The sequence below is a fragment of the Papaver somniferum genome, chromosome 4 (assembly GCF_003573695.1).
Source record: "Papaver somniferum cultivar HN1 chromosome 4, ASM357369v1, whole genome shotgun sequence".
NCBI lineage: Eukaryota > Viridiplantae > Streptophyta > Magnoliopsida > Ranunculales > Papaveraceae > Papaver > Papaver somniferum.
The window spans coordinates 134,935,046-135,079,224 of record NC_039361.1 but is presented as its reverse complement, the minus strand read 5'-3'; the positions used below and the strand labels follow the sequence as shown (position 1 = coordinate 135,079,224).

The following is a 144,179-nucleotide window of genomic DNA, read 5'->3' as shown; positions in this document are numbered from 1 at the left end:
AGATAGCGACGCATGCGAGTTCGAGCGAGAAATGCTCTAACAATCTCCCCCTTTGTGTATTTTAGTGGCAAAACTATCAATACATATGAAATACAAAAAAGATAAAGAAACTTTAGTAGCTCCTATTCCACATGTCTAATCTTCAACATTCCTCGAAATCTTCGTCACTTCCAAGTACTTCAATGATCCCAAAGGTTGTAAGTTTAGCATCACCGCTGTTGAAGATCCGTAGCTATAATATAGAGAAAGCATCGGTCTCGATCATTGTTATACAATGTCATAGTATTATCACACAATGTCAAAGTCCAATTGTATCACAACTTCAACAATAATACTATGGTGATATGTATCACTCCTCCTTAGTCAATACTCCATATCACATGGAAACCACTCCCCCTTACACAATGATCCGAAAACCATATGTATTTGTAGTGTGAACTACATATTAATTCTCCCCCTTTTTGTCAATAAAATTGGCAAAGGTACAAGAACGGGATCATAATGAAATTTCCGAAAGAGACATTTCATGACTAAAAAAAATACATACCAACTAATTTAGATGCAATCATAAAGCCGAAGTTTAATGCATTCATCAAGGAGTTTAAAGATACAAGATAACTCCTCTAAAATTCCATAGCCGCACACCCCTCAAGATATGACCATTAAGCACAATTTCAAAAGAACTCTCCCCCATTTGATGTCATTCCCGAAAGAACAACAAAAGCGACCTTAATTTCAAAAGAAAAGAAGGATTATTATTGGACACCAAAAACCATGAGAATGATTTTCTATATCCAAAAACTCAATCAAATTAGTCACAAATAAACCCATGACTAATTTAATCGGAATACACAACCAAATTAAACACAAAAAGTGATCAATTCAATTGATTTTGCTCAACATAAGAGAACTTACGGAGATACGAGTAAGTTAACCATAAGATGATGATTAGCTTAACTGTTCATATACTCAACACAAGAAAACCTTATGGAGTCACAAAAATACTCAACTAGATTAATTACAAGAGAACCCATAATTAATCTAATTGGAATACACAACCAAACTAATTACAAAAGTAATCAATTTAATTTTCGTTTGTTTTGCTCGACATAAGAATACTTACGGAGCAATAACTAAATAACCAAACAAGATGATTAATTTAGTTCAATATGCTCGACATAACATATCTCACGGAACAACAACTAAGCTAAAAAAATCAACTTGGTTGTATAATGCTCAACATAAGATACATTACGGAGCCTCACAGTAATACATAAAATATGGATCAGGGATGATCAATACTGCGGAATACACAAGGATTCATTATATCTTCAATCACTATTTGCATAATGACAACAATAGACATAATCCTTGAAAACAAAAGATTTTAACCTATCTTCCATCAAATAATTGACAATATAGGCTTAACTTTTGTATTTGTCAAAAGTCTATTCTTTCTTTTACCAGTACGTGAATACCGAACACGAACGACTTTATTTTTGACAAAGTATGGGACAAACATAGTTCACGGACGTAAACACCAATATCCCATAACAAATTGCAATATAACAAATCATAATGATTAAATACTGCAAAACATCATCATCCAAATATTTTTAGAATTTAAACCAATAAACCTAAAAAAAAAGATGAAAAATAATAGCTATGTGTAGTCACAATCATTGCTATTCAAAGCACTAGTTATTCTCCCAACTAAACCAAAAAGAAGACATACTAGGAAACAATGTCTTTGAGAAATTCCTTATCATTCCCGAACTCCTTGTCGTCAATAACCATTGGAATGTAAGGTTCGTGGAGGAAGGAGTCAATACCAACGAACCATCTTGGCTGATGATGTCGAACCAGGGCCTTCTGAATTTCCAAAGATCTTAAAACGCAAGACTTTCACTAATCTCCTTTCTTACTTCCTTCAACTCATCAAGAACATCGGAAAACTTCTGAGAGTTATAAGGGACATCCCTTGGCTTTCTTGTATTCCTCCTCTTTCTTTTCAAGGAAGGAGTTACTGGAGATTTCTCTTTTTCCTTGATTGATGGCTTAACAATCATATTGACATCTTTTCCATCCAAAGACATGATGCTTAGAGAACAATTATAAACAACTGGTTTTTGTGAGTGGAATTCACAATGTCATCAAGCAGTCTTAAGATATAAATGATATCAGAGAGGAAAAAGAAATGTAGGGTTCGCAACTTTTAAACAGGTTTGTGGACGCCAAACTCTAAACCCTATAAGAGTAGAATTGTCGATAATAACCCTTTCTTTTATTTTGATAGACAAACAACTAAGAAAAGAAGAAGAAAAACTTTTAATAAAGCCTGATTGGTATACGACCTTGTCTCTTTTGATCAGTCACATGAGACAAGATTTACCAAACAACACAATCAATTTGTGTTGTGGTGAATAACAATCTGTCCACCATTTTCCTCTCGAGAGGAATCCTCAGAATTCTGTCTATCAAAGCGATTTGACCATACCTTCTTCTCTAATGGTCTTATTTTGTATTTGGAAACCAACTTCTTAGACGAAGATAAAATCCTATATACCTCAGCAGTCTTCTGAGCAAGTTTAAGCTTCCATGCCAATCTATTTGTTCTTCGTTGAAGTTTGTTGGCGTGCCTCACTTGATGTTTGTACTTGTAACATCTTGATAGTTCATGACCCTTCTGAGAACAAAATGAGCACGTCAAACTTTGATAGTATTCAGGCATTTGTGGTGTGAAAGCATCCAGACACATAGTAGATCCTGAAACATTACAAACAGAGTTTCCAAAGGATAGGTCAATTGATTCTTCCAGCTTGATTGGATTCTCTTCTTCACCGAAACCATCAAGGTTGATATATGTATTTCTACAATTATCAAAATCAATGTTTTCACATAGAAGACCAACACTTGATTTCCTATCTTCATCAGAATCATATATCTCAGACATCTCATCAAGTGCTACAGCAAGACCTTTGTTCCCAGTGTATTTTCTACGATTTGGTAACTCGTTTGCAAAATGACCAAAACCTTTATACTTAAAGCACTGTGGCATGTCCTCGTCATCATCCCTGTTTTTAGGAGGGACGCGATTGTGAGGTTTATCTGACGACCTAGGTTTGTCTCTTGAAAACTGTTTACTTCTCTTCAATAGAAGATCCCTAAACTGTCTTGTAATCAAGGAGACTGATTTGTCAAGATCTTCATCCGAAAAATCACCCTCAGACTGATCATCCTCAGAGACATAAACACTTTTACTTTTATCAAGTACCTTAGTGTTCTTCTGTGCTTTAAAGGCAACATCCTTTCTGATTTTGGATGTATGCTCATGATCAAAGATTTTTAGCTTTCCAACCAATGTATTTCTGGAAAGATTATCAAGGTTATTTCCCTCAACGATGGCATGCTTATGATGTGATTTGTAGTGAGTGGTAAAAGTGGTTCGATTCTCAGACTTGTGAAGGATATTAATTAGACTTAAATTCTAATATTAAAATAGAAAACTCACTAAAAATTATAGAAAACTCAATCAAAGATGATATCAATACTAAAAGAAACACTGAGGCTAAGATTCCACTATTTTCCAAATTCAAAGTGATTAAATAAATACTTATATTTGTGCAATTTTCTTGTTTAATTTGATTCTAAAATATTGCAACAAGTAGATTTTCAAAAGTAATAATTGTAAATACCAAGTATGAAGCATCAAAAGTCTTAAAACTAAGCATACTCCATCAAAATAGATCACAATCACTCAAATAAAAATCATATTCAATAATAGTTCAAGGCAAATAATCATATAATTATTGCAAATAAAAACATAAAATAGAATATACCACTTTTTATTGGAAAAATAGCTTCCTCTATCGCCTCAGCAATGGGGTTTAGCTCCTCATATTAATCATGACCTCAAAATATGTGTTTGTTGCTCAAAAGATGATTAAAAGAGTGAAAAGTAATAACACATACTGTTTGCAACAGTGTATTGGTGTTGCAAAACAGCTGTTACAATGGAACTGTTACAGAAAAACTGTTGCTTTGTCACTGATTTTAAGACCCTAGAATAAGACTGCCCTGAACATCTTAATGTTCTTCAGCTGTTAAACAACGACACTTTTCTGCGACTGTCTACCGAGCGTCAATGTTCTTCGCGTTCTTCTTCTTCTTTAGCAGCAGCAGCAGCAGAAACAGAGTTTGGTAAAGCTCTGATTTCTTCTTCTCTGGCTCTCCTTAGGTTCCCAAACTCTCGACACCTCTTCTATATGACCCAAGACATCTATTTATATCAAAAATACCGATTAAATCTCTCCCAAATCTTCCAAAATCTCTTTCCTTCTCTTCACGGCCAAGTTGCGACAATTTCTTGTTTTAGGATTTCTACGCGTTTCTGAGCTTTCCTTTTTATTCTAAACTTTTCCTTAGATAGATACAAATCTTTGGGAAGGTTTACAACGCTTTAATCTCTCTAAAATTCCCTAAAACAGGTCACACACGTGACTTTCCATATTTTCTTGTTGTGAGAAAAATCCGTCGATTGAGCCCATTCTAATCGATTTAAACACCCATATCAGATTCCTAGACCCATAAGGAGTCTATCCTATGAAAATCAGAGGTTTAATCGACCTCAAACTCCTTCAAATCACGATTGCCAAAACTGCTCTTTAACTGCACTTTTTTCCAGCCAAAAACCTGATTTTTGAATGTTGAAGATGGTTGCCCCTTATCCAGAGTAGGGGTGCGATTAGTAAATGCCTAGAAATGGGATGCCCCTTAGTAATTAGGTTACCCCTTATCCAAAGTGAGAGTCCGAATAGCAAATGTCCTCCGGGTGCTTTCCGACAACTTTTCGAGCCAATTTTTTCCAAAAATGTTTATTGGCCAAAAATACCTACAAATAAATAAAACACCATAATAAGTACAAAAATGAGCCCTAACAACATATAGAATCGAGACAAACCGGACACAAGAATGTGTCTATCAGCTTCTTAGACTCGTATCTAGATGGCAGCGATCTGAGAATTTTCATCACAATGTCCTTTTCAGGAATAGTCTTACCCAATGCAAAAGATGCATTAACAATTTCAGACACTTTGTGATTAAACTCATCAAATGTATCTTAATCTTCCATACAAAGGTTCTCCCAATCAGAATTAAGGTTTTGAAGGCTAGCTTCCTTTTTACTAGAGTAACCTTCAAATACGGTTTCTAAAATATCCCAAGCATCTCTAGACCTAGTGCAATTTGACACATGGTGCTGAAGATTTGGGGTAATGGCATGTATGACGGCATTCAAACCGTCCGAATTTTTCTTTACAGCAAGTATCTCAGTAGGATTATATTCATCAATATTCTTGGGAACGTTTACATCTCCAGGCCACAATGGGAGCATCATAGCCATTAACAACATATACCCATTATTGAAAATCACGCGCTTGAAGAAAAGCTCGCATAGAAATTTTCCACCATAAGTAATTAGAGCCATCGAAGACTGGTGCTACGTTAATAGAGATAGCACCTCTGTCTATAAAATCAGATCGCTACAAACACAGACTTGTAAGGTCTTGAATGTGTTTGCTTGCTCTGATACCAATTCAAAAAGCAGGGGTATAACAACACCACCCAATATTTCTCTTAGCAATCTGTATGGACTAACTCCGAAATACTTTATAGAGAATCAACTAGACAGTCAGACTCAATCTAGGTAAAAGTATCTCAAGGAGTTAATATCTCTCTCTTGTTTTGATTTACTCGAGCTATAGAAATCAGCAAGTTTTTAATCAAACACAAGGAATAACTTGGATGGTACCAAAGACCAATATCCAAGAATCAATCAATGACAATCAACAACCAAAGTTTGGATTACTCTAATTGATGATCTAACACACAACCTGTATTATTTCAATGATAAAGATAAAACAATATAATGCGGAAATTGAAATAACACAGACACCAGAAATTTTGTTAACGAGGAAACCGCAAATGCAGAAAAACCCCTGGACCTAGTCCAGATTGAACACACACTGTATTAAACCGCTACATACACTAACCTACTCCAAGATAAATTCGGACTGGATTGTAGTTGAACCCCAATCAGTCCCCCGCTGATCAAAGGTACAGTTGTACTCCCTATGCCTCTGATCCCAGCAGGATACTGCGCAATTGATTCCCTTAACTGATCTCACCCACAACTAAGAGTTCCTACGACCCAAAATCGCGGGCTTTGAGAATAAACAAATCCATCTCCCATAGACAAGTCTATCAAAGGATCAATCTGCCTCCCACAGATAAACCCTAAAGGTTTTGTTCCGTCTTTTGATAATAATCAAGGTGAATAGGAACCAATTGATAATCCGGTCTTATATTCCCGAAGAACATCCTAGAGTTATCAATCACCTCACAAAAATCTTAATCGTATGGTAGCGAAACAAGATGTTAACCTGGTTTTAGAAGAAGAAAACCATAGTTTAAAGGAGAGTCGACTCTATCACGCAAACTAGTATCGCACGTAAGGTGTGGGGATTAGTTTTGCACAATACTAGATGTCTCCTTTATATAGTCTTTCAAATCAGGGTTCGCAATCAATGTTAGCTTAGTAACAAAGAATTCAATATTCTTTAGATGAAATCCTGATTTAGATTCAAGCTAATATTTCTCAACCGTTAGATCGAAAACTTATCTTGTTATACACACTTGACAATGCACTTGTTCTAGGTTTTTTAGCCGTACCCAAATATATGCACTTGTTGGTTCAACAATAGTTAACCAAATGTTTAGCCATATGAACATTTCATATCAACCATGTTATTCTTCACCATAACTAGTTCAAATGACTTCAAATGAACTAGTTAGAGAGTTGTTCAATTGCAAGGAAATCTCATGTACTACACAAGACACAATTGAAGCAAATATGATTTGATTCACTTGAATCGGTTCATGAAATTTTATAGCCACAGTTTGCAAAATGCATTCCTTAGTATTTTTAAGTTTAAGTTCAGAAATCATCTTCAGATATATAACCTTCTCAAGTTCGCAGACTAAGTTCAGGGACTTAATTTACCGGGCAGAGTTTACAAACTCCAGCAGAAATTCTCGGGTATGAGAACTTCCCCGGTTCGCGGACTGGGTTCGCGGACTGAGTTCGCGGACTTAGATTCACTCAAGTAGTTTGTCAACTCCAGCAGAAATTCTCAGGTTTGAGAACTTCGGCAGTTCGCGGACTGAGTTCGCGGACTTGGCTCATGCCATTCTTCCGGTTCTCTTGATCAACAAAGTTCACAAACTTTGGTTCAAGGAATAGTACTTATACATAAATGTGTTTCCACAATAATGCTTATCTCCATCATTGGTTATGTAATCTAAACTCTCATTTCAATCATTGAAACATTCTTAGAGGACGTTATATAGTTGTTACAACATTTCTCGTCAAAGAAATTTTCAAGATGATTCGAACATATCATGACTTTAGTCCACATGGTAACGATAAACTTGATCGAAGCGAAAAGCATACCAACACATATTTCGAGATATAGATAGGCGAGGTATACTCGGCTCGAAATACCAAATGTGTATAATCCAAGTCTATATATATATCGCATACGTCTTCTTGTCTCAAAGAGTAGGAGATAGAATAAACATACTTTTTAGTGACAGATAAGTTCAAGTCTTCACATACCTTTGTGTCGAGAAGTTCCACCGGTTCCTTGAGTAGTTCTTCTACTTGTATGATGAATCGCCATGAAGTCCTTGAGCTCTACTACACTTTCTATCCTAGTCTGAGACTTATATATAATAGACTAGAAATCAAGATTTATAGTTTTGATCACTAACATTGACAAACATGCTTGAGATAGCAACGCATGCGAGTTCGACTGAGCAATGCTCTAACACAGTTAATACTTCTCTTTCAGTCACACATAAAAAGAAGTCCTAAAGTACAACTACCATAGGAATGTACCCCTAAAATTCAAAAAACAATCATAGGAATGTTCCATATATATACTCCTAGTATTTAGTGATGGGGCTGGTATTTAGGACAGGGTCCCACTTGATATTCTACACAAATTGTTAAAGTAGAAATAATCAAAGATCAAAAAATACCACTGCAAACTGGAGTACTTATTATTGTACTAGCTAATTCCTTTGTTACTAGTTCCTTGGATATAATAGTATCTTTTCTTTACTACTTAGTCAACAACATTGCACTATTTTACTCCCAATTCACATATTCTTAGAAGCAAAATAATAAATTATTAATATAGTAGTAGCTAGTGCCTTGGAAGATCATAAATGCTTTTTGGTGCAATTTTTTTGATTAAAATCCCAATTCATATTCTTAGAAGAAATTCTAGCTAGCTCTTACAATTAAATTTGTATTAAAAGAACCGATCAATATTTATTTTTTAAAATACTGGATGATAAGATAGGATTTTATCATGTCTGTGCCTTTAATCTGGACAAAACATGAAATATCAGTGATACATACATATGAATATCCGATAATATCGCATTATTGGTCGTATCGGACTGATCATCCGATAATATTGGCAAGGATGTTTGGGGATGTTAGGTTATCAGGTGTAACTAGTTTATTTGGTTGGTCGGCATTATGAAGTCACAAACGACTATGATTGGCTTCGTCGACAAGACTCGATATCCAAGTTTTTTACCAATGTCACTATTGGACATGGCTTATTTAGCTAAACCAATTTTTATTTCGATGTCACGATCTTAGAGAGTATACTTCATCCAAATCTAAGTTTCCGAGAGTATTTCCACTAAGATAAATTGATTAATGGTAATTTTCTATTTTTTCCGATGTCACTCTTGAACGAGCTTGTAAACCAATTTTTATTTCGATGTCACGATCTTAGCAAGTATTTATCATCCAAATCTAAGTTTCTGGCATATCTCCACCAAGATAAATTGATTGATGGTATTTTTCCATTTTTACCGATGTCACTCTTGGACGAGCTTCTAAACCCCTGATTTTTATTTCGATGTCAAGATATCATAGCAAGTATATTTCATCCAAATCTAAGTTTCCGGAGATCACCGAGATAAATTGATTTAATTTTCTATTTTTACCGATGTCACTCATGGACGAGCTTGTAAACCAATTTATATTTCGATGTCACGATCCATGGTAATTTTTAATTTTTACCGATGTCACTCTTGGACGAGCTTCTAAACCAATTTTTATTTATTTCGATGTCACGATCTTAGCAAGAATTTTTCGTCCAAATCTAAGTTTTCATGGAGTATTCCACCGAGACAAATTGCTTAATGCTAATTTTCCATTTTTACCGATGTCACTCTTGGACGAGCTTGTAAACCAATTTATATTTCTTCCAAGTTAAATTCCTTGATGTTAACTTTCCACTCAATTTTTTTATTTTATATTATTATACTGTATTTATTTATTTTGCAAAGCTATACTTGTTCACTAGCCAAGTTATCATGCTTGTACGTGGCTAATCTAGAGGTTGAATATTAAAGTGAAAACGTGTCACGGTATAAAACACGAGCAAGGGAGACTAGGAAAGTACTACTCGGCCATTTCTTTTCCAAGTCTCTCTCTAAACTGAACCTAGGGTTTCAGTATCAAAAACTGAAAGTTTTAGTATCAAACCAGACAAAATGACTGCTCTAGTAGTAACTCTTCTGATTTCTTCTTCTTGATGAAGACAAAGAGATTGTTGGTTATTTTGGTTGCAAGATTGTTTCTTGTTTTGGAGATGAAGAGGATGATGATTATGATGTTGTTGACGATGAAGAAGAGGAGGACGATGAAGATGATTCTTAGGATGATGATGAGGAGGAGGATGATGATGATCCAAAACACTTCTTTTGGTTTGGGACAGCGCTTGAGGACGAAGATGAAGACAATGATGTTGATGATGATGATGATTGGCCATACAAAGATGTGGTTACGATTGTCGACAACAACAGTGAAGAAGAAGGGGATTCTAACTGATCTAGTCCTCTGTTTTCATGGTTTTGCTATGCAAGAATGGTATTCAATAACATCTTTATCCATCATCTTTTGTTTAGTAATATATATATGTGTCTTTTTTTTGTGTTATTAGTGTATCTTATGTTTTTTTTTTGGATGTTTAATTAGTTTGTTTATAAAGCTGCTTGGAAGTATACTTTTTGTGAATGTTTAATATTTACGGATGCAATATTTTCTTTAGATTCCAAGTGCATATGTTCCATTGTTCATCTGTTGCGGTTTCAATATTTTGACAAAACAGAATGAACGAGTAATGTGTTTACGGGGGCTTGGTTTAGAGATTTGGATCTGAAGAGTTAGGGTTAACCATGATTTTGTTGTGGCTTTGCTGTTAAATTGATAGGATCATGAATATGACAGGGACTGTATATTGAGTCTTGTATCAGAGTTGAAAAATATAGCCAAATTTTTCATAAATTGCAATGCCAAATCTGACAAACTTAACCAAAAAATAAAATAAAAATTGAGAGCACAATTGAACAGTAGGCCTTTTGACTGCTACATAATTTTGCTTACACATTAATAAAATTAGCATACTAAAAATAACGTAAAAAACTTGAATTTAGTCAATGTCGAGTGCCCAACCATAAATTTGCTTGTCTTGGTGGCTTCCCATGTTCTTATTCATTGTAATCATTATCCAAATGTTCACCATCGCTTTTCTCAAATGCATCCCAAGAAGCAAAAACCTTAGGAGGAGGATCATTTTCAACATGGATCATTTTCTTAATATGAATTAATTCCCATTCTTCATCGACATACTCTTCTAGTATATCACCAATGCTTTACACAAAGTCATCCCATGAATCAAAGCCCTTCGGAGGAGGAGGATCATTATTAACAAGACCATTGGAAGGAACAACACATTTCTCATTAGATTCATCCTCTCAATTTCTTCTTGCTTTTACTTATGAACGAGGTATCAAATTTCTTATTTCTAGGATCCAAATCTAGCTAAATATAGTGTTTTTTTTCTATACATATCTAGTATGAAAATCTAAATATAGTGGGTGGGTTATGTTTACCATGAATATAACAAACGAAAATCAAGGTGATGTATGGAAAGTGCGATTTTGCGGATTTTGCGAGACCCAACAGAAAAATATTGCATTAGGATTGTAGTATTAGACTACTGATTGTCAGTTCTAATTAGACTCCTATAATCTTGTTGAAACCCTAAAGAAATCTCTAAATATCCTGACACGTTAAGCATTCATGTCAATGAGATAGTACACTTGTTAAAATTAAAATTTTACCTTCCTTATTTAACAAAATAGTCATTCCTTATTGAATTTCAGACGCAATTTTTCCTACTACATTATTACTACAATCATAATTGATTTTTTGCAAAATTCATAGACACCAGCATTTGTTGATCATGCACGGTTTACCAGGGTTTACGCATTTGCAGATCCGGAAGAGCCAACACCTGTTGACAAGCATTATGTGACGCTGGTGTATTGCAATATCTTGATTTGATTAATTGGAACACTAGTGTATTCCTGACATAATTGATTAATTAGTTAACAGATCGGTCATATCTTGAATTGCAGCATGGTTTGGCTCATGTCATGCCATATCTCAATTCCCTGACCAACAATTAAAATAAAAAACTGGCCAAACATAATAGGTCAAACAAATAAGGTCAATAAGCAAAATAAAATCAGCACTCTTGTGTATATTTACTGAATGGTACAATTTCTTATGGTGATTATGAAGTATGAACATCTCTATGTTTTGCCAGATTGTAGATTCAGACTAGGTGTGTATATGCCTCTCCATCAAGTGAATTAGACTGGATAGAGAATAATGCCTATTTTGCTTCAACATACCACAGTTTAACATACCATTATTCCTTTCATTAAAAATCACAAAGAGAAACCGAAAAAAGAAACAATTGCAATTTCATTAACCACATTTACAAACACCCTCAACATTTCAGATCATCCCGCTCATTACTAAGTAGTTCTATTTACAATTTGTTTTACGGCCAACACCAGTGCAACAATCAAACCCATAAGAAAAAAAAACTAGACACACTACCAATTCCAGTTCAACTTACACCTGAACAACCAACTCCGATGCTGTCCGACAAGCAAAATTCCCTGATTATGCATGCTTCACTTACATAACCTCCATAACAAGTACCAGCAAAATACCTACCACTACTACTACCGAGTTTGATCTTTGTGAACAGCAAAGTAACACCTTTACAAGATCAAACCTTGTGCTGAAATAAAAAAAACCCCAAAAAAAAAAACACTTACCATGCATAGAAGATGTATAACAGAAGAATAAACCTCTCCTTCAGTTCCAACAGCATCAACAACTACACACATTAGGAAAATCTTTGTGAATTTTCACGAAGATGATCTTAAGACTTCAAGGAATGCAATCCTCCTAAGTCTTCATCAAAAGATTTTTCCAATGCTCTTCAGATGATCACCACTGATCATCGTCATCGTCGGTGTTAAATCCCTCTTCTTCATAGGAGAAGTCTACGCCGCTATCAGTGCTGGTAGAAGCTGCATGACCATGACCTCCATCCTCATCATCTTCTGATCCTTCATTTTCTTCTTCCTGAACCTCTGCTGCAATAGGATTGCCATCTACGTCCATCCCTGGTATCTCCTCATCGTCTGAATCCACGTTCAGGGGTTCAGACATGTACGAGCAAATATCATGGGTTGATCTTTCTATGCCAAATAGAGTAGATACATTTCTGCATCATCTCTCTCACGTCTTCTTCTCTCGCGAACCTATTTTTCTGGATCAGTAAATACACTGCTGCTATCATCCTCATCAAATTCTACTGCTTCTCCACCTTCCTCATCACTTTCACTTTCTGTGGCACTTCTTGTCTTAATCCAATGATGTTCAAGTCTCTCTAGCCTTTCTTGCCTTTCTCTCCTCTTCCTTGCACATCTTGCCTCATATTTTCTGATCTAAAACTGGTACTCTTCTTCGTTCTCAATCCTTTGCCTATCAAATTCTTCTTGTCTCCTATTTTCTTCTTCCTGCATCCTCTTATTTGGAATTTATTGTTCTAAATAAGAAATCAATCTCTCAGCCTCTTCACTTCTTAATGCATGAGTTGCTTGTTTTGCATTTTCTAATGCTGGTGACTGATTTTCAACAACATCTTGAACTGCAGGTTGGTTTGGTTCAGCCGTCTCTTTATCTTCTTCTCTCTGCAAATTTTCTTTATTCTTTTGGTTTGATTAAGAGTAATTTCAATTATATCAGTTTCTCATCCTTTTGCAGAGTGGTTAGATTCACCATAAATGTCCATTTATGGTGCATGGTGCTAAACTTCTAGTCCCTTGGCAGACCACGCCTCTTCAGTCGAGACGTAATTTTTCAAAATACATCATTATTGTCCTCTCCAGACCCGTCTCATCTCTTAATTTCACACATCATTATCTTTAAGAGTAAAACGAGGCGGTTACCTAATTTTGAAGGCCATAACTATAGAACTATGGTTCACCAGGGTTCAAAAGTTTGGCTCGTGTATCATGCCATATCTCAAGTACCTCACCAAGTGACCAACAATTAATCAGAAAATGGTCAAACATAATAGGTCCCTGACCAACAATTAGTTAACAGATGGGCCATATCTTGAACTGCAACATGGTTTGGCTCAGGAATCATGCCATATCTCAATACCCTGGTCCCTGACCAACAACTCAAATGAGCCACAAAAATCTACCAACACTATGTCAACAGATCCTGAGACATAACTCATTATCATTTCATCTAATTCCATTCATTTGAGCCGCACAAAACTTCATCGACAATAACGAAAGAATCGATCAACTCTTCTGTGAAACATCGATTTAAGGATAGATTTAAGTTTAATCGATCTCTCATAGAAGTAATGACACTGATTCATAATCTTGGAAATGCAAATCTGGGTTATCTTCATCTATGATTCATTTGGGGGTTTCTTAGAGATTCATCTGCAGAAAACTTCATCAACAATAATGAATCAATTGATTCTTCTGTAAAATATCGATTCAGGCCTAGATTTAAGTTTAATCGATCTCTCATAGAAGTATTGATAGTGATTCATAGTTTTGGAAATGCAAATCTTGGTCATCTTCATCTAAGGTATTTTTCATTCATTCATTTGGGGGTTTAATGATTTTACAAATTGGAGGTTACACACTACTGATATTGAATGGTACAATTTCTGATGGTGATTATGAACATCTCTATCTTTCAGATTTTAGGTTTATTATGTTGCTGTGAATTATATCATGTTTTTCGAATGTTTTGGTGATTATGAACATCTCTATCTTTCAGATTTTAGGTTTATTATGTTGTTGTGAATTGTACCCTGTTTTTATAATGTTTTGGTGATTATGAACATCTCAATTGCATGATTTATGCCTCCACCAAGTAGTTTTATATGTCATTTGACAGGTGATCTTAAACTCAGACATAGTATTTGGTTGTAGGATGTCAGCATTGGTGAATAAAGCTTGTATTCTGTTTTGAGAAGCAGCATCTCAGGAGTCTTTGTGATTTGTATTTATTGTCAAATTGTAGAATTAAATTAGGTGTGCATAAGGCTCCACCAAGTACTGTTCATGTCAGTTATGTGCAAGTCGAATACACGCAGCCAACGCAAGCCAATTTTTGTTAGTCATGTATTTGATAGAAGATATAAAGATCAAACACATATGGATGTTCGTAATTTGTCCCTTTGCCATATTGTAGATTAATACTAGGTGTGTATATGCCTCTCCATCAAGTGAATTAGACTGCATAGAGAAACACTAAAGTGACTTGTTTTCAGTATGCATTTATTTTCAATATATTTTAGTCTTGTACATGTTCCAGTTCTTTGATTGTAGTTTTAGTTTCTGGAATACATCCTGCATCTCCAACATTATCAACACACAATCGTTGGACAATATAAATAAGCTGACTTCATCATATTGCATTTAAAAAAGTTACAACCATTCTGTCCATTCAGTGTTGAGCAACATTTAGCAGCAACACTATCATTTCATATCCACTTACATGTTCATAAACTAAAACATACCCATTTACAAGTATTTCACCATCTTACCCACAAAAAATCCAAATACCAAAAATAAAACGAAAAAAGCAAAATAAACATAACATTACCCTGCATTTTCAGTCTCCATTGCCAGAACCAAAAAAGAAACACATGATTCAGTGAATTACCATTTGCATTAGACCCCTCTCCATTTGATTTCTTCTCTGTACTTTGATGATAATATCTATTTCTTAACCATTTTTTAACATTATGTCATCATTTCCATTCGAGCACTTACCCAAAAATCCACCATCTCTCTACGGAAGAATTCAAATGTCGATAAGGCTTACTCATTGTCATACCCATCACTCGGAATCAGAATCATCAGATTCATCATCAGACCCCTCTTCCTCCTCATCAGACCCCTCTTCTTCCTCATCAGACCCCTCTTCCTCCTCATCAAACCCCTCTTCCTCCTCGTCTTCATCTGCATCGTCCGTTTCGGAATCCGTCTTTTGGGCCAACAATGCATCATTAATCCCAAATCTCTCATCTTCGCGAAATTCCTTAATTATCTCTTCTAGGACAGAAAAAAGTATGTGTATCACTTCGATGATCAACAAAAACATCAGGATCTTCATCTTCGGAAGCAGTTGCATCACTGTCATGCGGCCCATATTCTTTCTTCATTACTGCCATTTCAGCCAACCTCATCTTTTACCCTGCAATTCCCAGAATTTTTCCTCCTCTTCTTCATCTATGAAAAAATCATGATGATGCTTCTTTTGCAAATCTGTACCAGTTTCTCTACCGGTTTTTCAACTGGTTTCTCTTCTGCTTTGTTTTCATTCATTGCAGCATGCATTTCTTCCCAGAGAGGATCGAGTTCAATATCATACAACAAGTCACTTAATCTCTTTTGTACTTTCTCTAGATCATCCTTGGTCATCATCCCAATTATCTGCATATTGGATGATAACCTTTCTCGTCTTTCTTTCTCTTCCAACTCTTTCAATAGTTGCTCTTCAGTCATGGGGGCTTTACCCTTTCGTCTGTGTTGATCATCATCACCAGCCATTTTGATTGATTTTATTTAGAAAGATTCAGTAAACAGTAGTCTCCCTCTACGAATTTCTCTCTGAAATTATTTGCTCTCTGACTCTTTGGTTTCCCTAATAAACCCCTAATAAACTACTCTATCAGGAAGAAACTATAAATTCTTGGAGGGTCACGCCTATTCCCAAGGTAAAGACTTAATCGAACACGTTTCCTAGTCTAAATGACATCTATTCTTTCCCACTATGTAATAATGACGTGATAAACCTAGGTAAAATGTCATTTTGGTTAATTAAAGTAGCTTTAATAACTAGAGAAAAAAGAAAAAAAATAGTTATTTCCTTCTCTTACTTGTGCAACAGAAAGACTGGAAGAAGCGAAATAGAGAAACCCTAGGTAAGGAAATAGAAAAAAAAATTCTATACTTCTCTTATCAGATTAAATTCGAACTTACTTGTTTAATTTCATGAATGGGGGATGGGTTGTTCTTAATTTGAAATCACTATCGCTAGGGTTTCAGGTATATACATTTCCTAAAACTAAAATCGTTTTCAACTATATTCTGTAAACCTAGGGTTCTATCAATTTTAGGAGTTTTTTATGATCCTGGTTGGGATTCTATATCTTATCTGTGATGGAAATTGTGAAAGCACATCGATATTGTTAGGGTTTCTTTTGTTTTGTTCAGGTCTTTCATTCTTTTATGATCATAAACCAATTTAAAGAGAGTTCATCTAGAGAATTATCTGATAAATTCTAATAATAAGATTGTAATTTTGGGTTTGGTCACATGGATGATCACGTTTCCTTATGATTTCCTTATTGATTTTTGTTAGACAGTATTAATTGGTTGAAACAATTGATGTTTTGTGTGAATTTTGGGACGGAAATTGTGGAATTTGGTTTAGGTTGAGTTAATTTTTGTTAGTAGTGGTTTTTTTATGGATTTAGGAATTAGCTTTTGTTGCTGTAAGGAGTAAAAGTTGCATTGTAGATTAAGTTGGCTTGTTATAGAGCCGGAAAGGAGAAATGTTGATGTATTCTCTCGATTTTGTTTTTCTTCACTTCACAACGGTGTTCTATCATGCTAAGCAATTGGTTTAATAGGGAAGAAGGCGTATTTGAAACTCGGTGTTCGACCAGCAATGCACGTGCACTCCACTTTTAGCCTATTAGAGAACCTACTCATTACCTACCTCCACATAAAACAAATGGCATCCTTTGACTCCGCGGAAGATTTGGCAATCACCAAAGCATAGGAAGCCGAAAGTCGAGTTCTAGATCGCTCCTCGACCGAGACCTATTGGGCGAAGATACATAACAAATTTATCCAAGATTATGGGAACCCGAAAAGAAGAAGTGTTCAAAAAATCAAGGATAGGCACAACATCATCCTAGATGCGGTAGCTGGGTTTTTTAAAATCAAACACTGGATATCGAACACAAGCCACCTTAGCTTGTCCCCTCTACAACTTGTACGTATTGATAAAGCAGGGGTCTAAGAACACCACCCAATATTTCGCTTAGCATTCTGTATGGACAACACTTTTAAGAGAATCAACAAGACTCAATCAATTAAAAGTATATCAACGAGTTTATATATCTCTCTTGATTTGATTTACTCAAGCAAGAAATGCGAGTTCTAATCAAATGCAAGGAATAACTTGGATGGTACCAAAGACCATTATCCAAGGATCAATCAATGAAAATCAACAACCAAAGGTAAGATTACTCTAATTGATGATCTAAACGCACAACTGTATTATTTCAATTATAAACATAAAACAATATGATGCGGAAATTGAAATAACACAGACACCAGAAATTTTTTTAACGAGGAAACCGCAAATGCAGAAAAACCCCGAGACTTAGTCCAGATTGAATACACTGTATTAAGCCGCTACAGACACTAGCCTACTCCAAGATAACTTCGGACTGGACTGTAGTTAAACCCCAATCAGTCTCCACTGATCCAAGGTACAATTGTACTCCCTACGCCTCTGATCCCAGCAGGATACTGCGTACTTGATTTCCTTAGCTGATCTCACCCATAACTAAGAGTTTCTACGACCCAAAATCGCATGCTTTGACAATAAACAAATCTGTCTCACACAGACAAGTCTATCAAAGGATCAATCTGTCTCTCACATAAAAACCCTAAAGTTTTTGTTCCCTATTTTGATAATAATCAAGGTGAACATGAACCAATTGATAATCCGGTATTATATTCCCGAAGAACAACCTAGATAAATCAATCACCTCACAACAATCTTAATCGTATGATAGCGAAACAAGATGTTGCGGAATCACAAACAATGAGACGAAGATGTTTGTGACTACTTTTTATATCTTGCCTATCGGAGATATTTATCTCAAGCCAATCAATCTGATTGTACTCGTACGATAGAAGATGCAAGATCAGATCACACAACTACGATAAAAGTAGTATCGGTCTAGCTTCACAATCACAATGAAGTCTTTAAGTCGTTAACCTGGTTTTAGAAGAAGAAAACCAAAGGCTAAAGGAGAAACGACTCTATCACTCAAACTAGTATCACACGTGAGGTGTGGGTATTAGTTTCGCAGAGTTGCAAATCAGGGTTTCACCTTAGTCACAAAGCAAACAATATCCACCGTTAGATGAAAACCTTATTTAGATTCAAGCTAATATTTCTCAACCGTTAGATCGAAAACTTAGCTTGTTATACAAAAATGAAATGTACGTTTATAGGTTTGTTAACCGAACCCAAACGTGTACATTGTTGGTTCAACAATAGTTAACCAAAAGGTTAGCCATATGAGCATTTAATACCAACCATATTCTTCTTCACCATAACTAGTTCAATTGACTCAAATGAACTAGTTAGAGATTTGTTCAATTGCAAGGAAATCTTGTGCACTACACAAGACACAATTGAAGCAAAGATAATTTGATTCACTTGAATCGGTTGATGAACTTTATAGCCACGATTTACAATTTGCATTCCTTAGTCTTTATAAGTTTAAGTTCAGAAATCATCTTCAGATATATACCCTTCTTAAGTTCGCACACTAGGTTCGCGGACTTAAGAAACCGGGAAGAGTTTACAAACTCCAGTAGAAAATCTCGGCAAAGACTTTTCGCCGGTTCGCGTACTGGGTTCGCGGACTGGCACTCACGTAACAAATTTGTCAACTCTGGCAAAATTTCTCGGGATGAGAAGTTCGGCAGTTCGCGGACTGAGTTTGCGGACTTGGAAACACGCCATTCTTCCGGTTTCTCTTGATCAACAAAGTTTACAAGCTTTGGTTAAAGGAATATGACTTATTTCCACAACAATACTTATGTCCATCATTGGTTATGCAATCTAAACTCTCATTCCAACCATTGAAACATTCTTAGAGGACGTTATATACTTGTTACACCATTTCTCGTCAAAGAAATTTCCAAAGTGATTGAAACATATCATGACTTTCGTCACTAGGTAAAGATAAACATGGTCGAAGCGAAACGCTTAACAACACATATTTCGAGATATAGATAGGCGAGGTATACTCGGCTCGAAATACCAAATGTGTATAATCTAGGTCTATACATAACATACGACTTTTTGTCTCAAGAAGTAGGAGATAAAGTAGATAGACTTTTGAGTGACAGATAAGTTCAAGTCTTCACACACCTTTTTGTCGAGAAGTTCCACAGGTTCCTTGAGTAGTTCTTCTTCTTGTATGATGAATCGCCATGAAGTCCTTGAGCTCAACTACACTTTCTATCCTAGTCCGAGACTTAGCTATAGTAGACTAGAAATCAAGACTTATAGTTTTGATCACTAACATTGACAAACATGCTTGAGATCGCAATGCATGCGAGTTCGACCGAGCAATGCTCTAACAATATCCCCCATTGTCAATTTAAGAGAGAAAACTATCAATAGATATGGAATACAAAAAAGATAAAGAAACTTTAGTAGATCCTATTCCACATGTCTAATATTCAACATTCCTCGAAATATTCGTCACTTCCAAGTACTCCAATGATCCCAAAGGTTGTAAGTTTAGCATCACCGTTGTTGAAGATCCGTAGCTATAACAATGAGAAAGCACCGGTCTCGATCATTGTTATACAATGTCATAGTATTATTACACAGTGTCAAAGTCCAATTGTATTACAACTTCAATAATAATACTATGGTGATATGTGTCACTCCCCCTTAGTCAATACTCCATCTCACATGAAAACCACTCCCCCTTACACAATGATCCGAAAACCATATGTATTTGTAGTGTGAACTACATATTAATTCTCCCCCTTTTTGTCAATAAAATTGGCAAAGGTACAAGAACGGGATCATAATGAAATTTCCTTAAGAGACATTTCATGACTAAAAGAAAAAATACATACCATCTAATTTAGATGCAATCATATAGCCGAAGCTAATAGCATTCATCAAGGAGTTTAAAAGATATAAGATAACCCCTTTAAAATTCCACTGCCGCACATTCCTCAAGATATGACCATTAAGCACAAGTTCAAAATAACTCTCCCCCATTTGATGTCATTCCCAAGGGAACAACAAGAGCGGCCTTAATTTCAAAAGAAAAGAATGATTTTTATTGGACACTAAAAACCATGAGAATGATTTTCTATATCCAAAATCTCAATCAAATTAATAACAAGTAAACCCATGATTAATTTAATCGGAATACGCAATCAAATTAAACAAAAAAGTGATCAACTTAATTGATTATGATCGACATAAGAGAACTTACGGAGCATACGACTAACATACCCATCAAAAAATGAATAGTATAGTCGTTCATATACTCAACATAAGAGGAATCTTACGGAGTATGAAAATACTCAACTAGATTAATTACAAGAGAACCCATAATTAATCTAATTGGAATACGCAATCAAACTAATTACAAAAGTAACCAATTTAATTGTCATTTGTTTTGCTCGACATAAAAAGAGTTAGTGAGCAATGACTAAATAACCAAACAAGATGATTAATTTAGTTCAAGAATGCTCAACATAAAGTAACTTACAGAACAACCAACAAAGCTAATCAAAAAATAATCAACTTGGTTGTACTGTGCTCAACATAAGACACGTTACGAGGCCTCATAGTATTACATAAAATATGGATCAGTGAAGATCAATACTGTGGAATACACAAGGATTCATTCTATCTACCATCACTATTTGCATAACGATTTTTAATTAATAGACATAATCCTTGAACACAAAAGATTTTAACCTATCTTCCATCAAAGAATTGACAATATAGGCTTAACTTTTGTATATGTCAAAAGTCTGTTCATCCTTAAATCAATACATGAATACCGATCATGAACGACTTTACTTTTGGAGAAATATGGGACAACATAGTTCACGGACGTAAAAACCAATATCCCATAAAAAATTGCAATATAACAAATCATAAAGATTAAATACTGCAAACCATCATCCTACAAATATTTTTAGAATTAAATACAAATAAACCTAAAAAAAATAAGATGAAAAATAATAGCTATGTATAGTCACAATCATTGTTATTCGAGCACTAGTTATTCTTCCAACTAACCAAAAAGAAGCATACTAGGCAACAGTAAAACTCAGTTTTCCTTGATGATTTCATACCTCTGGAATGGTCCATAAAAATAGGAGTCACTGATATCGTGGACTAAGCCATACACCAAAACAAAAAAGGACCCAACCAGGAAAACTGCATACTGTGTTGCTTTCAAAAAATTTCCAGCCCTAAAAAGAAAGGTCACAGTGAAGAAAGAGGGAAATACTAAAAACTCACATCATAAGATATCAAACATACAAACTAATGAAAATCAGCTAATTACTTGAGCATCTCTCAAACATCATCCTTGTATCTCTCAAGTTAGATACAAGAACGGAACTTTCTGCTACTAGGTAGCAGAGGGAGACATAGTCTCACCATATGTTTTGAGAGAGTGGTTGTGATTTTCACCAGGATATATGATCTCAGCATTTCTTGTCTTCCCATGGTAGTTTCCATTTTTAGGGAAATTTCTCATAGCTCTTCCTGAAATCTCAGGAGAAGGAGCTTTCTGATTACTGAGTCTAGGACCTCTAGGGATTGGTTCAAGAGGATTTTCCGAGATGGGTTTCCAAAATCTAGACTTAGATTCACCAGAGTTGTTCTTATAAGTACATGTCATGCTTTCATCAGCAGTATAAGACTTTATACCACTAGAATGCACAGAAGTCCTGTAATGATTCCTAGGAAAGAGATCATTTTTATAAGATGTCTGGTTTCTTGTGAGCATGAGATTCACTGCAGTAGTCGACTGATTATTTACCCCATTGACAGTGGAAAGAAGAAAATTACGAAGTATAGAAATTTGTTTCTTCCTGGAAAAACGACGGATAGCATAGTGATTCCCTTATCCACATAAAGTACAGGTTCGTGGAGAAGAAACAACAGATGGCGTCTGTTTTAACTTTACAGCCCTGTGAGAAGATCGTAAGTTATATACACTTTTCTCGACACAATCTTCTTTTGGAGGATATTTCTTCATGTACTGTATGTCAAGAGGAACAGTTGGAACAGAACAATTTTTCCTTAAGACAAATTTTTCCTTTTCCAAGGTCATAACTGTTCATGGGCTAGTGAAAGTAATGCTTCTAACTTCTCTTTTTCAACACGAATTCCGTCAAGATCAGATGAATGCGTCTTGATCAAACGTTTTTATCTAATTGATCCTTCTTTGATAACCTTTTCAAGATCACAAATCTTTTCACGCTGTAGATTATTATCTTGAAGAAGTTTCTCAATATCCTTAGAGAAGGACTCAATAATGTTATAGAGTACACGTTCTCGATCAATAGACTTTTCAAATTCATCGATGAGTTGATCATGATTCTGAAGATCAACAAACTTAGTAGAATTTTTTGCAATTCTGGTGAGCTCCATTTCAGCTTTCGCCATTGTGTCGAATGTCTCATTGGAGGAAGAGTGATCAACACAAGATGAGACAATCTTCCTACCTCGTAATTCGGAAGAATCAACTAAGGAACAATCCTTTGAGGTATTCCCGAGACAACTGACATAGTTCAAATCTTTAGGAGACATCTTGGTATGCGTAAGAGATTCTGTCCACAGACTCAGATTGCTACAAACACAGACTTGTAAGGTCTTGAACGTGTTTGCCTGCTCTGATACCAATTGAAAAAGCGGGGGTCTAACAACACCACCCAATATTTTGCTTAGCAATCTGTATGGACAAACTCGAATACACTTTTAAGAGAATCAACAAGACTCAATCAATTAAAAGTATATCAACGAGTTTATATCTCTCTCTTGATTTGATTTACTCAAGCAGGAACTGCGAGTTCTTATCAAATGCAAGGAATAACTTGGATGGTGCCAAAGACCAATATCCAAGGATCAATCAATGACAATCAATAACCAAAGGTTGGACTACTCTAATTGATGATCTAAATGCACAACTGTATTATTTCAATTATAAAGATAAAAAATATAATGCGGAAATTGAAATAACACAGATACCAGAAATTTTGTTAACGAGGAAACCGCAAATTGAGAAAAACCCCGGGACCTAGTCCAGATTGAACACACACTGTATTAAACCGCTACATACACTAGCCTACTCCAAGATAACTTCAGACTGGACTGTAGTTGAACCCCAATCAGTCTCCCACTGATCCAAGGTATAGTTGTACTCCCTACACCTCTGATCCCAACAGGATACTGCGCACTTGATTCCCTTAGCAGATCTCACCCACAACTAAGAGTTGCTACGACCCAAAATCGCAGGCTTTGACAATAAACAAATCGGTCTCACATAGACAAGTCTATCAAAGGATCAATCTGTCTCCCACAGAAAAACCCTAAAGTTTTTGTTCCGTCTTTTGATAATAATAAAGGTGAATAGGAACCAATTGATAATCCGGTCTTATATTCCCGAAGAACATCCTAGATAAATCAATCACCTCATAACAGTCTTAATCGTATGGTTGCGAAACAAGATGTTGCAGAATCACAAACAATGAGACGAAGATGTTTGTGACTATTTTTTATATCTTGCCTATCGGAGATATTAATCTCAAGCCAATCAATCTGATCGTACTCGTACGATAGAAGATGCAAGATCAGATCACACAACTACGATAAAAGTAATATCGGTCTGGCTTCACAATCCCAATGAAGTCTTTAAGTCATTAACCTGGTTTTAGAAGAAGAAAACCAAAGGTTAAAGAAGAAACGACTCTAGCACGCAAACTAGTATCACACGTGAGGTGTGGGGACTAGTTTTGCAGAGTTTCTAGATGTCCCCTTATATAGTCTTTCAATTCAGGGTTTCGCCTTAGTCACAAAGCAAACAATATCCATCGTTAGATGAAAACCTGATTTAGATTCAAGTTAATATTTGTCAACCATTAGATCGAAAACTTAGCTTTTTATACACAAATGAAATGTACGTTTCTACGTTTGTTAACCGTACCCAAACATGTACATTGTTGGTTCAACAATAGGTAAACAAAAGTTTAGCCATATGAGCATTTCATACCAACCATATTCTTCTTCACCATAACTAGTTCAAGTGACTCAAATGAACTTGTTAGAGAGTTGTTCAATTGCAAGGCAATCTTATGTACTACACAAGACACAATTGAAGCAAAGATGATTTGATTTAGTTGAATCGGTTTATGAACTTTATAGCCATGGTTTGCAATTTTCATTCCTTAGTCCTTATAAGTTTAAGTTCAGAAATCATCTTCATATATATAACCTTCTTAAGTTCGTACACTAGGTTCGCGATACTTAAGCAACCGGGCATAGTTTACAAACTCTGGCAGAAAATCTCGGCAAAGACTTTCCACCGGTTCGCGGAATGGGTTCGCAGACGTAACAAGTTTGTCAACTCCAGCAGAATTTCTCGGGATGAGAAGTTCGGCAGTTCGCGGACTTGGCAACAAGCCATTCTTCCAGTTTCTCTTGATCAACAAAGTTCGAAAACTTTGGTTCAAGGAATAAGACTTATGCACATATGTGTTTCCACAACAATACTTATGTCCATCATTGGTTATGTACTCTAAACTCTCATTCCAACCATTGAAACATTCTTAGAGGACGTTATACAGTTGTTACACCATTTCTCGTCAAAGCAATTTCCAAAGTGATTCAAACATATCATGACTTTCCTCACTAGGTAAAGATAATCATGGTCGAAGTGAAACGCTTTCCAACACATATTTCGAGATATAGATAGGCGAGGTATACTCGGCTCGAAATACCAAATGTGTATAATCTAAGTCTATATATAGTATACGACTTTTTGTCTCAAGAAGTATGAGATAGAGTAGATAGAATTTTGAGTGACATATAAGTTCAAGTCTTCACATACCTTTTTGTCGAGAAGTTCCACCGGTTCCTTGAGTAGTTCTTCTTCTTGTATGATGAATCGCCATGAAGTCCTTGAGCTCAACTACACTTTCTATCCTAGTCCGAGACTTAGCTATAGTAGACTAGAAATTAAGACTTATAGTTTTGATCACTGACATTGACAAACATGCTTGAGATAGAAATGCATGCGAGTTCGACCAAGCAATGCTCTAACACGTATCTTTATGGTTAATTCTGTTAGAGCATTGCTCGGTCAACCTAGCATGCGTTGCTATCTCAAGCATGTTTGTCAATTTTAGTGATCAAAACTATAATTCTTGATTTCTAGTCTACTATAGCTAATGTCTTGGACTAGGATAGAAAGTGTAGTTGAGCTCAAGAACTCCATGGCGATCATCATACAAGATGAAAGACTGCTCAAGGAACTGGTGGATCTTCATCGACTAAAAGGTATGTGGAGACTTGAACTTATCTATCACTCAAAAGTCTATCTACTCTATCTCCTATCTTGAGACAAAAGTCGTTGTGCTATATAGACTTTGATTATACACATTTGCTATTTCGAGTCGAGTTTATATCGCCTATCCATTCCTCGAAATATGTGTTGGTAAGATTTCACGTTGGCCAAACTTATCTTTACCTAGTGATGAAAGTCATGTTATATTTCAATCACTTTGAAAATGGCTTTGATGACGATAGTCGATTCTTTACGTCTAACGACTATTATAACATTATAGAAGAATGTTTCAATGATTAAATGAGAGTATAGATTATATAACCATTGTGTATATAAGCATTGTTGTGGAAACACATATATGTATAAGTTTGTAGATGGTGGATTTTCAACAAAGGTCAAAAACATAAAATCATGATACATGTTTCTGACACGGCTTTCAGGCATGTGACGATTCATATTTTGCGAAGCCATGATGATTATGAATTTCGGAACGCCTCCACTAGCTGAGCCTTCGATACCTCGCATTTCATCATGCCCTCTATGTAGAATAACATAATTGGGCAGCTCTCCGTAAGATTGAGAGCATAACGCCTTCAGGACGTCGGTGACACTCATTGTTCCCTGACTACATGAGAGAGACCCCCCTCTACATAGAAGAACTATTGGGCGGTTCTCCGTAAGATTGAGAGAAATAACGTCTTCGGGACTTCGGCAAACATCCGCTGTTTCCTGACTATGCACCTCAGAATGGGTATGACGCTTTAAATGGATAATATCCCTTCTACAATAGATTAATTATACCGTGACATTCACCACTGGATTCCTAGAAAATAATCTATCTTATCTTATTGCTCCTATTCCATGGTCAAACTTACGACTGGTTCTATGGAATGGTAATAGATAAATGTATTGCTCCGATTTCATGATCGAATCCACGCCTTGATCTCATGAAATGGTAATAGATATTACTCCTATCTCATGGTCGAATCCACGACTGATCTCATGAAATGGTAATATCACCACCTATCTTATTACTCTGATTTTGTGGCTGAATCCACGATCCCATGGAATGGTAATACCTATTTTATTATTATTCTGAATTCATGGTCGAATCCACGACTGATCCTATGAATTGATAATAATAAACTACTCACTTTTATTGCTCAATTTCATGAATCATTATCCACTGAATTTCATAAATTAGTAATAAATACTCAGTAATCGGGCATCTGGCCTATTCCTAAGTGAGTCCCATAAAATGTTGCAAGTGTACTCAACCATGATGCACGAATGAGCACCCAAATACACGAACGAGCATCCAAAATATGGACGAATGAGGAATCCCGCACAAAATAGGAGAGAGAAAATAATAACATTAAAATAATGGAGAAGCGCCCATGGGCGGGGCCCACCGTCCGGCCGGCCGGCCATGCCTTAGTCGTGGCCGGTCCCATGCTTCCTCCATTATTTTCCTTATTTTTGTTGTTTTCATGAACCCATGAAGACTCCTCCATTCTAACAACTTTCCTTGTTTGAGCAAAACTCATGGTTTCTCCATATTTTCGTGGTTTCATGAAAAATAATAATATAAAATAGGGAAAGGAGTCACGGGACCGGGAAACTTAGTCGGCGGGCCATGCCCTAGCCGTGGCCGGTCGTACACCTTGCAATCCCTAATCTTCCATAAACTATTACTTCTCTCATCTTGTGAAACTTCCCTGTTTCAGCAAAAATCATGGTTTCTCCATATTTTCTCAAAATATTGCTCAAACCATGAAAAAGCCAAAAGTCAACATGGTCCCATGACCGACTAGGCTATTCACGAAAATAATATTAAAATATTTATATTTTTATATTTATAAAATGTTGATCAATGGAGCATACATGCTCATTCAGCTAAAAATCAAGAATTTCAGTCAAGATGAAACTCTTCTGAAAATTCACAATGTTGCTCGAACGCACATCAGAAAATGATGAAACTCTCAGTACGGAAACACGGACACCATGGTAACACGTGCATGCCCTCTTGACCGACCAGGGTCGTCCCTAGGGCTTGCATGAAGCCAGTCCCACACGTTTTCCTATTTTTGACCTAATTTGCGCAATTACTCATATTGGGTCCAAGCTTTTTCCAAACAACTTGGGATTTGCTCAATCGACCATCAGCTGGTCCCGCACCCTCAAGGGCCGGTTCCATACGTTCTTGGCCGGTCCCTCACTTTTCCATAATTAGGTTTTATCACCTAATGCTCAATCGAGCACTATTTCAATAAATGATGAAACCAACATTTAATCGTCATTCCTTCACCAACCGGTCAACTCAGGACCCTGCTGTACTCTCACTCGAGCAATTGGGCATCACATGGACGTCCATAGTCCCATGTGGTCGGTCCCTCCTTCGCTAATGACCTATTTTCAGCAATCTGTCAACTAATGAGCAATCAATCAAAATTTAGGGTTTCGAACAAACACTCAACAAATTATCATTATGAGCATGTTCACACACTGAATAAATTTATCTTGATCCAGCAAACAACACGCGGATTAATTAAATAATATTTGGTAATCTACCAATATTTTAATAAATATTTTTACTGGGTCACATCATCCCTAAATAATTTGCTGAATTGAGCAATACTTGCTCAATCCATCAAAATTCAGTAAATTATCAATAATTGGCTCAAATGAGAAATACTTGCTTAGTTGCTCGAATGTTGATCCACTATCAATATTCAGTAATTTATCAGTAATCCGTCGAATTGAGAAATTGTTCAATTGTTGATCCAACTATCAATATTTAGTAATTCGAAATACTTGTTCAATTGCTCGAATATTGATCCAACCATCGATATCCAGTATTTTTCCGAGCAATACTTGCTCAATGTTCCACTGAGAAATTCGTCATTCATGCTCTCAACTCAACAAAACCTAGACTCATTGTATAAATTAGTCAACGTGACTAATTAAATACAAGTCTGTCATGCATACTCCACGATTCGTGAGACCTCAATCACGTCAAAAATGGGGGATGTCACTTAGGGTTTTGGTCTGGCGGCCTACGGCACGTGGATACATCCACGGTGAGAATGTGAGTAATTCGTGAAAACGGTTGAAGGAGTTAGCAAAGTAGCGGGTGAGTGATCAACCAAGACTCTGCACGACTTGTAACTGGTTTCACCACGATCTCTCACTTTCCCATACTTTCACTCAAGAAACCCTCGCACTTACAGGGATCAGGGGTTCATCATTCGTGCAATATAAATAAGTCCAAATCGAGGACAACCGATTATCATCATATCATCAATCACCATTAGTCAACCACTCGATTAAAACTTATTCACAGAACTCAACTTCAGCAGTTCACCATTATTGCAGAAACTTTCAACACATCCAAAATCCTTGATCCCGCAAAATTCTCAGCTTCCTTCCTACATATCAACCCATCTCCCTCTTTGCGACCGAATTGACTCTGGAACGACCATTTACTTGGTGTAGGCCGGAGTCCTACAGATTGATCTCTCGAATCTAAGCATTCCCTTTGCAATGCATCTGTGTGAGGTTCAGCAGTTTGCTCGGTTGAGGAATCTCGACCGTACGCTCGACTCTCCACTTTCCTAAAAAACCAGCAAACCGTTTTTCCCCATCCACAAATCGGAGACCACAGTGGGAGATTAATCTCTCGGTTGCAATCTCACATTTTTCCAAAATGGTCGATCTTAGGTCAGGTTCAATTACAAATCCAAACGCGAACATCGCTAGCACTAGCAACAATAACAATGATGGTATTCCAGAAACCATTCCTACTTCCAACAATGGCGGTGACGTTACTCCTCATGAAACCAAGGTGGAAAATCATCCACTCTTCGGCCGGCATCCCGAGGAAATCAGAGAAAATCCACCCACCATCGCTGATTTCATGAAGGTCCAGGAAGTTCTCGCCAAAAATCAGACTGATATGGCTGCTTCTCAGAAGGATCTATGTAACTACCTCAAAACTCTTACCGATAAGATGTCAGACAAAACTCAGGAGAAAGTAAAAGACAAGGAAACATCTCCAACTACAAATCCTGAAGTTATTCCAGTCCACGACGATGATGAAGCCCAAAAAGCTGAAGAACATGCTGGTTTATCACTCGTGAAGACCTGAAACGTTTTATGGAGAATCGAGGAAGGGTCATACGCCGTCCGTGCACCGTCATCAACCTCCATATCCCGCTACTACGCAAAGAATACCTCTCCCAAAGGGATACACTTCTCCAACGTTCACACTCTACAATGGAACGGGGAATGCCCGAGAACACGTTTACCGATTCTTGGAAGCCTTAGGAGAGCATGAACACAACCATGTTGTCCGTCTGAAGGAGGTTTCAAAATCCCTGACGGGTCGAGCATATACTTGGTATAACAACATTGCATCAGGAAGCATAACCAATTGGGGAGAGATGATTAATGTTTTCTATGGGAAATACTTCTTTGTTTCTGAGCAGATTACTCTTTATGACTTAGGAAGGATGGCTCAGAAAACTACTGAAAATCCGAATGATTATGTTAAAAGGTTCAGGATTCAAGATTTGTATTGTCATGACCCTAATGTTACTGAGAAAAAAATTGTGGACTTGTGCATCAACAGAATGATTCCATTCTATAGAGCCTTTTCCTATTGAAGAAGTGATCGAACTATTAGAAGTCTGGATTCAAGATGGTGCAATCAAATTACCTTCTGTCAAAAAGGAACCAACTGAAGAACAAATGGAAAATGCACGCTAATGCCATTTTCACAGGTATGTCAGTCATCCAACAAGTGATTGCAGAACTTCGAAGTGCATATTCAAAGAAAAGGCCGACTCAGGGGAACTGGGAACTGAAGGAGTGCACATAAATCCTCTCCCGATCAGAACATTTGCACTCTCTGAGCAACCGGTAAAGGAAGCAGTTCAATCCCTAATTAAGCATATCTGCGAGTTGTTGTACTTGTCAAAGGCCCAAATAGATGACATGTTTACTGCACTAAACCACATTGTGTCAGGGAAACGACTAACAATTCAGGAGACGCTCCGTGAACCTCCAGCAACAGACAAAGAGATGTATGACTGGGGACTTCTCACTACAGTACATCTCAAAGGAAATGAATTCAAGCGAGCGCTGGTCGAAGTTGGCACTTCTGTTAACATCATCCCCTTGAAAACTCTCAGAGTTGTTGGCATCACTCGACAAGAAGCAACTCATGCACCTATATCAATCAGAGACCATGAAGGAATCTCCAGGGATGCTTACGGTTACATCATTCTCAAGATAATGAATGATTCAATCTGGACGGAAATTAAATTCTTCATAATTAAGGAGGATCCAGGATATGACATGGTCCTTGGGCGAGCATGGATTCATGATGAAAAAGTTGCTGCGATATCTTCATTTTCAGCTGCACATTTCTCCATTGAAGAAAGCTCTGACTCGGAAGATGATCAACCGTTCGAGCATTTTGGAAAAGTCGAAGCCTTGATGGAACTCACACAAAAACCCGGGGAAAGCTCCCACGAATTCGTCAGAAGGTTTCACACTCAGGCAAGTCTTATTCCCCTGATGCATATGTGTTACCAACTTTCAAATATGCTACCCTAGTCCGGAGACTCAGTTCTGCTAAAAACCTAGCTATCACCAAATGTTATGAGTGATTAGTTTCGCCTCAGTAATACTTCACTAAGTGGTTAGATGCAGAACCTCTCAAAATTCAGCACTCCACCAACACGGTCATCTCCAGAATAATGGCCGAGTTTGATAAACAATATCCTAGATGCTTCCATCTGCGCGAGTGTCCACATGTACCACAAACATGGAACTCCACTACTCGGGAAATCCCAAATCAGCAGAAGATATTCAAGGCATGTACAGCCAAGCCTGACAAATTCCAGGAAGGAGATTTAGTCCTTAAGGCAGCTAAACGTGATCTCCATTCTGCAAGGAGCTCCAATTGGGAAGTACCTTTTATGGTTGCAAGATCCATAATTGGAGGATACTACAAGATAATCAACATGGATGGCAGGACCATACCAATAATTCATGAGAATTGGCTCAAAGCTCTTGATATCTGAGGTATTCGGCAATTCAGACGTTCCCTACCAGAAACAGAAATATTTGGTTTGCTTTTAGGATTTTCTTTCACATGTATTTTCAATTCCTCCAAAACGTTTGCAATATCTCCATCTAGTAATTGAATTCAGCAATTTATCAGAGTTCTTTATTTAAGAAAAAATCTCTATCAGATCCAAAATTCAAAAGAAAATCCGCAGTCACTCATAAATTCAAAAGAAATCAAAAGTTCAAAACCAAAATAAAATCTCGCATCTCTCAGAAGTTCAATGTTCGGAGATTATCGGAAGAAAACTAAAGAAAGTCATCAAAGTATGATTTTTGCTTCTCAGCATTCTCCAAGAATACCAAAGCCGCTTTCTCCGACTCCATCTTTTTAGTCAGCTCAGCAATCTTGGTCATTTTTTCCATCACAACGTCACTGGTGAAAGGGATGTTCTTCACTACTGCATCCTTGATGGTTTTGATCTTTTGACGGAGCCACTTCAAGTTAAAGCCAAGTCTCTCAGAATTCTCAAAGTTGTACTCCCAATCAAAGAGTACATCTTGAGTAACAGTATTTATGGCCCTGGTTCATATATCGTCTATAATATGCAATATGTTTCCTAATTGCATTGTAAAGAAGTAGATACATTCAGAATCTCTTGTAACAACAATATGGACATACATCTTCCATAACTTCTCATACATGCTGGCATACCCAGTGGGAACGCTGAATCCACCAACAAATACATGATACGGGAGTGAAGCACCAAATGGAGGCTCACAAGTAATCCCTGCATTGGGATATTCATGTATCACTACACGATTCTCAACTACTGGAGCATCCTCTATTGTCATTACAACATCCTCTTCTGGGACAGTCTCTTCTGTTCTTGGCTCGGTTTCAACAGAAACTGGAGTCTTAGTTTCCTCCACAGTTTCAACAGCGATATCCTCATAACCTGGAGGTGCAGATCTGGTCATACCACTGCTTCGACTCACCACATTTCTCGAATTATCAACATTGATTCCGTCATTCTCAACTTCAATAATTGGTACCTTATGTGAAGATTACATGGGATTAGAATGATTCAAGCATGGAAATCAAATAAAATCATAAAATTCAGAATTTAAGCGAACTAATATCATCTAAGTTTCTTATTATGCACCCAAGCAATGCGCAAATAGTGTAGAAGTCATGAAACACGTTTTCAAACAAGCTCAGCTGAAGAGATTTTACACTGCCCTGTATTCAACGGAAAACTGGGAGAAATTGGTGAGGAATTTAAGTCTGGATCATATACCATTCTCTTCGTATGTATGTTATCTACAACATATCAAAATTTCATAGCAATTGGATGAACGAGCTAGGAGATGTGGCCAAAACATCAGACAACATGCAATCTGAAAAAGTCCTGATGGTCTCCTGGAAGTTCACCATTTCGCCTTTTTCAGGCCCTAAACATGCTCAAAGTCCAAAAATATTCATTGGTAAAACTTGGGAATTTGTTGGGATTGAAGATACATATGCAGACCGCGAAAATCTGACTTCAAACGAGGATTCTACAACATTTCTAGTAAATTCTGAAGTCTGAAATTTTCTGGTGACGTATTTCGACAAAGTTATCCATAAATTTACATGGATTCTCATTCATTCACAAATCAACAATTTCATACTTCTATGAAGAAATTACAGGAGATATACTTACTAGAGGAGTCTCTAAATCATTTGAAAGCTTGGCAATGCCGGAATCTTCATTGGCAACTCCGGTAGGTTCGGGATTTCGGGAATTCTCCATATTCTCATGTCCCAAAGAAGATTGTGCTTCATCAACATGCTGCTTATCTATAATGATTTCATCCTGGATACATGAACAACAATAATTATCATCATTTCATTCGAATAAATGTCGAAGTCACTTACATGAAAGGATGCTCACATCAACCTCTCCATCGATGTTGGATTCCTGAATTGTTGGTGTGGAGGAAAGATGAAGTCCGTCAATAACCGATGGAGCAAAAGTCTGAAACAAATTAACGGCATTCTTTTGGAATTCTAATTGCATGGACGGTAAAATTGCAACAGAAGTGCTAACAACTTACCAAAGAAGCGGCTGGAGACTGTGTATTATTCGCTATCATTCTATAATTTATCCTACTCCTGCTTTTTCCACCCTGGGGACTGTCTTGCCATTCATAGAAGTCTAGATGAATTAGAGGCATCACAGCACGACCGCCCTACAATGAGTTGATCGAAACAATCAAAGATGCGATTACCATGCTTTTACCAAAATCATAAGAAAATATCTACCTGTGAAGATTCTGGAGATGTCTTCCTTTTATCACCACTAGAAAGAGGTTTCAATCGTGGGCGATCCAGGAGTATTTCAGTAGAAAGAAACACTCGCGTGGGAGATTTGACGTCTACTGCAAAATTATATAAGCGTTCGAGTTGCTGATTCCAGAATTCTGCATATCCTGGAGTTACATAAATATCTCGGTCGGTAAAATAAGACACGTAATCATTTCCTTCCACATGTGTATTATCCAAATGAGCCTTCAGATACTCAACCGATGGTTTATTCATTCGATGACCTGGAGCGTATTAATCGAGACCCATTTGTCGAGCTGCTCTGTCGATATTATATTCTTCCACTTGGAATTCCTCTTGCATCACTGACACTATGTAACCCGGAGTGCAACTCAGCATAAAATATTTCTCTCCGTCACTCAATTCAGTGTCGGACTTTAAAGTGATAATCTCTTTAGTATCATCGAAAGTGATCAATTGCGAGAAGAAGGGAGGAACTGTCATCCATGGACGAAAGTTGAACTCAGATTCAGTGTCTAAAATGCTGGCGAGACATGTCTTTTTCCGTCGTCTCTTTGTAGACCAACGCATAATCCTAGCACTATATTTCTCAAGGATGACAAGAAGGGTATCCACCTTGGGTTCTTGCAAGACGCTACGAGGAGTTGGAGCATATTTCTCAAGGTTCTCCCACATTAAGACTTGGAGGAACGCGTTATTTTGCATATGTCTCAATCTTCATGAAACTATTGGAGACGCTGGAATCCATGACTAAAGAATCCAAATTGGCAAACAGTGAACCCAGAAACAAACTACCAATGGGAAGTTTCTCACCTTTAGCCATTTTTATAGCAAAAGGGATCACAAACGGCTTCAATAAATGTCCACTGTCTTCAAGTATGTCTCGGGAGAGCCACAAACATAAGAGAGCAGCAATGTTCAAAGTATCAGGTTCTTCAGGAATCACATCTCTCGGACACCAGTGTTTCAGTCATCGATCATAGCAAACTATGGGCGACTCATTGAGATCTTGCATTTTGGCTTCCAGAATACCAGATATTACATTTTCCTCCGTTGAGAGCTCTTCAGGGAGATTACCAGTAACTGGGAGATGCAATAAAGCGACTACATCTTCCAAGGTGACAGTGAATTATCCCCATCTACATATGAATGTGTGAGTATGAATGCACCAACGGGCAAGCAGAGCCACCATACCTGGTATGTCGTGATTGATCACTAAATCCCCAATTGCTTGAATAGCTCGTGTCACTTGTACACGATCTATCATAGTTCTTACATGACTATAGCCCAACATATGACGTGCCTATCCGGAGAAATGCGCCATGGGTTTTCGAGAAAGTTTGAGTTCCACGTGAGAACCCAAATAGTGCTTCCCACTCAAATAGAACCTGGTTATCGCCTGAGGAGTTACCATCTTGTTCTGAGTAGTGCTTATGGGATTTATGAGCAACCGAAATGCGGAACATGGAGGACGCCTTTCGGGTTTGTACTGAAACATGAAGAACTCGTCATTAGCATTTGGTATGTTCTTGGTTTTATCCTCACTTCTCCTAGAAGCCCTAGAATCATCATTCCTGGAAGATACATCAGCAGAATCATCTTTTCCGGAAGAATCCTCTCTAGAAGCATCCTCTCCAGAAGAATCCTCTCTGGAACCATCCTCTCTGGAAGACTCTTCCCTATAAGCATCTTCAGGAGCGTTGTCCTGGTGATCAGTCATCTTTACAAAGTTGTTACGACATCCACACATAAATTTCATCAGTGTAATTAAAGTGAAGGAATAATCATGACCCACCCTCACATCAGCTTCTACAAAAATGGTAATCCTCAACTCTTACCTATTTACGATTTCGCGAGCTTAGCGATAACAACGTAAAACTCTGAAAACTTGCTCGCTTCTTCAAACCTTCAAGAACGAGCAAAATTTAAAGTCAAACACCTGACTTTTCATGAAACCATGAATGATCCATATAACCTTCCATATGAACATTCGCTTATTTTTCCGTGTACACACTATAAAATCACCAAACTCATGCATACATTACGAGTTAACGAACTCACCAAATATTGTTTGCTTATTTCCCATAAGTCAAAGTTTGATTTTTGTTTTTAAATAAAAATGTGAACAGGTCACGTAACTTTAAAAAAAAAAATCGTGAGCTAATAACTCACGTAACTTTTATAAAAAAAAAAGAACAAACTTTTTTGCTCATATGAGTGTTCGCCTATGAAACGAGGTTTTTTCAATTTTGTAAAGACCTACATATTTCAAACAAAGTTTGGAAGGTTCACCAACAAAGTTTCATCATGAACTACAGGTCTTTTCAGAATTCCTTTAACTCTAAAGATTATTATTTATTGCTTTTACTACGAATGAACCTATGTTCCTAAAAGTATTTGTGAAGGTTCATGCATTGAAAATAAATTTGGGTTTTCATGAAACTTCATAAACAAAATTTTCTTTACTGCAACTAGACCATGTCTATTCAATAATATATGTATCTCTTTCATATTAAGGATTTTTGCTCGTTTCTTAAACTATTGAACCAACGTGCATATGTATTCTCAAAAGCAACAAAATTCATGAAATCTACGTATACATACTTGAATGAAAATTTTGTGTCATGAACAACCCATGAAAACACCAAGTTCACACAGCAAAAGAAAAAAAAAGAAAAAGAAAAAAAGAATCGGACTTACCTGTCGGCGTCGACCGGAACTTGATCGGACGACAGTCGGTGACGGTCGACGACGCTGAGTCCGGCGGAAAACCTTCCCCTCCTGCTGCTACTCACGTGAAGATGGTGAAGAGATGAAGTGCTTGGTCGACCAAAAAATAAAAGAATTTTAGTGCTTCCTCCCTTTTATATCAAATTTATTTCCAAAACCTAACAAAACATGGGTTTCCATTTTTGGGCTTGGGTCCATAAATCCTAAATCGACCAAAACTGGACTTTTGACCGACTAAATCAGCGATGCTTCATCTCACTGTGCTCACGGAATCACACTCTATCACACTGTCAGGGTCCTCACCCGAACATTTACTCGTAGATGACACCATTGGAGTAAATTGAGGATTCTGAGAGTACCTTTGTGCAAGTGAGCTCAACACTGATCTCGGCGGATGAAAATCACCATTTAATGCTTACTGTGGAACATGAATGTCCCCCACTAAGCAGGGACTTAATGTAGATGGTGGATTTTCAACAAAGGTTAAAACCGTAAAATCATGATACATGTTTCTGACACGGCTTTCAGGCATGTGACGATTCATATTTTTCAAAGCCATGATGATTATGCACTTCGGAAGGCCTCCACTAGCTGAGCGTTCAATACCTCGCATTTCATCATGCCCTCTATGTAGAATAACATAATTGGGCGGTTCTCCGTAAGATTGATAGCAATAATGCCTTCAGGACGTCGGTGACACTCACTGTTCCCTGTCTACATGAGAGAGATCCCCCTCTACATAAAATAACGATTGGGAGGTTCTACGTAATATTGAGAGCAATAACGCCTTCAGGACGCCGGTGACACTTATTGTTCCCTTACAATGTAGAGAGACCGTGTATAGACCCATGCGGTTCTCCATAAGATTGAGAGCAATAACGTCTTCGGGACTTCGGCAAACATCCGCTGTTTCCTGACTATGCACCTCAGAATGGGTATGACGCTTTAACTGGCTAATATCCCTTCTGCAATAAATTAATTCTACCTTGACATTCACCACTGGATTCCTAGAAAATAATCTATCTTATCTTATTGCTCCTATTCCATGGTCAAACTCACGACTGGTTCTATGGAATGGTAATAGATAAATGTATTGCTCCGATTTCATGATCGAATCCACGGCTTGATCTCATGAAATGGTAATAGATATTACTCATATTTCATGGTCGAATCCACGGCTGATCTCATGAAATGGTAATATCACCACCCATCTTATTACTCCCATTCTGTGGTCGAATCCATGATCCCATGGAATGGTAATACCTATTTTATTATTATTCTGAATTCATGGTCGAATCCACGACTGATCCTATGAATTGATAATAATAAACTACTCACTTTTCTTGCTCAATTTCATGAATCATTCTCCACAGAATTTCATAGATTAGTAATAAATACTCAGTAATCGGGCATCTGGGCTATTCCTGAGTGAGTCCCATAAAATGGTGCAAGTGTACTCAACCATGATGCACGAACGAGCAACCAAATGCGCGAACGAGCATCCAAAATATAGACGAATGAGGAATCCCGCACAAAACAGGAGAGATAAAAGAATGACATTAAAATAATGGAGAAGTGCCCATGGGCCGGGCCCACCGACCGGCCGGCCATGCCTTAGCCGTGTCCGGTCCCATGCTTCCTCCATTATTTTCCTTATTTTGTTGTTTTCATGAACCCATGAAGACTCCTCCATTCTAGCAACTTTCCTTCTTTGAGCAAAACTCATGGTTTCTCCATATTTTTGTGGTTTCATGAAAAATAATAATATAAAAAAGGAGTCACGGGACCGGGAAACTTAGCCGGCAGGCCATGCCCTAGCCGTGACCGGTCCCACACCTTGTAATCCCTAATCTTTCATAAACTATTACTTCTCTCATCTTGTGAAACTTCCCTGTTTCAGCAAAAATCATGATTTCTCCATATTTTCTCAAAATATCGCTCAAACCATGAAAAAGCCAAAAGTCAACATGGTCCCATGACCGACCAGGATATTCACGAAAAGAATATTAAAATATTTCTATTTTGATATTTATAAAATATTGATCAATTGAGCATACATGCTCATTCCAGCAAAAATCAATAATTTCAGTCAAGATGAAACTTTTCTGAAAATTCACAATGTTGCTCGAACGCACATCAGAAAATGTTGAAACTCTCAGTACGGAAACACGGACACCATGGTAACACGTACATGCCCTCTTGACCGACCAGGATCGTCCCTAGGGCTTGCACAAAGCTGGTCCCACACGTTTTCCAAATTTTGACCAAATTTGCGTAATTACTCATATTGGGTCCAAGCTCTTTTCAAACAACTTGGGATTTGCTTAATCGACCATCAACTGGTCCCGCACCCTCAAGGGCCGGTTCCATGCCATCTTGGACGGTCCCTCACTTTTCCATAATTAGGTTTTATCACCTAATGCTCAATCGAGAACTATTTCAATAAATGATGAAACCAACATTTAATCGTCATTCCTACACCAACCGGTCAACTCAGGACCCTGGTGTACGCTCACTCGAGAAATTGGGCATCACATGGACGTCCATAGTCCCATGCGGTCGGTCCCTCCTTCGCTCATGACCTATTTTCAGCAATCCATCAATTAGTGAGCAATCAATAAAAATTTAGGGTTTCGAACAAACACTCAATAAATTATCATTTTGAGCATGTTCACACACTGAATAAATTTATGTTGATCCAGCAAACAACATGCGGATTAATTATACAATATTTGGTAATCTACCAACATTTTGATTAATATTTTTATTGGGTCACGACATCCCTAAATAATTTTCTGAATTGAGCAATACTTGCTTAGTTGCTCGAATATTGATTCATTATCAATATTCAGTAATACGTCGAATTGAGCAATTGCTCAATTGTTGATCCAACTATCAATATTCAGTAATTCGCAATACTTGCTCAATTGCTCGAATATTGATCCAACCATCGATATCCAGTAATTTGACGAGCAATACTTGCTCAATGTTCCACTGAGAAATTCTTCATTCATGCTCAATTCAACAAAACCTAGACTCATTGTCTAAATCAGTCAACGTGACTAATTAAATACATGTCTGTCATGCAGACTCCACGATTCGTGAGACATCAATCACGTCACAAATGGGGGATGTCACTTAGGGTTTTGGTCTGGCGGCCTACGTCACCTGGATACATCCACGATGATAATGTGAGTAACTCGTGCAAACGGTTGAAGGAGTTATCAAAGTAGTGGGTGAGTGATCAACCAAGACTCTGCATGACTTGGAACTTGTTTCACCACGATATCCCACTTTCCTATTATGTCACTCAAAAAACCGTCGCACTTACAGGGATCAGGGGTTCATCATTCTTGCAATATAAATAAGTCCAAATCGAGGACAACCGATTGTCATCATTATCATCAATCACCATTCGTCAACAACTCGATTAAAACTTATTCTCAGAACTCAACTTCAACAGTTCACCATTATTGCAGAAAATTTCAACACATCCACAATCCTTGATCCCGCACAATTCTCAGCTTCCCTCCTACAGATAAACCCATCTCCCTTTTTGCGACCGAATTGAATCTGGAACAAACATTGAATTGGTTTAGGCCGGAGTCCTACAGATTGGTTTATCGAATCTAAGCACTCCCTTTGCAGTGCACCTGTGCGAGGTTCAGCAGTTTGCTCGGTTGAGGAATCTCGATCCTACGCTCGACTCTCCACTTCCCTAAAAAACCAGCAAACCGTTTTTCCCCATCCATAAAGTTCTTATTCCTTGACCGAAGTTTGCGAACTTTGTTGATCAATAGAACCGAAACAAAAGCCGTGAACTCAGTCCGCGAACCCAGTCCGCGAACTGGCGGAAGTTCTCGACCCGAGAAAATCTGCTGGAGTTTAAGAACTCCTTCCGGGAACTTAAGTTCGCGAACCCAGTCCACGAACTTGAGTTAGGTTATATCTAAAGACGATTGTTTGTGAACTCATGTTTATATAAACTAAGGAATGCAAGTTTGCAAACCTTGGCTGTAAAGTTCATAAACCGATTCGAGTGAATCAAATCGTTTTAGCTTCAATTGTGTCTTGTGTAGTTGCATAAGATTTCCTTGCAATTGAACAACTCTCTATCTAGTTCATTTGAGTCATTTGAACTAGTTATGGTGAATAAGAGATTGGCTGATGTGAAAGTGCTCATATGGCTAACCATTTGGTCAACTACTGTTGAACCAACAAATGTACATGTTTAGGTACGGTTACACAAACCTAAAATCGTACATTTCATTTGTAAGTAACAAGCTAGGTTTTTCGATCTAACGGTTGAAAGATATTAGCTTGAATCTAAATCAGGTTTTCATCTAACGGTGAATATTGAATGTTTTGTTACCAAGCTAACATTGATTGCAAACCCTGATTTGAAAGACTATATAAAGGAGAACTCTAGCAACTTGGAAACCTAATCCCCACACCTTCTGTGTGATACTAGTTGCATAGCTAGAGTCGATTCTCCTTTAACCTTTGGTTTCTTCTTTTAAACCAGGTTAACGACTTGAAGACTTCATTGGAATTGTGAAGCCAGACCGATACTACTTTCTCGTAGATGTATGATCTGATCTTGCATATTCTATCATACTAGTACAATCGCAAAGATTGGCTTGAGTTTAATATCTCCGATAGGAAAGATATAAAGTAATCACAAACATATTCGTCTCATCGTTTGTGATTCCAAAATATCTTCTTTCGCCGCGTCGATTAAGATTATTGTGAGGTGATTGATAATACTAGGCTGTTCTTCGGGAATATAAGTCTGGGTTATAAATTGGTTCCTGTTCACCTTGATTTATCAAAAGAAGGAACAAAACTCGTAGGTATTTCTGTGGGAGACAGATTTATCTATTACTATAGACTTTTCTGTGTGATACAGATTTGTTTATTAAAGTCTTCGACTTTGGGTCGTAGCAACTCTTAGTTGTGGGTGAGATCATCTAAGGGAATCAAGTGCGTAGTATCCTGCTGGGATCAGAGACGTAAGGAGCACAATTATACCTTGGATCAGTGTGAGATTGATTGGGGTTCAACTACAGTCCAGACCGAAGTTAGTTTGAAGTAGGCTAGTGTCTGTAGCGGCTTAATACATTGTGTGTTCAATCTGGACTAGGTCCTGGGGTTTTGCTGCATTTGCAGTTTCCTCGTTAACAAAATTCTGGTGTTTGTGTTATTTCTATTGCCGCATTATATTGTTTATCTTTATAATTGAAATATCACAGGTTGTGTGTTAGGTTCAATCAATTAGAATATCCAACATTTGGTTGTTGATTTAAATTGATTGACACTTGGATATTGGTCTTTGGTACCATCCAAGTTATCTCTCTAGTATTTGATAAAGACTCGAAGATTTCTATTTGCTTGTATATAGATCAAATCGAGAGATTGAGATATTAACTCTTTGATATACTTTTATCTAGATTGAATCTGACTGTCTAGTTGATTCTCTAGAAAGTATATTGGAGTTTGTCCATACAGATTGCTAAGCGAAATATTGGGTGTGGTTGTTAGACCCCCGCTTTTTTAATTGGTATCAGAGCAGGCAAACACGTTTAAGAACTTACAAGTTTGTGTTTATAGCGATCTGACTATATGGACAAGAGTACTATCTGTGATAAACGCGTCACCAGAAATAAAAGTTCTGTCTCGTCTAATTCTATTAAAGAGAAAGATTCTTCAATTTTGAATATGGACGAACCTTGTGTTCTGACGAAACGGATAAACACTGACATGTGTCATTCTGATTACCCTTCAAAAGAGTCTATCTCAATTAATGAACGGGAAACATCTGAAGAGAGTGATTTGATTCTAAATTTTTTAAAGTCCAAGCTGATAGACTTAATCGGTTAAAACACCATGTCAATGTTCTTCTTGGTGTAATACACTGCAAATTCAAAGAAAATACTGAAGATCATTCTTCACGTATGACTCTTGAGGATAGCCTTAAAAAGGATACCTTGGAAATTGAACTTCGCTTGAGTAAACTCTTTATTCAAGGATGCTCTATGCAGTCTAATATACCAAGTACTTCTGCTACAACTGTAAAAGTTACAGCTCCAGAAGTAAAACCGGAATCCCTTCCATTCAGAAATAATGTGTCTGAAATCCCCATTAATCAAGGATGTTCCGCATCACATGGAAGGAAGAAATCTCCTAACGAGGTTGTTAAGACAACACTGTCTAATCACTTTTGTGATCAGAAAGTATGCCTCTTTTGCGAAGAAAAGGATTCTGCTAAACAAAAGAGAAATTCTAGGTTGAATAAAAATTCCCTTATTCAGCTTCAACACACCTTTGACTTAATTCTAAAATGTGTAACTAACATTCGTATGTCTAAACCAATTGGTTTCGTACTTACCCTGTGTATGCTACCAGGAAGGTCAGTTCAATGAGTTCCTCGAATACTCAAAAGCAGAAAAGACGTCTTAATAAACATCGTCTAAGGAAAGATCAAGTCATTTCCTCTGGAAATAACGTTACCCTTAATGTAAACGAAATCCCAGGAGAAAGAAGAAAAATTGATGATATGAAAATAACCTGAAGAAAATAATTAAAGGATATAAAGAAATTGTCAACATAATGGCATCCCCCTCAAGTCAAAATTCTTCTGGTAAGAATTCAAACTATGTCTCTTATTTTGATGACAGTAAGTTCTATGATAATTTCTCACATCAAAATGGATCCTTCTCTAGATTCAGAAGGAAAAAGAGACTTGATCATAAACATAAATCTTTTAATGAGCTTAAAGCTCATACTTGTGCTAATTAATCACAAGGTTTAAATAACTTACTCATAAAAATCATGTTGAGTAAGATGTGTTAATAATCAGGTATACTTTTAGCAAAATTGTTTCTGTTTAGTTGAGCTATTTTCTTATCGTCCATAGCTAAACTATTGTGTCTAAAGTTGCTCCTTGTTATCTTAAGGAAGTGTTCTTGGAAATCTTGTTTCCTACTACTCCTGTGCTCTAAATTGCTTCTTTGAAGTTATGAAATTTATCGAGCCATTTATGTTTTTCATGTAACAAGAGTATTTGGTTTTAAATTTTTTATGGGTCAAGTCGTATTCGCACGGATAACTGTATTCTGGTACGAGTCAACTGTTTGAAAAAACCTAGAATTCCTTCCCTAAGAAATCTTTTAAGTACCCGACCTATTGAGTTACGTAAGTCATGCACGCATACTCTAGGTTGTTTTCTGGGTTATCAAGAATGTCTTCTTCTTCATCTCGCTATGGTGATTTTGCAAGGGGGTTTCTTGAGAAAGGTTTTGGTTTCGAGTCCAAAGGAAGGAAGAAAAGAACTCTAGTAGAAGATGATCATCCTAATGCCTCATGTTACTATGCCTATACTCATGAGGATGCTGAGAAGGAGGATATAGTTTCTGCTGATGTGGTTCATGACTTTCTTAAGTATTTTGAGGAAGCAAAACTGCAGATCGTTGATACTATGAAGAGTCTCGATGTGTTGAAAACTGAGTTGAAAAAGGTTACTTCTGACCTTGGTCTCATAAGATATCACATCAATGATCTTCACAAAGAGAAACTATTCTCTAAAGATGCAATGAATGTTGTCAATCACAAGCTGAATGACCCTAAGACTCATGAGGATGTTGAACCGTCCATATGATCTTAGTTCGTGTTCGGACATGGCACTGGAGTCTGCCTTTTGTGTTTTAGCTTGTTAATTCTATATTGCCTAGTAAATTTTCTATTTTTCTTGTTTTGTTTAGAAGAATAACTAGAGTATGGTATATCCATTATTGTGATTACACATAGCAATGTCCAACGTTTTCATCTTCATGTTTTTAGGTTTATTTGTTTAAATTCTAAAAGATTGTTTGGAAGATGATTTTTGTAGTATTAATCTTTATGGTTTTATATATTGCAATGTGTTACGGGATATGTGTGTTTGCGTCCGTGAAATATGATTGTCCCATACTTTGTCAAAAGTAAAGTCTTTCGTAAGTCGATATTCAGATATTGATAAAAGAATGAATGGACTTTTGACAAATACAAAAGTTAAGCCTATTATGTCAATTATTGATAGAAGATAGGTTAAAATCTTTTGTTTACAAGGATGATGTCTATTGTATGTCATTGTGCAAATAGTGATAGAAAATAGAATGAATCCTTGTGTATTCCGCAGTATTGATCTTCCCTGATCCATAATCTTTTATGTATTACTGTGAGGCTCCGTAAGTTTTCTTATGTTGAGCACTATCGACTGAGTTGGTTATATCTTTATGATTAACTTAGTTGTTGCTCCGTGAGAATCCTTAAAGATTGAGCATGACCAATTGAATTGATCATACTTTTGTGGTCAATTTAGTTGTTTCTCCGTAAGTTCTCTTATGTCGAGCATAACCAATCAAAATCATCACTTTTTGTGGTTAATTTGGTTGTGTATTCCGATTAGATTAATTATGGGTTTTTTTGTGATGAATCTAATTGAGAATTTTTGAGTCTCCATAAGTTCACGTATGTTGAGCACTTCCGATTAAATTAATCATAGGTTCTCTTTTGGTTAATTTAATTGAGTTTTTTTTTTTTTTTTGGATTCAAATTCATACTCGTATGTGATTTTTTATGTCCAAATAAATCCTTCTTTTCTTTCGAAATTAAGGTCGCTCTTGTTGTTCTTTCGGAAATGACATCAAGTGGGGGAGAGTTCTTTTGAACTTGTGCTTAATTGCCAAAAATCTTTGTGGGGAGTGCGGATGTGGAATATTATAGGGGTTATCTTGTATCTTTATAAACTCCTTGATGAAAGCATTTAGCTTCGGCTTTATGATTGCATCTAAACAAGTTGATATGTGCTTCCTTTGGTCATGAAATGTCTCTTTTGAAAATTTCATTAGGATCCCGTTCTTGTACCTTTGCCAATTTTATTGACAAAAAGGGGGAGAATTAATATGTAGTTCACACTACAAATACATATGGTTTTCGGATATTATGTAAGGAGGAGTGGTTTCCATTTGAGATGGAGTATTGACTAAGGGGGAGTGATAATATCACCATAGTATTATTGTCAAAGTTATTGATACAATTAAACTTTGATACTGTGTAATGATACTATGACACTGTATAACAATGGTCGAGAACTTTGTTTTCTCATTGTTATAGCTACGAATTTTCAACAACGATGATGTTGAACTTACAACCTTTGGGATCATTGGAGTACTTGGAAGTGACGAAGATTTCGAGTAATGTTAAAGATTAGGCATGTGGAATAGGAGCTACAAAAGTTTATGTATTTACTTTTGTATTCCATATGTATTAATAGTTTTGTCACTAAAATTGAAAAAGGGGGAGATATTGTAAGAGCATTGCTCGGTCAACCTCGCTTGCATTGCTATCTCAAGCATGTTTGTCAATGTTAGTGATCAAAACTATAAGTCTTGATTTCTAGTCTATTATAGCTAATGTCTCGGACTAGGATAGAAAGTGTAGTTGAGCTCAAGAACTCCATGACGATCATCATACAATACGAAGGAATGCTCAAGGAACTGGTGGATCTTCATCAACTAAAAGGTATGTTGAGACTTGAACTTATATATCACTCAAAAGTCTATCTACTCTATCTCCTATCTTGAGACAAAAGTCGTTGTGCTATATAGACTTTGATTATACACATTTGCTATTTCGAGCCGAGTTTATCTCGCCTATCTATTTATCGAAATATGTGTTGGTAAGCTTTCGCTTTGGACAAACTTATCTTTACCTAGTGACGAAAGTCATGTTATGTTTCAATCACTTTGAAAATGGCTTTGATGACAATAGTCGATTCTTTATGTCTAACGACTATTATAACATTATAAAAGAATGTTTCAATGATTGAAATGAGAGTTTAGATTATATAACCATTGTTGGATATAAGAATTGTTGTGGAAACACATATATGTATAAGTCCTTATTCCTTGAACCGAAGTTTGCGAACTTTTTTGATCAAGAGAATCGGAACAAGAACAGTGAACTCAGTCCGCGAACTGGCAGAAGTTCTCAACCCGAGAAAATCTGCTGAAGTTTGAGAACTCCTTCCGGGAACTTAAGTCCGCGAACTTGAGTTAGGCTATATCTAAATACGATTGTTTGTGAACTCATGTTTATATAAAATAAGGAATGCAAGTTTGCAAACCGTGGCTATAAAGTTCATAAACCGATTCGAGTGAATCAAATCGTTTTTGCTTCAACTGTGTCTAGTGTAGTTACGTAAGATTTCCTTGCAATTGAACAACTATCTAACTAGTTCATTTGAGTCATTTGAACTAGTTATGGTGAAGAAGAGATTGGTTGATATGAAAGTGCTCATATGGATAACCATTTGGTTAACTACTGTTGAACCAACAAATGTACATGTTTGGGTACGGTTACACAAACCTAAAATCGTACATTTCATCTAACGGTGAATATTGAATGCTTTGTTACCAAGCTAACATTGATTGCAAACCTTGATTTGAAAGACTATATAAAGGAGAACTCTAGCAACTGGGAAACCTAATCCCCACACCTTCTGTGTGATACTAGTTGCATAGCTAGAGTCGATTCTCCTTTAACCTTTGGTTTCTTCTTCTAAACCAGGTTAACGACTTAAAGACTTCATTGGGATTGTGAAGCCAGACCGATACTACTTTCTCATCGTTGTGTGATCTGATCTTGTATATTTATCGTACGAGTACAATCGCAAAGATTGGCTTGAGATTAATATATCCGATAGGCAAGATATAAAAGTAATCACAAACATCTTCGTCTCATCGTTTGTGATTCCACAGTATCTTCTTTCGTCGCGTCGATTAAGTTTATTGTGAGGTGATTGATAATACTAGGCTGTTCTTTGGGAATATAAGTCCGGGTTATCAATTGGTTCCTGTTCACCTTGATTTATCAAAAGACGGAACAAAACTCGTAGGTATTTCTGTGGGAGACAGATTTATCTATTACTATAGACTTTTCTGTGTGATAAACATTTTTTTATTAAAGTATTCGACTTTGGGTCGTAGCGAATCTTAGTTGTGGGTGAGATCAGCTAAGGGAATCAAGTACGTAGTATCCTGCTGGAATCAGAGATGTAAGGAGCGCAACTGTACCTTGGATCAGTGTGAGATTGATTGGGGTTCAACTACAGTCCAGACCGAAGTTAGTTTTAAGTAGGCTAGTGTCTGTAGCGTCTTAATACATTGTGTGTTCAATCTGGACTAGGTCCTAGGGTTTTGCTGCATTTGCGGTTTCCTCGTTAACAAAATTCTGGTATCTGTGTCATTTCTATTTCCGCATTATATTGTTTATCTTTGAAATATCACAGATTGTGCGTTAGGTTCAATCAATTAGAATATCCAACCTTTGGTTGTTGATTTAAATTGATTGACACTTGGATATTGGTCTTTGGTACCATCCAAGTTATCTCTCTAGTATTTGATAAAGACTCGCAGATTTCTATTTGCTTGTGTATAGATCAAATCGAGAGATTGAGATATTAACTCTTTGATATACTTTTATCTAGATTGAATCTGAATGTCTACTTGATTCTCTAGAAAGTATATTGGAGTTTGTCCATACAGATTGCTAAGCGAAATATTGGGTGTGGTTGTTAGACTCCCGCTTTTTCAAATTCTAATTGGACAGAACACACAAATAGAGTAATGTGTTTTTGTTCACTTAATTCTAATTGGGGCCACAGCTTCTTCCACTTCTTACGATATTATTTTTCAACTGCACCAACACGTACTCCACTTTTTACAAAGTTAGTTTTTACTTTAGTACTTTTATAAAAACTTCATCAACGCGTACTCTGCTTTTTAGCTATCATTTTGATTTATTTTCTGAATTCGGGTACGAACACAAAAAATCTTCAGGATGGAATGAATATTAATTGCATCGCATCTAACTCCGGTCTTTTAGAGCCGTCAATATGCAGTAGGATAACAAGATTTGACTGAGAAAATTCTTAACATAGAACGTGCAGCATGCAAATTGATGGATCTTTACCTTCCTATTTTACCAAATTATTTAGAATATATTCTTAAATATTTTTCCAAATTATTTATTAGTAATAATATTGCCAAATTTCCATTTACCCTCTGTGTTAATCTCCCTCGTCTTAAATCATTTCATGTTTCTACTCTTAAATCTTCTAACCTCCCCCTAGAAAACAAAACAAGTGGTTTACTTTGATCATCTGATTCATCTCCTGGATAAACCATATATTCCCATGTCAGTTTTGCTTTGCGGAATGATCAGATCGACCGTGTAAGTAATTCTTTTCAGTACTGCTTTGTTAACTGAGTTTGTAACTCTAATGGTCATAGTAGGGTAAATATTGTCTTCACATGCAACTGTATGTAGGTAGCTAACCTCTGATTATTTGTATGATTCATATATGATAACTGAACTCACATTGTGATTTATGATTACTCTTTGTGTACGTATTACTCTTTGCAATGATAATTTGTAGTTTTATTCCGACCACAATAACATTTTCACAAGATGTTGACAAGTTTTTTCTACGTCTAGGTATCTGAGAATTCATAATGGATCCTAGAGTAATGGATAAATCTTGGATGTACACCGATAGAACCGAATGGCGTTATCAAGACGGGGTGGATGCATTTATAAAGTTTGCTACGCATACATACAACCAGGATATTGCGAATGGGAAACGGAAACCATACGACAAGGGCAAAGTTAAGTTCCTATGTCCATGTGTGAAATGTCTCAACTTATACGTGCACAAGGTAAGGCAAGTAAAGTTAAGTTTCATTTATATTCTTCTGGATTCATTCAAAATTATTCCTTAAATTATTCCGTATGGACTAAGCATGGAGAAGGAGATGAGTCATCAAGGTGGACACTTATGGATGGTGATGGCAGCGACGGTCCGCACTCTGATGAACCAACACATGTCGCAGAGACTATAGAAATGGTTAGTGCTTTATTAGGAGATAACTTTTCAAAGGATTCTAACAAGATGCAACGGATACTCAAAGATGCTGGGAAACCCCTATACGAAGTATGTGCCGATTTTACAAAGATATATGCAATATGTGAATTATTTAACTTGAAGAGCAAGCACGGAGCTTCCGAAAAGTTCTTTAATGAACTTCTACCACTGTTAAAATCCATGCTCCCTACAGGAAATGAGATGATGAAAATTACATATGAATCTAAGAAGGTGATGAGAGATTTGGGTTCAGGTTATGAAAAGATACATGTATGCATCAATTACTGTATTCTCTATAAGAAGGATTACAAGGATCACCTCAAGTGTCCCACCTATGGGGAATCAAGATGGAAAGTTGACGATACCACCCAAGAGGTGCATGCAAAAATTCCGGCAAAAGTCTTGTGGTATTTACCAATTATCCCAAGACTGAAACGGATGTTTCAATCAAAGAGAATTGTCGAATATTTATTGTGGCACGACACCAGAAAGAAAGAAGAGGGTGTTTTACGGCATCCGGCGGACTCACCAGCATGGAAAAATATAGATAAAAGATATCCCGTAATTCGTGATGATCCTCGAAATCTTCTGCTAGGTATTTCGGCTGACGGGGTTGACGTAAACAAAGGCATGCAAAAACAGTACAGTGTGTGGCCAATTCTGGCAGTGATTTACAAGCTTCCGCCAGAATTGTGTATGAAGAGGAAGTTCACCATGCTGTCATTAATTATCGATGGGGGGCCTTGTACGAACATTGATGTTATGTTATAACCGTTTTTCGAGGATCTCAAGGAATTGTTTGAGGTAGTTGAATGTTTTGATGCGCTGAAACAGGAGATGTTTACTCTACGTGCGGTTGTTTTATGGACAATAAATGATTACCCGGATCTCGGTACAATGTGTGGTTTCCCCTACCAGGGACGATGCCTGTAAGGTGTATAGGAGAAATACTTACTATGTCAGGCTAAAACATTGTAGAAAAGAGGTTTATACCGGGCATAGAAGATACCTACCATACGATCATCCATTTAGACGTCAGAAGGGGTTCAACGGAAAAGATGAAACAAAAAAGGCTCCGGAATTTATGACCCCGTCACAAATATACAATGAGGTAGAGTCTATAAAGAATAAATGGGGAAAGGGAAGGAAGAACATTGTGGTGGAATTCGTGCAGGATAACCCTGGAAGAGGTGGAAAGATGAAGAGAATCGAAAAGACCATCGACCCAAAAAGGGGAGGGGGAAGGAGAAGGAGATCGACAGGCCCTACTGGAAAAAGTTCAATATATGGTTCCGGCTCCTCCCCTACTGGCGGTATCATGTTGTCCACCATTGCACAGATTTCATGCACGTCAAAAAGAATGTATGCGAGAGTATCGTTGGAATATTGTTGAACAATGAATTTAAGTCGAAAGACCACCTTGCTGCTCGAATGGACCTAAAGGAGATGGGTTTTAGAGACGAGTTGCAACCTAAGGAAAATGACAAGGGGGGATATATACTAAAGGCAGCATGTCACTCATTAAGCCCGGAGGAAAAGGACAAGTTTTGTGCAACATTATCCGAGATAAAGTTTCCACAAGGGTATTGTTCAAACTTTTCAACCCTGACGAATCGGAAAGATCGAAAGCTTATCGGACTAAAATCGCATGATTATCACATGCTAATGCAGCATTTTTTACCCATTGTGATTAAATCAATTATGCCGCAGCCAAAAAAAAATGTTATTATCAGGTTTTGTTTCTTTTTCAGGGCAATATCTAGCAAAGAAATCAAGGTGGCAGAGCTAGAAAAATTGCATTCGGATCTTGTTGTGATGTTGTGCTTGCTCGAGAAATACTTCCCTCCACCTTTTTTTACATCATGGTTCATTTAACTGTGCATCTTACCAGGGAAGTGCAAATTTTTGGTCTTGTATTCTTTCGATGGATGTATCCGTTTGAAAGGTGCATGAAGGTCCTTAAAGGGCATGTGTGAAACAGAAATAGACCTGGAGGAAGCATTGCTAAAGGGAACCTTGCGGAAGAGACAATTGAGATTATCAGTGAGCACCAACAAAGAATGAATGACACAGTCGAAATTCCACCAGACAAACTCAACACATCTGACACTGGCGAAGATTCTTATTCTTTCAGGGGGAAACCAATGTCATCTTCTAAGTTTCCTCTTGTTGATAAGGATCTGTTTGATAAAGCGCATTTCTATGTTTTTCGGAATACGCCTGAAGTTGCTCCTTACATTGAGTAAGTATAACTAGATCTAACCAAATAACCTCATTTTTTATTTAGTTTTTGACTCTGTGTACGAATTTATGTAAAGATAATAACATTAATCATTCCACTGTCCAGCCGAAAACAGAATTTTTTGAAAGAGAAATATCTTGGTATGAATGATAGAAAGCTAGATCAAAAATATCGTGAAGAGTTTGCCAAATGGTTACAAAAAGTGGTAAGATTTTGCAGAATATGTCACTCTTGCTATGTAACTTTTGCGTTGAGATGGAGGCTAATCCTTATAATGTATTTCAGGTTGAGAGTGAGTGGGCTGACTCTAGGGGAAACTTCAATCAGGACTTAAGGTGGCTATCAATCCCACCGAATGCACAAGTAGATACATACGAAGCATATCACATCAATGGATACCTGTTTTTCACAAAATCTCATGATGGTTCCGTTAACCAGAATAAGGGGGTTTACGTAGAGGCAACTGACACGCACATTAGAAAAGCGGGGATTACCCTTAATCTGGCGGATTATTATGGTGTTTTACAAGAGATACGGGTACTTACATATCATTCGCTGAAAGTGCCACTTTTCAGGTATAAATGGGTTACCAAAGCAGGGGTCTCAAAAGACAAACTTGGCTACATTTTGGTTGAGCTTGATAAGTTGGGACTCCAGAATGATCCTTTCATTGTAGCCTCCCAAGCTAAGCAGGTATTTTATGTGACAGACCAGGAAAATAAAAAAAGTTTATTGTGTTAGGTGCACCTACCCAAATCTGGAAATATGTTGGTGATGAAGTCGACGAGGAATTCAGTATTGCAGTTATTTGTCGGAATGAGTATAAATTGCCGCAGGTAGATAAACTTGACATGCAAAGGACATACATGGATGATTACTATCTGGAAGATATTAAGGGTAGAACTGCAAGGAAAGCACCAGCACCAACAGCAGTCCCTGCTTCTCAAACGACTGCATCTGAGCAACCATTTCCAAGGACTAAGCGATAATCAAGCCAGGTGATAGAATGTAGTTGTTTGTGTTTGCTAATAGATGAATGATTAGGTTGAAACATTTTTTGGTTTTTGTTTAAGGAACTGGTTAGTGTAAATTATATACTCTTAGCCTTTTTTTTTTGGTTTTGGGTTATACTATTTTGGTAATGATGATCATCATGGTACTGAATTTGGTTCAAATTTAAGTTAGCGGTTTGGATTTTCCTGTTAACTAGAGAATGAATGTATGGATTGTTGAAGAAAAATGATTCTTAAATCATGGTAGGGTTTGTATGCAGATGGGTTTTAGCAATGGTGGATGAGTTTGGATTTGGCTATACTGATTGTTGAATTAATAATCTGTCATGTTAGGATTAGTATTAATAGTACTAGGCTTGCACATAGATTTTTTTTTGGAATTGGGCCTAAAATAGTCTTTGAATTAATCTTACTCCAACAACATTTTATAAACTGGAGTAATACCCTAGTTTTTACCATCTTAACCAGCATTTTATATACCCTATTGATTCACTAATTCAGGCATTCCTACCAATCTCTACTTTACAATCATTGGAATTTTAGAATCATTCACCAAGAACATTGCTTGTTTGTACATCTAATGTATTCAATCCATTACTACTTAAATCAAAATAGCAAGAAAAACTAACAAATTTCTTCAAACCCTTCAGACCTACATCCATCACAAGTTTAATACTACTGAAAATTCAAACAACTAGAAGAAGACGACTAGTTTAATTACATCTAAAGAAGCAAACAGAATACTAATTCTAAACACCCGACAGGATACCAGTGCCATTACAACTTTCTTTTTACAACTAAAATTCAAAGCTTCAACATTACTAATCTACCTGACATAAAAGGTTTACCCATCATAACCACTGCAACTCTCCCAGCTGCTATCCAAACAATGCACCTGTTGCAAACTAAACCCCCAAATCACCTTAAATCTTCTAAGATCTTTATCAACACCATGCATCTATCAAACAAAAAATAACCACCAAATGTATAAAATTGAACCCCATTCTCCATACACTTCTTCAACAACATAAAGTACCATAAATATCCCCACAAGTTTTCACGAAGATGCACAAGAGAAATAGTAATCAAAATATCACATTACTCTAGTTCTAAGGTATTTGACAGTACCTATAAGGCAATCACCAAGAATCGCCATAACTGTTGCTGCTGTAGTTTAACTCATCATCTTTATAGTAGGCACCAGTACCATCATCATTGTCTGAAGATGTGTAGGGACCCTGGAGATCATCATCTTCGGTTTCTTCTTCCTCATCTTATGCTTAACTGCAAACCACCATCTCACCGCCGGAAAAAACAGGCTCCCAATCGAGGTCTAGCCCAGAATCTCCTCTCCATTAGAATCCACTTTCAGGGGTTCTGACATGGTTCAAGCAAACTTACGAGGGTTGTTCTTATTTTCGGCAAGATAGCACTTGTACATCACATCATCAAACTCTTGCCTTTTCATCTTCTTCCTCTCTGCTTCTTTTGCTCCCTCATCTCTCTTCATCGAATCATCACTTCTCTCCTCATATTCTACTCCTTCACAGTTCTTTTCTTCATCTTCACTATCACTTTCAGTTGTACTGCGAGTTTTCCCCCATGAACACTTCCACTCTCCTCGTCGTTGAATCTTATGCCTGTGTAGACGTGCCTTTTTGGAATCCAACTTTCTCATCCACAACTGAAATTCCTCATCATTTTCAACCCTTAATCTTTCAAATTCTTCTCGCTCCTCTTGCTATTTCTTCCTTATCTTCTCCTGATTCGGAAAAGGAATCAACCTTTCAATCTCAGAGTTTGATAAAGTCCCAGTTGTCAACTTTGCATGTACCATTGCATCTGAATCGGGTGGTGGATCGTTGTGATTTCCATTTGATGAACTACTAGCATTCTCTGTCATTATCTGTTTTCTTAATCTCTATTTGGTATAATAATCCTTTTATCCCCCTGCCTTGTTTAAATAATGGTAGTAGCTTATCCATAAATGGTCTTTTATGGAGCTTGGTCAAGTGTTTGTCGCTTCGCAACGCCTTTTCAATGCCATGTGCACCCTCTTCAAAGCCGTCATTATTCTGCTAAACCCTATTTCCAAAGCCTAAATTTAGTCGCTTAATTCATTAGCTTTTACTCCAATTAAGAGGTGCATTGTTAGGTCAACCGTTTGGTTTTATGCATTCATAAAAGTCAAGTCTATCAGATGAGTTATTAATAGCCATTCAGATGCATGTTAACTTGGCGGAGCATCTTGGACTTGTTTTTGTTGTGTCTTCTTATTTGTTGTTGAATCCATTAAAACACTTAAGCACCAAAATATTTTAATGGATTCAGCAGAAAACAAGAAACAATAACAAAACCAAGTCCAAGCATTAATACTAGTGTTTGGGATTAAAGGGGTGAAAGAGTAGTAGAGGAGGAGTAAATTGAAATATAAGTTTGGGGTAAAAGGGAAGAATGAGTTGCAGAGCATGAGGAGGAAGATGAAGAATTTCTTATTTGTAAGTTGCGGAGCATCAAATGATTCATCTATAAATTGTAACTATCCTTTGGTCCCTATGGAATAGCAGAAACAGGTTATTGTAACTAATTTTAAACAATTATAGTTGGCCAGCTTGGTAGATTGATTCATCTTGTTACCTACCTCCTTCGAGTCGAGACCATGCGTTCGAATTTGGGCAGAAGCTTTTTTATTTATTTTTTGAAAGTCCGTTAATGACTGTTGTGCTGGAGAAGAAAAAGGCCCTCAACAGAGCTGCGCCAGTGCTGTCGCAGTTACAACTCATTTCATGTACACCCATACCCAGTAATAAATAGAACCAGCGTGTCTATAAAACGCACACTATGGAAATGCATACTAGCGTGCCTAATAAAACCAACTTTTTAACCACGCATATAAACAAGAGTGTCTATAAAACGCATATAAACCACGCATATAAACCAGCGTGTCTATAAAATGCACACTATGGACACGCATACTAGCGTGTCCAATAAACCGAACTGTTTAGCCACGCAATACAACCGGCGTGGCTATAAAACGCCCACTAAGGATACGCATACTAGCGTGTCTAATAAAATCAACTTTATAGCCATGCAAATTAACCGGCGTGTCTGCAAATCATACACTATGGACACGCATACTGGTGTGTCTAATAAAACTAACTTTTTAAACACGCCTCAAGTGGCGTGACTATTTTTATGGACACACCACAACTGGTTAATGTGGCCATAGACTGGTCTATAAACACGCCCAATCAAAAATTAAAAGTTAACGTGACTAAACGGTTGATATTTGGACACGCTACTAGCCCTGGCGTGGCTGAAAACACTTATATTAACACTCCCATAGAACATGGCGTGTCTATAGGGCAGAAGTATACCTTATAGACACGCCAATACCAAAAAGGCGTGACAGGGAAATTTATATATGGCATGGCTAAAGTCCATTTCTCTACTAGTGTATGACATCGTCATGAATAAGGTATTCATGTTTATCCATAAGTTCATGTTATGCTACAACCCCCTTCACTTTAGCCGGGCAGCAAACCTTTCAGCCCTAGCACTTATTAGCTGAGATGCTTCATCGCGCCTCCACTTTTCCTCCATGTTAACCGAAGCCAGGAAAGCTTGGACACGCTCTCGAACGATACTCAGATGTACAAGGGACTTGGGATGCAGTTTGAGGTCCTAACCAACAGTATGCCTAATCTACCTGAGGTCAGCCGACATCATGCTAGGGGAACGCTTACCTGGACGCCTCTTGAGCGTGACATGTTCCAAGGACAGGCCGACCCATCTCTCTTGGTAACATCTAACTTTGTATCATTAGTTTTACCTTTATTTGTCACCATCTAGTGCTTACCCCGCAATAGTGTAACTATTACATGCTAAGCAGGGGACTTAATGTTGATGGTGGTTTTTAGTTCAAGGCTATAATTGTAAAACCAGTATTTAATGCGCTGTCACACTGCAAGGGGTAAATCCATTAGAAGAGTTATGAGTGCAAAAAACCCTCCTCGCTCATTGAGAAATTCAATATATAAATGAAATGCACTCAGAACGGTGCGCGTATTAGAAATCTCAAATATTCTGTAAATTCTATTTTTGCCAGCATTACCAACTAATGCATGACTTGCCTAGTATTTTTATATGCTATGTTCCCAGCCGAACTCTCATTATTGACATGACATGACGATTGAGTGTTCACTCTCAGCAGAGTAGCATGAATCTCCCGAAGTGCCAGTATTGAGATCTGCATGGAAGTACTCACACATGCTGCATCACTCTCTGAACAAAGAGAATTTTATATCGACGCGCTTTTAAAATAGCTCGATCGAACACGCTTCAATTCCTTAAGGAAAATCTAGACTGTTAATATCAGTCTCAAAAATAATCACAGCCGCACGATTTCGCCGCGCGATTCAATAGGCCTAGCCTGCTCCTAACGGAATTAGGAAATCATCACGATGACCACCGATGGTCCCACTAACTCCCTAGCCGAATGGTTTTCATATGATACATCCATAGCGCTTCGAACGATTAACCCTAACATGGGTGATCGCGCTGTTTAAGAAGAGCTCAAACGAGATGAGACCGACCAAAGCGGTCTCAAATGCATCACATCCGTCCAACTTTTCCAGCCTAGTTGGACGGCTTATATCTTCCCTCGAATTATCGAAAGGGTACTAGTGTGATCACCAACGACCTAACTACATTCTTGGTCGATCGACCCGCCCACTGCAAACCAGAAACGCGTTGAATCACACGCCCAAAGAAGGGTGATCGAGAATCCTTTAAAACCGTAAATTCAATAAGCGGCGTTATACAACTGCCGCAAATCAATCGTGTCCGTCCAACTTCGCCAGCCTAGTTGGACGGCTTAGATTTCATTTCAAACGATCAAAGAGATGCCAACACGTTCACCATCGAACCAAATCCACACGTGGTCGATTGACTTGCTCAAACCAAGACCAAAGCGCATCAAATCGCCGGCCCAAAGTAGGTGAAAGCGCTGTTCGAAAACCCTAAAAAACGCTTTGCGACAACATACTTCTGTCACAAATTGATTGTGACCACTCATCTTCGCCAGCCGATTTGAGTGGCTTAGATCCGATTTTAGATGACCCGGGAGATGTCAACATACTCACTAGCGGCTCATATTCACACATGCCCAATCGTACCGTTCGAATCAACGCCCAGTGCTTTGGTTTGACTAGCCAAAATAGGGATGGCTGCATAACCCTTAAACCCAAAATTATATCAATGGCGGCAAAAATCTGCCGCAAACCATCTCGTCCGTCCAGCTTCGCTAGCTTGGTCGGACGGATTGGATCAAATATTAGGCGATCAATGAGATACCTCAATGATCACTGGCCACCTCTGTCTCACAGGGAGCGATCGACCAAATGGTGTCTCATCCATGCGGCCCTCAAACGGTCACCCAAAGATGGTCGGACATGCTGCTATTTTAAGACGCGACTTATTCAAATCCGCGACTTATTCAATCGAGCTCTAAAACAACGATGCTTCATGCACATCGATTATTTTGAGTTGCTTTCTTAAAAGCGATGCTTCACATACATTGAATACATACGATATTTTATCAATATTGGCCTCATAAACAACTTAGTTGTTTAACCTAATAGCGTCATACGCTATTTTTTGCATCAAGTCCCACGAATTGACCCACTTACTCGAGACATCAAACGTGTCACAAACTGCGGGATACTTACTGGGGTATTGGTCTGGCGATTTACAACGTGCGTCGTGCAACGTTCTCATTACAAGAACATGTCAGGAAATGACGAACGGTTAAAAATTTTGAGAGTAGTGGGTGAAGGTGTGACCACGTGATGATCACCACCTCTTACAAAACCCCACTACTCCACTACTTAATTTTCTCCACTTCCTACGAGATCAAGGTTGCGCTCAAATGACTTGTATAAATAGGTTTTTAACCTATTTCGACAACAAGAACAGAACACAAGTGTTATCAACACAGTATCCAGAAAACATCAAGAACTGATAGCTTACATTTTGCAAGCCAGTTCCACGTTCTGATACAAGTCATAAACAACCACACCTTCATAATTCAACATTCTGATCTCAAACACCTTCTTCGCTTCCCTCCCTAAGATCAACCCCTTCTCCTTCACTTTGTGACTGAATTGAATCCGGAACGGCCATTTCTTGGTTTAGGCCAGAGTCTTACATATTGATCTCTTGAATTTAAAAGTTCTCCTGTGCAGTGCATTGTTTAGGGTTTGAATTGGTTTCTCATCAACACACCCAAATTTACCAAAAACAGCAGAATCATTTTTTACCCTCAAACACCCACCAACGGTACTAATAGAGCTTCTCAATCCCAAAGAAGTCTTTAAACTGAACGGCTATAAGAGATTTCCATAATTAGGTTACTTTCCTCCCCGAATAGGCGGTTCCACCAGTAACAACACAACTAGGTAGTTTTGCTGGCTCTGAGGATTAGTTTGCTCGAAATGCAAACTTTGGTATTTACAGACCAAGGAAGTTTGGACACCAAGGAATTTCCAAAACCGAAAATATTCTCAAGATACGCAATATATTCCAGATTCGGTTTCTATAATTCTTGGAAATGCTTTTTCCAAACATTAAACGAAAATCTCTTATAAAATCTCCAATTAGTAAATGCACATTACCAATTTTCATTTTTCTAAAAATAAAACAACCTTAATTAAAAGATTCTTAACTTATATTTTGATCCGGGATTTTCCTTTAGCTATTAAGGAATATCTTTGAACAATAAAAGATAAGCATTACTACACATGTTCAAAGAATGTCGACATCTTTAGTTTGTAAGTCCTCTTCCATGCTTACAATCTTGAAATTGATTTGTCACACTTCCAAACAAGTTTAGAATTGGTTCATCTGACTTTCAAGAACTACGTGATTGATTAAGAACACTCAATCAAAAATCATGGGTTTAACGGTTCTACCAAAACAAGTTTCGGTTCTACCTCCATGTGAACACTGTCCATAGTCACACTAGCTTTCCAAAAATTCGGTTGACTAGGTACTAGGATTGGTTCCCCACATACTTATGGTAACTACTTGTATTTGTTTCACATCTCCATAGGATCGTTTCCCCTTTCACTAAAAATGTGTTGCACATGTTTATAGGATCGGTTCCCCCATCTGCTAAAAACGTGTTGCACCTCTTACAAGGATCGATTCCCCTTTGTGATCGGTTTCACCTCTTCATAGCATCGGTTCCCCTTTGCCTAGAGTTGGTCATACCAATAACACTAAATCGATCATACCATCTCAAGTGATTACTTAAGATCGGTTTCACTAATAAAAGGCATACCAATACAAAAGTCAGGCCTTGTGAATAGTTTTACCAAGAACATAAACAAGTCATGAGCGGTTATACTAATCACACATATTGGTAGTTCAAAAGATATGAAATGAATCACAATACCAATAAGCCTAGTGATTTCCCTTTAGATTCACAAAACAAGTTCATGAATTAACTTCCTTTAAACGAATGTAAAAAATTGTTTCCTAGGATGAACTCTTCACCTCATACCCATACATAATCATAATAGCATTCAAACGATTATGTCGATGTCTCATATACAAAGTTTAACGGTTAAGAAATAAACCTCGTATTATATTCCTTAATACTGCATCTAACTAGAGTGCAATCATTCATGCTTCACAGTTATGTTTTCAATATGCATGATTTCAAAGATACGTTAGGGAATGAAACATTTCAAGTCAAATATCACTAACCTCAAGTAAAAGGATGATGTTGTCGTTGTAGCTCCTTACTTCTTCACTTCTTCAAGCCTTCGCAATACTTGTAATGTCTCATATCCTAATACTTTCAAGCTAACCTATACGAAGTTGCCTTTAGTACATAATAAAGCAACTCTTTAAATGAGTTTTGATTCACTAAAATATGACAACCAAACTTGACATACCAACGCTTGGTAGGTTGAACCGAGCTATGCTCTAACACAGTGATATAATCATAGTAATGATGATAATCAGGGTCAACAGAGCTTTCTAACTTCCTTTTCATATGATCAGAAAAGAGGTTTTTCCGATGTCTTAAACCTATATCAACAACACGAAAACCCATTTTATTGAACCCACTTGTGTTGACAACATGTTTAGTTCGCACATCATGACTGCATGATTCTACATGTATCGAACGTTTATCAAAGCGATTCTTATCCTTAACTGAATTTGTTAGAGCATTGCTCGGTCGAACTCGCATGCGTTGCTATCTCAAGCATGTTTGTCAATGTTAGTGATCAAAACTATAAGTCTTGATTTCTAGTCTACTATAGCTAAGTCTCGGACTAGGATAAAAAGTATTGTTAAGCTCAATAACTCCATGGCGGATCATCATACAAGACGAAGAACTACTCAAGGAACTTGTGGAACTTCATCGACAAAAAGGTATGTGGAGACTTGAACTTATCTATCACTCCAAAGTCTATCTACTCTATCTACTATCTTATGACAAAAGTCGTTTTGCTATATACACTTTGATTATACACATTTGCTATTTCAGTCGAGTTTAACTCGCCTATCTATTTCTCGAAATATGTGTTGGTAAGCTTTCGCTTTGGCCAAGTTCATCTTTACCTAGTGACGGAAGTCATTTTATGTTTCAATCACCTTGAAAATTGCTTTTACGAAAAATGGTTTGTGAATAACAACTATATAACGTCTTCTAAGAATGTTTCAATGATTGAAATGAGAGTTTAGATTATATAACCAATGATGGATATAAGCATTGTTGTGGAAACACATATATGTATAAGTCCTTATTCCTTGAACCGAAGTTTGCGAACTTTGTTGATCAAGAGAACCGGAACAAGAGCCGTGAACTAAGTCCGCGAACTGGCGGTAGTTCTCGACCCGAGAAAATCTGCTGGAGTTTGAGAACTCCTTCCTGGAACTTAAGTCCGCGAACTTGAGTTAGGTTATATCTAAAGATGATTGTTTGTGAACTCATGTTTATATAAACTAAGGAATGCTAATTGCAAACCGTGGCTATAAAGTTCATGAACCGATTCAAGTGAATCAAATCGTTTTTGCTTCAATTGTGTCTTGTGTAGTTACATAAGATTTCCTTGCAATTGAAAAACTCTCTAACTAGTTCATTTGAGTCATTTGAATTAGTTATGGTGAAGAAGAATATGGTTGATATGAAAGTGCTCATATGGCTAACCATTTGGTTAACTATTGTTGAACCAACAAATGTACATGTTTGGGTGCGGTTACACAAACCTAGAGACGTTCATTTCATTTATTGGGTATTCCGCAGTATTGATCTTCCCCGATCCATTTTTTTGTATATACTGTGTTGTTCCGTAAGGTGTCTTATGTTGAGCACTATCGACTGAGTTGATTATTTTCTTATGATTAGCTTCGTTGTTGCTCCGTGAGGTACTTTATGTCGAGCATGACCAATTAAATTGATTAATTTTTGTGGTTAATTTGGTTGTGTATTCCGATTAGATTAATTATGGGTTCTCTTGTGATTAATATAATTGAGTATTTTAGAGTCTCCATAAGTTCACTTATGTTGAGCATTTCTGATTAAATTAATCATAGGTTCTCTTTTGGTTAATTTAATCTAGTATTTTTGGATTCAAATTCATAATCTTATGTGATTTGTTATGTCCAAAGAAATCCTTCTTTTCTTTCGAAATTAAGGTCGCTCTTGTTGTTCTTTCGGGAATGACATTTTATGGGGGAGAGTTCTTAATTGAACTTGTGCTTTATGCAAAATCTTTGTGGGGAGTGCGGCTATGGAATATTATAGGGGTTATCTTGTATCTTTAAACTCCTTGATGAATGAATTTAGCTTCGGCTTTATGATGGCATCTAAACAATATGATATATGCTTTCTTTTGGTCATGAAATATCTCTTTTGGAAATTTCATTAGGATCCCGTTCTTGTACCCTTGACAATTTTATTTACAAAAATGGGGAGAATTAATATGTAGTTCACACTACAAATAAATATGGTTTTCGGATCATTATGTAAGGGGGAGTGGTTTCCATGTGAGATGGAGTATTGACTAAGGGGGAGTGATACATATCACCATAGTATTGTTGTCAAAGTTGTGATACAAGTGAACTTTGATGTTGTGTAATGATACTATAACACCGTATAACAATGACCGAGAATTATGTTTTCTCATTGTTATAGCTATGGATTTTCAACAACGATGATGCTGAACTTAAAACCTTTGGGATCATTGGAGTACTTGGAAGTGACGAAGATTTCGAATAGTGTCGAAGATTAGACATGTGGAATAGGAGCTACATAAGTTTCTTTATCTTTTTTGTATTCCATATGTATTGATAGTTTTGTCACTAAAATTGACAAAGGGGCAGATTGTTAGAGCATTGCTCGGTCGAAAACGTATGCGTTGTTATCTCAAGCATGTTTGTCAATGTTAGTGATCAAAACTATAAGTCTTGATTTCTAGTCTACTGTAGTTAAGTCTCGGACTAGGATAGAAAGTGTAGTTGAACTCAAGAACTCCATGAAGATCATCATACAAGATGAAGGACTGCTCAAGGAACTGGTGGATCTTCATCGACTAAAAGGTATGTGGAGACTTGAACTTATATATCACTCAAAAGTCTATTTACTCTATCTCCTATCTTGAGACAAAAGTCGTTGTGCTATATAGACTTTGATTATACACATTTGCTATTTCGAGCTGAGTTTAACTCGCCTATCTATTTCTCGAAATATGTGTTGGTAAGCTTTCGCTTTGGCCAAGTTCATCTTTACCTAGTGACGAAAGTCATGTTATGTTTCAATCACCTTGAAAATTGCTTTGACGAAAATGGTTTGTGAATAACAACTATTAACGTCCTCTAAGAATGTTTCAATGATTGAAATGAGAGATTTGATTATATAACCAATGAAGGATATAAGTATTGTCGTGGAAACACATATATGTATAAGTCCTTATTCCTTGAACAGAAGTTTGCGAACTTTGTTGATCAAGAGAGCCGGAACAAGAGCCGTGAACTAAGTCCGCGAACTCAGTTCGTGAACCCAGTCCGCGAACTGGCGGAAGTCTCGACCTGAGAAAATATGCTGGAGTTTGAGAACTCCTTCCAGGAACTTAAGTCCACGAACCTAGTCCGCGAACTTGAGTTAGGTTATATCTAAAGACGATTGTTTGTGAACTCATGTTTATATAAACTAAAGAATGCTAGTTGCAAACCGTGGCTATAAAGTTCATGAGCCGATTCGAGTTAATCAAATTGTTTTTGCTTAAATTATGTCTTGTGTAGTTACATTAGATTTTCTTGCAATTGAACAACTCTCTAACTAGTTCATTTGAGTCATTTGAATTAGTTATGGTGAAGAAGAATATGGTTGATATGAAAGTGCTCATATGGCTAACCATTTGGTTAACTATTGTTGAACCAACAAATGTACATGTTTGGGTACCGTTACACAAACCTAGAAACATGCATTTCATTTGTGTGTGACAATCTAGGTTTCCGATCTCACGGTTGAAAGATATTAGCTTGAATCTAATCAGGTTTTCATCTAACGGTGAATATTGAATGCTTTGTTACCAAGCTAACATTGATTTCAAACCCTGACTTGAAAGACTATATAAGGGAGAAATCTAGCAACTGGGAAACCTAATCCCCACACCTTAGTGTGATACTAGTTGTGTAAGCTAGGGTCGATTCTCCTTTAACCTTTGGTTTCTTATTCTAAACCAGGTTAATGACTTAAAGACTTCATTGGGATTGTGAATCCAGACCGATACTACTTTCTTGTAGTTGTATGATATGATCTTGTTATTTCTATCGTATGAGTACAATCGCAAAGATTGGCTTGAGATTGATATCTCTGATAGGCAAGATATAAAAGTAATCACAAACATATTCGTCTCATCGTTTGTGATTCCACAATATCTTCTTTCGCCGCGTCGATTAAGATTATTGTGAGGTGATTGATAATACTAGGTTGTTATTTGGGAATATAAGTCCGGGTTATCAATTGGTTCATGTTCACCTTGATTTATCAAAAGACGGAACAAAACTCGTAGGTATATCCGTGGGAGACGGATTTATCTATAACCATAGAATCTTCTGTGTGATACAGATTTGTTTATTAAAGTCTTCGACTTTTGGTTGTAGCAACTCTTAGTTGTGGGTGAGATCAGCTAAGGGAATCAAGTGTGTAGTATTCTGCTGGGATCAGAGACGTAAGGAGCGCAACTATACCTTGGATCAGTGTGAGATTGATTGGGGTTCAACTAAAGTCCAAACTGAAGTTAGTTTGTAGTAGGCTAGTGCCGTAGTGTCTTAATATAGTGTGTGTTCAATCTGGACTAGGTCCCGGGGTTTTTCTTCATTTGCGGTTTCCTCGTTAACAAAATTCTGGTGTCTGTGTTATTTCTATTTCCGCATTATATTGTTTATCTTTATAATTGAAATATCACAGGTTGTGCGTTAGGTTCAATCAATTAGAATATCCAACCTTTGGTTGTTGATTTAAATTGATTGACACTTGGATATTGGTCTTTGGTACCAACCAAGTTATTTCTCTAGTATTTGATAAAGAATCGCAGATTTCTATTTGCTTGAGTATGGATCAAATCGAGAGATTGAGATATTTACTCTTTGACATACATTTTTAAGATTGAATCTTATTGATTCTCTTAAAAGTATATTAGAGTTTGTCCATACAGATTTCTAAGCGAAATATTAGGTGTGGTTGTTATACCCCCGCTTTTTCAGAATTAAGCTTTTCTAAGAATCTAAAACGTTTTCAAATGCTCTAAACAGATCTTTGTCAATTAATCTATCACGGTAGTATTCCTCAAAAAGATTAAGTGAAAATATAGTGAGATTCCATATCTTTCTTAGATACCTAGGTATCTGAATGAGATGGATTAAGTTTTCCACGGCTAATAGAGAATTTCTTCTTATCTGATTTGTTAAGGATCTTACTCCTTTTGGATGACAGACTGAATTTATCATAAAAACTATTATCATCAAGATATTTAGGAATTACCTTAGGTGTTGATGATTTGGATTCGATGCTAATTTTCTCTCTGAACGGTTCCATGGACTTCTTTAGTATCCAATTCCATGAGTTCTTACCCTTCTGATCCTTCTTCTTTGGTGATGAACTGCTCTAGAGGACTTCTTTCGAGAATCCTTTGATTTAAGGGAATCAGGTTTATGTATGCTTTCATCAGAAGGAAATCTCATGTTATATTTGTGACCTGAGTTGGTCCTTTCAGAGTTCAATAAAGTCGTTAACAATTCTTAACAGTATGATCTTTGTTTCCACAACAAAAGACTTCCTTGTACAAGGAGAAGTCCCTTTTCTAGTGCTCTTATTGTCTCCATTCTTCTTCTCTTTCGAGCGAAGGATCGAACCGGATTTTTTGTTTTTATTCGGGAGGGATGTACCTAATTGGTTTTCAGACATTAAAGAACACATATCATTCTTCAGCCTTTTGACATGTTCGAAAACTGTCTTTATCTCAGAACCATATGAGATTTTTGAGGCATTATATTCATCAATTGTTGTTTTTCGTAGCCACTCAGTTTTCTTTTCTTGATCAATACTTTTCCTTAGTTTTGCTTCTAAGGATTGTATCTTCGAGTAAGAACTGATCTTGAAAGAGTCTAGGTCAGTTTTACATGATGATAGATCATGTTTGAGTTGATCATTTTCAGCTTTCATGTGACATAAGTCTTTAACAAGTTTACCTTCTCTCTTTAGTGCAAGTGTGAGCTCAGTTACACATGAAAGGAACTCTTTTCTTGGTTAATCTAACTGAGATAATTTTATATTCACATAATCAACTTCATCTTTATCATCAAGTGATTCAGAGTCAGAATCATTGATTGTGAGTACAGGGCTTAACTTAACCTCTTCTTGAGAACACACGGACATATTTTCAGAAGAGCAAGTAGACCTTGTAGAGGACATCCCTTCTAAGCATTTTCGGAAGTTAAACCTAGGACGAGTTTTACACAAACCTTGTGATACGTTAACCGAGTTTATATTTTGTTTTTCTTTACCTTTTTGGAGACTCATTTCTTATAGGTTGGATCGCACCAAACACAGATTGTTAGATCTTTTCGTGTTTGCCTGCTCTGATACCAATTGAAAAGACGAGGTACCCAAATATACCTCAATCTTAAACTTTTGATCACAACCTATACAAGACCCACTGTGTATAAACCTCTTGGAGCAACAATCACTCAAGGAATATTTCAACACAGTGTCCACTTGAAATAGGGTTAGTCCGGACTGTCCTAACACGTGAATAATTATATCAGACAAGTGGAGAAATCCAATACACTTTGTGTGATCGTCTATGGATGTGAATCAAGACAATACAACAACAAAGTATTTACTTGATAAAGGTAAGGTAATAACCGAAACCAATACGATTGATATCAAGTGCCTTGTTAACGTACAAAGTGCAATTTACTTTAATTATAATAAAACGATTATAATGCGGAAATATAAAGTAAATGGCACAACAAGATTTTGTTAACGAGGAAACCGTAAATGCAGAAAAACCCCGGGACCTTGTCCAGAATTGAATACTCTCAAGGTTAAGCCGCTATACAAAATCTAAACTAACTTCGTATAGTTGAGACCAAGCAACAAAACCTATAGTTCACCTAGTTCCATCTGTATCCCTGCGCCTCCAACTTGCAATAAGTCACGCACTTGGAACAATTCCTTTGGTTCGTATTCCAAACAGTAAAGGAACAACAAATCTGTTTGGTAATAACTCTTTTCAATCAACATTATATGAGTTTGACAAAAGGCTCCTCCGATTATTCCAATAAACTCCTTTGTCGGGTATCAAAATCTATCAATAAACAACTACCAAAGTAATTGTTTAGAGATTATGCAATCAATACTTCGAATCACAAAGAAACGTATTGATGCTGATCTACACAACTAATCAATCAAATCTATCACAAGGATAAACCGATTATAGTTGGATCCCCAGCAGATCAAGTTTTGTGCACACCAAATATTATGAACTCAAATAAGAAATCTTCTTTGTCTTATTTGTCTTCAACTTGAATCTCTTGTGATCAATCACATATAGAACGGAGTCTGTTAACGTTGGATTATCACAAGACGTCTTTAGATCTACAAACAGTCTAAAGATCTCCAGTCGAAACTTTGATCTAGTTTGAGTGAATATTATATCATGAGAGAAGATTCTCAAGCATAAACAAACTAGGTGCAATCAAAATTCAATAGCCGTTAGTCAATCAAATAAATCGAAAACTAATAATAAACTGCAATTATCTAGTTTCCCACCAACGATACTCGTAGAGCTTCCCAATCCCAACGAAGTCTTTAAAACGAGCGGTCCTAAAAGATTTCGCCTAATTAGGTTACTTTCCTCTCCCAATAGACGGCTCCACCAGTAACAACACAACAAGGTAGTTTTGCTGTCTCTGAGGATTAGTTTGCTCGAAATGCAAACTTCAATATTTATATACCAAGGAAGTTTGGATACCAAGGAATTTCCAAAACTGAAAATATTCTCAAGATATGCAATAAACACAAATTTTGTTTCCATAATTCCTGGAAATGCTTTGTCTAAATATTGACCGAAATCTCAATAGAAATATTCAATTAGTAAATGCACATTACCAATTTTCACTTTCTAAAGATATGCATTTAATTGATGGAATTAAAAGCATATAAAACTAAAAACCTTAATTAAAAGATTCTCAGTTTATTTCGATCCGGGATTCTCCTTTAGCTATTCAGGAATATCTTTGAACAATAAAAGATAAGAGTTACTGTACATGTTCAAAGTATGTCGACATCTTAACTTTGTAAATCCTTTTTCATATTTACAATCTTGGAACCGATTTTCCACACTTCCAAACAAGTTTAGAATTGGTTCACCTGACTTCCAAGAACTATGTGATTGATCAAGAACACTCAATCACCAATCATGGGTTTCACGGTTCTACCAAACAAGTTTCGGTTCTACCTCCATGTGGGTACTAGGATCGGTCACACTAGCTTTCCAAAATTTGGTTGACTAGGTACTAGGATCGGTTACCACATATTTATGGTATCTAACTTGTATTTGGTTGCACAAGTCATAGGATCGGTTACCAATATCTAAGACTTGTTGTACCTCTTACAAGGACCGATTCCCCTTTGCTTTTGATCGGTTGTACCTCTTACTAGGATCGGTTCCTCAATGTCTAGAGTTGGCCATACCAATTACAACAAATCGATCATACCATCTCAGGTGATTATTTAAGATCGGTTTTACTAATAAAAGTCATACCAATACAAAAGTCAGTCTTTGTGAATAGTTTTACCAAGAACATAAGCAAGTCATGAGCGGTTATACTAATCACACATATTGGTAATCCAAAGATTTGCAATGAATAACAAATACCAATAAGCCTAGCGATTTCCCTTTCGTTTCACAAAACAAGTTTATGAATTTACTTCCTTTAAACGAATGTAAAAAATTGTTTCCTAATACGAAATCTTCACCCATACACATAATCACAATAGCATTCAGACGATTATGTCGATGTTCTATATACGAAGTTCAAAAGATAATCATTATACTTCGTAGTGTATTCCTTAATACTACGTCTAACTAGAGTATAATCATTCACAGCTTCGCATTTATGTTTTCAGTATGCATGACTTGAAAGATACGTTAGGAATGAAGCAGTTCAATTCAAATATTACTAACCTCAAGAGGAAGAATGATTTCGTCGTTGTAGCTCCTTACTTCTTCACATCTTCAAGTCTTCACGTAATACTTGTAAGTCTCATATCCTAATACTTTCAAGCTAACCTATACGAAGTTGACTCTAGTAAATAATCAAGCGACTCTTTAAATGAGTTTTGGTTCAATAAAATATGACAACCAAACTTGACATACCAACGCTTGGTGGGTTCAACCGAGCTATGCTCTAACAAGCAAAATTTTCCTTTCCCTTAGTGATACCAAATCACTTGTTTACTACATATATTTCTCCCCCTTTTTGTTACAAAATGACAAAGGTACAAGCAAATAAAGAACAAACCGAAAGGATCTTACAAATCTTAAAATATTTGCAACCTATAAGAGTTAAGCACGAGGGTTCCACACACCATTTTAGATAACCAATATCAAAATCGAAACTACAAAGTAATTTTGTTTTGATATGTTACCAAGGAAACAATTTTCCAAAGCAATTTTCCCTAATAGTTTACCAAATTAAAAATTGACTAAGCACCTTAGTTCTTTTGCTAAACTGATTGTACAAATACAATCGCTTGTTTGATAAGACCAAAATAAAGATCAGAATTAACTCTATTTTTCTCATCAGTTTCTAATTATTCGATCAATAACTTAGACCTTTCACTTTAAACAACACAATTACTAGGTTAGTTAACTATTATTTCTTGTTAAGGCATTAGATTAGACTTGACTAACCGAATCCTACACTTTGTTAAGTATAACTAATATCAGAATTAACTTAGTTTCTCTTATCCGGAATCGAATTGGACTAAATAAATGATTCCGAAAACCTTGTTGTTAAGCCATAAATAATTCATACAAACCAAATAAATCAACTTGTATAATTATTTATCTCAACCGGAAGCAATTGAAACAAACATAGACATTAACGCACCGCAATTGCACCGAAATTTCGTTATGCCTAAACAATTGATACCAAACAATAAATCTCCAATTAGTAAATGCACATTAACAATTTTCATTTTCTAAAGATATGCATTTAATTGCTGGAAATTAAAAGCATGTAAAACTAAAAACCTTAATTAAAAGATTCTCAATTTGTTTCGATTCGAGATTCTCCTTTTTTTAGAGCATTGCTCGGTCGAACTCGCATGCGTTGCTATCTCAAGCATGATTTTTAATGTTAGGGATAAAAACTATAAGTCTTGATTTCTAGTCTACTATAGCTAAGTCTCGGACTAGGATAGAAAGTGTAGTTGAGATCAAGGACTTCATGGCGATTCATCATACAAGAAGAAGAACTACTCAAGGAACCGGTGGAACTTCTCGACAAAAAGATATGTGAAGACTTGAACTTATCTGTCACTCAAAAGTCTATCTACTCTATCTCCTACTTCATGAGACAAAAAGTCGTATGCTATATATAGACTTAGATTATACATATTTGGTATTTCGAGCCGACTATACCTCGCCTATCTATATCTCAAAATATGTGTTGGTAAGCGTTTCGCTTCGACCATGTTTAGCTTTACCAAGTGACGTAAGTCATGATATGTTTCAATCACTTCGAAAGTTGTTTGACGAGAAATGGTGTGACAACTATATAACGTCCTCTAAGAATGTTTCAATGGTTGGAATGAGAGTTTAGATTACATAACCAATGATGGACATAAGTATTGTTGTGGAAACGCATGTGTGCATAAGTCCTATCCCTTGAACCAAAGTTTGCGAACTTTGTTGATCAAGAGAAACCGGATGAATGACTTGTTACGAAGTCCCGAACTTAATACGCGAACTTCCGAACTTCTCATCCCGAGAAATTCTGCTGGATTTGACAAGCTAGCTGCGTCCGCAAACCCAGTCCGTTAACCGGAGGAAAGTGTTTGCCGAGATTTTCTGCTGGAGTTTGTAAACTCTGCCCGGTTGCTTAAGTCCGCGAATCTAGTGTGCGAACTTAAGAAGGTTATATATCTGAAGATGATTTCTGAACTTAAACTTATAAAGACTAAGGAATGCAGTTTGCAAACCCAGTCCGCGAACTGGCGGAAGTTCTCGACCCGAGAAAATCTGCTGGAGTTTGAGAACTTCTTCCGGGAACTTAAGTCCGCGAACTTGAGTTATGTTATATCTAAAGACGATTGTTTGTGAACTCATTTTTATATAAACTAAGGAATGCAAGTTTACAAACCGTGGCTATAAAGTTCATGAACCGATTCGAGTGAATCAAATCGTCTTTGCTTCAATTGTGTCTTATGTAGTACATAAGATTTCCTTGCAATTGAACAACTCTCTAACTAGTTCATTTGAAGTCATTTGGACTAGTTATGGTGAAGAAGAACATGGTTGATATGAAATTCTCATATGGCTAACCTTTTGGTTAACTATTGTTGAACCAATAATGTACACGTTTGGGTACGGTTAACAAACCTAGAAGCGTGTAGTTCATTTGTGTATAACAAGCTAAGTTTTCGATCTACGGTTGAGAAATATTAGCTTGAATCTAAATCAGGTTTTCATCTAACGGTGTATATTATTTGCTTTGTGACCAAGGAAAAACCCTGATTTGAAAGACTATATAAGGGAACATCTAGCAACTCTGCAAAACTAATCCCCACACTTCACGTGTGATACTAGTTTGCGTGCTAGAGTCGTTTCCCCTTTAACCTTTGGTTTTATTTTTCTAAAACCAGGTTAACGACTTAAAGACTTCATTGGGATTGTGAAGCCAGACCGATACTACTTTTATCGTAGTTGTGTGATCTGATCTTGCATCTTCTATCGTACGAGTACAATAAAATTGATTGGCTTGAGATTAATATCTCCGATAGACAAGATATAAAAATTAGTTACAAGCATCTTCGTATCATTGTTTGTGATTCCGCAACATCTTGTTTCGCTACCATACGATTAATATCGTTATGAGGTGATTGATTTATCTAGGATGTTCTTCGGGAATATAAGACCGGATTATCAATTGGTTCCTATTCACCTTGATTATTATCAAAAGATGGAACAAAAACTTTAGGGTTTTTCTGTGGGAGACAGATTGATCCTTTGATAGACTTGTCTGTGTGAGACATATTTGTTTATTATCAAAGCCTGCGATTTTGGGTCGTAGCAACTCTTAGTTGTGGGTGATATCAGCTAAGGGAATCAAGTGCACGGTATCCTGTTGGGATCAGAGGCGTAGGGAGTACAAATGTACCTTGGATCAGTGGGAGACTGGTTGGGGTTCAACTACAGTCCAGTATGAAGTTATCTTGGAGTATGCTAGTGTCTGCAGCGGCTTAATAAAGTGTGTGTTCAATATGGACTAGGTCCCGGGGATTTTCTGCATTTGCGGTTTCCTCGTTAACAAAATTTCTGGTGTCTGTGTTATTTCAGTTTCCGCATTATATTGTTTTATCTTTATAATTGAAATAATACAGGTTGTGTGTTAGATCATCAATTAGAGTAATCCAATATTTGGTTGTTAATTGTCATTGATTGATCCTTGGATATTGGTCTTTGGTACCATCCAAGTTATTCCTTGTATTTGATTAGTGCTTGCAGTTTCTGTTTGAGGAAATCAAATCAAGAGAGAGAGATATAAACTCGTTGATGTACTTTTAATTGATTGAGTCTTGTTGATTCTCTTAAAAGTATATTCGAGTTTGTACAGATTGCTAAGCGAAATATTGGGTGGTGTTGTTAGACCCCCGCTTTTTCACCTTTAGTTATTAAGGAATATCTTTGGACAATAATAGATAAGAATTACTGCACGTGTTCAAAGTTTGTCGACATCATTACTTTTTGAATCCTCTTTCATATTTACAATTTTTGAACCGATTTGCCTCACTTCCAAACGAGTTTTGAATTGGTTCATTTGATTTCCAAGAACTATGTGATTGATCAAAAACATTCAATCACCATTCATGGGTTTAACGGTTATACCAAACACAAGTTCAGTTCTACCTCCAAGTGGCTACTAGGATCGGTCACACTAGTTTCCATAAAATGCCTAACTAAGTACCAGGATCGGCTACCACTATTTATGGTACTTACTTGTGATCAGTTGCACAGGCTATAGGATCGGTTACACCAATTACTAAAACGTGTTAACCTACAAGGATCGATTACACATCTTGTGATTAGTCCCACCAAGTTCTAGGATCGGTTACCCAATGACTAGGAATGGTCACACCAATTACAAATATCGATCATACCATCTCAGGTGATTACTTAAGATTGATTTCACTAATAAAAGTCATATTGATTCATAAGTCAAGCATTATGAATAGTTTTACCAAGATACATAAATAAGTTATGAGCGGTTATACTACACACACATATTTGTAATCCAAAGATTTGCAATGAATAACAATACCAATAAGCCTAGCGATTTCCCTTTCGATTCACAAAACAAGTTTATGAATGTACTTCCTTTAAACGAATGTAAAACATTGTTTCCTAGGATGAAATCTTCACCCATACCCATACATAATCACAATAGCATTCATACGATTATGTTGATGTCTTATATATGAAGTTCAAAAGATAGGCGTTATACTTCGTATTATAATTCCTTAATACTACATATAACTAGAGTATAATCATTCACAGCTTCGCAGTTATTTTTTCAATATAGACGACTTAAAAGACACGTTAGGAATGAAACAATTCAAGTAAAAATATTATTAACCTCAAGAGGAAGGATGATGTCGTCGATGTAGCTCTTTACTTCTTCACATTCTTCAAGTCTTCAAGTAATACTTGTATGTCTCATATCCTAATAACTTTCTAGCTAACCTATACGAAGTTGACTCTAGCAAATAATCCAGCGACTCTTTAAATGACTTTTGGTTCACTAAAATATGGCAAATAAACTTGACATACCGATGCTTGGTGGGTTCAACCGAGCAATGCTCTAACAAGTTCTTCGTCCTCAATCGATGAACGTTGTGAAGTCTATAGCTCAACTACACAATCTATCCTAGTCCGAGACATTACTATAAGTAGACTAGAAATAAATACTTATGGTTTTGATCACTAAACTTGAAAAACAAGCTTGAGATAGCAACCCTTGCGAGTTCGACCGAGCAGTGCTCTAACTATCTCCCCCTTTGTCAATTTTAGTGACAAAAACTATCAATACACATGGATTACAAAATAAATAGACTTTGTAGCTTCTCATCCAAATGCTTGATCTCCTTGGTTTTTAAACATTACTCGAAATCTTCGTCACTTCCAAGTACTCCATGATTCTAAAGGTGTTCAACTCAGCATCATATTTGTTGAAGATCCGTAGCTATAACAATGAGAAAACAGTTGCTCTAAATCATTGTTATACAGTATCATCGTATTATTACACAACATCAAAGTCCAATTGTATCACAACTTTGACAACAATACTATGGTGATATGTATCACTCCCCCTTAGTCAATAATTCATCTCACATGAAAACCACTCCCCCTCACATAATGATCCATAAAGCATAGGTATTTGTAGTGTGAACTACACATTAATTCTCCCCTTTTTGTCAATAAAATTGGCAAAGGCACGAAAACTAGTGGGATCCTAATGAAATTTCCATAGAGATACTTCATGACCAAAAGAGAACAACATATCAACTTTGTTTAGATGCAATCATATAGCCGAAATCAAATGCATTCATAAAGGAGTTTATAAAGATACAAGATAACCCCTACAATATTCCACATCGCACTCCCCACAAATATTTGACAATTAAGCACAAGTTCAAATAAGAACTCTCCTTCATAAAATGTTATTCCCGAAAGAACAACAAGAGCGACCTTTCTTTCACAAGAAAAGAAGGATTTCTTTGTACATTAACAAATCAAATGAAACATGAATTTGTATCCAAAATACTCAATTAAATTAACCACAAGAGAACCCATGATTAATTTAATCATAAATGCTCACATAAGAGAACTTACGGAGCCACACAGTATTTACACAAAGATATGGATCAGGGAAGACTAATACTGCGGAATATACAAAGATTCATTCTATCTTTCATCACTATGTGGATAGAGACATATAATAGACTTAATTTTTGTAAACAAAAGTTCATCCTATCTTCCATCAATATTTGCATAATGACATAATAGGCTTAACTTTTGTTTGTCAAAAGTTCATTCAATCTTTTATCAATATTTGCATAATGGCATATGAAAGACTTAACTTTTGACATGTATGGGACAATCAAAGTTCAAGGACAAAAACACATATCCCATAACAAGTTGCAATATATGAAACCATAAAGATTAATACTGCAAAATCATCTTCCAAATAAACTTCATAATTTAAATAAATAAATCTAAAAACATTGCAAGACGAAAATCGTTGGAAATAGCTATGTGTACTCACAATAATGGCTATTGCAAACCCTAGTTATCCTTCTTAAAACACAAGAATAAATTCTCATACGAAGTTTCCTAGACATTAAGAAAAATAACAAGCAAAAACCAAAAGACTCCTAAACCAACAAAATAAGATCATGAACAAAAATCAAAGACCACTTTCGGAAACTCCACGAGTCTTGAGTCCTTTGAGCTTGTGATCGACAACATCCACTGCTTCTTCAGAGAAGGTATCCTCATTGAGAAGATCTTTAACATGTGTCTTCATGAGGACAAGGTTTGAATTAACCTTTTTCAATTCAGTACTCAACACATCAAGACCCTTCATAGTATCAATGAGTTGCAGTTTTGCTTCCTCAAAGTATTTCAGAAAGTCGTGAACCACTTCAACATAAACCATATCCTCATTCTCAAAATCATGATGAGTATAGGCATAGTAGCATGAGGATTTAGGATTTTGATCATCATCTTCTACTAGGGTTCTTTTCTTCCTCCCGTTGGACACGAAACCAATACCTTTATCAAGAAAACCTCTTGTAAAACCTCCAGAGTGGGAAGATGAAGACATTCTTGACAAAATGACAATAACCTAGAGTACGCGTACGTGACTCAATAGGTTTGGTATTTAAATGGTTTCATAGATAACGTAACTTTTAGGGTTTCCAAAGTTGATTCGTGAAAAGTAATACGGGTACCCGTACGAACACAACATGACCCATGGGTGGAAAACTCAAACAAAAATGCAAGCCAAGAAAACTGTTTGGAAAACAATATTTTGCTAAGTGAATATTTTCACAAAACTCGGCTCAATAGTTTTTATATTCTCACAAGACAAAAAATAGAGCATGAGAGAATCATTTGAGTCACGTTAAAAAAAAAACTTCAAGAAGAAGAATAGTGATAAAATCAAATACAAATACTCGTGTAAAAATTTCTGTGAATGATGACCCAGCTAAAAACGATAACAGAATAGCTAGATAATCAGAAAACATTTTGACAGCAAATATACCTGATCACATCTCAGTCAACCAGGATTTTTTTGTGAGTGAGATTTCAACCTTGTGATTAATTAGCACAAGAATGAGCCTTAATCTCATTAAATGAATGTTATTTTCGGTTGACCCTCTTTTTCTTAATCATTGGAGGAAAACCATATTGACGCGAAAAGTTATCATAAAACTTACTATAATCAAAATACGATGCATAGTTGTTTTGGGGTAAAAACTGTTTCTGCTGGTTTTGGTAAATTTAGATGTGTTGATGAGAAACGAACTTAAACCTTAAACAAATGCATTGCACGGGAGTACTTTAGATTCGAGAGATCAATCTGTACAATCCTGGCCTAAACCAAGAAATGGTTGTTCCAGTCTTGCTTTGGTAACAAAGTGAAGGAGAAAGGTTGATCTTAGGGAGGGAAGAGAAGAAGGTGTTGAGATCAGAATGGTTAACTCTGAAGGTGTGGCTATTTTATGACTTGTATCAGAATATGGAACTGGCTCGTGGTATCAGTTCTTTTATGTATTTCTGGATATTGTGTTGTTAACCAAACTGTTTTTTGGTCGAAATAGGTAGAAACCTCTTTATACAAGTCATAATTGAACGCACCCTGATCTCGTAGGAAGTGGGAGTGATTGAGTGATGGATAAGTGGGGTAATGTTTAAATGCTAGAAACCACGTCCCCACTATGAATGAAACGGGTTAGTTTACACCCACTACTTCTTGCCGCCACTAATTTCCCGTTTTCCTGACACTTTCTTATAATGAGCGTGTTGCACGCCGCACGCTGTAAACCGCCAGACCAATACCCTGATGAGAATCCCCAGTTTGTGACATGTTTGATGTCTCGAGTATTTTCGTGGAAATGTGCAGCAGATTGCTGAGTGGGTCTTGTGTGCAATACCTGGCTATTTTGATTAATCGTGCGCCAGCTAAGTAGCGAATAATCATGTGTGGAAAGTTAAGTCATGAGACTTGCCATAGGAAAATAGCGTGTGACGTTATTAGGTTAATCTTGGTTGGTCACCTGAGACTTGTTATATGCCGGTTAACTCCATGGGGAAGTTGGACGGTTGAGATTGCAATTTATGAGAGAAGGTGGTCGTTGATTATAGCCACATATTTTTGGCGCCAGTATTGGCGTAATGGCGCCTGTCAGTGGCATAGTGGTGCAGTGGCGCCTGCCTAAATTAGGGTTTCGCATGCCGCAACCCTAATTAGTGTGTGTGGCATGTCGTAGCGGTCCTGCCTAAATTAGGGTTCGGCATGCCGCAACCCTAATTAGCGTGTGTGGCATTTGGGCACGATGACGTTTTTTGTGAAGATGGTGCCATGGCCGGTTCAAAGGAATTATAGCAGGTCCATAATGTGGGAACGATCACAGGCGCAAGGATAGCCATGGGTGGCCATGGCATGACACATTTTTTAGGGTTTTATGTGTCCCGCATGGCTCGTGGCATGTTGTGGGGCCAGAATGGCGTAATTTGGGCCACGACCAAAAATTAGGGTTTCGACTAATGCCACTAAAGAAAGAATCGTTTTTTGATCGGAATACCCTAACTGGAATCTGTTATGGCGTTGGCCACGAACAAAAAGTGGATTAACACGTAGTTGCGCTGTTTGTAGCACGTTGTCATGTTGCTGCGGCGGAGTGGCGCGTTGGCATGTTGCTACCACAGCATGACATGTTGGCATGCCGATTAACATGTTGGCGCGGTTTGGCGAATTTTTTAACCAATTGACATGGTGTCCGTTTGGCATAGTTCGGCCTTTTAATACGTGTAGCGGGTTTAGAGCGACCTGATTGGTCGATAGGAAAGAGGGTCGGCAAGACACGGGGAGTGGCCACATCTCTAGTGTGAGTGGTGGAATTTGAGCGACCTGATTGGTCGATAGGAAAGAGGGCCGGCAAGAGCAGCATGGAACGTGGCCGGCCATATTAAAATATGTGTGTGGCGCATTTAGAGCTACCTGATTGGTCGATATGAAAGAGGGCCGGCAAGAGAAACATGGAGCATGACCTGCCACATTAAAATATGCGTGTGGAGCATCCAGAGCGACCTGATTGGTCGATGGGAAAGGGAGCCGGAAAGCAGCATGGGACGTGGCCTCCCGGCCACATGCGACGTCTGTTGGAGCAGGTCGGGAAAGTGGCGTGGCCATGCCTCCTTCTGCTGCTTTTGCTTCCCGCGGTTCCTCTTTTACTTCTTGTTTTCCACTTTTTGGTAGGATTTTGTTCCTGCTAATCCATGGATGATTGGTTTCCTAGCTTACCTAGGTTTGGTATCAACCGGAGATATTGCGCAGGGCGCAAAAAACCTAATTTTTGCAAATTAATTAGGTTAAAATTTGTGTTTGGCAAGCTGTCACAAAATTGGTAAAATTTGCTGAACTCTGTTTGTTGACACAAAATTCTTAATTTTATTCTCAGAGAGCAGTGTGCTTTCCGACTGAGTATTTTTATGCAGGCCTTAATCTTGATACTTCGGGAAATTCATGATACTCAGTTGCGAGTGAACATTCATTGTCATGTCATACCAATATTAAGGGTTCAGCCGAGGAACATAGCATAGAAAATACTCCATAAGACGTACGTTGATGGATAATGCAGGTGAGAGGTTAAAATTTACAGAATATCTGGGATTGTTGCTACATGCATCATTCTAGATAAATTTCATGTAAATATACTGAATTGATCAATAAATGTGTAAGTAAAGAGGTTGGGCACTCATCACTTTTAAATGGATCTGTCTCTTTGTAGATTGACGGCGCATTAACTACATGGTTTTACAATTTTAGCCCTGAACTAAAAACCACCATCAACATTAAGTCCCCTGCTTAGCACGTAACAGTAACATTTTTGCGGGGTAAGCATTAGATGGTGACAGACGAAATTAAAATTGAAAAGATAAAGCAGGTAGATGTTACCAGAAAAGTTCTAATTGTCTTTCAGCAACTGGACCGTGCAGCCAGTGGTCTTCTTAGTAGCGTGTTGCTAGCTCGGCTATGGAGCATAAGTGTTATGGGACCAACCATCTATTCCCGTTCATGGAGCAAGAAGGAATCTTTCCTTTACTCAAGTTCTGATGGCTCTTCGTGCATAAAAGGGGATCGACCCTCCTCTGTTTTTTTCTCGTCCGGCTCTGTGCTTTTGTCTGCAGGCCGGCTCCTCTTCGTCACTGTTAGCAGCTCCATCGCAAGCGCGCCAATCGTCAGCGACAAGGTAAGTTCATCTTGTCTCCGTATTTTAGTTGTGAGTGTAATATCCGTGAGTAGTTGATCAAACTTGGACATTTGGTTCAGTGTGAATGACGTTCTTTGTCAGCAGCGGCAGAGCAAGCATCAATTGCAAAAAAGCAATCCCCAATATTTATAATCAGCAACTAGGCGAGCCAGGAGAACTCAAGGTAGGTGCTCTTTTGCGCATGTATCCACCCAACAGTACCATCGATCTTCTCCAGAATGTCTAATAAGGTTCTGACTCCAGAAGAATGAGTATCTAACCTCTCTAGTGGATTTCAAAATTTACCAAACTCCATTGCACTCCTGGGATGGATGGATGAAATATATGTTCGGCAATGATCATGTCAAGGATAATCTTGGAGAGTGTAGTTGCGTTGTTGATCCTTCCTTGAATTTAAGTTATTTGGTGCCTGGACTGCTGAGCCACAATTAAAATGTTCTTTAAACTCCTGAGCATTGACCGGAATGAAATTGTGTTTATTCTGGCTCTTTAGCTTACAGGCTTATTCTTACCTTTCTGATTGCGGTGATGATATGTTGTGGATGCTTGTATGGTCGAAATCTTCCGGAGCCATTGCGTGAAGAAGACGAGCTGAGAGGCGTTCCGTTGCCGACGTGCTGCTATCAAGTCTTCAAGGACTTTATTCCAAGCGACATCCTTTGAACCATCTTATGAATCTTGGACTATTGTATGGAATGGGGTGCGATGAGCAGTCCCCAGTTACACTTTAGATCCGATGGCGTGGCCGGATATGTGAATATCTCTGCGGCGTGCTTTTGGAGTCTTTGATGCACGTGTACGGCTTCATGTTGAGAAATTCCTTCGGCTCGTAAAGCTTCGACAGTGACGATGTTGACATCAGAAATAACCTGGTTGAGGGAAGTGAAGGCATCCCATGCTACCCATGTGTAATTATCCCGAGCCTATTTTCTCTTGGAAGATGTGCTTCTACTGCATTCGCTGGTAAGGTAGTGACTGCGTTTAAACTTCTAAACCTGAAGGAGGCTTCAGTCCCCAAGTGTAGCCTACTTTGATTGTATCACCTTGACCCCACGCCTCTAGGATTTGATACAAGTTTATTGTACTCCCCTGGATGCGATGTTGGGATGCTTGGAACATCACATGGACGAAATATTCTGGATAACGAAGAGGTAGAAGTGAGAGACTTATGTTGTTAATCGTGGCTCCCCCTGTTTCTTCAAGAAAAATGTTGCAGCCGCGTCTCTGAATTTATCTCATGAATCTTTGATTTTTGTCGGGGATGGACTGCGATGAGCAGTCCCCATTCGCAGTTCTCTTTAGTTACTAAAGTTGTTTTCTATGAGTAGGCTAGGGATCCGTCGCGGCCTCGCAAAGTGTTGCAAGCGCCTTCCAGACATAGAGGTGGTGATATCCTTACGCTACACCTTTGAAGAGTAGATGACCTTGTCGTTTCTATGACTTTTGGTTGACCGTGTCTTCTGAGCTTTGACAGTAAAGGGATTCCGCGTAGAGCCTCCGTCCCCAAGTGTGAGCTTACATGTTTCTATCTTGTATGTTCGGTGGGTTGACCATGATAAAGATATCACCATCTTGCATCTGTATTGGTGACTCTATTACTTATTCCATGGGAAACTAAAATATGGAGAAGTATGGATTACCTTTGTAGTGGTTTTCGCTGTGGTGAAGCTCTGGCTGGTAACAAAAAACGAGCAGCAAAGGTTCTTGGAAGCAGCTGTGGTCAGAAGAGGCTACATTGTCGTGGGAATGAAATAGGTTGGTTGGAATTGCATGGGCGTCCATGGAAGCAAGGGATTGGCTGGATGTGTAAGCGAGTAAAACTGTCCACGACCACAAGCTTTGGCGGGATGGGATAAAAAGTGGACACAAATACGAACCTTGGCTCGCTGCGATCACGATCCTTGACAGGGAGGAGTGTGGCGGCTACGGCACGATCCTTGGCAGGAAGAAGTGGCGTCTACTGCACGATCCTTGGCAGGAAGGAGTCGAGGATACGGGCACGAACCTTGGCAGGAAGGATTGGCGGCTACAGAACGATCCTTGGCAGGAAGGAGTGGAGGCTACGGGCACGAACCTTGGCAGGAAGGAGTGGCGTGGAGGCCGCGGACTCTGGTAACACGCAAGGATTTTCTTGGACATTATGGCCCAAAAGAAGGATTCCTCCTTTTAATATAACTCGTGTATGTGAGGTTACTTCTTCTTATCCTTCTCTTTTATTATTTCAGAGAAGCAGCTCTTCCATGATTCTCTGCGTGCGGCAGCTTGCCTATTGTTGCTTGCCTGCAACCTTGGTGTTTTGACTTGATGAAAATTTCAGATTCGTGTCTTCTTTTCAAAATGGCCGCAAAATCTTCGTCCAATGTCGGAATGAGGTGATTGACCCCTCTTTTGATAAGAGGAAAATCTAACTTTTGCAAAAAGAATTTATTCATTCGGAGTCTGTTTGGTGGGTGAAAAGTACCTGAAAAAGCGGGGGTCTAACAACCACACCCAATTTCTCGCTTAGCAATCTGTATGGAAAAACTCCAATATACTTTCTAGAGAATCAACTAGACAGCCATACTCAATCTAGATAAAAGTATATCAAAGAGTTAATATCTCAATCTCTCAATTTGATCTATACTCAAGCAAATAGAAATCTGCGAGTCTTTATTAAATACTATAGAGATAACTTGGATGGTACCAAAGACCAATATCCAAGTGTCAATCAATTAAATCAACAACCAAAGGTTGGATATTCTAATTGATTGAACCTAACGCACAACATGTGATATTCCAATTATAAAGATAAACAAATATAATGCGGAAATAAAAATAACAGAGACACCAGAATTTTGTTAACGAGGAAACCGCAAATGTAGAAAAAACCCCGAAACCTAGTCCAGATTGAACACACACTGTATTAAGCCGCTACAGACACTAGCCTACTTCAAACTAACTTTGGTCTGGACTGTAGTTGAACCCCAATCAATCTCTCACTGATCCAAGGTACAGTTGCGCTCCTTACGTCTCTGATCCCAGCAGGATACTACGCACTTGATTCCCTTAGATGATCTCACCCACAACTAAGAGTTGCTACGACCCAAAATCAAGGACTTTAATACACAAATCTGTATGATACAGAAAAGTCTATAGTAATAGATAAATCTGTCTCCCACAGAAATACCTACGAGTTTTGTTCCATAATTTGATAAATCAAGGTGAACAGGAACCAATTGATAACCCGGACTTATATTCCCGAAGAACAACCTAGTATTATCAATCACCTCACAATAATCTTAATCGACACGGCGAAAAAAGATATTGTGGAATCACAAACGATGAGACGGAGATGTTTGTGATTACTTTTGTTAGAGCATTGCTCGGTCGAACTCGCATGCGTTGCTATCTCAAGCACGTTTGTCGATGTTAATGATCAAAACTATAAGTCTTGATTTCTAATCTATTATAGCTAAGTCTCGGACTAGGATAGAAAGTGTAGTTGAGCTCAAAGACTTCACGGCGACTCATCATAGAAGTAGAAGAACTACTTAAGGAACCGGTGGAACTTATCGACAAAAAGGTATGTGAAGACTTGAACTTATCTGTTACTCAAAAGTCTATCTACTATATCTCCTACTCTTTGAGACAAGAAGTCGTACTCTATATATATAGACTTGGATTATACACATTTGGTATTTCGAGACGAGTATACCTCGCCTATCTATATCTCGAAATATGTGTTGGTAAGCTTTTCGCTTCGCTCATGTTTATCTTTACCATGTGACGAAAGTCATGATATGTTTCAATCATCTTGAAAATTGCTTTGACGAGAAATGGTGTAACAACTGTATAACGTCCTCTCAGAATGTTTCAATGATTGAAATGAGAGTTTAGATTACATAACCAATGGTGGACATAAGCATTGTTGTGGAAACACATTTATGTATAAGTCATATTCCTTGAACCAAAGTTTGCGAACTTTGTTGATCAAGAGAATCGGAAGAATGGCATGAGCTAAGTCCGCGAACCCAGTCCGCGAACTGTCGAAGTTCTCAAACCCGAGAATTTCTGCCGGAGTTGACAAACTACTTGCATGAGCTAAGTACGCGAACCGGCGAAGTTCTCATACCCGAGAATTTCTGCTGGAGTTTGTAAACTCTGCCTGGTAACTTAAGTCCGCGAACCTAGTCTGCGAACTTGAGAAGGTTATATATCTGAAGATGATTTCTGAACTTAAACTTAAAAAGACTAAGGAATGCAGTTTTCAAACCGTGGATATAAAAGTTCATGAACCGATTCAAGTGAATCAAATCATCTTTGCTTCAATTGTGTCTTGTGTAGTACATGAGATTTCCTTGCAATTGAACAACTCTCTAACTAGTTCATTTTGAAGTCATTTGAACTAGTTATGGTGAAGAAGAACATGGTTGATATGAAATGCTCATATGGATAACTGACGAGGTGTCAAACTCACAAAAAAAATATTTCTCTACTTCTCTTTAAACTAACTAGTAGTATACGGATAAGCAGGTTCGTCCCAAGGGAGAGTTGAGTCAAAGTTGTCTATCAAATTTCTGAAAATATGAATTATGCAAAAACTATGAAACAAATAATGCAAACAATGAGGATGAGAATGATTAGGGGTTCTTTCTCCACTAGTGAACATGAATCTTTTTCAAAATACGTTTATTAACAATCCTAGACAAGTTATAAGTTCAACAAGTCTATTAAACTCCAAAGTCACTTCGTAGAATAAGTTCTCTACTGGTGTCTAGTCAATCAAGCCACTTTGAATAATCTCTCTAGTGTAACTTAACTAACCGGTATGTTCTATGAGTTGGATTGTTCCTAACCACATGCTCGTAAGTTCGACATGTTAACTTAGGGTTGTCAAATACACATCAAAATCCACAACATCCCATTGTAACGTTGATGCTTTGCTACTTATGATTATATTACCATAACAATTACGGATTACGGTTCTAAAATCTAGCTTTAGAATTGCAAACAAGTTGTCTAATTGGCCACTCAAACACCCTGCAACCAATTCATGGTCATAAGAATGGTAGAAGACAAGCAATAAAACGATATATTTGAGAATCATAGAATCAAGTCACGTAGCTTCTGAAAAATCCCTAACCAAATAAGAATTTAGCTACACATAATGGAGTTTATGGCAATATAAAGAATGAAGGACATCAAGCGAATAAACAACTGAAAGTTCAAACCAACCCAGCAAACCAATAGACTTATGGTGCTGTTATGAAGTGAAGCCTTGCTGCTGCTTTGCGCGTGAGAATTCTGAGCCTTGTCTCGCAATTGATATGAGGCCTGGTGGTAACAGAATGGTGCAGCAACTCCTCAGGCTGCTGATGATGTTCTGGTGATGTGCTGATGTACTGAATGGTGTCGATGGTGATATGCCCTTGCGACTGGTGGTGACGATATGGAAGGGAGTTGCAGCTGTTGGTGTTGTGCAGGTGGAGATGCAAGTGAAGGTGATATGCAGGTGGTGATGGAAGCGGACTGGTTGCAGTAGTTGTAGCTTGCTGCGAACCTGGACAGGACCTGGTGGTGTTGTATGCTGTGAAGGGTGAATGGAGGTGATATGAGATGGAATGCAGATGGGGTAGATGCTGGTGGTGGTGAACTCGTGGGTATATGAGATGCAGGTGATGATGTATGAATGCAGGTGGTATGCAGATGGTGGTGGTGGTTTTTCAGCGAGCAAAGCTCGCTGAAACTAGGGTTGCGGCAGTTGTAGAGGGGGTATTAGATGATTATTTCCTGGAAGTTGAGGGTTCTCCTTTTATAGCTCAGTTTTTCCTTGCGTTCTATTCAATCAAACTCTTTCTCTAAACAGACAGAAGCCAAGTTTCCCAATACAACCAGGGTTCTAAAATGCTGCTCCAAACTGCTCCATTGATGCACATTAATCGACGGCAGAGATATCAGTTTGCTGGCTGTGTTCTCGGCTTAAACTCTTCCCTACTTCCCTGACTTATCGGCTAAAATCCAAGTCCATCATTCATACACAGATTCCGGTTCTTGCTGGACTATAACCATTGCCATATAACCCTTGTAGACAGACCCAGAACCCATGGCTAGAGCCAACGGCAGTACCAAAGCGACTTGGCTGAAAACTGTCAGTTCAGGCATTTAATCGAACATCTGATATGCGACTTGCAAACTCGTGATGGTTTGTTACTGGCTGTATAATGGAGATTGCACAAACTCCTTCCCTTCACAGTACGAGTTCAATCACACAACCCATCACTCCAAATCATTTAATTACTCACCATACATTCATAAAAACAATGGCAGCAGCGTGTTTCTTCTTCCCTGGATTTTCTTGGCTTCAGAACTCACACAATCTCGCTTCATCTTGCTGCCAAAATCGAATTCACATCAAACCCAACTTTCCTTTTTCATTTCAGTACTCAAATCTCTTCCTTAATGTCTTTGTTCATTACCTATCTTCAATGGCAGCAAACTTGCATTCTTGCCTGACTTCTCTGGCCAAGCCGTGTTTGTCTTGATATCTCAAATATGGGGAAAAAACGGTTCAGTCCAAAAACGATTCAGTCCAAAACCGCACAAAAAAGAACAAATTAGTCCACTCCGATCCAACTAGGAACAGATTAGTCCAAAAAATGTATAAAGACGCTGCTATCCTTCGCACGCTTTTAGTAAAACACACATGTAGTGAATGGATACAATTTTGTAACTGACACCATAAACGTAGTTGTGACACGTAGCTTGGAAAAAAAACTGAATTAACGGCGTAACGGACAAATCATTTATTCCTTCTTTTTCTTTTGAAGACTGAATAGCAGAAGAAAAAAATCAAAACTACTCATACCTCAACATTTTGAACCCTAGAAAAATTTCAATTCACTGAAACTTTCAATCAAAAACTCTAACATCTTACTAATCAAAACAACTAGATGGTTGAACAATCAGTAACATCATGTTGAAAGGAAAAAAAGTAGCTTCAAAGAAAAACGCACCACCAACAGTGGAAGATTCAACATCAACTCGTCCATATTTGGGTTAAATTGTTTGAGACGGGGCTTTTTTGGACTAGAGAGTACTAGGCCTGAGATGAGAGGACTAAAGCGTCCCAAGCCCAGTAACTTTAGGACTAAACGTCAATTTCTACCTCAAATATCTGTTAACCCACTATAACGAGCAATTGAGACCATGGCTTTGGTGGCGTTGAGAACTTGGTGCAGAGGTGCCTTCTCGGCTCAGTGAAGAGAAAACCGAATGTTGTTGACTTTTAGTACTAGGCTCTAGTAATTCTAGATTCTTATGTAATAAAACCTTATGTTCTACCCTTATGGGCCAGATTTTGAATCCGTCAATTCCAATGTTGCTAATCAATGAATTAAGCTCTGGTTTATCTTCTTTCACACCATATGACTTCAAAATACCTGCAAAATGCAAAACAGGCATAATACCCGAAAATACAAGAGGAAATAACTACGAAAAGCATGAGAAAGCGATACTCAATTGATATATTTTAGGCACTTATCACTAACCTTTTGGTTAACTATTGTTGAACCAACAAGTGCATACGTTTGGGTACAGTTAACAAACTTAGAAGCGTGCATTGTCAAGTGTGTATAACAAGCTAAGTTTTCGATCTAACGGTTGAGAAATATTAGCTTGAATCTAAATCAGGTTTTCATCTAACGGTGGATATTGATTACTTTGTTACCAAGGTAACCTAATTGCAAACCCTGATTCGAAAGACTATATAAAGGAGACATCTAGTATTGTGCAAAACTAATCCCGACACCTCACGTGTGATACTAGTTTGCATACTAGAGTCGGTTCTCCTTTAACCTTTGGTTTTCTTCTTCTAAAACCAGGTTAACGACTTAAAGACTTCATTGAGATTGTGAAGCTAGACCGATACTATTTTTGTCGTAGTTGTGTGATCTGATCTTGCATCTTCTATTGTACGAGTACAATCAGATTGATTGGCTTGAGATTGATATCTCTGATAGGCAAGATATAAAAAGTAATCACAAACATCTTCATCTCATTGTTTGTGATTCCGCAACATCTTGTTTCGCTACCATACGATTAAGATTGTTGTGTGGTGATTGATAACTCTAGGTTGTTCTTCGGGAATATAAGACTGGATTATCAATTGGTTCCTGTTCACCTTGATTATTATCAAAAGACGGAACAAAACCTTTAGGGTTTATCTGTGGGAGACAGATTGATCCTTTGATAGACTTATCTCTGGGCGACAGATTTGTTTATTGTCAAAGCCTGCGATTTTGGGTCGTAGCAACTCTTAGTTGTGGGTGAGATCAGCTAAGGGAATCAAGTGCGCAGTATTCTGCTGGGATCAGAGGCGTAGGGAGTACAACTGTACCTTGAAACAGTGGGAGACTGATTGTGGTTCAACTACAGTCCAGTCTGAAGTTAGCTTGGAGTAGGCTAGTGTCTGTAGCGGCTTAATACAGTGTGTGTTCAATCTGGACTAGGTCCTGGGATTTTTATGCATTTGCGGTTTCCTCGTTAACAAAAAGTTATGTGAAGACTTGAACTTATCTGTCACTCAAAAGTATATCTACTATATCTCCTATTCTTTGAAACAAAAGTCGTATGCTATATATATAGACTTGGATTATACACATTTGGTATTTCGAGCCGATATACCTCGCCTATCTACATCTCGAAATATGTGTTGGTAAGCTTTTCGCTTCGATCAAGTTTATCTTTACCATGTGACAAAATTCATGATATGTTTCAATCATCTTGAAAATTTCTTTGACGAGAAATGGTGTAACAACTATATAACGTCCTCTAAGAATGTTTCAATGATTGAAATGAGAGTTTAGATTACATAATCAATGGTGGACATAAGAATTGTTGTGGAAACACATTTATGTATAAGTCATATTCCTTGAACCAAAGTTTGCCAACTTTGTTAATCAAGAGAACCGGAAGAATGGAATGAGCCAAGTCCACGAACTCAGTCCGCGAACTGCTGAAGTTCTCAAACCCGAGAATTTCTGCTGGAGTTGACAAAATACTTGCATGAGCTAAGTCAGTGAACCCAGTATGCGAACCGGCGAAGTTCTCATACCCGAGAATTTCTGCTGGAGTTTGTAAACTCTGCCCGGTAACTTAAATCCGCGAACCTAGTCTGCGAACTTGAGAAGGTTATATATATGAAGGTGATTTCTGAACTTAAACTTAAAAAGACTAAGGAATGCAGTTTGCAAACCGTGGCTATAAAAGTTCATGAACTGATTCAAGTGAATCAAATCATCTTTGCTTCAATTGTGGCTTGTGTAGTACATGAGATTTCCTTGCAATTGAACAACTCTCTAACTAGTTCATTTTGAAGTCATTTGAACTAGTTATGGTGAAGAAGAATATGGTTGATATGAAATGCTCACATGGATAACCTTTTGGTTAATTATTGTTGAACCAACAAGTGCATATGTTTGGGTACGGTTAACAAACCTATAATCCTGCATTGTCAAGTGTGTATAACAAGCTAAGTTTTCGATATAACGGTTGAGAAATGTTAGCTTGAATCTAAATCAGGTTTTCATCTAACGGTGGATATTAATTGCTTTGTTTCCAAGGTAACCTAATTGCAAATCTTGATTTGAAAGACTATATAAAGGAGACATCTAGTATTGTGCAAAACTAATCCCCACACCTCACGTGTGATACTAGTTTGCATACTAGAGTCAGTTCTCCTTTAACCTTTAGTTTTCTTTTTCTAAAACCAGGTTAATGACTTAAATACTTCATTGGGATTGTGAAGCTAGACTGATACTACTTTTATCGTAGTTGTGTGATCTGATCTTTCATCTTCTATCATACGAGTACAATCAGATTGATTGGCTTGAGATTGATATCTCTGATAGGCAAGATATAAAAAGTAATGACAAACATCTTCGTCTCATTGTTTGTGATTCCGCAACATCTTGTTTCTCTACCATACGATTAAGATTGTTGTGAGGGGATTGATAACTCTAGGCTGTTCTTCGGGAATATAAGACTGGATTATCAATTGGTTCATGTTCACCTTGATTATTATCAAAAAACGGAACAAAACCTTTAGGGTTTATCTATCGGAGACATATTGATCCTTTGATAGACTTGTCTGTGGGAGACAGGTTTGTTTATTGTCAAAGCCTATGATTTTGGGTCGTAGCAACTCTTAGATATGGGTGAGATTAGCTAAGAGAATCAAGTGCACAGTATCCTGCTGGGATCAGAGGCGTAGGGAGTACAACTGTACCTTGGATCTGTGGGAGACTGATTGGGGTTCAAATACAGTTCAGTCCGAAGTTAGCTTGGAGTAGGCTAGTGTCTGTAGAGGCTTAATACAGTGTGTGTTTAATCTGGACTAGGTCTCGGGGTTTTTCTGCATTTGTAATTTCCTCGTTAACAAAATTTCTGGTGTCTAATAATGTTATTTCTATTTTCGCATTATATTTGTTTATATAATTGAAATCAAGAAGAGAGGTATAAACTCGTTGGTATACTTTTAATTGATTGAGTCTTATTGATTCTCTTAAAAGTATATTCGAGTTTGTCCATACAGATTGCTAAGCGAAATATTGGGTGGTGTTGTAAGACCCCCGCTTTTTCAACTTTTATATCTTGACTATCCGAGATATTAATCTCAAGCCAATTTTTGCGATTATACTCGTACGATATAATATGCAAGATCAGATCACACAACTACGAGAAAGTAGTATCGGTCTGGCTTCACAATCCCAATGAAGTCTTTAAGTCGTTAACCTGGTTTAGAAGAAGAAACCAAAGGTTAAAGTAGAATCGACTCTATCTATGCAACTAGTATCACACAGAAGGTGTGGGGATTAGGTTTCCCATTTGCTAGAGTTCTCCTTTATATAGTCTTTCAAATCAGGGTTTGCAATCAATGTTAGCTTGGTAACAAAGCATTCAATATTCACCGTTAGATGAAAACCTGATTTAAATTCAAGCTAATATCTTTCAACCGTTAGATCGAAAAACCTAGCTTGTTACACACAATTGAAATGCACGATTTTAGGTTTGTGTAACCGTACCCAAACATGTACATTTGTTGGTTCAACAGTAGTTAACCAAATGGTGAGCCATATGAGCACTTTCATATCAACCAATCTCTTCTTCACCATAACTAGTTCAAATGACTCAAATGAACTAGTTAGAGAGTTCTTCAATTGCAAGGAAATCTTATGTAACTACACAAGACACAATCGAAGCAAAAACGATTTGATTCACTCGAATCGGTTTATGAACTTTATAGCCACAGTTTGTAAACTTGCATTCCTTAGTTTATATAAAAATAAGTTCACAAACAATCGTCTTTAGATATAACATAACTCAAGTTCGCGGACTTAAGTTCCCGGAAGAAGTTCTCAAACTCCAGCAGATTTTCTCGGGTCGAGAACTTCCGCCAGTTCGCGGACTGGGTTCGCGGACTTAGTTCACGGCTCTTGTTCCGGTTCTCTTGATCAACATAGTTCGCGAACTTCGTTTTAAGGAATAAGGACTTATACATATATGTGTTTCCACAACAATGCTTATATCCAACAATGTTTATATAATCTAAACTCTCATTTCAATCATTGAAACATTTTTCTATAATGTTATAATAGTCGTTAGACATAAAGAATCGACTATCGTCATCAAAGCCATTTTCAAAGTGATTGAAACATAACATGACTTTCGTCACTAGGTAAAGATAAGTTTGGCCAAAGAGAAATCTTACCGACACATATTTTGAGAAATAGATAGGCGAGATAAACTCGGATCGAAATAACAAATGTGTATAATCAAAGTCTATATAGCACAACAACTTTTGTGTCAAGATAGGAGATAGAGTAGATAGACTTTTGAGTGATAGATAAGTTCAATTCTCGACATACCTTTTAGTCGATGAAGATCCACCAGTTCCTTGAGCAGTCATTCGTCTTGTATGATGATCGCCATGGAGTTCTTGAGCTCAACTACACTTTCTATCCTAGTCCGAGACCTTAGCTATAGTAGACTAGAAATCAAGATTTATAGTTTTGATCACTAACATTGACAAACATGCTTGATATAGCAACGCATGCGAGGTTGACCGAGCAATGCTCTAATAATCTCCCTCTTTGTCAATTTTAGTGATAAAACTATTAATACATATGGAATACAAAAATAAATACATAAAATTTTGTAGCTCATATTCCACATGCCTAATCTTCAAAATTACTCGAAATCTTCGTCACTTCCAAGTACTCCAATGATCCCAAAGGTTGTAAGTTCAGCATCATCGTTGTTGAAAATCCGTAGCTATAACAATGAGAAAACAAAGTTCTCGTTCATTGTTATACAATGTCATAGTATCATTACACAATATCAAAGTTCAATTGTGTCACAACTTTGACAGTAATACTATGGTGATGTTATCACTCCCCCTTGGTCAATAATCCATCTCACATGGAAACCACTCCCCCTTACATAATGATCCGAAAACCATATGTACTTGTAGTGTGAACTACATATTAATTCTCCCCCTTTTTGTCAATAAAATTGGCAAAGGTACAAGAATAGGATCCTAATGAAATTTCCATAAGAGACATTTCATGACCAAAGGAAGCACATATCAACTTGTTTAGATGCAATCATAAAGCCGAAGCTAAATGATTTCATCAAGGAGTTTATAAAGATACAAGATAACCCCTATAATATTCCACAGCCGCACTTGATGTCATTCCCGAAAGAACAACAAGAGCGACCTTAATTTCGAAAGAAAAGAAGGATTTCTTTGGACATAACAAATCACATACGAGTATGAATTTGAATCCAAAAATAATCAATTAAATTAACCAAAAGAGAACCTATGATTAATTTAATCGGAAGTACTCAACATAAGTGAACTTATGGAGACTCAAAAATGCTCAATTAGATTAATCACAAGAGAACCCATAATTAATCTAATCGGAATACACAACCAAATTAACCACAAAAAGTGATGATTTTGATTGGTTATGCTCGACATAAGAGAACTTACGGAGAAACAACTAAGTTAATCATAAAAATATAACCAACTCAGTCGATAGTGCTTAACATAAGAAAAATTACGGAGCCTCACAGTAATACATAAAAGATTATGGATCAGGGAAGATCAATACTACGGAATACACAAGGATTCATTCTATTTTCCATCACTATTTGCACAATGACATACAATGGACATTAATCCTTGTAACCAAAAGGCTTTAACCTATCTTCCATCAATAATTGACATAATAGGCTTAACTTTTGTATTTGTCAAAAGTCCATTCATTCTTTTATCAATATGTGAATATCGACTTACGAAAGACTTTACTTTTGACAAAGTATGAGACAATCATAGTTCACGGATGCAAACACACATATCCCATAACACATTGTAATATATAAAACCATAAAGATTAATACTGCAAAAATCATCTTCCAAACAATTTTTTAGAATTTAAACCAATAAATCTAAAAACATGAAGATGAAAACGTTGGACATAGCTATATGTAATCACAATAATGGCTATTCCAAACCCTAGTTATTCTTCTAAATAAAACAAGAAAGATAGATGATTTACTAGGCAATATAGAGCTTTCTCAAGGCATCTACTGAGAATTCCTTCTCATTATTAAAGAACCCATTGATTATGGGATCATTCAATTCCTCTAAATCTTCAGAAATATCAGTTAACTCACTGAGTTCTCTTTTCAAATCACGCAAGGTGTTCTTGGTTTGAGATAACATTTTTTCATAGTGAGTTATCTTTTCTAAAGAGGAAACGATTCGATATTTTAAATCATTTCTCTTGCTGATGAAATCTTTCACCATGCGTCTAAAATTATTATCAAAATGACAAACAGATAAGAGACAGTTAGAGGAAGAACCTTCTTCATTATTTGTAACCTTCACTTTCTTCACTCTTGAGGAAGAGATTCATTTACATAGATACACATTAACTGCTTCAACTGTAACCTTGCTTGTGGTGCCTCTAGTTACAAGAGACATGAAACTATATCTTTTGATAATAGGTGAGAAAGGGAGGATACAAAACTAAAACAGATTTATGAAAACAAAATCCTAGAAAGCATTGAATAATCCTTTTAGGATATGTTATTCGCCTTCCATCTTCTTAGGAGAATATTTTCTTAACTAATATAAGAAACAGATTTATAAGGAAAACAACAGCTTGAGCCACTTTTAGTGCAAACCTCATTTTTCCCAAGCTAAAAAATGATGATACGGACGTCACCAACACTAGTTGGTGACTGAGTGAGCCATATGCTCACACCTCTTATTTTTTCGTGGCTTAGCACTTTTTGTTGAGTAAACAGATTTCTTACCTTGTCTAGATATGGATTTCTTTTCCGAGTCCAAATTTAGTTTCTGCATGTTCTCTTGAAGTTTGGTGATTCCCTTATTGCTCCTTCTGAATCTCCGACAAGTGTTCTGATCATGCTTTGAATGCCCATAAAAAGAGCAAGTCAATAAAGATTTTTCTTCTTTAGGTGGCACTTTCTGTTTAACACAACAATCAACAATCGTTGCTCCTTGATTAGTTGGTACAGACAGCTTCGAGCTTTGAGTTTTGCTTTTGAACCCTAAACCATTAGTGTTTCCAAAGGATCTCTGACCAAATAACATTGCTGCAATTTTATCATAGCTTCCTGATAACTTTTGCAGGTCATTCTTGAGAGTGTTAATCTCTTTTTCCTTTAGAGACATGGTTCTGACGAAATTATCATTAAGACGTTCTATCTCAATAGTTTTCGTCTGGAGTGATGATTCAACTTTCATCAATGAGGCCTTTAGATGAAGGTTCTCTTGAAGAATCTCTTTATTCAAGATATCAAGAAACTCTGTGTCATATTCAAGTTCTGGATCAGAAGTTGAAGAGGAGAGAGAACCTGTAGTAAGCGAATCATCTGAAGCAATAACTGAAGATGGATATTTATCACATCTGCACTTCCTCTTTATCAAATTCTTGACCTTTCTAATTATCAGTGATTTATCAAAATCAACATGATTGGCGCAACATTCATCAGCCCAGGAAAAGTGAGAGGATACACTTGCATTGGTCACAGCATTGAACGCATATGTTCTGCTTGTGTCAAGATCAAGAACTTTTAACTTTCCTATTAGAGTGTTTCTGGAAAGTGTATCAAGGTTATTTCCCTCAACGATGTCATGCTTCTTAGAGTCGTATCTAGATGGAAGCGATCTGAGAATTTTCATCACAATGTCCTTTTTAGGAATAGTCTTACCCAATGCAAAAGATGCATTAACAATTTCAGACACTTTGTGATTAAACTCATCAAATGAATCTTCATCTGCCATATGAAGGTTTTCCCAATCGTAATTAAGGTTTTGAATCCTAGCTTCCTTTTCACTGGAATTTCCTTCGAATACGGTTTCTAAGGTATCCCATGCATCTTTAGACCTAGTGCAATTTTACACATGGTGCTGCAGATTTGGGGTAATGGCATGTATAATGGCATTCAAACCATCGGAATTTTTCTTTGCAACATTTATCTTGGCAGGGGTGTATTCACCAATGTCCTTGGGAACGTTTACATCTCCAACTGCCACAACAGGAGCATTATAGCCATTAACTACATATACCCATGATTGAAAATCACCTGCTTAAAGAAAAGCTCGCATAGAAATTTTCCACCATAAGTAATTAGAGCCACCGAAGACTAGTGGTACGTTTATTGAGATATCACTTGTGTCCATAGAGTCAGATCGCTACAAATACAAACTTGTAAGGTCTTAAACGTGTTTGCCTGCTCTGATACCAATTGAAAAAGCGGGGGTCTAACAACCACACCCAATATTTCGCTTACCAATCTATATGTACAAACTCCAATATACTTTCTAGAGAATCAATTAGACAGTCATTCTCAATCTAGATAAAAGTATATCAAAGAGTTAATATCTCAATCTCTCGATTTGATCTTGTGGATGGGGAAAAACGATTTGCTTGTTTTTTAGGGAAGTGGAGAGTCGAGCGTACGATCGAGATTCCTCAACCGAGCAAACTGCTGAACCTCACACAGATTCACTGTAAAGGGAGTGCTTAGATTCGAGAGATCAATTTGTAGGACTTCGGCCTAAACCAAGTCAATGGCCGCTTCAGAGTCAATTCGGTCGCAAAGAGGGAGATGAGTTGATATGTAGGAGGGAAGTTGAGAATTGTGCGGGATCAAGGATTGTGGATGTGTTGCAGGTTTCTGCAATAATGGTGAACTGCTGAAGTTGAGTTATGTGAATAAGTTTTAATCGAGTTGTTGACGAATGGTGATTGATGATAATGAATGATAATCGGTTGTCCTCGATTTCGACTTATTTATATTGCAAGAATGATGGACACCCTGATCCCTGTAAGTGCGACGGTTTCTTGAGTGAAAGGGTGGGAAAGTGGGAGATCGTGGTGAAACTAGTTCCAAGTTGTGCGGAGTCTTGGTTGATCACTCACCCACTACTTTGCTAACTCCTTCAACCGTTTGCACGACTTACTCACATTCTCATCGTGGATGTATCCACGTGTCGTAGGCCACCAGAACAAAACATTAAGTGACATCCCCTATTGGTGACGTGATTGATGTCTCACGAATCGTGGAGTTTGCATGACAGACGTGTATTTAATTAGTCACGTTGACTGATTTAGACAATGAGTCTAGGTTTTGTTGAAATTAACATGAATGACAAATTGCTTAGTGGAACATTGAGCCCGAAAAATTACTGGATGTCGAAGGTTGGATCAATATTCGAGCAATTGAGCAAGTATTGCGAATTACTGAATATTGATAGTTGGATCAACAATTGAACAATTGCTCAATTCGACGGATTGCTGATAAATTATTGGATATTGATAGTGGATCAATATTCGAGCAACTGAGCAAGTATTGCTCATTTTAGCAAATTATTGATAATTTACTGAATTTTGATGGATTGAGCAAGTATTGCTCAATTCAGCAAATTATTTAGGGATGTCGTGACCCAGTAAAAATATTAATTAAAATATTGCTAGATTACCAAATATTATATAATTAATCCGCGTGTTGTTTGCTGGATCAACATAAATTTATTCAGTGTGTGAACATGCTCAGAATGATAATTTTTTGAGTGTTTGTTCGAAACCCTAAATTTTGATCGATTTCTCACTAATTGACGGATTGCTGAAAATAGGTCATGAACGATGGAGGGACCGACCACATGGGACTATGGATGTCCATGTGATGCCCAATTGCTCGAGTGAGCATACACCAGGGTCCTGAGTTGACCGGTTGGTGAAGGAATGACGATTAAATGTTGGTTTCATCATTTATTGAAATAGTGCTCGATTTAGCATTAGGTGATAAAACCTAATTATGGAAAAGTGAGGGACCGGCCAAGAAGGCATGGAACTGGCCCTTGAGGGTGCGGGACCAGTTGATGGTCGATTGAGCAAATCCCAAGTTGTTTGGAAAGAGCTTGGACCCAATATGAGTAATTGCGCAAATTAGGTCAAAATTAGGAAAACGCGTGGGACCGGCTTTGTGCAAGCCCTAAGGACGACCCTGGTCGGTCAAGAAGGCATGCACGTGTTACCATGGTGTCTGTGTTTCCGTACTGAGAGTTTCAACATTTTCGGATATGCGTTCGAGCAACATTGTGAATTTTCAGAAGAGTGTCATCTTGACTGAAATTCTTGATTTTTGCCGGAATGAGCATGTATGCTCAATTGATCAATATTTTATAAATATCAAAATAGAAATATTTTAATATTCTTTTCGTGAATAGCCTAGTCGGTCATGGGACCATGTTGACTTTTGGCTTTTACATGGTTTGAGCAATATTTTGAGAAAATATGGAGAAGAAACCATGATTTTTGCTGAAACAGGGAAGTTTCACAAGATGAGAGAAGTAATAGTTATGAAAGATTAGGGATTGAAAGGTGTGGGACCGTCCACGGCTACGACATGGCCATCCTGCTAAGTTGCCCGGTCCCGTGACTCTTTTCCCTATTTTATATTATTATTTTTCATGAAACCACGAAAATATAGAGAAACCATGCAAATATGGAGAAACCATGAGTTTTGCTCAGACAAGAAAAGTTGTTAGAATGGAGGAGTCTTCATGGGTTCATGAAAACAACAAAAATAAGGAAAATAATGGAGGAATCATGGGACCGGCCACGGCTAAGGCATGGCCGGCCGGCCGGTGGGCCCGGCCCATGGGCGCTTCTCCATTATTTTAATGTTATTATTTTCTCTCTCCTGTTTTGTGCAGGATTCCTCATTTGTCCATATTTTGGATGCTCGTTCGTGCATCATGGTTGAATACACTTGCACCATTTTATGGTATTTACTCAGGAATAGCCCAGATGCCCGATTACTGAGTATTTATTACTAATTTATGAAATTCAGTGGAGAATGATTAATGAAATTGAGCAATAAAAGTGAGTAGTTTATTATTATCAATTCATAGGATCAGTCGTGGATTCGACCATGAATTCGGAATAATAATAAAATAGGTAGTACCATTCCATGGGATCGTGGATTCGACCACGGAATTGGAGTAATAAGATAGGTGGTGATATTACCATTTCATGAGATCAGTCGTGGATTCGACCATGAAATAGGAGTAATATCTATTACCATTTCATGAGATCAAGTCGTGGATTCGATCACGAAATCGAAGCAATACATTTATCTATTACCATTCCATAGAACCGGTCGTGAGTTTGACCATGGAATAGGAGCAATAAGATAAGATAGATTATTTTCTAGGAATCCAATGGTGAATGTCACGGTAGAATTAATTTATTGCAGAAGGGATATTAGCCAGTTAAAGTGCCATACCCATTCTGAGGTGCATAGTCAGGAAACAACGTATGTTTACCGAAGTCCCGAAGATGTTATTACTCTCAGTCTTACGGAGAACCGCTTGGGTCTATACACGGTCTCTCTACATAGTCAGAGAACACTGAGTGTCACCGACGTCCTGGAGGCGTTATTACTCTCAATCTTAGAGAGAACCGCCCAATCGTTCTTCTATGTAGAGAGGGGTCTCTCTCATGTAGTCAGGGAACAGTGAGTGTCACCGATGTCCTTAAGGTGTTATTGCTCTCAATCTTACGAAGAACCGCCCAATTATGTTATTCTACATAGAAGGCATGATGAAATGCGAGGTATCGAACGCTCAGCTAGTGGAGGCCTTCCGAAATGCATAATCATCATGGTTTCGCGTCACATGCCTGAAAGCCGTGTCAGAAACATGTATCATGATTTTACGGTTTTGACCTTTGTTGAAAATCCACCATCTACATTAAGTCCCCTGCTTAGTGGGGGACAGTCATGTTCCGCAGTAAGCATTAAATGGTGATTTTCATCCACCGAGATCGGTGTTGAGCTCAGTTGCACAAAGGTATTCTCAGAATCCTGAATTTACTCCAATGGTGTCATGTACGAGTAAATGTTCGGGTGAGGACTCTGACAGTGTGATAGAGTGTGATTCCGTGAGCACAGAGAGATGAAGCATCGCTGATTTGGTCGGTCAAAAGTCCAGTTTTGGTCGATTTAGGATTTATGGACCCAAGCCCAAAAATGGAAACCCATGTTTTATTAGGTTTTGGAAATAAAATTGATATAAAAGGGAGGAAGCCCTAAAATTCTTTTATTTTTTGGTCGACCAAGCACTTCATCTCTTCACCATCTTCACGTGAGTAGCAGCAGGAGAGGAAGGTTTTCTGCCGGACTCAGCGTCGCCGACCGTCACCGACTGCCGTCCGATCAAGTTCTGACCGGAGCCGACATGTAAGTCTGATTTTATTTATTTTTTGTTGTGTGATCTTGGTGTTTTCATGGGTTGTTCAGGACACAAAATTTTCATGCAATTATGTATACGTAGATTTCATGAATTTTGTTGCTTTTGAGAATACGTATGCACATTTGTTCAATAGTTTAAGAAACGAGCAAAAATCCTTAATATGAAAGAGATACATATATTATTGAATAAACATGGTCTAGTTGCACTAGAGAAAATTTTGTTTATGAGGTTTCATGAAAACCCAAATTTATTTTCAAAGCATGAACTTTCACAAATACTTTTAGGAACATAGGTTCATTCGTAGTAAAAGCAATAAATAATAATCTTTAGAGTTAAAGGAATTCTGAAAAGACCTGTAGTTCATGATGAAACTTTTTTGGTGAATCTTCCAAACTTTATTTGAAATATGTAGGTCTTTACAAAATTGAAAAAACCTTCGTTTCATAGGCGAACGCTCATATGAGCAAAAAAGTTTGTTTTTTTTTTTATAAAAGTTACGTGAGTTATTAGCTCACAATTTTTTTTTTTAAAGTTACTTGACCTGTTCACATTTTTATTTAAAAAGAAAAATCAAACTTTGATTTATGGGAAATTGTTGAAAGCAAACAATATTTGGTGAGTTCGTTAACTCGTAATGTATGCATGAGTTTGGTGATTTTATAGTGTGTACACGGAAAAATCAGCGAATGTTCATATGGAAGGTTATTAGGATCATTCATGGTTTCATGAAAAGTCAGGTATTTTACTTTAAATTTTGCTCGTTCTTGCAGGTTTGAAGAAGCGACCAAGTTTTTAGAGTTTTACGTTGTTATCGCTAAGCTCGCGAAATCGTAAATAGGTAAGAGTTGAGGATTACCATTTTTGTAGAAGCTGATGTGAGGCTCATGATTATTCCTTCACTTTAATTCCACTGATGAAATTTATGCGTGGATGTCACAACAACTTTGTACAGATGACTGATCACCAGGACAGCGCTTCTGAAGATGCTTCTAGGGAAGAGTCTTCCAGAGAGGATGGTTCCAGAGAGGATTCTTCTGGAGAGGATGCTTCTAGAGAGGATTCTTCCGGAGAGGATGCTTCTGCTGATGTATCTTCCAGGAATGATGATTCTAGGGCTTCTAGGAGAAAGGAGGATAAAACCAAGAACATCCCAAATGATAATGACGAGTTCTTCGTGTTTCAGTACAAACCCGAAAGGCGTCCTCCAGGTTTCGCATTCCGGTTGTTCATAAATCCCAGAATCACTACTCATAACAAGCTGGTAACTCATCAGGGGATAATTAGGTTTTGTTTGAGTGGGAAGCACTATTTGGGTTCTCACGTGGAACTCAATCTTTCTCGAAAACCCCTGACGCATTTCTCCGGATGGGCACGCCATATGTTGGGCTATAGTCCTGTAAGAACTATGCTGGATCGTGAAAAATTGACCCGAGCTATTCAAGCAACTGGGATTTAGTGATCAATCATGACATACCAGGTATGGAGTCTCTGCTTGCCCGTTGGTGCATTCCTACTCACACATTCATATGCAGATGGGGAGAATTCACTGTCACCTTGGAAGATGTAGTCGCTTTATTGCATCTCCCAGTTAATGGTAATTTCCCTGAAGATCTCTCAACGGAGGAAATGTAATATCTGGTATTCTGGAAACCAAAATGCAAGAGCTCAATGAGTCGCCCATAGTTTTCTATGCTCGATGGCTGAAACACTGGTGGCCGAGAGATGTGATTCCTGAAGAACCTGATACATTGAACATTGCTGCTCTCTTATGTTTGTGGATCTCCTGAGACATACTTGAAGACAGTGGACATTTATTGAAGTCGTGTATGATCCCTTTTGCTATAAAAATGGCTAAAGGTGAGAAACTTCCCATTGGTAGTTTGTTTCTGGGTTCATTGTTTGCTAATTTGGATTCTTTAGTCATGGATTCCAGCGTCTCCAATGGTTTCATGAAGATTGAGACATATTCTAATACCGCGTTCCTCCAAGCCTTAATGAGGGAGAACCTTGAGAAATATGCTCCAACTCCTCGTAGCGTCTTGCAAGGACCCAAGGTGGATACCCGTCATGTCATCCTTGAGAAATATAGTGCTAGGATTATGTCTTGGTCTACAAAGCGACCACGGAAAAAGACATGTCTCGCCAGCATTTTAGACATTGAATCTGAGTTCAACTTTCGTCCATGGACGACAGTTCCTCCCTTCTTCTCGCAACTGATCACTTTCAATGATACTAAAGAGATTATCACTTTGAAGTCCATCATTGAATTGAGTGATGGAGAGAAATATTTTATGCTGAGTTGCACTCCAGGTTACATAATGTCAGTAATGCAAGGAGAATTCCAGGTGGAAGAATATAATATCAACAGAGCATCTCGACAAATGGGTCTCGATCAGTGCACTCCAGGTCATAGACTGAATAAACCATCGGTTGAGTATCTGAAGGCTCATTTGGATAACACACATGTGGAGGAAATGATTATGTGTCTTCTTTTACCGACCGGGATATTTATGTAACTCCAGGTTATGCAGAATTCTGGAAACAGCAACTCGGACGCTTATATAATTTTGCAGTGAACGTCAAATCTCTGACACGAGTGTTTCCTTCTGCTGAAATACTCCTGGATCTCCCACGGTTGAAACCTCTTTCCAGTGGTGATAAAAGGAAGACATCTCCAGAATCTTCACAGGTAGATATTTTCTTATGATTTTGGTAAAAGCATGATAATCGCATCTTTGATTGTTTCGATCAACTCATTGTAGAGCGGTCGTGCTGTGAGGCCTCGAATTCATGTAGACTTCTCTGAATGGCAAGACCCCAGGGTGGAGAAAGAAGGAGTAGGATGAATTATAGAATGATAGCGAATAATACACAGTCTCCAGCCGCTTATTTGGTAAGTTGTTAGCACTTCCGTTGAAATTTTATCGCCCATGCAATTAGAATTCCAAAAGAATATCGTTAATTTGTTTCAGACTTTTGCTCAATCGGTTATTGACGGTCTTCATCTTTCCTCCACACCAACAATTCAGGAATCCAGCATCGATGGAGAGGTTGATATGAGTATCCTTTCATGTAAGTGACTTCGGCATTTCTTCGAATGAAATGATGATGATTATTGTTGTTGATGTGTCCAGGAGGAAATCATTGTAGATAAGCAGCATGTTGATGAAGCACACTCTTCTTCGGGACATGAGAATATGGAGAATTCCTGAAATCCCGAACCTAGCGGAGTTGCCAATGAAGATTCCGGCATTGCCGATCTTTCAAATGATTCAGAGACTCCTCTAGTAAGTATATATCCTGTAATTTCTTCATAGAAGTATGAAATTGTTGATTTGTGAATGAATGAATGAGAATCCATGTAAATTTATGGATAACTTTGTCGAAATACGTCACCAGAAAATTTCAGACTTCAGATTTTACTAGAAACGTTGTAGAATCCTCGTTTGAAGTCAGATTTTCGCGGTCTGCATATGTATATTCAAGCCCAGGAAATTCCCAAGGTTTATGTAAGAATATTTTTGAACTTTGAGCACGTTTAGGGCCTGAAAAAGGCGAAATGGTGAACTTCCAGGAGACCTTTAGGACTTTTTCAGATTGAATGTTGTCCGATGTTTTGGCCACATCTCCTAGCTCGTTCATCCAATTGATATGAAATTTTGATATGTTGTAGATAACATTCATACAAAGAGAATTGTATATGACCCAACCTTAAATTCCTTACCAATTGCTCCCAATTCTCCGTTGAATACAGGGCATTGTAAAATCTCTTCAGCTGAGCTTGTTTGAAAACGTGTTTCATGACTTCTACACTATTTTCGCATTGCTTGGGTGCATAATAAGGAAATTAGATGATGTTAGTTCGCTTACATTCTGAATTTTATGGTTGTCTTTGATTTACATTCTCGAATCATTCTAATCCCATGTAATTTTCACATAAGGTACCAAATATTGAAGTTGAGAATGACGGAATCAATGTTGATAATTCGAGCAATGTGGTGAGTCGAAGCAGTGGAATGACCAGATCTGAACCTACAGGTTATGAGGATGTCGTTGTTGAATCTGTGGAGGAAACTGAGACTCCAGTTGCTGTTGAAACCGAGCCAAGAACAGAAGAGACTGTCCCAGAAGAGGATGTTGTAATGACAATAGAGGATGCTCCAGTAGTTGAGAATCGTGTAGTGATACACGAATATCCCAATGCAGGGATTACTTGTGAGCCTCCATTTGGTGCTTCACTCCTGTATCATGTATTTGTTGGTGGATTCATCGTTCCCACTAGGTATGCCAGCATGTATGGGAAGTTATGGAAGATGTATGGCCATATTTTCGTTACAAGAGATTTTGAACGTAGCTACTTCTTGACAATGCAATTAGGAAACATATTGCGTGTTATAGACGATATACGAACCAGGGCCAGAAATAATGTTACTCAAGATGTACTCTTTGATTGGGAGTACAACTTGGAGAATTCTGAGAGACTTGGCTTTAACTTGAAGTGGCTCCGTCAAAAGATCAACACCATCAAGGATGCAGTAGCGAAGAACATCCTTTTCACCAGTGACGCTGTGATGGAGAAAATGACCAAGATTGCTGAGCTGACTAAAAAGCTGGAGTCGGAGAAAGAGGCTTTGCAAGTCTTGGAGAATGCTTTGAAGCAAAAATCATAGTTTGATGACTTTCTTTAGTTTTCTTCCGATAATCTCCGAACATTGAACTTATGAGAGATGCGAGGTTTTATTTTGGTTTTGAACTTTTGATTGCTTTTGAATTTATGAGTGACTGAGGATTTTATTTTGAATTTTGGATCTGATAGAGATTTTTTCTTAAATATAGAACTCTGATAAATTGCTGAATTTAAATACTGGATGCAAATATTACAAACGTTTTCGAGGAATTAAAAATACATGTGAAAGAAAATCCTAAAAGCAAACCAAATATTTTTGTGTATGGTAGGGAACGTATGAATTTCCGAATACCTCAGACATCAAGAGCTTTGAGCCAATTCTCATGAATTATTGGTATGGTCCTGCCATCCATGTTGATTAACTTGTAGTATCCTCCAATTATGGATCTTGCAACCATAAAAGGTCATTCCCAATTGGAGATCACGTTTAGCTGCTTTAAGGACTAAATCTCCTTCCTGGAATTTGTTAGGCTTGATTGTACGTGCCTTGAATATCTTCTGTTGATTTGGGATTCCTCGAGTAGTGGAGTTCCATGTTTGTGGTACATGTGGACACTCGCGCAGAGGGAAGCATCGAGGATACTATTGATCAAACTCGGCCATTATTATGGAGATGACCTTGTTGGTGGAGTGCTGAATTTTGAGAAGTTCTGCATCTAACCACTTAGTGAAGTATTGCTGAGGCGAAACTAACCACTCATAACGTTTGGTGATATCTAGGTTTTGAGCAGAACTGAGTCCCGGGACAAGGGTAGCATATTTGAAAGTTGGTAATACATATGCATCAGGGGGAATAAGACTTGCCTGAGTGCGAAACCTTCTGACGAATTCGTGAGTGCTTTCCCTAGGTTTTTGTGTGAGTTCCATCAAGGCTTCGACTTTTCCAAAATGCTCGAACGGTTGATCATCTTCCAAGTCAGAGCTTTCTTCAATGGAAAAATGTGCAGCTGAAGATGAAGATATCGCATCAACTTTTCCATCATGAATCCATGCTCGCCCAAGGACCATGTCATATCCTGGATCCTCCTTAATTATGAATAATTTAGTTTCCGTCTAGATTGAATCATTCCTTATCTTGAGAATGATGTAACCATAAGCATCCATGGAGATTACTTCATGGTCTCTGATTGAGATAGGTGCATGAGTTGCTTCTTGTCGAGTGATGCCAGCAACTCCGAGAGTTTTCAAGGGGATGATGTTAACAACAGTGCCAACATTGACCAGTGCTCGCTTGAATTCATTTTCTTTGAGATGTACTGTAGTGAGAAGTCCCCAGTCATACATCTCTTTGTCTGTTGCTGGAGGTTCAGGGAGCGTCTCCTGAATTGTTAGTCGTTTCCGTGATGCAATGTGGTTTAGTGCAGTAAACATGTCATCTCTTTGGGCCTTTGACAAGTACAGCAACTCGCAGATATGCTCAATTAGGGATTGAACTGCTTCCTTGACCGGTTGCTCAGAGAGTGCAAATGTTCTGATCGGGAGAGGATTTCTGTGCACTCCTTCAGTTCCCAGTTCCCCTGAGTCGGCGTTTTCTTTGAATATGCGCTTCGAAGTTCTGCAATCACTTGTTGGATGAATGACATACCTGTGAAAATGGCAGTAGCGTGCATTTTCCATTTGTTCTTAAGTTGGTTCCTTTTTGATATAAGGTAATTTGATTGCACCATCTTGAATTCAGACTTCTAATAGTTCGATCACTTCTTCAATATGAAAAGGGAAGTCGGGCGCTTCCTGATCGTTCTGTTGATGCTGAACTGGTGGTTGCATGTTTCTAGTCTGGTTGTCCTTACTTGGTGCTTTTCGAGGGTGAGACGCCGGAGGAGCATTCTTATGTTGTTGTGCCTCAGCTTTTCTCTTGCTCCCTTCAGCAACATTCATGGAAGCTTCAACTTTATACTGCTTGTTGATAAAACTCCTGTTGGTGCTGCTTCGAGTGTTCGTTTCCTCGACTTTGACAGTTTTTGTTATTTCTAACAAAGCTAGAGCAGTGGTTGCTGATCTCTTGGCCGCTTCATGAAGTTCTGAAAAGGTTTGGAATCGGAGATTTTCCAACAAGGCTCTATAGACTGGAATCATTCCGTTGATGCACAAGTTCACCAGTTATTTCTCAGTAACATTAGGGTCATGATAATCCAAAGCTTGAATCCTAAACCTTTTCACATAATCATTCGGATTTTCAGTAGTTTTCTGAGCCATCCTTCCTAAGTCAGAAAGAGTAATATGCTCAGAAACAAAGAAGTATTTCCTGTAGAAAGCATTAATCTTCTCTCTCCAATTGGTTATTCTTCCTGGTACAATGTTGTTATACCAAGTATATGCTCGACCCGTTAGGGATTTTGAAAACTCCTTCAGACGGACAACATGGTTGTGTTCATGCTCTCTTAAGGCTTCCAAGAATAGGGAAACGTGTTCTCGAGCATTCCCCGTTCCATTATAGAGCGTTGGAGAAGTGTAGCCCTTTGGGAGAGGGATTCTTTGTGTAGCAGCGGGATATGGAGGTTGATGACGGTGCACTGACGGCGTATGGCCCTTTCCTCGATTCTCCATAAAATGTTCCAGGTCTTCACGAGTGATGAAACTAGCAAGTTCTGCAGCTTTGTGGGCTTCATCATCGTTGTGGACTGGAATAACTTCGGGATTCGTAGTTGGAGATGTTTCCTTGTCTTTTCCTTTATCCTGAGTTTTGTCTGACATCTTGTCGGTAAGAGTTTTGAGGTAGTTACATAGGTCCTTCTGAGAAGCAGCCATATCAGTCTGATTTTTGGGGAGAACTTCCTGGACCTTCATGAGATCAGCGATGGTGGGTGGATTTCTCTGATTTCCTCGGGATGCCGGCCGAAGAGTGGATGATTTTCCACATTGGTTTCATGAGAAGTAACGTCACCGCCATTGTTGGAAGTAGGAATGGTTTCTGGAATACCATCATTGTTATTGTTGCTAGTGCTAGCGATGTTCGCGTTAGGATTTGTAACTGAACCTGACCTAAGATCGACCATTTTGTAAAAATGTGAGATTGCAACAGAGAGATTAATCTCCCATTGTGGTCGCCAATCTGTGGATGGGGAAAAACGGTTTGCTGGTTTTTTAGGGAACTCGAGAGTCGAGTGTACGATCGAGATTCCTCAACCGAGCAAACTGATGAACCTCACACAGATGCACTACAAAGCGAGTGCTTAGATTCGAGAGATCAATCTGTAGGACTCCGGACTAAAGCAAGTCAATGGTCGTTCCAGAGTCAATTCGGTCGCAAAGAGGGAGATGGGTTGATCTGTAGGAGGGAAGCTGAGAATTATGCGGGATCAAGGATTGTGGATGTGTTGAAGGTTTCTGCAATAGTGGTGAACTGTTAAAGTTGAGTTCTGTGAATAAGTTTTAACAGAGTTGTTGACGAATGGTGATTGATGATAATGAATGATAATCGGTTGTCCTCGATTTGGATTTATTTATATTGCAAGAATGATGAACACCCTGATCCCTGTAAGTGCGACGGTTTCTTGAGTGAAAGGGTGGGAAAGTGGGAGATCGTGGTGAAACTAGTTCCAAGTTGTGCGGAGTCTTGGTTGATCACTCACCCACTACTTTGCTAACTCCTTCAACCGTTTGCACGACTTACTCACATTCTCATCGTGGATGTATCCACGTGTCGTAGGCCACCAGAACAAAACCTTAAGTGACATCCCCCATTGGTGACGTGATTGATGTCTCACGAATCGTGGAGTCTGCATGACAGACGTGTATTTAATTAGTCACGTTAACTGATTTAGACAATGAGTCTAGGTTTTGTTGAATTGAGCATGAATGACGAATTTCTCAGTGGAACATTGAGCTCGACAAATTACTGGATATCGATGGTTGGATCAATATTCGAGCAATTGAGAAAGTATTGTGAATTACTGAATATTGATAGTTGGATCAACAATTGAGCAATTGCTCAATTCGACGGATTACTGATAAATTACTGAATATTGATAGTGGATCAATATTCGAGCAACTGAGCAAGTATTGCTCATTTTAGCAAATTATTGATAATTTACTGAATTTTGATGGATTGAGCAAGTATTGCTCAATTCAGCAAATTATTTAGGGATTCCGTGACCCAGTAAAAATATTAATTAAAATATTGGTAGATTACCAAATATTATATAATTAATACGCGTGTTGTTTTCCGGATCAACATAAATTTATTCAGTGTGTGAACATGCTCAGAATGATAATTTTTTGAGTGTTTGTTCGAAACCATAAATTTTGATCGATTTCTCATTAATTGACGGATTGATGAAAATAGGTCATGAGCGAAGGAGGGACCTACCACATGGGACTATGGACGTCCATGTTATGCCCAATTGCTTGAGTGAGCATACACCAGGGTCCCGAGTTGACCGGTTGGTGAAGGAATGACGATTGAATGTTGGTTTCATCATTTATTGAAATAGTGCTCGATTGAGCATTAGGTGATAAAACCTAATTATGGAAAAGTGAGGGACCGGCCAAGAAGGCATGGAACCGGCCCTTGAAGGTGTGGGACTAGCGGATGGTCGATTGAGAAAATCCCAAGTTTTTTGGAAAGAGCTTGAACCCAATATGAGTAATTGCGCAAATTAGGTCAAAATTAGGAAAACGAGTGGGACCGACTTTGTGCAAGCCCTATGGACGACCCTGATCGGTTAAAAGGGCATGCACGTGTTACCATGGTGTCCGTGTTTCCGTACTGAGAGTTGCAACATTTTCTAATGTGCGTTCGAGCAACATTGTGAATTTTCAGAAGAGTTTCATCTTGACTGAAATTCTTGATTTTTGCCGGAATGAGCATGTATGCTCAATTGATCAATATTTCATAAATATCAAAATAGAAATATTTTGATATTGTTTTCATGAATAGCCTAGTCGGTCATGGGACCATGTTAACTTTTTGCTTTTTCATGGTTTGAGCAATATTTTGAGAAAATAAGGAGAAACCATGATTTTTGCTGAAACAGGGAAGTTTCACAAGATTAGAGAAGTAATAGTTTATGAAAGATTAGGGATTGCAGGGTGTGGGACCGTCCATGGCTAGGGCATGGCCGGCCGGATAAGTTGCCTAGTCCCGTGACTCCTTTTCCTATTTTATATTATTATTTTTCAGGAAACCACGAAAATATGGAGAAACCATGAAAATATGGAGAAACCATGAGTTTTTCTCAAACAAGGAAAGTTGTTAGAATGGAGGAGTCTTCATGGGTTCATGAAACAAAAAAAATAAGGAAAATAATGGAGGAAGCATGGGACCGGCCACGGCGCGCTTTTCCTCATTTGTCCATATTTTGGATGCTCGTTCGTGCATCATGGTTGAGTACACTTGCACCATTTTATTGGACTCACTCAGGAATATCCCAGATTCCCAATTACTGATTATTTATTACTAATTTATGAAATTCAGTGGAGAATGATTCATGAAATTGAGCAATAAAAGTGAGTAGTTTATTATTATCAATTCATAGGATTAGTCGTGGATTCGACCATGAATTCGGAATAATGATAAAATAGGTATTACCATTCCATGGGATCGTGGATTCGACCACAGAATCAGAGTAATAAGATAGGTTTTGATATTAAAATTTTATGAGATCAGCCGTGGATTCGACCATGAAATAGGAGTAATATCTATCACCATTTCATGAGATCAAGTCGTGGATTCGATCATGAAATCGGAGCAATACATTTATCTGTTACCATTCCATAGAACCAGTCGTGAGTTTGACCATGGAATAAGAGCAATAAGATAAGATAGATTATTTTCTAGGAATCCAGTGGTGAATGTCACGGTATAATTAATCTATTGTGGAAGGGATATTAGCCAGTTAAAGCGTCATACCCATTCTGAGGTGCATAGTCAGGAAACAACGGATGTTTTCCGAAGTCCCGAAGATGTTATTGCTCTCAATATTACGGAGAACCGCCTGGGTCTATACACGGTCTCTCTACATAGTCAAGGAACAGTGAGTGTCACCGATGTCCTGAAGGCGTTATTGCTCTCAATCTTACGGAGAACCCCCCAATCGTTCTTCTATGTAGAGGGGGGTCTCTCTCATGTAGTCAGGGAACAGTGAGTGTCACCGAAGTCCTGAAAGCGTTATTGCTCTCAATCTTACGGAGAACCTCCCAATTATGTTATTCTACATAGAGGTCATGATGAAATGTGAGGTATCGAACGCTCAACTAGTGGAGGCCTTCCGAAATGCATAATCATCATGGCTTCGCAAAATATGAATCCTCACATGCCTGAAATCCGTGTTAGAAACATGTATTATGATTTTAGGGTTTTGACCTTTGTTGAAAATCCACCATCTACAGATCTATACTCAAGAAAATATAAATCTGTGAGTCTTTATCAAATACTAAAGAGATAACTTGGATGGTACCAAAGACCAATATCCAAGTGTCAATCAATTTAAATCAACAACCAAAGGTTGGATATTCAAATTGATTGATCCCAACGCACAACCTGTGATATTTCAATTATAAAGATAAACAATATAATGCGGAAATAGAAATAACACAGACACCAGAATTTTGTTAACGAGGAAACCGCAAATGCAGAAAAACCCTGGGACCTAGTCCAAATTGAACACACACTGTATTAAGTCGCTACAGACACTAGCCTACTTCAAACTAACTTCGGTCTGGACTGTAGTGGAACCCCAATCAATCTCACACTGATTCAAGGTACAGTTGCGCTCCTTACGTCTCTGATCCCAGAAGGATACTACGCACTTGATTCCCTTAGCTGATCTCACCCACAACTAAGAGTTGCTACGACCCAAATCGAAGACTTTAATAAACAAATCTGCATCACATAGATAAGTCTATAGTAATAGATAAATCTGTTTCCCACAGAAATACCTACGAGTTTTGTTCCGTCATTTGATAAATCAAGGTGAACGGGAACCAGTTGATAACCCGGACTTATATTCCCGAAGAACAGCCTAGTATTATCAATCACCTTATAATAATCTTAATAGACGTGGCGAAAGAAGATATTGTGGAATCACAAATGATGAGACGAAGATGTATGTGATTACTTTTATATCTTGCATATCGGAGATATTAATTTAAAGTTAATCTTTGCGATTGTACTCGTACGATAGAATATGCAAGATCAGATCATGCAACTACGAGAAAGTAGTATCGGTCTGGCTTCACAATCTCAATGAAATATTTAAGTCGTTAACCTGGTTTAGAAGAAGAAACCAAATGTTAAAGGAGAATCGACTCTAGATATGCAACTAGTATCACACAAAAGGTGTGGGGATTAGGTTTCCCAGTTGTTAGAGTTCTCCTTTATATAGTCTTTCAAATCAGGGTTTGCAATCAATGTTAGCTTGGTAACAAAGCATTCAATATTCACCGTTAGATGAAAACCTGATTTAGATTCAAGCTAATATCTATCAACCGTTAGATCGAAAAACCTAGCTTGTTACACACAAATGAAATGTGCGATTTTAGGTTTGTGTAACCGTACCCAAACATGTACATTTGTTGGTTCAACAGTAGTTAACCAAATGGTTAGCCATATGAGCACTTTCATATCAACCAATCTCTTCTTCACCATAACTAGTTCAAATGACTCAAATGAACTAGTTAGAGAGTTGTTCAATTGCAAGGAAATCTTATGTAACTACACAAGACACAATCGAAGCAAAAACGATTTGATTCACTCGAATCGGTTTATGAACTTTATAGCCATGGTTTGTAAACTTGCATTCCATAGTTTATATAAACATGAGTTCACAAACAATCGTCTTTAGATATAACCTAACTCAAGTTCACGGACTGGGTTCGCGGACTTAAGTTTCCGGAAGGAATTCTCAAACTCCAGCAGATTTTCTCGGGTTGAGAACTTCCGCCAGTTCGCGGACTGGGTTTGTGGATTGAGTTCGCGGCTCTTTTTCCGGTTCTCTTGATCAAAAAAGTTCGCAAACTTCGGTTCAAGGAATAAGGACTTATACATATATGTGTTTCCACAACAATGCTTATATCCAACAATGGTTATATAATCTAAACTCTCATTTCAATCATTGAAACATTCTTCTATAATGTTATAATAGTCGTTAGACCTAAAGAATCGAATATCGTCATCAAAGACATTTTCAAAGTGATTGAAACATAACATGATTTTCATTACTAGGTAAAGATAAGTTTGGCAAAAGCGAAAGCTTATTAACACATATTTCGAGAAATAGATAGGCGAGATAAACTCGGCTCAAAATAGAAAATGTGTATAATCAAAGTCTATATAGCACAACGACTTTTGTCTCAATATAGGAGATAGAGTAGATAAACTTTTGAGTGATAGATAAGTTCAAGTCTCCATATACCTTTTAGTCGATGAAGATCCACCAGTTTCTTGGGCAGTCCTTCGTCTTGTATGATGATCGCCATGGAGTTCTTGAGCTCAACTACACTTTCTATCCTAGTCCGAGACCTTAGCTATAGTAGACTAGAAATCAAGACTTGTAGTTTTGATCACTAACATAGAAAAACATGCTTGAGATAGCAACACATGCGAGGTTGACCGAGAAATTCTCTAACAGTACCTGACACCGAGAATTCAGAACTTTCTAGGAAGAATTATGTAGGTTTTCAGCTGTCACGTAGTCGAGAGTTTCGACTTCTATTTATATCTCATTCATAGATTGATGTTCCCTTTTAGTATGTTGTAGAAGACTTCCATACAAATCTTTTGGTATATGTATCACTTGCAGATTCTTCACCAATTAGCACGAGTTTCAATTCTTCCGGAAGCCAGTGTAAAAACGTTTCTGATGGAGTTCTTGCAAAACCACCCGTAACCTTTCTAAACCACATGCCATGTCTGTGGGTGATGCTGCTGATGAGGTGTCTCTCTTTGTGAGTTATCTGTTGATGTGTTAGCACCAGCAGTATAATTGGAAATTGAGGGCTTCAATTCTGAATCTCATGACGTAGTCATAGAGATGCCTGTTATTTTGCTGGAACATCCCGGTGTAGGTCCTTCCGGTATGAAATTTGGAGAACTCTTCAGCATTATCCGCTTCCCTGGGCAAAGGAAATATGTGAAACATGGATCTTTTTGGTGCGGCAACTTCTCGAATCTTCCTCTGCGTGAATTATCTCGGCTGCGGATTCTTTCCTGACATGATGGTGCAGGCACCATTATCTTCTTGAGGCTTCTCTCTTGATGTGTCGGCTCCAGTAGATCTGAAGATGTCTCGGGCTTTCTCTTTCTTGGGTCGGAATATAGGTGAACCCCTATGAATGATTTGAAGATGTGTCAAGCCTCCTTTGTTATCGTAGATGTACGAATTCCCAAAATTGCGCCATGGTCTGGATCTACACATTTTGTTGATAAAGTGATAGCGGATACTCCTGACCATAAAATGGTAGTAGTGGTGGAATGGAGACAGTCCCTTGATTTCGTGATCTCTGCAGGTGCCTTTCTAGGACTCCACTGGTGTTGATATTTGTTGTTGACTATCTCCATACTGGAACAACGGCTATGCGAATCTTTCTTTTATCTCCCTGAGTGTGGACCCTGGAGACATTAATATCGGTGATAACTTTGAGGTGTTTCCGGCTTGCTCCATAAAACACTTATGGTGTTGCAGATGTGGCTGCTTCATTCAGACCTCGAGAGAAGCCATTGTGCCCTCCTAAGTAGTAATCACGTTTTCATGTGTCTTCATGCGGCTTCATGGTCCTTTCATCTGGGAGATTTACTGGTGCTCAGCAATCCAAGGCATTTCCAGTAGCACTGCTTGAAATAGCATTTTTGTGAAGCTTTTTAGAGAACGGAACACCAGAATTGAAATTGGTTGTTGAACCTAAATTGAGTTTAATGATTGAATTGGATCTAAGATCCACCCTTTTGAAATTGAGAAAAATGGAATGAATCCTGAGAAACTGATTTTGAAACTGAGAGATTAATCTCTCACTGTGGTCGCCAGTTGTTTTGGGGTAAAAACTGTTTCTGCTTGTTTTGGTAAATTTGGGTGTGCTGATGAGAAACGAACTTAAACCTTAAACAAATGCACTGCAGGGGAGTACTTTAGATTCGAGAGATTAATATGTATAATCCTGACCTAAACCAAGAAATGGTCATTCCAGTCTTGCTTTGGTCACAAAGTGAAGGAGAAGGGTTAATCTTAGGGAGGGAAGCGAAGAAGGTGTTGAGATCAGAATGGTTAACTCTAAAGGTGTAGATATTTTATGACTTGTATCAGAATATGGAACTGGCCCGTGGGATCATTTATTTTGTGTATTTTTGGATATTTTGTTGTTAACCAAACTGTTTTTTGGCCGAAATAGGTAGAAACCTATTTATACAAGTCATAGTTGAACGCACCCTAATCTCGTAGGAAGTGGGAGTGATTGAGTGATAGAGAAGTGGGGTAATGTGTAAATGCTAGAAACCATGTCCCCACTATGAAAGAAACGGGTTAATTTACACCCACTACTTCTTGCCGCCGCTAACTGCCCACTTTCCTGATACTTTCTTATAATGAGCGTGTTGCACGCCGCACGCTGTAAACAGCCAGACCAATATCCTGATGAGCATCCCCCAGTTTGTGACATGTTTGATGTCTCGAGTATTTTGGTGGAAATGTGTAGCAGATTGCTGAGTGGGTCTTGTGTGCAAGACCTGGCTATTTTGATTAATCGTACGCCAGCTAAGTGGCGTATAATCATGTGTGGTAAGTTAATCATGATACTCGTCGTAGGAAAATGGCGTGTGACGCTATTAGGTTAGTCTTGGTTGGTCACCTGAGACTTGTTATAGGCCGGTTAACTCCGTGGCGAAGTTGCACGGCTGAGATTGCAATTTATGAGAGAAGGTGGTCGTTGATTATGGCTACATCTTGTTGGCGCCAGTAGTGGCATAATGGCGCCTGTCAGTGGCATAGTGGTGCAGTGGCGCCTGCCTAAATTAGGGTTTGGCATGCCGCAACCCTAATTAGTGCGTGTGGCATGTGTCGTAGCGGCCCTGCCTAAATTAGGGTTTGGCATGCAGCAACCCTAATTAGCGCGTGTGGCATGTGGCCGCGGCACAGTGACGTTTTTTGTGCAGATGGTGTCATGGTCACATCAAAGGAATTATGACAGGGCCATAATGTGGGAACGATCACAGGCGCAAGGATAGTCATGGGTGGCCATGTCATGACGCCTTTTTAGGGTTTTATGGGTCCCGCATGGCTCGTGGCATGTTGTGGGGCCAGAATGGCGTAATTTGGGCCACAACCAAAAATTAGGGTTTCGACTAATGCCACTAAAGCAAGAATCGTGTTCTGATAGGAATACCCTAACTGGAATCTGTTATGGCGTTGGCCACGAACAAAAAGTAGGTTAGCACGTAGCTGCGCTGTTTGTGGCACGTTGGCATGTTGCTGCGGCGGAGTGGTGTGTTGGCATGTTGCTGCCACGGCATGGCATGTTGGCATGCCGATTAACATGTTGGCGCGGTTTGTCAAATTGTTTAACCAATTGACATGGTGGCCATTTGGCATAGTTAGGCTTTTTAATGCGTGTAGCGGGTTTAAAGCGACATGATTGGTTGATAGGAAAGAGGGTCGGCCAGACATGGGGCGTGGCCACATCTCTAGTGCGCGTGGAGGATTTTGAGCGACCTGATTGGTCAATAGGAAAGAGGGCCGGAAAGAGCAACATGGAGCATGGACGGCCACATTAAAATATGCATGTGGTGCATTTAGAGCGACCTGATTAGTCGATATGAAAGAGGGCCGGCAAGATCAACATAGAGCATGGACGACCACATTAAAATATGCGTGTGGCACATCTAAAGCGACCTGATTGGTCGATGGGAAAGGGATCCGACAAGCAGCATGGGACGTGGCCGCCCGGCCACATGCGACGTCTGTTGGAGAGGGTCGGGCAAGTGGCGTGGCCACGCCTCTTTCTGCTGATTTTTCTTGCCGTGGTTCCTCTTTTACTTCTTTTTTTATAGTTTTTGGTAGGATTTTGCTCCTACTAATCCATGGAGGATTGGTTTCCTAGCTTACCTAGGTTTGGTCTCGACCAATAGGGGAGATATTGCGCAGGGTGCAAAAAACCTAATGTTTGCAAATTAATTAGGTTAAAATTTAAATTTGGCAAGCTGTCACAAAATTGGTCAAAACTGCTGAATTCTGTGTGTTGACACAAAATTCTTAATTTTTTTCTCAGTGAGCAGCGTGCTTTCCGACTGAGTATTTTTATGCAAACCTTAATCTTGATACTTCGGAAAATTCATGCTACTCAACTGCGATTAAACATTCATTGTCATGTCATACAATACTAAGGGTTCATCCGGGGAACATAGCATAGGAAAATACTCGATAAGCTGTACATTGATGGGTAATGCAGGAGAGAGGTTAAAATTTACAGAATATCTGGGATTGTTGCTACATGCATCATTCTAGATAAATTTCATGTAAATATACTGAATTGCTCAATAAATGTGTAAGTAAATAGGCTGGGTACTCATCACTTTTAAATGGCTATGTCTCTTTGCAGAATGACGGTGCATTAAATACAGGGTTTTACAATTTTAACCCTGACCTAAAAACCACCATCAATAATAGTATTGATTCTTCCCTGAAGGATTTTGACCAGAGGGATTCGACAGCCTGTTGATGAGTTCTTTGTATCCTTCAATTAACAAATTTAGATTGTCTTTCATGCCTCTATTTTTGATTCCTTCTTCTGAACCCTTATTTGCATCAAGAACAACAGTATCTCCCTTTTTAGCTGATGAAGATTCTTGAACTTTTCTTGGACGAATTGTGTTCAGATTGATGTTACATGCATGAACATTCAAGGAACAAATCGAACTGACTTTCCTGGTAGGATTTACAGGGTGAGTACTAAAACCAATTTGTATAGACATACAAATGTCAGTTACACCTTGGAGAATTAAATCTAAGGTGTGTTGAAGTCAATCAATGGAATTGTTATTCAACCTCGGTTTCCTCCTTTGTTCAACATGTCGTTTTGAATCACAAAAAAGACACACTTTATGATCACTAGAGTGATTAGAGTGAACAGTATTAACACAATCGTTGGGAGATTTCTTCCTTCCGTGTGATGTGGAGATTCCCTGATTATAGGAAGATACAGGCACATCTTTTCCAATCGGAAGGGATTGCGATTTAGCTTCTGGAACTAAATTTTTAGTTGGGGTAGAGCGATTGATATAGTGGACTCTTTAGAACATCCTCGAATAGAGTGTTTACTCAAAAGATGTTCAATTTCCAAGGCATCCTTTTTGAGTTTTGCCTCGAGTGAGGAGAACGCTTTGATGTTTTCCTCGCTAAGACCCTTTAAATTGGAGTCACGAACTTTTACTATACCGATGACGATGAGTGCATTGACATTGTTTTTCAACCGATTGAATCTATCATCCTGGTATCTAACAAGATTTAGAATCAATCTACTCTCTTTGGCTGCATTACTTTCTTCAACAGAGTTAGACTCATTCGAAAGGTAATCGGGAAAACATGTATCAGTACAATCCTGTTTCGTTTGAACATAATGTTTATCTAAATTCGAGATAGACGAATCTTTCTCTTTAATAGATTTTAACTAAACAGAACTTTTGTCTATGGTGATGCGTTTATCAGAGATAACACTACTGTCCATAAAATCAGATCGCTACAAGCACAGACTTATGAGGTCTTAAACGTGTTTGCCTTCTCTGATACCAATTGAAAACGCGGGGGTCTAACAACCACACCCAATATTTCGCTTAGAAATCTGTATGGACAACTCCAATATAATTCCAAGAGAATCAACTAGATAGTCAGACTCAATTAATGGAAATATATCCAAGAGTTTGTATCTCGATTTCTCAATTCAATCCGCAATCAAACAAATAGGAATTTGGAGCGCGATTGAATAAGAGAAATAACTTGGACGGTATCACAAACCAATATCCAAGTGTCAATCAATTCAATCAACAACCTAAAGGCCGGATTCAAGAACTGATTGAACTTAACGCATAACTTGTGATATTTATATTATATAACAAAATATAATGCGAAAAGAAATAACACAGATACCAGAAGTTTTGTTAACGAGGAAACCGCAAATGCAGAAAAACCCCGGGGCCTATTCCATATTTGAGCACCACACTGTATTAAGCCACTACATACACTAGCCTCCTCCAAGTTAACTTCAGAATGGAATGTAGTTGAACCCTAATCAATCTCACACTGATCAAGGTGCATTCGCCTTCCTTACGCCTCTAGAACCACGCCGGATTCTGCGCACTTGATTCCCTTAGTTGATCCATTCCACAACTAAGAGTTGCTACGACCCAAAATCGAAGACTTGATAAACCAATCTGTCTCACACAGAAAAGTCTATAGAATAGATAAATTTGTCTCCCACAGATAAACCTATGAGTTTTGTTCCGTCTTTTGATAAATCAAGGTGAACATGGACCAATTGATATACAGGACTTATACTCCCGAAAAACATCCTAGAAATATCAATCACCTCAAAATAATCTTAATTGTATGGTAGCGAAACAAGATATTGTGGAATCACAAATGATGAGACGAAGATGTTTGTGACTGCTTTTTATCTTGCCTATCTGAGAATCAATCTCGAGCAAATCTTAGAGAAGATAGTACTTAATACGATAGAACACGGCAAGATTAGAACACGCAACTACGGAGAAAATAGTTGGGTATGGCTTCACAGTCCCAATGAAGTCTTCAAGTCGTTAAGCTACAGGGTTTCGTGAAAACCTAAGGTTAAAGGAGAATCGACTCTAGTCGCAACTAGTATCACACAGGAGGTGGGGGGATTAGGTTTCCCAGTTTCTAGAGTTCTCCTTTATATAGTCTTCAAAATCAGGGTTTGCAATCAATGTTATATTGGTAACAAAGCATTTAATATTCACCGTTAGATGAAAACCTGATTAGACTCAAGCTAATATCTTTCAACCGTTAAATCAAACTTGGCTTGTTAAACACAAATGAAAAGTGCCTTCATTTAGATATGAGTAACCGTACCTAAACATGTGCACCTTGTTGGCTCAATAATAGTTAACCGAAGTTAGCCATATGAACACTTTCATATCAACCTTATTCATCTTAATCACAACTAGTTCAATTGACTCAAATAAAACTAGTTATAAAGTTGTTCAATTGTTTATGTTCTTATAGAAGTATACAAGACACAATTGAAGCAAAATCGATTTTGATTCACTCGAATCAAGTCATGAACATTATAGCCACGGTTTGCAAAATATTGCATTCCTTATTATATAAATGTAATTAGTTCATGAACAAACCGATTCTAGAACTTAACCCACTCAAGTATGCAAACGGGTACGCATACTTAAGTAGCCAGACTTGGACTATGTCCGACACTATGCGAACGGGTACGCATACTATCATGCATCCAAAACAACAGTTGAATTAGTACGCGTACAAAAGTTCTCGGACTTCAACTGAGTTCGCCAGTACGCGTACGGGTACGCATACCAAGGCTTCCGGACTTTATCTGACCTTCCCAATACACATACGGGTATGCATACAATACCGGTCTTGGATCAACATATATGCAAGTATGCATACTATGTCTATAATCCAATTATGGTTAAGTGTTCTTAACCCTATTTCAATGATCGAAACTTTCTTAGAGGATGACAAGCCTCATCAATATCTCTATCAATATCTGAATCACCTTCATCAGAAAGTTCATCCAACTGTTCTTCTAGGAAAGTTTTCCAATCAATAGTTTTTACATCAAGAGAATATTTAGATATTAACTTAGATGTGACAGTTCTTTCAGGTGAATCCAAGCTTTTAGAATCATCTGGTAATTTCTGAACTGGTACGTCATTAGAGATAGACTCGTCCATAATCAGATCGCTACAAACATAGACTTATAAGGTCTTTAACGTGTTTGCCTGATCTGATACCAATTGAAAAAGCGGGGGTCTAAGAACACCACCCAATATTTCTCTTAGCAATCTGTATGGACTAACTCCGAAATACTTTCTAGAGAATCAACTAGACAGTCAGACTCAATCTAGGTAACACTGTCTCAAGGAGTTAATATCTCTCTCTTGTTTTGATTTACTCGAGCTAATAGAAATCAGCGAGTCTTTAATCAAACACAAGGAATAACTTGGATGGTACCAAAGACCAATATCCAATGATCATTCAATGACAATCAACAACCAGAGGTTGGATTACTCTAATTGATGATCTAACGCACAACCTGTACTATTTCAATTATAAAGATAAAACAATATAATGCGGAAATTGAAATAACACAGATACCAGAAATTTTGTTGACGAGGAAACCGCAAATGCATAAAACCCCTGGGACCTAGCCCAGATTGAACACACACTTTATTAAGCCGCTACAGACACTAGCCTACTCCAAGCTAACTTCGGATTGGACTGTAGTTGAACCCCAATCAGTCTCCCACTGATCCAAGGTACAGTCGTACTCCCTACGCCTCTGATCCCAGTAGGATACTGCCCACTTGATTCCCTTAGCTGATCTCACCCACAACTAATAGTTGTTACAACCCAAAATCGCAGGCTTTGATAATAAACAAATCTGTCTCCCATGGACAAGTCTATCAAAGGATCAATCTGTCTCTCACAGATAAACCCTAAAGGTTTTGTTCCGTCTTTTGATAATAATCAAGGTGAAGAGGAACCAATTGATAATCCGGTCTTATATTCCCGAAGAACAGCCTAGAGTTATCAATCACCTCACAACAATCTTAATCGTATGGTAGCGAAACAAGATGTTACGGAATCACAAACAATGAGACGAATATGTTTGTGATTATTTTTATATCTTACCTATCGGAGATATCAATATCAAGCCAATCAATCTGATTGTACTCGTACGATAAAAGATGCAAGATCAGATCACACAACTACGATAAAAGTAGTATTAGTCTGGATTCACAATCCCAATGAAGTCTTTAAGTCATTAACCTGGTTTTAAAAGAAGAAAACCAAATGTATAAGGAGAATCGACTCTAGCACGCAAACTAGTATCACACGTACGGTGTGGGGATTAGTTTTGCACAATACTAGATGTCTCCTTTATATAGTCTTTCAAATCAGGGTTTGCAATTAATGTTAGCTTAGTAACAAAGAATTCAATATTCATTGTTAGATGAAAACCTGATTTAGATTCAAGTTAATATTTCTCAACCGTTAGATCGAAAACTTAGCTTGTTATACACACTTGACAATGCACGCTTCTAGGTTTGTTAACCGTACCCAAAGATATGCACTTGTTGGTTCAACAATAGTTAACCAAAAGGTTATCCATATGAGCATTTCATATCAACCATGTTATTTTTCACCATAACTAGTTCAAATAACTTTAAAATGAACTAGTTAGAGAGTTGTTCAATTGCAAGGAAATCTCATGTACTACACAAGACACAATTGAAGCAAAGATGATTTGATTCACTTGAATCATTTCATGAACTTTTATAGCCACGGTTTGCAAACTGCATTCCTTAGTCTTTTTAAGTTTAAGTTCAGAAATCATCTTTAGATATATAACCTTCTCAAGTTCGCAGACTAGGTTCGCGGACTTAAGTTACCGGGATGAGTTTACAAACTCCAACAGAAATTCTCGGGTTTGATAACTTCGCCGGTTCGCGGACTGGGTTCGCAGACTGAGTTCGCGGACTTAGCTTCACGCAAGTAGTTTGTCAACTCCAGCAGAAATTCTCGGGTTTGAGAACTTCGGTAGTTCGCGTACTTGGCTCATGCCATTCTTCCGGTTCTCTTGATCAACAAAGTTCGCAAACTTTGGTTCAAGGAATAGGACTTATAGATAAATGTGTTTCCACAACAATACTTATGTCCACCATTGGTTATGTAATCTAAACTCTCATTTCAATCATTGAAACATTCTTAGATGACCTTATATAGTTGTTACACCATTTCTCGTCAAAGCAATTTTCAAGATGATTGAAACATATCATGACTTTCGTCACTAGGTAAAGATAAACTGTATCGAAGAGAAAATCTTACTATCACACATTTCGAGATATAGATAGGCGAGGTATACTCGGCTCGAAATACCAAATGTGTATAATCCAAGTCTATATATATAGCATACGACTTCTTGTCTCAAAGAGTAGGAGATAGAATAGATAGACTTTTGAGTGACAGATAAGTTCAAGTCTTCACATACCTTTTTGTCGAGAAGTTCCACCGGTTCCTTGAGTAGTTATTCTACTTGTATGATGAATCGCCATGAAGTCCTTGAGCTCAACTACACTTTCTATCCTAATCCGAGACTTAGCTATAATAAACTAGAAATCAAGACTTATAGTTTTGATCACTAACATTGACAAACATGCTTGAGATAGAAACGCATGCGAGTTCGACCGAGCAATGCTCTAACAATCTCCCCCTTTGTCAATTTTAGTGATAAAACTATCAATACATATGGAATACAAAAAAGATAAAGAAACTTTAGTAGATCCTATTCCACATGTCTAATCTTCAACATTCCTCGAAATCTTCGTCACTTCCAAGTACTCCAATGATCCCAAAGGTTGTAAGTTTAGCATCACCGATGTTGAAGATCCGTAGCTATAACAATGAGAAAGCATCGGTCTCGATCATTTTTATACAATGTCATAGTATTATTACACAGTATCAAAGTCCAATTGTATCACAACTTCAACAATAATAGTACGGTGATATGTATCACTCCCCCTTAGTCAATACTCCATCTCACATGGAAACCACTCCCCCTTACACAATGGTCCGAAAACCATATGTATTTGTAATGTGAACTACATATTAATTCTCCCCCTTTTGTCAATAAAATTGGCAAAGGTACAAGAACGGGATCATATGAAATTTCCGAAAGAGACATTTCATGACTAAAAAGAAAAATACATACCAACTAATTTAGATGCAATCATAAAGCCGAAGCTGAATGCATTCATCAAGGAGTTTAAATATACAAGATAACCCCTCTAAAATTCCACATCCGCACACCCCTCAAGATACAACCATTAAGCACAAGTTCAAAAGAACTCTCCCCCATTTGATGTCATTCCCGAAAGAACAACAAGAGCGACCTTAATTTCAAAAGAAAAGAAGGATTTTATTGGACACCAAAAATCATGAGAATGATTTTCTATATCCAAATAACTCAATCAAATTAATCACAAGTAAATTCATGATTAATTTAATCGAAATACACAATCAAATTAAACACAAGAGGTGATCAATTCAATTGATTATGTTCAACATAAGAGAACTTATGGAGACACGAAAATACTCAACTAGATTAATTACAAGAGAACCCATAATTATTCTAATTGGAATACACAACCAAACTATAAAGATACAATTTCGAATTGGAAATCATTTAAATCATGTTCCAGAAAGCATAAGATTTGGTTCTCTTTTGCTATTTGGTGGATTATTTTGGTTAGAAAAAAACAATAGACACTTCTCAGATAAGTGTAGAAATAGTAAGCATCTAATTATGGATGGCAAATGTACTATGTTCAAGTGGACTCTTCGTACAAATCTCTTCGCAAGTATTTTCTTCTCTACTTTGATTTATAACTAGAATGTATTGTAAATTGTCATTGACATTTTTTATTTTTTTGGTACTCTCCTTGTAACTCGGTCACATTGAGTGACCCATTTATATTTAACATATTTTGCCCATTTTAAGTTTAAAAAAGCACGCCGTATCACAGTTCAACATCATGAATAAGAATTTTATTATAAGGGCTCTAAAAATTTGGTTTCGAGGGCTCCTACGAATTCAAATGTCCTAAAAGTGGATGAGAGGGATCTAATATATGACAAAAATACAAAAACATTCTTTGACAACTAACCTAATTACCTAACCTAAATCTAATTAAAATCAAAATCAAAATCTAAAGCTAAACCTAAGAAAAAAGAAAAAGAAATCATGCCTCTTCCTCTTCTTCCTCTTTTCTTTTCCGACATCGCCTCTTCTTTCTCTTCATTATGAAACTTATCTCATCCATAATGATTTCAATTGGGTAAGAATTGGAAAATCCTCCCTTCCTTTTTCGCTTTTGATTGCATGAATAGGTTAAATTTGATTAAACTAGGAATTTAGAAATTAGTTTCAGAACTGAATGTGGTTGGAAAACCAATATTCTCAACCGTAAACCACTTATACGGTAAAGAAAATATGAAAACCCTACAGGATAATAATTTTGCGATTAATTTCCCAACCGTAGAACTTTTTTACAGTTAGGAAAATATGAACTCCCAATCAATCGTATATTAATGTAAATTTTCAAAAAGAAAAAAACTAAAAACAAAATTTTCCCAGCCATAAGTTAATCTGATTTTGTTTACGGTTGGAAAAATAAGAACTCCCAACCGTTTATGTTGTATTCAATATTCAAAAAATAAAAATAAAATCAAAATATTTTATTTTTCTAATCTAATCACTAACATTACTTAGTTCAGTTAATCTAATTTTTAACACTAACCAGTCGAAGATATTCTAGCCACTAAAAAACCCAGTAGGATAAAGGGTTTTGTTGATTGCTATCTGATGACCTAATTTTGTCATCTTGTGAGCCCTTCAAAACCAAATGCGTAGAGGCCCTTTAGCAGGATTCATGAATGACCAATGTTTATCTTTATTTATTTTTTATTTACATTTTTTTCACGAATAATATTTATTTAATAGTTTATTTTTTATTTTATTTTTTTTTTGATAAAAAAATAATTTAATTAATTATCAACGATAAAATAATCAATTAAAATACTTATAAAAAGCTGTTGGTTGGTAGTCTAGCAACAAGCTGGGCTCCAACTCCTCTTTGAATAGCAATGCCTAATCTATGAAAAATAAAACTACCAAAACCATTACTAGCGTCGTTTCTAACTAAACAATTCTTCAGACGCTTGAAAAAACACAAAGTATATTCACTGAGTTCCCCAAGAGTAGAAAAAGCTAGAACACCCAGACCGTATCCAAGTGGAGCACACTTGTCCAAATATTTAGTACGTTTACGTGAATCCGCATTAGAAATAGTTTTTCCTGGGACAAAAGAGCGAACACCGTCACCAGTGAAGGGCGAGACACCTGTAACATCCATGCAAACATCTTGACCATTTTCCTAGTTGAGAACAAGAATATCAGCATGCCTCAAGTCCTTGTCATCATCTGACAGAATACCAAGACAGACTTCCTTGCGCGCAGTCACACCAGCTTTGTAACAAATGTCAGCTATAACATCACGAACAAGATCATGTTGAAACTTACTTCCAACATCTTTAGAACAATGAAGCGCGTGGTCCCCAAAGATGTCCATATATTTGTTACAACTTGTGCATAATCCATTATCAACAAACAGTGGGATGCCAAAGTGATAGCAAAGCATAGCTCTGAACTGTCTACGCCCGAGGCACTGATTAAGCCCACTAATAGGGATAGCTAATAATTAATCATGAGCATGCTTGACATGGTTAAACTTCCACAAAATGGAATCTCTTGCAGACATAGAAAATTGGTCTGAGATTTGCTTCTTAACTGCATCAAAATAAGTGACTGCCAGGGAGTGCATGGAAGGAGCGGCAGTATCATCGACACAATAAGAAGGAGGTAATCCACATACCTGGATAAAATTCTGTAGATCCAAATGATAAGCAGAACCTTTGTTCGTTGAGAATAAATTACCAAGAATTATTTTTTCACCGACGTTGTCTGACTCTGAGAAGCAAAGTAGTAGTAGGTACAGGTGTGTCTAGATGCAAGCTGAGCCCCAACACCCTTTGGAATAGCAAGACCAATTCTGTGGAATAAAAAACTGCTTATCTTAACGTTTGCGTCGTGGCTGGATCGACAATTATTCAGTCTTTTCAAGAAGGCAATCATATCTTCACTAAGTTCACCCAAAGTGGTGAAAGCCAAGAAGCCAAATCCATAACCATGATAATTGCACTTATCAACGTACTTCATGCGCTTGCGAGTAATTGCAGCAGAAATAACTTGGGTGTAGTAGCGAGTGTTGTTATTGGTGAACGGAGAAATGCCAGTCATGTCAAAACACACATCTTTCCTATTCTCCTAGTTGGGTACAAGGATGTCGGCAGGTCTTAAAGCAGTGTTTCCATCCGAAAGAAAACCAAGAGAGGCTTCTTTCCTAGCTGCTACATTGGCTTTATAAAAAATGTCCTCGAAAATGTTCTTACCAAGTCATGACGGAATTTGAGCCCGACGTCGCTGGCGCAATGTAGAGCATGATCTCCGGAGATATCCATGGCCTTATTACAACTCATGCAAGTGTTATCTGTATTGAAAAGCGTTATGCCTATTCGATAACTTAAAACAGCTGAAAACTGTCATGGACCAATGCACTAGTTAAGCCTAGCGATGGGGACTGCAAGTAGATCGTCTTGTACATGCTTAATTTTATTGCAGCAGTGCCATAAGATGGAATCCAGTTCTGTCAACTGAAAATGTATAGGCATATCTTTCATTACAACATTGAAGTATAAAACCGCCAAGGATCGCATGGGATGTGGGGCGGAATCGACAATGCTGAGGGTGGAAGATAAAATGCTACAGGATTGTAAGAAATTGAGTTTGGTTTTCTGATAAGATACACACGACAGAGCAGCATAAGTATCACCCAATATAGACTGTTGCAGAGATCGAGTCTGTAAATGTGAATCTAGGAAACAATACTTGCTAGTATTGACCATGGAATAAATACCTAAACCACCTTGCTCTAGAGGGAGTGTGGCTAGCCTTTATTGCAGCGCGTCGAAACCTTCCCCGTCACCTACAATCAGTTGGCGCAGATAATAAAATAGGTGGCCATCGAAACATTCTTGTCCCTGAGCAGCAGGTCGAGTTGTGCGCATGGTGAAATATAGGAGAGAAACGCATGGGCAACAGTGTGTTAGTTAATTGAAGACTAATTATTTCCTAAGTTAGCCGTGACTGTTTTGGGAAAGGGGTTTCCTAAAAAGGCTAGAATTCTTGGTGGCCAAGTTTGTAACCTATATAAATAGGTAATTAGACCTTGTAGAATTGTAGTGTGTAGAAAATGATTAAGAGGTCGGTGAGAGATTTCTTGTATAGCTTTTAGGGATAAAGCTAGGATTTCGTTGTGAGAGCATATTGGTGAGGAACAAGAGACAAGGTTATCGTCTCGGGTAATTGTTGTGGTGTAACCAAGGGTTTGCCGGGATTCACACGACGTTGTCATCATTTTTCTTCATAGTGGATTTGAGTAGGTGCAGCTCAAAGTGGACGCAGACAATATATACAAGTTGTATGTATGGTCGAACCACTATAAATCTTGTGTCTTGTGAGTTGATTTATCTTTCTCGTATTATTATAGTTGCTTGTGCTTGGTTTACTTATTATTCATCATAATATCTCAAGATACGTTATTCCACGGTTGTCGGTGATTCCATAAGAAAATCCTGACAACTGGTATCGAGCTCGGGTTAGAGCTTTAGGGTTTATCGTATTACGATTGGAGTGGAGGTTATGGGTGATAATAACGAAAGTATAGTAGCTAGGGTTAAATTTTTTAATGGGAAGAACTTTGCGTTTTGGAAGTCTCAGATGGAAGACTACCTATATGAGAAAGACCTTGCTTATCCATTGGGTGGAGTTGCGAAAAAGAGAGCACGCAAAGACGATGAATGGACAACTCTTGATCGCAAGTGTGTAGTCGTGATCCGTAGATGTCTAACGGAGGAAGCCTATAATAACGTACAAGAGGAAACTAGTACGAAAGGTCTTATGGATAAACTTGAAAAGTTGTATCAAAAGTCATCAGCCTCGGAGAAGATTATGTTGTGTGAACAATTATTTAATCTGAAGATGCAAGAAGGCGAAGCGATTTCAGTACATCTTGGGAAGTTTAAATCAATTATTTCTCAGATTTCAAAAGTTAGTATTACTTTTGATGATGAAGTTCAAGCTTTAAGGTTGTTGTCATCATTACCAAAGAGTTGGGAAACCGCAAGAACAACCATTAGTAATTCCGCAGGTAGCGAGAAGTTGAAGCTTGATGATGTGCAGCAAAGGTTAATTTCTGAAAAGGAGAGAAGAATAGAACTAGGTTATGTTTTTAGTTCTTCAAGTTCGGCCTTAAGTTTGAAACAAGAAGATAGAAGCAGGAGTTCAAATCGGAACAACAACAACAAATCTAGATGGAAGTCTAGAGGAAAGTATAGGGGAGATCTCAATCCCGGACTAGAGGTGTTATTGAGTTTTGGGCATGTAGGAAAGTAGGACACTTCAAGCGCGATTGTACGGAAAACAAAGGTGCTAATAATGGTGGAAACAAAGGTAATCAAGAAGAGGTCAACGTAGTTGCATCTTCGGAACCGGTGAAGGTCCTTGTTGATAACAAGAAGGTGATTACGGAAGGTTTTCTACTACTCTCTTGGATTATAGACTCGGGAGCTTCTTTCCATGCGACAGGTGATAAGAGTATTATGATCTATTATAGAGAATGATACTATGGCCAAGTATTCTTAGGTGACGGTGAAGCATGCGACATCATCGGTTTGGGTGATGTGATCTTGAAAGTCAATGGTTCGACATAGAAATTGAAGGATGTACGACACGTTCCAAATTTGAAGATGAACTTGGTGTCTGTGGGCCAAGTTTGTGATCATGACTGTGAAGTTGTGCTTACGAAACACAATTGGAAAGTGAAGAAAGGAGCTATGGTATTAGCTCGTGGAGTTAGAGTCGGTACTCTATACCGGACTTCAGATGGAACTACTTTAGTAGTGGCTAGCAGTGATGAAGACACTAACTTATGGCATAGAAGATTAGGGCACATGAGTGAGAAGAACATGAAGATTCTATGTTCCGGAGGATATCTACCTAAGGTGAAGTCTGTTGATATGAGTTTTTGTGAAGACTGTGTTCTTGGAAAGAAAAAACGGGTTAGTTTCAGCAGAGGCGGCAGATCCTTGAAAAGTGAGAAACTTGATTTGGTTCATACTGATGTGTGGGGACCAATTGATGTTGCATCTCACAGCGGGTTCCAATATTATGTCACCTTTATTGATGATCACTCAAGGAAGGTGTGGCTTTACTTCTTGAAGAATAAGTTCGAGGTGTATGAAGTGTTTAAGAAGTGGAAAGCTTTGGTTGAAACAGAAATTGGTTTGAAGTTGAAGTGTCTAAGGTCAGACAACGGTGGTGAGTATGACAACACAGAATTTTTACAGTTATTTGCTACAAATGGAATTCATTTGGAGAGGACAGTTCCAAGGACACCACAGGAGAATGGAGTAGCAGAACGTATGAATTGGACGTTGAATGCACGTGCTAGGTGCATGAGGTTGCAGTCTGGTTTTCCCGATACCTTCTGGGCACATGCAACAGAGACGGCTGCTTATCTAATCAATAGGACACCTAGTATTCCATTAGATATGAAGATACCAGAGGAGGTTTGTACCGGAAAAAAGGTAAGTCTTTCATATTTGAAAGTTTTTGGTTGTGTTGGTTATGTTCATCTTAATCCCGGTGAGAGGTATAAGATAGGTGATAAAGCAAAGAAGTGTATATTTCTTGGTTACGGAAATGACGCTTTTGGGTATAAACTTTGGGACTATGAGGGTCACAAAGTTATTAGAAGTAGAGACGTCACGTTTAATGAGAATGAGATGTACAAGGACATGAATAAGACACAAGTTGAAGATGTCGGATCAAGCAACGTCGATAAGGAGTTGTATATCGATATTGATGATGTTTCTGGAAAAAGTGTGGTAGAAGAAGGGCACGATGTTGCTGATGGCAGAGAAGTACAAGGTGAAGAGACTTCTGCTGCAGTGGAAGTTACGCCTATAGTTCCACAAGAAGTACGAAGATCATCAAGAACTCCAAAACCAAACCCAAGGTATGCTCTGAATTATCTATTACTTATGGATGAAGGTGAACCTGAAGATATTAGAGAAGCACTAGCGGCTGATGATTCAAGCAAGTGGCAACTTGTTATGGAAGATGAGATGAATTCACTTGAGGAGAATGGCACTTGGGTGTTAGTAAAATTACCAAGAGGTAAGAAGGCGTTGCATAACAAGTGGGTTTATCGGATAAAGTCTGAAGCAAATGGAGATATTCGCTACAAGGCGAGGTTAGTTGTGAAAGGTTTCCAGCAAAAACTTGGTGTTGATTACAACGAGATATTTTCTCTAGTTGTGAAGATGACTACTATACGAGTAGTGTTAAGCCTAGTGGCTTCTGAAGATCTCTACCTTGAACAGTTGGATGTAAAGACAGCTTTTCTTCATGGTGACCTAGATGAAGAAATTTACATGAAGCAGCCAGAAGGATTCATAATAAAAGGCAAGGAAGAGATGGTGTGCAAGTTAAAGAAGAGTTTGTATGGTTTAAAACAAGCCCCGAGACAGTGGTACAATAAATTTGATAACTTCATGCATAGAGGTGGTTACTCACGGTGTAATGCAGATCATTGGTGTTACTTCAAAAGGTGCGATTCTGACTACATCATATTATTACTGTATGTGGATGATATGTTGGTTGCCGGAACATCTCTACAAGAAGTTGATAATTTGAAGAAACAATTAGCAAGTGAGTTTGCTATGAAAGATCTTGGTGAAGCAAAGCAGATTCTTGGTATGAGGATCATAAGAGACATAGATAAGGGTCTACTTATGCTTAGTCAGGCTGAATATATTGAACGAGTGTTGAAAAGGTTCAATATGGAGAATGCTAAACCAATTAGTTCTCCATTTGGAAGTCAAATTCGTCTTTCAAGTATGCAGTGTGCGAAGACAGATGAAGAAAAGGAGTACATGGCTAACGTACCATATTCTCGGCTATTAGGAGTCTAATGTATGATATGGTGTGCACGAGACCGGATATTGCACATGCAGTGAGAGTGGTGAGTAGATATGCAAGCAACCCAGGAAAACAACATTGGGAAGTTGTGAAGTGGATTCTCAGGTATTTGAGAGGTAACACAAACATATCATTGTGTTATGAAAGAGGTGGTTCTATCTTAAGGGGTTAAGTGGATGCAGACTTCGCAGGCGATGTAGATAAAAGGCGAAGTACGACCAGTTATGTTTATACTATGGGGTCAGCTGCAGTGAGTTGGAACTCACGTTTACAGAAGTTGGTGACATTGTCTACTACGGAAGCGGAGTACGTAGCAGTAACAGAAGAGAGCAAGGAGATGATTTGGTTAAGAGTTTTATTAGATGAGTTGAGAAAGGAACAACGAGACAGTGTTTTATTTAGCGACAGTCAAAGCGCTATACATTTAGCCAAGAACTCATCCTATCATGCTAGGACGAAGCATATAAATATCCGTTATCAGTTCATTCGGGATCTCTTAGAAGAAGGAGAGTTGAAGCTCGAGAAGATTCTTGGTTCGAAGAATCCGGCGGATATGTTTACCAAGGGAGTTACATCAAACAAGCTAAAGCTCTGCAAGGCTTTAGTTGGTCTCTCAGAATGAGGATCTTGGAGGGGAGCCGCACTGACATGAAGATGTTTTAGCACCGTCAAATCCAAAGTTGAAGGAAAGGAGAATTGAAGATAATAAATGAGTCTTCAAAGTGGGAGATTGTTAGTTAATTGAAGACTAATTATTTCCTAAGTTAGTCGTGACTGTTTTGGGAAAGGGGTTTTCTAAAACGGCTAGAATTCTTGGTGGACAAGTTTGTAACCTATATAAATAGGTAATTCGGCCTTGTAGAATTGTAGTGTGTAGAAAATGATTAAGAGATCGGTGAGAGATTTCTTGTATAGCTTTTAGGGATAAAGCTAGGGTTTCGTTGTGAGAGCATATTGGTGAGGAACAAGAGACAAGGTTATCGTCTCGGGTAATTGTTGCGGTGTAACCAAGGGTTTGCTGGGATTCACACGACGTTGTAATCGTATTTATTCATAGTGGATTTGAGTTGGTGCGTCTCAAAGTGGACGTAGAAAATATATACAAGTTGTATGTATTGGTCGAACCACTATAAATCTTGTGTCTTGTGAGTTGATTTATCTTTCTCGTATTATTATAGTTGCTTGTGCTTGGTTTACTTATTATTCATCATAACATATCAAAATCCGTTATTCTGTGGTTGTCAGTGATTCCATAAGCAAATCCTGACACAACGTAGTAAGAGAAGCTCAAACTGAGGATCTTTCAACTTGCAAATGGCAGTCATTAAGTTTACCATTTTATTCACTCTTTTTGCATGACAAGGTCACTGCAGAATTTCACTTCAAGGCTAATAGGACCGTCGAGAAGTTTGACACATGTGATTTTGGTTGGGAAGACACCTGGGTTTGTGCTTCCTAAATCAACAGTGGGCCAATACACCTCTGTCTTGGTAATGTTAAGATGCAGAGCTCGCTTAAAACCGTCTTTTTGCAATATTTCCAGTGCTTTAGATACCTCAAGAGTGTCGCCTATAAGGGTACCGTCATCGAGGTACCATACTTGCTGATCTAACGAACAACTAGATGTAATTTGTTGTACCAATGGATGTAAATCAAGGGCAAATAAAAGAGGCCCCAATGGGTCACCCTGTTGGACACCGAGTGCGGATAATGGAACTGTATCATTGTAGTACAAACGGGCAGGAAAAGTATAACAGAACTCCATCCATTTGCTAATGGCCGGACATTTTATTTTGAACCTCACAATTAATAGTGGTTCTGTCAACTACATTAAAGGCGTTAGATAAATCGATGAGCAACATGGTCATGTTATTATGTGTACTTTTCGGTTCCAATAATTTGTTGACAGAATGGAGTATGCCTTCATCCCCACAAGACACTCCTACATCAAATTGATAGTCTCCTAAGTAGTGTGTCATTTCTTTGCCTACGGCTAAATCTGCAATTTTAGATACTAGCCTCCGCTAGACAGTACCCACAACGATGGGTCTGATGCTTCCATCCGACTTAAGTAGTGGGGTCAAAGGTGCACTGGCAATGTAAACCCCTAGAGAAGTTGTACAATTTCCCGAGAGCCAAAGATTAACCACACCTGAAATTGATGTTAATAATTCATTCGCGACTGTTGCAGCCGGACCGCCCAGAGCATCTAAGAGATGTTATCTCTAATGCCCTCTCTGCCACACGAAGTTCCTTTGGGGAAGCTTTTTATGGCACCTAATATAGCTTCAGCACCAGTAGAGATTGAGAGTGTATACACGTTGTCAGGTGGTATTATAGGAGATGGTGCAGGAGGGTGTTTAACTCTTAGTTCATTAAGAGTCATATCATTACATGGTGCGACACCATTGAATGACAGGACCCTAATTGCTGCAGTGTAATGGCCATAAGATATTTTCTTACGACAAGCAGTGAGGTTTGAATCCTTCTTCCTCTTGTTGAGGGGTTTGGCTTTCCGTGGCCTTCTGCATAACTCCGCCTCTGTGTGTGCCATGTTTGCACACCAATTAGGATCCTTTCATTTCCATAATGCCTCATTAATAGATGTTATTTGAAGTCTCTTCCTTGTGTCAGACCTCTCTTAAAGTGGGGATTTTGGGGTGTACAGATTCAGGGTACAGGTTGGCAGGAGAAGAAGTGCAATCCAGGAAGTGATGTCAGATAGGTTTGTCAAGACCTTGTCAATTGTTGCTTTTATGGTTCTGGTAAAATTGAGTCGACATGGTGGTGGTATACCCGCAACCGTGGGTATCTGGCTCTGTAATATTTGGTTGAGGAGGTCTAAAGATAAAACATTGAAACATCCTGCATTTTTTCAGTTTCAGAACCAGCAACCACAACATTGGGTAGCGGTTTGTCGATACCGTGAATTAAGAAACCAACATCACTGCCATTAAAAGGGCAACCAATAATGTCCCCTCCATACTCTCCACAAGGTATTTTCCACGAGTGAAGATGTAAAAATTGACCACATAGCCACATTTGAAGTTGAGTTAATACAGCCTCCCGTGCAGAGTATACATCGCAATTGGTTCGAATCCATTCCCTGCAGTTGGATTTGACAGCATCTAAGAAGAAGTGACGATCGTTGAGATGTATTTGGAATGATTGTCTTGCAATCCCTCTTCCGCCAACCCCATCATGACAACCATCATAGACCCTGAATGGACAATGAAAGGTCGTATTACTCGAGCAGACGCGAAATCCTATGAAGAAGTTTTAGAATTTCGTGTTGGAGTATGTGGCTCGATGTAAACCACATATGTATAGTTAGGATAGTCCCACATGTAATAAGAGGAAGTACATGTGGTGCCTAATAAGCTTGGGAATCTCCTTACATAGCACCTAGGCCTTTTAGATTAAAATCCCACACATGCTGCAACAGGTGGTTAAGTGGGGACAATATCGGTGCTATGTGGTCGGGACCAGAAGTAGGGTCCGGCGGTCCATGAAGATCCTAACAACTGGTATCATAGCCTATGGTTGGGTCTATTGTCCGAATGGAGAAGTGGTTGTGGATGTCACCCGGTACAGCGCAGGTGGAGTCAGACTCAAGGTGGAGCAGGAAAGGCCCTAGGTAGAGCTGGCGCTCAAGGTGGAGTTAATGCCGCACCCCATTAACTAAGGTGGAGCAGGGTGCTATGGTGGGCAATGTTATGCTCAAGGTGTAGTTAGTGCTATCCTTCCCATTAACTCAAGGTGGAGTAGGGTTCCAGGGCGCGTAGTGACAATAATCATGTTCGATAGGTAGCATATACGGACGGTGATCATATGGTGGAGTATGATTGGATTGGTGAGGTGGTTTAATCTCGCCAAGGTGGAGATTGTTGGAGTATGTGGCTTGATGTAAACCACATATGTATAGCTAGGATAGTCCCACATGGAATAAGAGGAAGTACATGTGGTGCCTAATAAGCTTGGACATCTCCTTACATAGTACCGAGGCCTTTTAGATTAAAATCCTACACCTGCTGCAACAGGTGGTTAAGTGGGGACGATATCGGTGCTATGTGGTCGGGCCCAGAAGTTGGGTCCGGCGATCCGTGAAGATCCTAATATTTCGTGTTCTAGACATGACTGCTGGTATTTGGTAACCACCATAACCGCTTCTGAACTAGGTGAGAAGATGCACAAAAAGAACGCCAATCGACTGAGAAAGGTCTAACGATGTCAAGGAGAGAAAGATTTGAGAGAAAGATGACAAGAAATGACCAGAAGGCCGGAGAACAATACTCAGGGTTTCTATCGCCTGGAAATCGCACGGACTCTCTCCTGAAAATCGCTTATTATTTACATAATTTTTATTTATTATTATTATTTTTTGTTTTATTATTATTGGTTAAAGTGTATTATTACATTAACTAGTTGGAAGTCTAACAAACTAACCTCCAACAGCGTACTACTGCATTAGTTAAACAGGTTATCGTGCAAGCCTACCAGCGAGCCTCACGAGGAATCACGCCAAGGGACCGAAGAGGATAGGGGGTTGTGATTATATCGCAAGGGGGCAAGCTAACTCTACCTTCCATGTCAAACTCTGTAATATTGCGCCACCGGGGACTCGAACGTGGAACCTCCTGGAGCGCATGAAATCCCTGTGAAACGAGGATGACCAGCTGAGCTAGGTGGCCCATTTTATTTTTATTTATTTTATTTTAAAAAGGACGCCGTAGAAGGCTTATTATTATTATTTACATTTTTTTTACATAGTAATTATTATTATTATTGGATAAATAGTATTACAAAAAATTAGTTGGAAGCTCAACAAGCTGAGCTCCAACAACGTACTACTACATTAGTTGAACAGGTTGCCGTGCTAGCCTACCAGAATAACTAATGTTTATCTTTATTTATTTATTATTTTTTTATTTACATAATAATTATCATTAGTGTTGGATAAAGAGTATTATAAGAAACTAGTTGGAAGCTCGACAAGCTGAGCTCCAACAACGTACTACTACATTAGTTGAACATGTAGTTGTACTAGCCTACCAGCGAGCCTCATGAGGAACCAACCAAAGAGCCGAAGCGAATAAGGAGGTTGATTATGTCGTAAGAGTAGCAAACTAACTCTATATTCCATAACAGATTTTGCAATATTGCGCCATCGGGAACTCAAACGTAAGACTTCTAAAACGCATCAATTCTTTGAGAAACACCGATGAACAACTGAACTAGCTACCGGTTATTTCATTACTTTTTTTTCCAAATTATAAGGGAAACTATTTAGCTGGTTCTATAAAATTTCCGTTTTGTGGATGAGGCAAAAAGCTGTAAGAGCAACTGCAGTGGTGCGATCAAAACCAAAGATCAAAGATCAAAAAAAAGACCAAATTTTGGGTTTAGTCCGTGTTGTGACGCAACGGTACATGATTAAAATTTCGTCAGGCGGACTTTAAAAGTCCGCCCTATTTTTTTTTCGTAAAATTTCCCATTTTTTGTAACTTTCATCAGGCGGACTTTAAAAGTCCGCCCCATTAAAATTTCATCAGGCGGACTTTAAAAGTCCGCCCCATTTTTGGTAACTTTCATCATGCGGACTTTAAAAGTCCGCCTCATTCTTTTTCTTTTTTATTTAATTTGAATTTTCATCGGGCGTAATTTAAATCTCCGCACGTTAACAAGCGTACTTTAAATTTACGCCCAGCAACAAGCGTACTTTAAATTTACGCCCGACTATATTAGAATTTGGGATTTGGTCGCGACCATATTTGGTCTGGAATTTGATCTTTGGTTGGGATTTGATCTTTACTCCGTCCCACTGTGTTACGATCTCATCCCAAATTTTTGATTATACTCGCCCACTGTGGATGCTCTAAACTATTGTTGCATCGGCTAATTAGTTATTAGCTACCGCTGCGCCGCGTAAATGGTCGTATAAGCGAAAAAGGCGTAAATATTTGGATAAGAAAGAAGTGTACGAGCTAGCAAACACCAAAATAGAAAATAAAATAAATCCAAAAGGAAAAGAAAAGTGATTCATTGGTGGGCACAACTAATCAGCTCCACTGAGATCATTCCACGTATCAGTCTCAATTTAATCTTAACTAATCCAAAAAATCCCCTATCCACTGGATTTAACGACTCTATCCAGTATGGTTAAGGTCGGTTAAAATTGCTACGTGTAACACACGTGGCAACGTATACATCCACAGATAAACCCAAAATTAATAATTATTTATTTATTATCTTACCCGCTCTAAATTTGTTCCTACATTTTTGCCCATTTTCATACCCAATAGTCATACTTTCATCTCTCATCATTATCTTCTTCTTTTTCTTCGTCGGTTCGAAGTCTTCACGCACAAAATTATCAAAATCCCCAAATTCAAAATTGTAAACCCTAGTTTTCTCAAGAAGTCCTCGATTTAGGGATATCTTTTAGTTATCTGAGTTAGTATTTTTCTTTCAATCATGATGAGAGGAGGGCAAGATCAAAATTCTAAAGTTTTTCATGAATTATGTGGATTGGTACAAAGTATACTAAGATCTCCGCATCTAATTCCATCGACATCATCATCTTCTAATGGCATATCAACAACGACATCAAGAAGAACAACGACGATTTCTTCACCGTCAAATTCAACGACAACCTCGATATCGACAGCTCAAGTATCACCGGCAGGTTTTGCTTCGTTACTACTTGGTGTATCATTAGCTTTGATGTTATGTGGATCGGTGACTTTTGTAATAGGGGTCATATTGATGCCATGGGTACTTGGATTAGTTATGGTTTTATATTTTGCTGGGATTGTTTCGAATCTATCTGGATTGGGACGGGCTCTTCTTTATCCGGTTATGACAACTCCGGTGTCTCCAGTACCTCCACCTTCTCGGAAAGAGATTTCTGGTGAGGGTTTTCGCCATTCCTTGTTAGGGATTTTCCCTGTAATTCCTTTTTAGAGTCTTGTGTTGCAATAATGTTAATGTTAGTGTTCTTTTTTTCTCTTTTCTTTTTATTATGTGGTTGACTGATTTTTGGTTTATAGAATTTGGATTTAGAATATGTATGTAAAACAACTTGTTGGATCTTATAATATGTAGTATGGATTTATATCAGTTTCGTTGTTGTTCTTGAATTTGTTCGTTTTCTTAGTCTTATTTGCTGATTCTTTAGAATCAATTGAAAGAAATCATGAATGAATTTGAATTGCTTTGATGTCGTTGTGGATTTAGGTTAGGCGATAGAAATTTATTATATTAGAATTTGTTGCATGTAATCACCCTAAATCCTTATAACATGATATGCTAAAATTCCAAGGTCATGGTTGAGGTTTCATCCTTTTTTTTGTTAGCTTCACTGGCTTGACTTGACATTGCAAATTAATGCCAGAGTGATACCCATGTTCTGTGATCTAACATGCTTCCCATGTCAAACCAGCTATAACATACTTTTCATCTCGAACCAGTTATATTTTGCACTTTCACACATTATGTTTTGCACTTTCACTGCTTAAGTTTGTTATTTCCGTCATTTGTATAAACTCGAGTAAGTGTAACAAATTGGTTGATGATGGTTCGGAGGGGGAAAGTAAAGCTGTTTTAGTTAATACGAAACCTGCATGAGATGCCAGAGTTTCTATCATTCCTTTAGATTCATTTACATGTTTGCTTTTAGATCAAGCTGACAGCGCATACAACTAACTGTTATCTAGAATAATCTGTAGTTTCTTAGATTCGTTAATTTGATGGTGCACTTGTAAATTAGGCAATTAGAGGTGGAAAACCAAATGAAACAACTTGATGGTCGCACAGGAATCCCAACAGTCTGCGCTAATCTCATTCGCTGACATTCAGATATTTTGAGAATGGCCAACTTGTTAATCAAAGAGTTTCTAGCGACTTTATTACTGTGTTTGTAAATGAGGGTTCACAGCAGCTTCATATCTTCATTGCTAATATGAACATTCACATTTTTATTGCAGCAACAAAATATCTTTGAAACTGATCTGATGTGTATATTTCAAGAGGTGCTAAAGTCCTCTTTACCAGTGAAACTTTGTAAAGAGGGAGTCATGTTGATACAAAAGATTAACGCTGCTGCTTCCAGCTCTTACCGGAGCTGCTGCCAAATGACATACATAGTGATAGACGGAACCGTCTAAAACAGCGACAGTTGAACTTTAAACAACAGTAAACAAGCTCGGAGTTTGTGTATACTTTTAACCGAGCTAAAGAGAAAACCTTTCTATTTCAGTTTTTACCTGCTTTGTAAAGGGAAGATCAAGTCTAGTGTTGCTTCTTCTGTAACCGATCCTGTTACTATGTTTTCATTGTGTTTATAACCTGAACCATTTCAATTCTTTTAATCAGAATTCATCAAAATTGATTTGCATTAGGCATACCCATTCTTGACATGTCTGTGAAATTTGTTGTTACTTATTACTGCACGGTTAACCGCAAAACTTAGTACTCTTTAACTTATTAGAGACAGACATAAAAGCGTGATAGCTGGTTTTTGTTTCCTTCTGTTTAACACGAAGTTATTGCTTTGGACCCATGCCTTCTTCCTCTTCTTAGATCCACCAGGGCTGAAGTAAAAACACAGATAGGTCTTGTCTAGGGCGTACCTAGATCTCTCTCTTGGGATGGCCTTCGATCTAATTTAAGGCAAGTCTAATGAAACCCCTGCACCAAGAACCAAAACCCATTTTCCGTTAACAAGTACTAGGTTTGGGTAGGAGACAATGGTAACTCCCAAATATAGGACATAGTTTTTACGCCGGCCTGACCAAGTCTTGAAAAATAAGTTTGACACATTCCGTGTCGCAATGGTTACGAAGCAACGAGTGCGCACACTACTCTAATTGGGTTTACGTATTCACGACCGTTAAAATAGCATAGTGTAGTCCCTGCTTAGCTAATGGTGTGACAAGTTCGCATGAACAAGGAGGGTATGACCGTCTTCAAAATGGACCCTAGCGAATAGCCGTACACATGAACAAGAATCCATGGATATGGCTGACCACCCAAAAGGGCATATCGCCATATGCTAAATCACAGCGGTTTTAACGCTGAACATTGTCAAATGAAAGGCTTGGTTGCAGGACCTGGAATCAACGAAGTCATCCTAAATTTCAGCAGTTACGACGTATGGCCTATGTTGCAGGACGCAAGTCTAATGAAACCCCTGCACCATACCTAAGAAAGGCTTGGTTGCAGGACCTGGAATCACCGAAGTCCTTCTAAATTTCAGCAGTTACGATGGATGATGTATGGTGTATCGGACTATTAGTCGGACTAAATTTCAGCAGTTACGATGGGTGATGTATGGTGTATGATGTATTGGACTGTTAGTCCAGCCGCATTCGGAAATTTCAACACAAAGCCAAAAGCGTGGTCAACCGGCCGTTTCCAGCCAGCTTGCAGATGACATATGATTTTCGTACACAGTGTAACAGAAATAGACCGAGTCACCAACTTTTACACATTTTTTTTGTTTTCGGCGGTGCTATGCACCTCCCTGCTCTGCCCCCTCTCTAATCTAAACCCCACATCTCCCTACTCTGCCCCCTCTCTAATCTAAACCCGGCATCTCCCTACTCTGCCCCCTCTCTAATCTAAACCCCGCATCTCCCTACTCTGCCCCCTCTCTAATCTAAACCCCGCATCTCCCTACTCTGCTCCCTCTAATCTAAACCCCATATTCACCTTCCTACTTTGCCCCCTCTAATCTAAACCCCACATCTCCCTACTCTACTCCCTCTAATCTAAACCCCACATCTGGTAAATGGTGAACCCCATCTGTACCTAAACGTGATTCAAATCCTAGATGCGCGGTGTAGAGTGAAGGGTAGTGAACCCCATTTTACTTGAACGTGATTCAAATCCTAGATGTGCGGTGTAGATTGAAGGGAGCATAGTTGAGAGGTGGAGAAAAGGGAGGTGAATAGCATTTCCGTTTTTTTATCCCAGAAAAAAACAATATAGAGAAAAGAAATAAGTAATTAAAATCTTAGAAAGAAATCAGACTTCCACACGATGAACACCATGAAAATCAATTGATTAGCCACCCAAACATAAAGCTTCTCCCTTAATTTTCTACCACCACCACTAAATAAGAACATTACAAATATCCATCCTTACAAAATCCATTAAGACAGAGAGAACCATACAAGTTTTCGAGATGATAAGAAGAGGGGGTGCTAATGTTTTAACCGGTGGAGATGTGAACACCAATAGCAATAAGGAAGATGGTAATGAGACCAAAATAAATGACAGTATGAACAAGTATAGAAACACCACTAGTCTGCATGTTACCAAACTCGACAACCTTGTTCCTACCAGGCAACTGAAACAACAGCCCTGGTGTTAATAACACAAACAGCACCACCGCTATCACCACCGGCCCCCAATCTGCCATTTCTACAAACAAATAACACAAGAAACAGAGGTTTAAGTTTAATAAGTAGACAGATTTTAGGTCACTTGAATGAGCAACAACAAATCAACAAACACTAAATAGGTAACGATCAAAATAGCTAGCGAGAGACAGAAAAATCACATACCTCAAAAGTAAGTCAAAATAAGAGATGGAGGAATAGCTAGTGAGTAAAGTATAGTGCTTTGGGAAAGTGATGAGTGCAGGAGAATATTAAGCAGATTAGTACTTGGTCTGAGCCTAGTTAGCAATTCGGGATTCGGCAAACGTACGGAACGGCAAACGTACGAGTATTATACGGTTTTGTAAAATCCAGATTCGGTCCAAAATTCGGTCAACGGGACGTGATTCGTCAGTAATTCGGAACGGCATACGTACGTGTATAATTCGATTTATAAATGTGAGTTCGGCTCTGAAAATTCGGTATCTATATATAACAAATAATTTGTATTTATAAGGTCATAGACCAATTTTTATGCATATGTGTGAGTTATTTAAAGAAAAAATAAACTTAATATGATGATATTAATAATATATACAACATTAGTTATCCAAGAGGACGTCGTATGGTGGTTTAGATGCTTGGTTAGTGAGTTTGAGATCTCTCTCACCTTCACCTTCACCTTCAAATCTCTTCAGTCGTTTTTGTTTCATAAAAATTACAACACGTTTAATATTCGGTCGTGTATGCTCGGGAGGCAGTAAAGCCCAAAAAGTGGAGTCTTTGAAAAGTAAAAGCTAAAGAATTTATGGCGAATTAAGCGGACGTATCATTCGGGATACGGAAAATTCGTGAACGGTTCGCGAATAATCCGGGAATGCCACAAAATACGCGACTTGGGTTCGGAGTTACAAACGTACGCGAATAAGACGGTAAAAATCGTGATACGGAAAAATTCGCGAATGATTCGCGAATCATTCGCGAACTTACTAACTAGGGGTCTGAGTGGGCGGTGCAGCATCGGATTCGACGCCTCTTTTTATATCTTTTTCTCTCTCTGTCTGTATGGCCTAGGCTCTTCCGTGACTTTTTCTCTCTCTAAAAACTAGTACTATGATACAGTACAGGAGATATTTTCTTGTGCACTTTCCATCACTAGAAACAGGCTTGCTTATCCAAGAAAAGGAATACTTGTCCATATCTCGATTGTTATTTACTTCTTAATTTAACAAAAACTCAATTTGAAGATGAGATGATGATAGTAGACTCAATATAAGTAACTGCTTTCATCTCATACGTATTTGGTCTCTTGTCTCTTGTATTGTGGTGGGTATATACTCTTTTTACCAGCATTGTATCATATATCCAACAGGTGTTCTCTCAGATCTCGCATCTTAGTTTTGCTGTTCTTCCATCTAACAGATAGACAACAGTGTACTTCCTGTGAATGCTGCTTTGACCATTTCCGGATACCGAAGCAAGGAATGGGCCTCTTCCTTCGCCCATAGGAAAAGCACAAATGTATGGTTCCCGCAATGCACCCATGTGGACGCTCTAGTTGAACAAGAGTACACGCTACTGACACGATAGGTAGTTTTGTCTTTTGCATTGTGGTTCTCCCGATCTAATGGTTTTCACTCATGCCGCAGAGAAACACGCTCCGGTAGATCATTCATCTGGGAGTGATATGGGAGTGATTGTGGTTCTCCCAGATCATTCATCTGGGAGTGATATGGTCGAGTTGTCGACCAAGGCCAAACTAATTT

The 144,179-nt window shown here is 38.0% G+C and overlaps 2 protein-coding genes across 2 annotated transcripts; one reads left to right on the top strand and one right to left on the bottom strand.

Annotated features, from left to right (window-relative positions):
- The first annotated feature begins 138,321 nt into the window (after positions 1 to 138,321).
- On the top strand, positions 138,322 to 140,439 carry LOC113362732. Its single transcript, XM_026605215.1, has 2 exons — positions 138,322 to 138,941; positions 140,017 to 140,439. Exons 1-2 carry the CDS (start codon positions 138,506 to 138,508, stop codon positions 140,031 to 140,033), a joined length of 453 nt encoding a protein of 150 aa, XP_026461000.1. The 5' UTR covers positions 138,322 to 138,505; the 3' UTR covers positions 140,034 to 140,439.
- Positions 140,440 to 142,018: 1,579 nt separating this feature from the next.
- Positions 142,019 to 142,456, bottom strand: LOC113274289. The gene has a single exon (XM_026523720.1). The coding sequence runs from the start codon at positions 142,452 to 142,454 to the stop codon at positions 142,245 to 142,247; it is 210 nt and encodes a 69-aa protein (XP_026379505.1). The 5' UTR covers positions 142,455 to 142,456; the 3' UTR covers positions 142,019 to 142,244.
- Positions 142,457 to 144,179: the final 1,723 nt, after the last annotated feature.

What these genes read in the sequence shown, in the direction of transcription:
- LOC113274289 (XM_026523720.1), bottom strand. Translation starts at nt 142,454, where the DNA reads ATGGCAGATTGGGGGCCGGTGGTGATAGCGGTGGTGCTGTTTGTGTTA.
- LOC113362732 (XM_026605215.1), top strand. Translation starts at nt 138,506, where the DNA reads ATGATGAGAGGAGGGCAAGATCAAAATTCTAAAGTTTTTCATGAATTA.